The sequence below is a fragment of the Panicum virgatum genome, chromosome 3K, assembly GCF_016808335.1.
Source record: "Panicum virgatum strain AP13 chromosome 3K, P.virgatum_v5, whole genome shotgun sequence".
In the NCBI taxonomy this organism is placed as follows: Eukaryota; Viridiplantae; Streptophyta; class Magnoliopsida; order Poales; family Poaceae; genus Panicum; species Panicum virgatum.
Window position 1 is genome coordinate 12,136,288 of NC_053138.1, and position 126,336 is coordinate 12,262,623.

The 126,336-nt window shown below is 45.7% G+C and overlaps 8 protein-coding genes and 2 long non-coding RNA genes across 23 annotated transcripts; 3 read left to right on the plus strand and 7 right to left on the minus strand.

Moving 5' to 3' along the window:
- Nucleotides 1–18,499: 18,499 nt before the first annotated feature.
- On the plus strand, nt 18,500–19,726 carry LOC120697637 (stem 28 kDa glycoprotein-like). The gene is made up of 2 exons (XM_039980920.1): nt 18,500–19,009; nt 19,107–19,726. The coding sequence occupies exons 1-2, from the start codon at nt 18,507–18,509 to the stop codon at nt 19,489–19,491; spliced, it is 888 nt and encodes a 295-aa protein (XP_039836854.1). The 5' UTR covers nt 18,500–18,506; the 3' UTR covers nt 19,492–19,726.
- Nucleotides 19,727–20,166: 440 nt separating this feature from the next.
- On the minus strand, nt 20,167–23,001 carry LOC120697642. Its single transcript, XR_005684568.1, has 2 exons — nt 20,555–23,001; nt 20,167–20,458 (listed from the first exon to the last, which is right to left on the minus strand). It is a non-coding gene; the product is annotated as an uncharacterized LOC120697642 (long non-coding RNA).
- A 4,030-nt stretch (nt 23,002–27,031) lies between these two features.
- LOC120697640 lies at nt 27,032–30,594 on the plus strand. 2 transcript variants are annotated; one of them, XR_005684567.1, is made up of 3 exons: nt 27,032–27,908; nt 27,992–28,105; nt 28,189–30,594. It is a non-coding gene; the product is annotated as an uncharacterized LOC120697640 (long non-coding RNA). The 2 variants fall into 2 exon arrangements; XR_005684566.1 differs by having other exon boundaries at nt 27,992–30,594.
- A 695-nt stretch (nt 30,595–31,289) lies between these two features.
- On the minus strand, nt 31,290–34,180 carry LOC120697638 (acid phosphatase 1-like). Its single transcript, XM_039980921.1, has 2 exons — nt 33,687–34,180; nt 31,290–31,860 (listed from the first exon to the last, which is right to left on the minus strand). The coding sequence occupies exons 1-2, from the start codon at nt 34,097–34,099 to the stop codon at nt 31,476–31,478; spliced, it is 798 nt and encodes a 265-aa protein (XP_039836855.1). The 5' UTR covers nt 34,100–34,180; the 3' UTR covers nt 31,290–31,475.
- Nucleotides 34,181–39,777: 5,597 nt separating this feature from the next.
- LOC120697643 (acid phosphatase 1-like) lies at nt 39,778–42,418 on the minus strand. The gene is made up of 2 exons (XM_039980923.1): nt 41,920–42,418; nt 39,778–40,418 (listed from the first exon to the last, which is right to left on the minus strand). The coding sequence occupies exons 1-2, from the start codon at nt 42,363–42,365 to the stop codon at nt 40,034–40,036; spliced, it is 831 nt and encodes a 276-aa protein (XP_039836857.1). The 5' UTR covers nt 42,366–42,418; the 3' UTR covers nt 39,778–40,033.
- An 8,056-nt stretch (nt 42,419–50,474) lies between these two features.
- LOC120697644 (NAC domain-containing protein 75-like) lies at nt 50,475–55,154 on the minus strand. 4 transcript variants are annotated; one of them, XM_039980926.1, is made up of 8 exons: nt 54,999–55,154; nt 54,001–54,140; nt 53,698–53,878; nt 52,417–52,967; nt 51,634–51,879; nt 51,394–51,477; nt 51,094–51,170; nt 50,475–50,739 (listed from the first exon to the last, which is right to left on the minus strand). In XM_039980926.1, the coding sequence occupies exons 2-7, from the start codon at nt 54,133–54,135 to the stop codon at nt 51,096–51,098; spliced, it is 1,272 nt and encodes a 423-aa protein (XP_039836860.1). In that variant the 5' UTR covers nt 54,136–54,140; nt 54,999–55,154; the 3' UTR covers nt 50,475–50,739; nt 51,094–51,095. The 4 variants fall into 4 exon arrangements, with proteins under 4 accessions (XP_039836860.1, XP_039836859.1, XP_039836858.1 ...); XM_039980925.1 differs by having other exon boundaries at nt 54,001–54,127; nt 54,999–55,102; XM_039980927.1 differs by having other exon boundaries at nt 50,502–50,739; nt 53,698–53,875.
- A 2,049-nt stretch (nt 55,155–57,203) lies between these two features.
- On the minus strand, nt 57,204–60,637 carry LOC120697645 (probable tRNA N6-adenosine threonylcarbamoyltransferase). Of its 10 annotated transcripts, none has more exons than XR_005684572.1 (5): nt 59,989–60,637; nt 58,650–58,805; nt 58,139–58,541; nt 57,978–58,029; nt 57,204–57,691 (listed from the first exon to the last, which is right to left on the minus strand). XR_005684572.1 is itself a non-coding variant. In XM_039980933.1 (5 exons), exons 1-4 carry the CDS (start codon nt 60,574–60,576, stop codon nt 58,014–58,016), a joined length of 1,113 nt encoding a protein of 370 aa, XP_039836867.1. In that variant the 5' UTR covers nt 60,577–60,637; the 3' UTR covers nt 57,204–57,691; nt 57,978–58,013. The 10 variants fall into 10 exon arrangements, 6 of the variants coding, with proteins under 6 accessions (XP_039836867.1, XP_039836866.1, XP_039836862.1 ...); XR_005684573.1 differs by having other exon boundaries at nt 57,969–58,029; XR_005684570.1 differs by having other exon boundaries at nt 57,978–58,058.
- Nucleotides 60,638–65,577: 4,940 nt separating this feature from the next.
- LOC120697647 (ATP-dependent 6-phosphofructokinase 6-like) lies at nt 65,578–67,822 on the plus strand. Its single transcript, XM_039980935.1, has 4 exons — nt 65,578–65,852; nt 65,954–66,000; nt 66,130–67,252; nt 67,356–67,822. Exons 1-4 carry the CDS (start codon nt 65,637–65,639, stop codon nt 67,581–67,583), a joined length of 1,614 nt encoding a protein of 537 aa, XP_039836869.1. The 5' UTR covers nt 65,578–65,636; the 3' UTR covers nt 67,584–67,822.
- Nucleotides 67,823–73,509: 5,687 nt separating this feature from the next.
- On the minus strand, nt 73,510–76,353 carry LOC120697648 (phosphoribosylformylglycinamidine cyclo-ligase, chloroplastic/mitochondrial-like). Its single transcript, XM_039980936.1, has 8 exons — nt 75,974–76,353; nt 75,489–75,583; nt 75,311–75,412; nt 75,132–75,191; nt 74,569–74,741; nt 74,328–74,439; nt 74,081–74,239; nt 73,510–73,965 (listed from the first exon to the last, which is right to left on the minus strand). The coding sequence occupies exons 1-8, from the start codon at nt 76,263–76,265 to the stop codon at nt 73,795–73,797; spliced, it is 1,164 nt and encodes a 387-aa protein (XP_039836870.1). The 5' UTR covers nt 76,266–76,353; the 3' UTR covers nt 73,510–73,794.
- Nucleotides 76,354–105,638: 29,285 nt separating this feature from the next.
- LOC120697649 (zinc finger CCCH domain-containing protein 35-like) lies at nt 105,639–107,689 on the minus strand. The gene has a single exon (XM_039980937.1). The coding sequence runs from the start codon at nt 107,584–107,586 to the stop codon at nt 106,390–106,392; it is 1,197 nt and encodes a 398-aa protein (XP_039836871.1). The 5' UTR covers nt 107,587–107,689; the 3' UTR covers nt 105,639–106,389.
- Nucleotides 107,690–126,336: the final 18,647 nt, after the last annotated feature.

Genomic DNA, 126,336 nt, shown 5'->3' on the forward strand with positions numbered 1-126,336 from the left:
TAAGTCTGCTCAATGTGTCGAACAATTATTTTTGGCTCATAATTTAGGTTGTCCATAATCAACCCATATATTTGCTTTGCAACAAAGTCGCATGATATATTGCGATGCGAGGGAAGAACTTCTGACAGCAAACAAGTATGCTCTGTCACAATAGAACATTTCCAGTTCGACCTCCATTTTCCCTTGAATGCATGTACTCACCATGGACATCCATCATTCACACACTTCACCTCATATTCTTTACTGCCAGACTTTACGACTCTAAATTCTCGTTTCAATGATATTGCCCATAGTCTCACAGCATCTTTTACGGCTTTAATGTTTGGATATGTTGCACCTTGCACTACCTCATTCCCTCTGTACTCCCACTCCTGATTTCGTACGTCTTCTGCGACATGACTGCCAAAACCATGCTCCTTCCACTCTTTTGGCAATGAGTACTGCTCGTCATCAGATGAGCCCTCATATTCTTACATCTCTATTGCGGTTTGGTCTTCTGCCTCCATCTCGTCCACAATGCTATGTATCCTCTCTCCCTCATCAGCAAGGCCCTGTGGTCCCATGTTTTGGTTCTCTATCTCTTCTAACTCATCTTGCTCAACATAATTGGTCTCTCTTCGAATACTCGGAGTTGCTTGATCTGCACCATGTTGGATTTCATTTTGTATCTTCTCCCGAATTTGAACAAGAATGGCCAGAGGCCACCCACGCTCTAGAGCTGCTTGCATGTACTTCTGCCAGTCATCAGTGCTGTGTATCATCATCAATTCCCATAAATCACTTTCTACCTCCCAATTAACAAAAGACTGGACGGTCATCACATGTGTCAACGAATCAACACGGAACCCACGCTGCAGCCACTTACATATGGAACCAAAACTCCTTTCCAGAGGTTTATCTATGGCGCTAGATGTGCACTTAAAGGCAGAAAGGTCTACTCCATTTGGCCCATACAAAACATTGTAGTCACCATAAAATACTTGAAACTGCATCTTGCTCGACATATCTATATATCACAGAATACTTATCGAGTTATACTCTTTACTTCACTACCTTATTCAATAATCCGTAAAAACTAAGTATGAAATTCAACTACAACGTATAAGTATTCATAACTACGTGATGACACTCAAATTCTATACTGCATATGCCAAATTCTATTATAAATCGTAATTAATTTATAAACACGTCTCTAATAGTACTGCAATTGTAATAATAAATACGTAGTATTAATTTTCTAAACTAATTTACTACTACGTAACTAAAAACTAAAATATCATTAAACTCCTACTTAAATGGTTCTACTATAGCACTAATTAAATTAAATTACTCTATAATACTAATGGAAAAATATATAAACTAAATGTACTAACCTGCAGATCACAAGTGCGGAATCCGGCAGGGCTTCGCCGCTTCCCTTCTCCTCACCCCTCTTTTTTTTCTGGATTTTTAGTGGAATTTTTTGTGAAATTTTTGGGCTCAAATGAGGACGGAATGGGGGTAGAATGCTTATATAGGGGAGCAAGCCCCGGTCGCCCGAGGGGGGGGGGGCGACAGCCCCCCTGTCGCCCGCGTGGGGGGGGGCAACAGGCCCCCTTTCATTTTTTTCGGTCAGGGACCTCGTTGCAAATTTGAAGAAAAAAATTACATCTAGGGCCTGTCGCCCCCCATAGGGCGACCGGGGGTAGTTTTGAAATATTTCAAAACGAACATATATTTTTGAAATTTTGATTTTTTTAAATATAAAAAAGAAAAAAGTCCGTGTTGTGTGAAACTAATATGGGCTTTAGGGAAGGAAAAAAAGGAAGCCCACTCGGCGGCCCAAAGGGTTCAGCCCAACTGGCCAACCATCGCGTGGTTTTTTTATTTTTTTATTTTTTATTTTCATTTTTTACAAAAATATATTTTCGTTTTTGAAATTTACAAAAATATATTCCGGCCGCCCAGCTGCCGGGCGGCCGGCACCTGGTCGCCCTGCTGCCGGGCGACAGGGGTTATCTGTAAAAATTTTCGTAAAAAAATTATGTTCCGGCCCCTGAAGGACCGGGCGCCCAGCAGCGGGGCGGCCGGCCCTCAGGCCGCCCGGCTGCTGGGCGGCCGGTCCAGGCCTGTCCAAATTGAGAGCCTTGTGGCATGTGAAAACTCCAACAACCGCGCGTACCCAGAAAATCGTCGTACGCGGCTACGCGCCAACGTCTTTGTCTGCTAGTCACCTTCTCCGGCCAGCCCAGCATCGGCTCCGAATCTCCTAGAGACCCCGATCGACGACGACGATGTGCGTACGCGACGACTACACGATCCATTTCCATGGCGTGTCGTCGTCTTCCCCAGACGTTCCCGGCCCCACACATAGAATTATTGTCCTTCCTCCCGTCGGGTTCCTTTGCGACGGCGACGGCGATGACGACGACGACCGCGCACCTCGCTCTCACCGCTTCGCCTTCGCACGTCGTCCTACCCCCGCTAGCCTCGTGGCCGGCCGGGCTACCACCTCGGCCGCGCCTGTGTGCCACCAAATTAAACGTGCGAGCGACCACCGTACCTGCGGTCCCCGCCGGCCGCGGCTTAGCTTGTTGTCATCAGCAGGCAGCAGCGCGCTCGCCGCGCCACCGTCCGCACACACGACAATACCAAGAGGAGAGGAAGACGACGCGCGCCAACGCTGTCGAGACTCGACTCGATCGAGAACTCCAATAATGCACTGGCAGCAGGAGACGAGGGGACTGGGGACCGGAGAGAGGTAGCTAGCTAGTCTGGACTGGCCGCCCAGCTGCCGGAATGTAATTTTTTTATAAAAATTTTTATAGATAAGTCTCTGTCGCCTGACAGCGAGGTGACCAGGTGCCGGCCGCCCGATAGCTGGGCGGCCGGGGTATATTTCTGTAAATTTCAAAAATAAATTATATTTTTATAAAAAACGAAAACAAAAAATATAAAAATAAAAAAACCGCCAACCATCGCCCCCTGCCTGCCCGAGACTGATGATTGGCCTCCCCGTGTACTATTGAAGAAATTTACAGAATTCAAAATACAACCGCATACCAACGAGATTGCGAACCCGACTCAACATCTACAAAATACAGTTTTAGGCTGAGCGAATGTAGTTAAACGGACTACTCATAGATAGATTAAGGGAAAAACCTGGTCTTGAATGACAACCCAAGTTCTTCGCCCCTGCAGTGATCCGCATCTCTGCTTCGTGCTTGATTTGCTGGAGCAGCTGCTGGGTTGTGCTCGGGCTGTCGCGGAAGAGGCGCGCACACTCCTTTCTTTCCAAATCTGCCATGTGGACGTGGTGAGGGCGACCGTGCGCGTGCAGTCGTGCCGCGCAACAGTGCAACCCTGCTCAATTCAACACAAAACCATATTTGCCTCGGAAGGAAACATGCACGATTACTTGATAACTTGAGCATTATACATTTATATAGTAGGTAACTGATTTGTATGCAAAATACCATGGATAAATAAATACTATAGGTGCAAAGCCAAAAGAAGCCTAATGATTTCAATCATAACAACACAAATTTCCTCTGACTTACTATACTGTAGGCTATTATTGCAATAAAGAGCCGGCGGCATATTCTTAGGCTGTCATTGTCCTTTTTCAAGTTTATTTCAATCATAATACTAATTCCGCAGAAAAAGGTTTCCATCAAAGGATAAGTGTATCATTGTTTGTGGATGGAGCTGCCCCTGCCCGCAGGTCTTGGCTGCAACATATTACAACGTGCTGGAATAGGGATATCGATCTTTGCTACATGTAAATAGCTTACATGTAAATAGCTAGCGTTCATCACCTCGGGCCCACGGGTAGTAGACGTGCATCACGTGGCGAAGAATGTCGCTCTCCGATCCATAAATAATTGGCCAAAAACGACAAAAGCTTTGCAAATGGGCCAAATTAAGCGGTCGGTAGACATAAACAGGTTTGCGATGTCACCCTCCGACAACACGATCTACCTCCTGAGTCCTCATCATTTGCTTCCGTTTATCAGCAAGGTGTCCTCCCCAGGGTTTTTTTTCCCCAACCGGTTAACCCAAACCGCCGGCCACCAGTTCCGGTTTACCGGACCGGTTGGACCGGTAACCGGTGGAAACCGGTTGAATTCAAATCCAAATTCAAAAGCTCCCGTGCAACCGGTTCCGACTGGTTTACCGGTCGGTTTGACCGGTTTAAATTCAAATCCAAATTCAAAAACTCCCGTGCAACCGGTTTACCGGCCGGTTTGACTGGTGGGCCTTAATGGGCCGGTCCATTTTTTTTCTTTTTTGGTTTAACTTTAAATCCCCGCAAACTATACTAAATGAACGAATTTTTGAGAAAATTTGATACCATTAGATTCATCGCAACTTGAAGTATTTTTAGAATTTTTTTGGAAATTTTTCATTTTTTGAATTTAAATTTAAAATTTGAATTTTGGCCGGTTGGGTACCGGCCGAAACCGGAACCAGACCGGTTCCCACCGGTTTAATGAACCCTGGTCCTCCCTCGGTCCCTCCCTGCTACCACTTCCCACACTTTCCTTGGCCTCTCTCGACTTGTCGCTGATCTCGGCCACCGGCGGTAATATTTTTAAAGGGCTCTTGAAGCATTTTTTTTTCTCTTTGACCCGTCAGCTCTTAATTAAAGTATATGGAGTGGTTCACTTTAGGTTCGTGCTAAATGCCCATTGTTAATATAGTACTCCGTAAGATTTACAAGGCGAACTAACACAAGCTGTAAATACTTGCAAGCTAGCAAAGGCCAAACTTGGTAACGCACGTGGCCTCACCTCAAGTCATCTGCCCGCACGGAAACAAGGTAACGGCGAGCTCGAGCGTGACGCACGGCCCCGGCCGGTCACAGCAGGCCACTGTGCTCGAGAGATCTGCCGTCTGCGCATCCTTTGATGCAGCCAAGTTAGTGATGACACCTATCGCTGTGGCGCTGACAGTCGCCCGATCCTGATCAATGGCAGGATAACATCAGGGAGCGTGATGCCCGCCCTGCCATGCCTGTGCCGTACTGTACGTGAGCGGGCACCGGCACGCCTGTTTGGATCGCTAGGGTCTTGTGTACTAGATGCATAAAATTTTGGATATAAAGCACCATAACATTTTTATTTATATTTGATAATTATTGTTCCGTTATGGGTCAACTAGACTTAAAAAATTCGTCTCGCAAATTATAGATAAATTATGTAATTAGTTATTTTATTTAGCTACATCTAATACTTCATGCATACATTAAAAAATTCGACGTGATGAGAAATTTTATAAAATTTTGAAATTTTAAAGTGAACTAAACAAGACCAGGATCCAAAATTTTTGCCAAAGGAATCTCGTGTCGCACTGAACGCGCAGGGCCACATGATCCAAGGGATAGGTAGCACACGCGACGACGCACCGTACCCGTGCGTGCATTATTTGTGGCGAGCTAGCTAGGGCAGCGGCCAAGTTCCTCGCCGCCGTCTCCTTCTAGTTTTCCACCTCGGGACGGACCTGATAGAAAGCAGGTTGAGGTGCCTAGCTACCTACCGAGAGAGGCAGAAAACAGTCCGTTTCAAGTGGGCCTGTCGGATAATTTAACGCATGTTTAATGCGAGGATTTTCAGATTTCATCTAGTACATGAGGATTAACGTACTTGTTCCCAATCCATGTAGACAGAAATGGAAAATGAACTGTTTTTTTTATAAGGATATCTCCCTATACGCACTTTTCCCAGGGAATTACCATTTTTGAAAAATAAGGTCCGAGAGGGTAGGTACGGGAATGATACGACGGACACGTGGCATCCGCAGCAGTGGAGTTGACTCCTAGGCTGTAAACGGATAACCTTCTTGGATTAAAAATCAGCTTCCACACTAGATTAAGAGTAAATTGCACCCACCATATAATAATTTGTTCGGTAGATACAAATTGGTCCAACAACTTGTAAAATGCTCAACTTAGTGTAATAACTTGACAGATGGGTGCAGATCAGTCTAACAACTTGTAAAATGACTAACTTAATGCAATAACTTGGCAAATATGTGCATTCACAGTCCAAACATTACACGAAAATGTAACTAACGCAATGTCTCAATAAAGAATATATTCATATTAGGACAAATTATTAAATATTATTTGACCATTGATTTTTTGTGCCGCGCCTACGTGGCAATGTATTTGACTAGGATAAAAACCCTCACTATTTAGAAATCAATGTTATGTCTTTACATTAATTATTTTTTGTATAGTGATTTAATTTTAATTAAAAATATTTAAATTGATATTCAATATTAAAAAAATTATCCTCACTATTTCTGATATGTTTGATTATATGCACTGTTAAATTAAAAAAGCCAATACATTGATACAAACTATTGATACCTTTTAGGAGCTTGGTTCATATATTTTTAAAGCCTCATATATTCATTAGAAAGGAAAAATGAGCTAAATAAACAGAAACAAACATGAGCATTGTTGAATACATGAGGAGAAGCGCAGAAGAAACCTAAGGTTTCGGGGTCTCTCTTATTGACTTCAGTGTTTGAGTGATGTTAATGGTGTAATTCTAAAATTTATTTTCATTTGAACTAATAAAACATTGTACATAGTTGAAAATCAACAACCAGACCACCATCAATAATTTCTATTTATAAAATTTAAGAATTATTGACATTCATCTACTTTGCTTAATATGTTGGTGTTGTAATGGTGGTTAAATAATATATTATTTTTAATAAAACCATAATTGATTTATTCTGGGAATAAAATTGTTGGTGTCCATTGCGACACAAAAATCTACGGTCAAATAATATGTTCCGACGTCAATATACTCTTTATTGTGACTTGACGTTAGCAAATATATTTTCGTGTAATGTTTGGACTTTGAATGCACCAATTTACCAAGTTATTGCACTAAATTAAACATTTTCTAAGTTGTTGGCTCAATCTGCACCCAGCTATCAACTTATTGTACTAAATTGAGCACTTTACAAGTTGTTGAACCAATTTGCACTCGCCTTCCAAGTTATTGTACGATGGGTGCGATTTACTCCTAGATTAAATAATAAGCATGATTCTTCCTCCGACCCTTTTTCTTTCCCTCAGGTTTTGTCCGTCCTCCTCACACCTACCATCACTCTATTTATTGCATCTAGCCAACAATGTTTTTTTCACACCAAACCAGTATCAGCCAGCAGCCACCAGCCAGCAGTACTTTTCACTCACAATAAATCAACTCCAACCACAGCACAGCGAATAAGAGTGCATATCTCCTCTGCGTGTGTTTATTTTTTTAATACACAAGGAATCAACTGTCGGAAAGGATTCGACTTCTTTGAGTATGGCTGGGCATATTACCCAAAACCCGATCTCCGAACTCGAAAAACCCGAACCGTACCCGAAAAACTCGATCACTATTTTGGGTAGCAAACTCCGGTACCCGAAATTTTTACGGGTAAATCGGGTTTAGAATCCCGGTACCCGAATTTGAAAAGAAACCCGAATTCTAAGTAGACCCAGCAACCCAATTCAAGCTGGCCCACTAACGCAGTAAACCTAGCCTCCCACGCAGCACCCACCCAGACTCCAGCAGTCCAGCCGCAACTCCTCCCCGAGTCCCAACCTCCCGTGGCGGCGCATCTGGAGTCTCCGGCGGGACGCCACAGCACGGCGGCTCGAGTGTGCGACGGCCGACCTCCTCGTCGTCGAGCTGCAGGTCGAGGCTGCGGGCCAGCAGCGCCTGATCTTCCCTGTCGCCATCGGCATCTGGTGGTAGCGCATCGCCGTTGCTGGCCGCAAGTTCGCAGCTCGTTCCGTCTGTTGGCGCTCCTTAAGTACCCACTTTATCCCTTGTTTATCCTTGATAATGGCATGGATTTAATATCAAAATCACTAACCGTCCTAACCCCGGTCTAATTATTGGTCATTTTCACAGTTGCATATATATTTTGGAGGAACTTCGTTTTTGCAGGTTTTTGGCTTATTTTGGAGCATGAAATGACGAGGCCCGTGATCGAGCGCTAACACGAAGAAAGACGAAGGCCAAAGCCCAAAGGAAGTACCAAAGCCCATGTTGATTCGAAGCCCATTCATGCACATCCATCCTCCAAGAGAGCCCAAAGGACCAAGCCCACGAAGATGAGATCAAGATACTTTGGGATTAAGCAAAGCAAATGAAGATTTAAGGAAGGATTCCCTATCCTATCCTTTCCTCGAAGATATCTCCAAGATAACGACGTCAAAAGGGGTGCAATCGTGAAGGACATAAACTCTAGAAGATGCGAGGAGTCTGCACGCGAAAGGAGGACACGAGACGGCGAAGGAATGAGCCAGGCCGACCGGCCTAGGCCCATTGGGCCGGCCGGCCCAGCCCTTTTTTAGGTCGGTTTGGCCTCCCCTTCGACCGGTGGCTTCCTCGGCTTATAAATAGCTTGCACCTTATTCAACTTGAGGCATCCATCCACCCAGAACTCGACGAAAACCTAGGGCCAAGACCGGAGGGAGACAATGGCCGCCGCAAGTCTTCGGGTTGTCTAGGAGATGGCTTAGGCCGACCCTAGCCGCCGTGGCCTCCCTGCGTGGTTGTGCCATGGCGGAGTTCAAGAGCTAGTTGGATTCATCGATGGTGTGCACATGGCGGTGATGATCCAAATGAATATATTATGTGAGTAATGATAATCATGTCTTCCGAATCTATTAGCGATCATGTTCTCCTCTTTCGATTTTTTTCTTCTCTTTGGGTTTGCTTCATCTTAGATCTATTATCGAGATAGATTGCTTAGCATGATCTTGTAGTCATGGTGGCTAGAGGTTCATGGCGGAACTACCAAAGGGGGTTCGACTTGCTTCAGGGTATCCCGTTGAAAGGGGTGGCGTCGTGACAGGCTGTTGCCATTTAGTAGGTTGGGTATCGAGGGATCGGATTGGAGATTTTGAGTTTAAAGATGCTTTTGATTGAGATGCATGATTTATCCGCTCGTTAGCTTGAACTACAACTAGATGACGATAGGCCTAGTCATATCTTTGGTTTTGCTATGATTAAGCCTATATTCATGGATGAGATCAACCTTTACATATCACTCATATCTATTAAAGGTTTACCCTTTATATGCAATCAATGCTTCATGTTAGGATAGATCCATTAGATTAGATGGAAAACCTTAGGTAGTTCTTTGTCGATCCACGGATTGATAAACCTTGGGGGAATACTCTAAGGAAAAAGCTACACGAACCGTGTGCTTGCGGTATATAAATCGGGGCGCTAAGGAGCATCAACAAGCTTTTCTGGCGCCGTTGCCGGGGATCGGCAACACGAACCCTAGGGCGATCTATCTAGTTTTTGGACTAACCCTAATTTTATTATTGCATATAGCCTGTGTTTCTTGTTTGTGTCCATGAATGCAGAAAAAACCCTAGACACAAAGCGATTGAGAAGTTCTCAATGTCTGTACTTTGACAAGTCTAATCTCACTCAAGCAAGTTGATGGCTACGTGAAGACCCGCTCTTTAGTGGTAGGTGCTAACTTTTGTTAGTGGCCCAGCATCCGTTATCGAGTCCCCACTCCCCAAAGCAAATTATGATAAATAAGATACGCCGCCGTTTCAATTGATTTTAAAGACTAATGTTTTTGAAAAAAAAATTGTTTGTTCAAGCAATAGGTATGAAGCATGTCCGCGAAGAAAATCATGAGATCGGATCATCATCATCTCCAAAGTGTTACTGTTGTAATGAGTTTTTTGTCCAAAATCAAAGAAGTACCATGAGAAAATAATAGATTATTTTGAAGCTCCATCGAGTCTACTTTCCAACGCATCAAGAATCATGAATTTTGGAGATCGGTGTGAAGAGTTATGATAAAATCTTTCAACGCTGCGCGTTCTGAAATGTCTCGGGACAGAGCGTAGTGCCGGAGTAAAACGACCTTAACTTTTTCATCCGGAGTCTGTTTAGGATCAATGACCACTCATTGAAAAGGTAATTTCATAAGTCTTTCCATGGAGTAGAATTTTGGTACATGTTCTGTGCAGGATGATCAAGGAATTCAACAAAGAAGAGGCAGCAACAAACAATGGAGAAAGTGATGACGATGTCACAAGATGTTTGGAGAACCTTGTAGACAAAAGTTGATGATTTGAAGTTGACCAATGCTAGAGGCAACAAAATTAGAGGAACCATGATGCCACCCATCTTCTCAATGGGATGCTCAAGAAGCTTCTAGTCGAGTGCAATCAAAGAAAGAGATCGCTCTGATCATCGACACAAAGCATGGGAGCCTCCTTCGATCCCGACACCTTAGGCAAAGCAAGAACCATAGAGACAGACCATTGGAGCCATGCTACTCGCTGGTTAATCAATGGTGATGACCTTGAAGCCAAGGACGCACGATAAGACGCTCCAAAGACTACATGATTGAGATCATTGACATCTTCGGATGAATTCACAAGAAGATACTGTTCTCATCAATATTCAGCTCGACCTCAGAAGAAAATTGCAGTATATTTTTGGATATTCAAAAGCTCCACGAAGTTTCGATCCCAACGAATCAAGAACCAAGTCAATCGGAAATTCCTACAAGTGGGTATGGCCAAAACATTGAAGGTTGTGCACTCTGGAAATTTCTAGACAGCACGCAGCGCCAAAAGTGAAACGGGCATAACTCCCTCGTTTGGACTCCGTTTAAAGCGAATGACCACTCGTTGGAAAGGTAATTTCATAAACTTTTCAATAGAGCTATATTTTGGTATATGTTCTGTTGAGTATACAGGAGAGATTCTATGAAGAAGAGGCAGGAGCAATGCGATGAGAACAAGATAGAGAAGATGACAATGATAACAATGAAGAGGAGCTTGGGCGATGTTTTCATCAAGCGTAGATGATAAAATTCAGAGGCTTGGAGTAGAGGAAGAACCCCAATGACATTGGCAAACGAAGGCACAAGCGGTCGACCTTTGACAAACGAGGATGTTGCAAACAAACCACGACGGATTACAAGAGCGCAACATTCAACACATGAAGACGTGAGAAGCAAACCACGACGGACCACGAATAGTGCATCAAGATGACATCTCGCACAAAGCACCACGACTCCAATGAGTATGAAAAAGCTCCGAGGCTAAGGTATACAGTGAATTCTCAAGCTTCTATTGGTTTTGTTGATAATCTTTAAAAATCTCATGCTCGAACCGATAGTCGGAATGAAAGTTTAAATTCTATGCCTTGTTCTTTTCATGATGATAGGCTAGAGTTTCTTGAGAATGTTGATTTCATGCTTAAAGAACTTTGGCCTAATAATGAGCTCCGCGCTATGCAAGAAACACATGCTGCATTTAATTACACCATGTCTTGTTGATGAAATTTAATTGAGGATGTGATTATGTTGCATATGTTTACAAATAATTGCAAATCTCGATCTTGCTTTGCGCTTGGTCAAGCTGATGACCCTAAAAGAGCACATGTCGGGAGAAGCCCCGAATTTCACTAACCATGCAGGACATGAAACTCAAATGATGAGAAGGAAAACTGTGCCCAAAATTTTGAACACCATCATCAACATCTTCAAGTTTCAAGAACGGACGTCGCTAAGCCTCATCAATTTTGTGCGCAAGTCCAGAGATTTACAATGCAAAAAAGTTGAATATTCAGGATCTCCATCAAGTCCTCGGTTCAACGCATCCATGATCGATACAATTGAAGACCCACGGGAGGATCTATGTCTCAAACATCGGAGATGCACGTGCTGAAATCAGCACGGGGTAGATTGTAGTGACGGGGAAAAAGGAGCATAACTCTCTCAATTGGAATGCGTTTTGGGCAAATGAAGACTTGTTGGAAAGAAGATTCCGTGCACCTTGCATTGGATCAATTGTTTGGCGCAATTCCCAATCTGGACAGAGAGGAAAATCCGTGAAAAGAAAGGTAGCGACGAAGGACAACAAAGAAGGAGGTGACGATGATGTGAGAGACGATTGGACAAATTTTCCATTAAGCGTGATTGATCATGTCCAACATGGGAAGTGGGATAAGAGCTGCATGGAACACCTTCACCTCTTGCATGAAGGACCATGGCTTCGTATCAATGAGAAGGTATGTAAGAAAGTCGAGCTCTATGACTCTAAATGAAGCGCTTTGCGGGAGGCAACCCAATCTTTTATTTTATATATATTAATATGACCGTCTACATTGCACTCTTTAATCGGAATATCAAGTAACATTGTACCATTGCTCTAATAAAACCACAACTTCGTGTTGTTCATTCTAAATGTTATTGAGGGAGCACTTTGTTATTTGATCTTGGGAAACTGGTAGACCTTTTTGTGTGCCTATTAGTGTTTTGAGTCTTTTTCTTTATGTCTTTTTAGAGAGATTTATGAAGCATGGCACCACCCTTTGATTCTAAACTTGTGGCTAATTAACTTAGGCTAACCTTTTGTTTTGTTTTAGACTACCTCATCATGTCATATCATTTTATTCACCCACCCCGTGTTGCATTGCATACCATGTTGTGCGTCTCACCTTTACATTGCATTGCATGTTGCATTTAAAAAAAACCTTTTCTAAAAGCATTGACTAGCCTCGCTTTTTGAGATCCTAAAACCCTTGGGAAAACCACTCATAGAGCAATCCCAAAATCATAGGGTATGTTTTTCATCCAAAAAAAAATCTAACTTTTGTTTCTCTCTAGTTTTTTTTGAAACCACCTTAGATAGAATTTCTATACCCAACACTCTCTCTCTTCAAAATTTTTGTTTTAAGCCAAAAATATAGGAAACCCATAAACCTACTTCTAAAACCTTGTTAGCTCGGTCGCTTGGTCCTTTTTCGATAAATAACCTTTTCATTGACAAAAGCCTCACTTCTTATGAAGTGTCGTGAAGGCTTTTTGTCACTCTTAGCAATTGATTTTGAATAAACTAGTTGCGGAACAACATCAAAAGGTCATTTCAACTTTGCTAACACTTGTTTTTGCTAACTTTGCATTTGCAGTTTGCATCCATTCTATTGTTCATGCACTCATTTTGCTAGCTTGGTCTCAACTTTATTGATGAAAGCTTTCATATCCATGTTAATGCTTCACGTGAGCATTTTTCTTTTTGCAATCTTGTGTAAACATGGTGTTTAGTTACCAAGCTATGAGATTGCATTTGGTTGGTTTATAAGCTTTGCAATGCGCTTTTTTTTTCTTGTACTATGAAGGCCTATTGATCTTGGAATAGACATGGTGTTTTGATCTTGGTTAAATAAGTCTTTATGGCTATGGAGAAGTTCGGCAATCTAGTTGTAAACATGGTGTTTAGAACTAGGTGTAAACATTGTCTTTGTTTATATACCTTCCTCTCATTTGCATTTACACTAGCACACACGTACACTCACTAGTTTCGCTAAGCTAACTTTGCCACAAATTGAGATCTTAGGAATGGTAGGTTTGTTGGCATTTGTTTCTACTCCCGACCGTCACCCCGGGGGTAGTGTGTGTTTAAAATGATTTGCAGGCATGAAGAAGCGCTCCCATAAGTTCAAGACCAAAAGAATTTCAATCAAGATCATTAACATCGTCGAAACCCGAGAAGGACGCAGCTGTTTTCATCAATTTGAGAACATGTTCAGAGCTGTACAAGAAGCAAAAAGTTTATATTCAGAAGCTCCATCAAATTCTCATTCCAACGCATTCAAGATCAATGAATTTGAAGACCCGTACAAGGAGATATGGCAAGAACATTGGACGTTGCGCGTTCTGAAATTCGTCGGGACAGATTGCAGCACTGGGATAAAATGGACATAACTCTCTTGTTCGGAATCAATTTTGGGCGAATAAGGACTCGTTGGAAAGAAAAATTCGTGCACTTCGCAATGGAGCAATGTTTCAGTTCAGGTTCTGTTCTGGAAATTGAAAGAAAAATTTGTGAAGATGGGGCAGCAATGGGACAACGAGGAATTGAAGGAGGCGACGACGATGAGAAGCAATGATTGGGACCATGACTTAGTACAAGAAGAAGTTGAAGGAAATTGAGGCAACAAAGGTGAAGACACATTGAAGATGATATTCATACACATGAGGGAAGGACTTCAAGAATTTTAAGATGGTCCATCTTCTCCTTCCACGCCTAGCATCATGCTATGCATGGGGGAGGATTTCGTGGACAAGGAAGAAAGATCTCATGGAGTAAGATAATCACGGTTGCCACAAGATGCTCATGATTCTTCTTCCATGCTTAGCACAATGCTTAAGTATGGGGGAGGCCGTGCTACACTTCATTGCGAGCATCGAGAAGGACGGTAATTCTTCCTCAACTCTCTCTTTTTCTAAATGCTTGTACATATATGCCTTCAACCATAGATGCAACCTTTGTATATACCTCTCAACCTATCACATGGCTTCTAGGAGGACAACCTAGTTCTGTTTTTGTTTTCAATAAGTGTAGGATCACCATCACTTTGCGCTCACCACATTGATACATTTTGGCAATGCCTTATGCTTATGGAAAAATGATGAAAGTTGCTGCTTTGTTTTACCTACGCTATGTTGTATATGACTTGACCATTTGCTCTCAATTAAATGGAATTAAAATGATTAAATACCGGCTCTTTTATTTGTGGAGGTTAAATGACTAAATTCTAAAACCCACATATTCTATGTTGCTCTTTGATTTAAGTCTACTGATGACCTTACACCTTGTGATTGTTTAATTTGAAAACTTAATTCCTATGCTATCTACATTTGTGAATCTCTTGCAAAGTTCTACCTACCAAAGCCTATACATACATATTCTTTCATGATGAAACCTTTAGATTGCAAACTTATATTTTGATGAGTTGGATTAAGATTGATTTCTTTGGTACGAGACTAAGAAGCTGGTCATTCCATTTTTTTGTGTAACCTCCTTTTTGCTAGCCTATTTATCCATGCATTGTGAGTTTCTACTTCGAGAATCTTACAAACCTCGCTGGATATCCACCCTAAACCAAAAATATCTTTTTTGATTACCTCCTTGACCACAACCCAATTTGAGTATGGATTATCATTTCGATGGAATCAAAAGAATCAAGGGCACCATATAAAGAAAAATTTTGGGAGACAATGCTCTCTGGAGATTCAAGAGGTTCTACGAAGAAGAAGGTGAATTTGAGATACTTACCCTAGCTAGTTGGTTCTCCCACTATTCATACTCGAGGACGAGCATTCGTTCAAGCATGGGGGGATGGCTGGGTAAGTATTCTATGCTATCAAAAGTTCTAAGGAGCAAAAAGAAAGAAAAAAAAGAAAGGAAGAGAAAAAAAAAGAAAAATGAAAGAAAAAAAAGAGAGAATAATAAAATGCTCCTTAGTTCTTTTTTGCTTCATTAATTTTCCAAGTTACTTTGAAGAACTATTCCATACTCAAATCTTCCAACCATGTGCAATCCGATAACGAGAACTTTATTTGTGTCTCGGGATCATCCATTTGCCACTCGCACATGTCCACCTATCTAAATGTGTGTGTTTCATCTTTCTCCCTCTCCAACATTATTTTCCAATGGCCTTTTTGACTAGTCTCAGTAAATCCAATAGATCTCTCTCTTAGTTTGACAATATTTCAGATATAATGTTTTGCTAGGATTGTTTTTATCAACCAAGCTCTACATAAGCCTTCCACTTTTATATATGAGTAGAATAGGTTGAAAACAATCTAACGTAGGCTTGAGCGACTTGATGAGATGAGTATTTCCATGATCTTTTGCAAGAGAACCTCACTTATGTTTGATATGCATTTTTTTGAAAACTCTTCACGATGAAACAAGGTAAAGGTTTGAAGTTCGCTTAAGTTTGAGAGCATTGCATTTATTTATTATTGTGGCTTGTTCTTTAATTGCTAGTCTATCTTCCATAATAAAAAAGTAGCCGGTCACAACATGAACTTAAATGCTAAATACTTGAGAGAGCAATATGTCTTGTTATGTATGACTAAGTGCAGAGAGGATATTAAGGGGCAACGCTGATTTCTTTATAAGCAAAGCTCCTGGACTTACTCGAGGACGAACAAGGTTTAAGCATGGGGGGAATGTTGGCGCTCCTTAAGTACCCACTTTATCCCTTGTTTATCCTTGATAATGGCATGGATTTAATATCAAAATCACTAACCGTCCTAACCCCGGCCTAATTATTGGTCATTTTCACACTTGCACATATATTTTGGAGGAACTTCGTTTTTGCAGATTTTTGGCCTATTTTGGAGCATGAAATGACGAGGCCCGTGATTGAGCGCTAACACGAAGAAAGACGAAGGCCAAAGCCCAAAGGAAGGACCAAAGCCCATGTTGATTCGAAGCCCATTCATGCACATCCATCCTCCAAGAGAGCCCAAAGGACCAAGCCCATGAAGATGAGATCAAGATACTTCGGGATTAAGCAAAGCAAATGAAGATTTAAGGAAGGATTCCCTATCCTATCCTTTCCTCGAAGATATCTCCAAGATAACAACGTCAAAAGGGGTGCAATCGTGAAAGACATAAACTCTAGAAGATGCGAGGAGTCTGCACGCGAAAGGAGGACACGAGACGGCGAAGGAATGAGCCAGGCCGGCCGGCCTAGGCCCATTGGGCCGGCCGGCCCAGCCCTTTTTTAGGTCGGTTTGGCCTCCCCTTCGACCGGTGGCTTCCTCGGCTTATAAATAGCTCGCACCTTATTCAACTCGAGGCATCCATCCACCCAGAACTCGACGAAAACCTAGGGCCAAGACCGGAGGGAGACGACGGCCGCCGCAAGTCTTCGGGTTGTCTAGGAGATGGCTTAGGCCGACCCTAGCCGCCGTGGCCTCCCTGCGTGGTTGTGCCATGGCGGAGTTCAAGAGCTAGTTGGATTCATCGATGGTGTGCACAGGGCGGTGATGATCCAAACGAATCTATTATGTGAGTAATGATAATCATGTCTTCCGAATCTATTAGCGATCATGTTCTCCTCTTTCGATTTTGTTCTTCTCTTTGTGTTTGCTTCATCTTAGATCTATTATCGAGATAGATCGCTTAGCATGATCTTGTAGTCATGGTGGCTAGAGGTTCATGGCGGAACTACCAAATGGGGTTCGACTTACTTTAGGGTATCCCGTTGAAAGGGGTGGCGTCGTGACAGGCCGTTGCCACTTAGTAGGTTGGGTATTGAGGGATCGGATTGGAGATTTTGAGTTTAAAGATGCTTTTGATTTAGATGCATGATTTATCCGCTCGTTAGCTTGAACTACAACTAGATGACGATAGGCCTAGTCATATCTTTGGTTTTGCTATGATTAAGCCTATATTCATGGATGAGATCAACCTTTCCATATCACTCATATCTATTAAAGGTTTACTCTTTATATGCAATCAATGCTTCATGTTAGGATAGATCCATTAGATTAGATGGAAAACCTTAGGTAGTTCTTTGTCGATCCACGGATTGATAAACCTTGGGGGAATACTCTAAGGGAAAAGCTACACGAACCGTGCGCTTGCGGTATATAAATCGGGGTGCTAAGGAGCGTCAACACCGTCGTTCGGGATACTGGCATCCTATACTGCTGCCTGCTGGTCATCTGGGCACAAGGATCTTCCACGAAGCTAAGTCCATCGTGGATTTCTTGCTTGTTGCTCCTATTCATTCTTGGCTTGGCGTGGATTGGGATTACTGATTAGCATGTTTGTTATTCCAATAATTGCTGTTGTGGTATCAATCGAAGATCCACAGTGTTGTATGCTTGGAATGAAAGTGCATATGTTCAAGCTTTCTTCTTGTATTTCTCCTCGCCAATACAAAACCGTGTTCTTCCCCTGTTACCTGTGCAACATGTGTTCTCTTCTTGTTATTTCGGGTAAATCGGGGTTACCCGAACCCGAATTATCGGGTACCCGAATTGTGGGGTTTTATAATTTTTCAGTGTTTTTCGGGTATCAATTTCTAAAACGCGAATTTTAAAAAACACGAAAAACCCGATCCGAAATTTTCGAGGTACCCAAACGCCCACGCATAGACTTTGAGAGCAAAGGTAATAGAGTGGCCTGCTGCCCGACGACTCGCGCTGCACCTCATCCGGGATGCTCAGTGGTAGTGGTGGGCCCCACATCATGCTTTGCTCTGATTTCTGCTTTCTGCTGGGATTGCAACCAATGGGGCACGAGAGATCATTGAGTTAGCAAGACACCCATCTCTTTTCTCTCTCTATTTCTCTTTTGCTCCACATCAAGGGCTCCATTTCGCCTGCTGACTGTGTCCCATTGTACCTACAACCTGCTCTCGCACGCACATGAAGAACGGCAGATCTGTGCACCGGCCACTGAAGAACGGACGACAGAGGCCGGCGCGGAGCACGGGATCGAGGACTCTACCGTTGCGCATTGCCCTGTCGGCTTCCTGTTGGAACGTTGCGCGCCAGGAGGCTTCTAGCACGCGCCCCGACGAGCACAGCTCCACCCAATCCTAATCACCAGCAAGGCCGCAAGCCAGTCACAACTCGCCATGTCATCCTCCAAATCAGTAATCTGACCGGCCCCCTTCCTGATCTATTTAACGGCCGGGCCGGCCGTTAAATAGATGCACACGCAGAGCGCACAAGGCGATCCAATTGAAGACCGAGCACTGTCGATGGCATCGGCCAAGCTCCTCGTCACCGCCCTCGCGGCCCTGCTGGCGGCCGCCGGTGGCGCCGGCGCGAGGGAGTTGAGTCGGCTCGAGATGACGTCCGCCGAGATGATCGCCGACGGCGGCGGCATGCCGCTGATCCACATGCTCCGCCCGCTGCGGGGCTCCGGCGGCCGCCTGGGCCGGCGCGCCGGCGTGCCGTGCGACAGCTGGCGGTTCGCCGTGGAGACCAACTCCGTGCGCGGCTGGAGCACCATCCCCGCCCGCTGCGAGAGCTACGTCGGCAACTACATGATGGGCGGCCACTACCGGCGCGACTCCCGCGCCGTCGTCGACGAGGCCGTCGCCTACGCCGAGGGCCTGCAGCTCGCCGGCGACGGCAGGGAGGTCTGGGTGTTCGACGTCGACGAGACCACGCTCTCCAACCTCCCCTACTACGCCAAGCACGGCTTCGGGTGCGTACGGTTATATCCGCCGGCGTCGACCTCTCTCTCTCTCTCTCTGTCTCTGCTCTATCTAAACTGCCGCCATGGCCGCGCGCGCGCGATGCAGGGCCGAGCCGTACAACTCGACGCTGTTCGGCGCGTACGTGCAGGAGGCGAGCGCGCCGGCGCTGCCGGAGACGAAGCGGTTGTACGACAGGCTGCTGGCGCTGGGCATCAAGCCGGTGATCCTGACGGGGCGGCGCGAGGACAAGCGGGAGGCCACGGCGAGGAACCTCGCCGCCGCGGGGTACACCGGCTACGAGAAGCTCCTGCTCAAGCCGCAGGACGCGAGGGTGCACGCGGTGGAGTTCAAGTCCGGCGAGAGGCAGAAGCTGGAGGACGCCGGGTACGTCATCGTCGGCAACATCGGGGACCAGTGGAGCGACCTGCTCGGCGCGCCGGAGGGCGCTCGCACCTTCAAGCTGCCGGACCCCATGTACTACATCGGCTAGCTAGCTACCGAACAGCAGCAGATTTAAATAAACTCCTGAATAACGTCCAAATTTCAGTGTGTCGAATAAAGAAGACGACCTGTTTACCATTAAGGTGGAGTTGGGAGTGTTGGTCCTGTGCTAGCTAGTACATTCAGGACACAAAAAGTGCGTTTACTAATTGTGAATGAATGTAAACCAAACGGCGTGATAATAATGGACAATGAATAATTCACATCAAGAACATTTAGTTTCAGAGTTTTTTTTTTTTTGAACCGAGGCCAACCCGATTTCCATTGCAATAACACATTTAGTTTTAGATGACTTGCAGGTTTCAAATTCATTGCAAAAGCGGTTTTATCCTCCAACGCTGACCAAGATTTGAAGAAGCTCGGTACGTTCCCGTTCGTGCGGCCGCTTCGTAGATTCCCAAAATTTCAGGCGCCTGCTGTCTACTCTCTCTGTCCCTTTTTATCTGTCATTTTTATGTGCGTGTCACAAATTTAACTTGATTTGTAGAAAATATGTATAATATTTGTATCTCCAAATAAATTTATTAAAAAATTAGATGAAAAGATATATCCAATGATATCAATTATGTATCATAAATATTAATACTTTTCTATATAAAATTAATCAAAATTATTGTTCGGGAAGCGAGAACGACAGTTATTTAAGAACGGAGAGAGTAGAAACTGTGCAAAAGCAGGTGACGCGAAATTAATATTAAATATTGAGCATATGTTGCTACTTGCTAACATCGGATTGCACTGTAGATGATTACATGATGGAAAAATGCCACAACCTACTATTTCTGAATTGTGACACATCTTAATCAAATTGCTACTTACTCCCTCCGTTCTAAAATTATAGATTGTGGGCCCCCGGGTTGGCAAATACCCAGGTTCCCGTTGTGCTTTACTGTACTTGTCCCATGATCAGTCCGCAAGCACGCACAACAGCACCGGTATCACAACCGCACTCAAAACTTGTTAGTAACATTAAAATTTAATTAGAGCATATATAATCTGCAGCAGAAGCAAATAGAAATATAGGACTTCCATCCTATAATAGTGTGCCTCACCATTTCCCACAGACAACTGACTGGGAGTTGGTCCTAGAAAGAACCAACGTCGAAAACCCGCATCCTTTGGCAAGGAACTGAACCGAGACGGCTCTTCTTCGAACTCAGGATTGTAAAATTTTAGCAACAAGGGTGAGTACAATTTTGTACTCGCAAGACTTCGGGTGTATATAAAAAATCCTATACTACATGCATGGTTAATCAAAGAAGGCTGACAAGTTCACTAGCACTAGGCTGTATTTTATTTGGGTGTATCTTTATATGCGTAATTTTGAAAATATTTTATTTTATATAAAATAGACCGACTTTAAAAATCATGACTCCCCATTTCCCATTTCGCGGTCCTTTGACCATCTATATCGGTCCACAACCTTTGAACCGGTGCAAGTGTTATCAAACAATTCCCTCACCAAGTTTTCAAATCAAAAGTTCTAAAACCAGCGACTAGCTCAAGCGCTCATGACCGTGAGCACGGCTATTCGAATAGTTTTACACTCTGCAGAGGTTGTACACTTTACCCATACGACATGTTTCGCTTTGATGCCAGCACGGAGCCAATGCGCATTTACACAATTCCTTTGATGTGTCGGCAAGGTAACATGACAAAGCCGTTACGTTGCTGAACCCAAGATATGCTACTCGACAGACTGTAGGAGTTTCTCGGCTCCGTACATCTGCCCGAGTTAGCTACCCCGACACCGACGAACTCCTCGAACACTCGGGCGGTAGCATCCTCTCGGGGGCAACTGACTTAATAAACTAAGGCCAATGCTCATTTAGCCGTATGGTTGCACTGTAATACTTGACTAGAATAGTGCCAATTACCGGTCCTTAAATTGACACGGGTGATAAATTCCTAAAATGCGCCGGAAACGCATACAGAACTAAGCCATATCCATCATCTATTTTTCCATCCATTTTATCATCCATATTCTTTTTCTTCATCGTCATACCATCATATCTGCTAGACATATATTCACCCGCGTCTACCATAGAGTTTTTATTCTTTAAAAATAACCATATAAATGTATATTTTCTTTAAAAGAAACCAACCCATGTGATACTAATTGACTACTGCGCATATACTAAGCCAACTAAGCATGTGACTCTGAACTACGCGAATAACCCATAACCTTAGGGTAACAAGATATAAAAGGGGTACGAAATAACAAGGAAGGTACATGCATTGAAGTAGGACGTGTCTACCCGATATAAAATAACATTTGGACTCATAAAATCATCTTCGCATGCAAATAATTGTAGGTTTAGGAAATTAAATAGGAATAAGAATGATCAAGGAGGTGCTTGCCTTGTTGCAGATCGTTTATATTCTCGAGCATTAGCTCAGCGTTTTGCTCGGCATCCGGCGCAGTTACGAATGTCTCGTCGTGTACGCGAATCGGACGAAAGAAAGCACATGCAAAAGAACCAAATAAACAACAATCAACAACTAAATAAAATACTTTGAGATGATGGAGCATGATTTTTAGAAAAGTTTCTCTAAAAAAAGGAAGTATTTAATTTGAAATTTATTTGGGCAAGTTACGCAAGTTTGAAACTTAAAACAGATTAAGAGGTGAGTGCATTTCTCCTCTTTTTTTTTGAAAGAAAACGGCAAGAATGCGCCATGAGGTCTCCTATTTTCTCTCATTTATTTTTCTAGAAGAAAACGGCAAGAATGCAAAGCACGTGGTTACATATAACTTATAAGAGGTTAAAGTGTGTACCGGATGTATTCCTGCTTTTATTTTTGTAAAGAAAAACGGCCACTTTGCTTGACGAGCAGTTTGAGAAGTACCATAGCACATATTGCTCACCATAGGGCTCGTCGAAGGTCGCGGCGAGGCACGAAACAAGACGGGGCGTGGTGAGGTGACGCAGGCTCGCGGTAGAGCGGCGACGGCGTGTGCTTGCTGTTCGGCTTCGGCATTGTTCCTCGGCTCGCGGCGTCGGCGTCGATGTTGATCTCCGGCTCGGCTCCCTCGTGCTCGTGGCCGTCGACGTCGTCGTTGCCCCCGGCAGCGGGTTCAGCTCGTCGTGGCCGTCGGTGACTCGGCGTCGGCTTCCGTGTCGGCGTTGTCCTCTTCACGCTCATGGCCGCCGTCTTCGTCGTCTGTGGCAGCGCGGCTCTGGGTGGCTGGCTTGCTCATTGGAGAAGGATGGCGAGAGAGAGTGGCGTGTGGTGGTGCTGCTTGATAGCGGAGAGCAGGGGAAGGGGATGCAGCGCTGCTGTCTAAGTGTGTGTGGCTGTGTGCGTGGTGCAGTGAGTGAGAGTTAAAGCATGCATGTCTGTGCTTGCTGTATCCACCGACGGAGAGAGAGTTAATTAATGTGTGTTGTGTGTGTTCGTGAGTGTACATGCACGTGTACAAGTGGAGTGAGAGTGCATGTGTGCATGCATGGTGAGAGCAGATGAGAGGCTGGTGGTGCTTGGCTCGTGGTGCTGCTCTTGGTCGGTGGATACAGCACCACGAGCACACACAAGCCAAGCACCACCAGCACGAAGCACGCCAAGCACCACGAGCCAAGCACCACCAGCCTCTCATCTGCTCTCTCGGAGAGAGAAGGTTGCTGCCGACGGAGAGAGAAGGTGCAGCCGAGAGAGGAGAGGTGAGCCGCGTGTTCCGCGTGCGCACATTGTGCGTATGTGAGCTCTGAGCTGGGGCTCACTAGACTGGCACACAAAGGCAGCGAGGACAGTGCGGAGCTGGACGGGGAGGAGCAGTGCGGCGGATGGCGCGTGGTGTTGGAGCTCGTCCAGCTCCTGTCCTGGCTCCGGGCGGTGCGGCTGGACGGGAGGCGCGGCGTCGGCCCGATTCCAGCGCGGTACAGGGAGCGGGAAGGAGCTCGAGATGGCACAGCTACAGGGCGGTGGAGGGCGAGGCCGCGCTGTGCCGCTAGGTGACGCGGCTCAGAGGAGCAGCACCGTGCTGTGGCCGTACGCGGGCGGCGCGGGGAAGAAGACAGGGTGGAGCCGCTGACGCGCGGGCCCGGCGAGCAGGGCGCCGCGGGAAGGAGGAGAGGTGGCGGCCGAACGGGCTTGTGCGGCAGGGTGGGTCAGCTGGGTTTTGGCCCAAGCCGAGGTGAGCTCTTTTTTTTCCTTTTTGAATTCAAACCAGAGTTTAAATTCAAACAGAAATTATTCAAAAACATCTAGAAGCTTAACAAGATGGCAACGTATCTAGTGCAAACCAAGGACCTCGTGTAAACCCGTGCAAACCTACTAAACAAAGTTTCAAAAAATTCTGAAAAAAATCATGAATGTGCTTCTCAGCTTACCTCATCTATATATAAAATTTTATGGTCAAATTCGTCTTACTCTAGAAGTTACAAAAAAGACAAATTTTCTGACAACAATAATGGTTCAAATGCATCTCAAATTTGTCTTTTTTGTAACTTCTAGAGTAAGACGAATTTGACCATGAAATTTTATATATAGATGATGTAATCTGAGAAGCACATTCATGATTTTTTCAGAATTTTTTGAAACTTTATTTAGTAGGTTTGCACGGATTTGCACGAAGTCCTTGGTTTGCACTAGATATGTTCCCTAACAAGATTGATCTAGTATTTTTAACATGGTTTTACTCCTCTTTTTACTATTGTTTCTTTTTAGTCACAGAAGGAAATTTTTATGCACAAAAACATGAGGAAAGCCAAATAAAAACCAAATCAATCATTAAGCTATTTATTTATCTTAATTTTATTTGTATTTGAAATTTGGGCTGTTACATAGGTAGTTCTAAATTAGCATGTGTTGAATAAGACGAGTGGTCAAATTTAATATAAAAAAGTCAAACGACCTATAATTTGAAACGGAGGGAGTACGTTTCAGTGTCTAAAATCCCACTAGGAATAGTATTGCTTGCAAGTTTGCAGCCCCAGTTCTGCTACATTGAACCAACATCTCAAAAATATTAAACCAATGTTGAACCAGCATCTCAAAAATATTGAACTAGCATTTCAAAAATATTGAACAAATATTTTTTCTTCCATCTTCTTCTTCGATGCCGGCGACTGGCGACGGCGTGGGGTGCCAGCCAGGGCGCGTGGAGTGTGCGGGGCCGGCGGGGGCGTGCAGCCCGCGGCGGCGCGTGGAGTGTGCGGGACCGGCGGGGGCGTGCAGCCCGCGGCGGCGCGCGGAGCCGGCCGGGCCCCGTGGAGTGCGCGGGGCCGGCGGGGCGTGCAGCCCGCGGCGGCGAGCGGTGAACAGGGCCGCGTCGCGGCAGGGCGCGAGTGCTGCCGGCGCGCGGGAGGAGCTAGGGAGAGAGAGGAAGGAGGAGTGAGGGAGAGAGGAAGCCAGGGTTTAGTTGGATACAAGAGTTATAAATTATTTGTACGAATCTCAGGAAGGTGGATATGAAATTTTTTTGTGAAAGATGTATAGAATTCACCTGCCCGGTCAGCACGCAGGGCCAGTGGCCCAGTAGTGAGTGTATTGTGTGTTTTGCCTGCGAGCTGTCTGTTGGCCTGTGGCCCATCCCTTGAGTCTGTGGGCCGCTAACTCTACCAAAAATTAGCGATACATAGGCCTTTCCCACGGGCTCATGACCCCAAGATTGAGAGATCAGTCCTAACCTTAGCTCATGATTGAGAGACAGCCGATTCATCTCCTACTACATAAAAAGAACCAAGTGAGTCTGCTCTCTGCCGTGGGTCTGCCTCCCCCATGTGTCTGTCATCGCATCTCAATCGTCGGATCGTCCTCTGTCGTGATCTCGACCCTCCAATCTTCCCCCGACCCGCTTCGCGTCTCACCTCCCTCCCCACACCTCCCGACGGTTCCTCCGCCCCTGCGCGGGGATGGCTAGTTTACGGGCGACCGTAGGGAGGAGTTCCCTACGATCGATCTCCCGACCGTTTCATTTTTTCCTTTTTGGATAAATTTTTGTCGTTTTCTGATAAAAAACTAGAAAAGAAATTCAAAGAAAAATTTTGAAGGGCGAAAAGTCAGAAAAAAAATCAAAGAAAAAAATTTTGGAGGGCGGAAATTTTTTCTTGACAGAAAATTTTTTTCAAGAAAAATTTTGGAGAGAGAAAGATTTACAAAATCAATTGAAAATAATTTGAAGAGGAAAAATTTTACATCCAAAATAAAAAAACTCGGATAAAAAAAAATTTTGTTAAATTTTTTGTATTAAACAAATAAAAAAAGAAAAAGAGAAAAAATACCGGCCCATCCGTTCCCCGCCGCCGCCCCCCCATCCGCCGCGTTGCCTCGCCGCGCCTCCCCGCTGCCTCCCCGTCGCCGCTCCGCCCCAAGGCAGGCCCGCCGCTCCTCCCCGCTCCGCCCCGAGGCAAGCCCGCCGCTCCTCCCCGCTCCGCATCCGCGCCTTCCCGCCGCCGCGCCGCATCGCTGCCTCCCAGCTGCGGGCTTGCCGCCGCCGCGCCTCCCCGCCGCCACCATGGATCTGGCCTGGGGGAAGGAAGGGGGAAGGTGGCTCGCCGCCGGCCCGCTGCCGCCCCGGCGCTACTCCGCCCAGAGGCGGGCCCGCCGCTGCGCCTCCCCGCTATCGCCATGGATCTGGTCTGGGGGAAGGAAGGGGAAGGGAAAGGGGAAAGGGGAAGAGGATGGGAGAGGGAGAGGGAGAGGGAAGAGACTAGAGAGTGCAGGAGTGAGGGGGATGCGGGAGAGAACAGATCGACCAAGTTTAAAAACTTACGGTCGACTGTAGACTCAACTGCGCACCTCTTCCACGCCGCGCGCTCCAGCCGCCTCCCTCTCGCGCTCCAGCCACCTCCGGGCAGCGCCGTCCCTCCGCTTCGCCGTCCCTCAAATCGTGCCTCAGCTTCGCCGTCCTTGCAGCACCGGCCCTACGCTCCGCCGTCCTTCGATTCTCAGTGCAGGCGGCGTCCCTGCAGCACCGGACCTCCGCTGCACCGTCCTCCGGTCCTCCGCCTTTGCGCGCCCCCTGCCTCCTCCACTCCGTGAGGCCCTCCGCGCCGTCGTCCTCCGGTTCTCAACGCAGGTGTCGTGTTGGTCCAGTGATAAAGCCCCCTCCCCACTCTAACACCTGGGTTCTATGGTCGGGTTGGCTAGGTGGGGCGCGCTAACTTGGTATCAAAGCCGAGGTCCTGGGTTCGATCCCTCCCGGCCACGTATTTCCGCTGCACGATTTCTCTGGCTGCGTTTGCTGTGACCGAAGTGCTGAGACCGGACAGGTGGCACAGCCCCGCGGCTCGCCCGGCTCGCACGCAGTAGGGGAAATGTTGGACTGAGAATAAAAGCCCCCACCCCTCCCACTATAACACCTGGGTTTTAGGGTCGGAGTGGCTAGAGGGGTGGTCTAAGTTGGTACCAGAGCCAGGTCCCGGGTTCGAAATCCACCGGCCACGTATTTCTTCCGCTGCGCGATTTCCCCTGTGGGGTTTGCTGAGACCAGCAGCCATAGGCGCGGCGCGGCGCGGCTCACTCGCCGTAAAGGGAATGTTGGTCTAGTGATAAAGCCCCCCTCTCCCCCATTTAACACTGGTTTTAGGGTCGGAGTGAGTGGGTGGTCTACCGCGCATGCGTCTGCCCACGCTCAAAACCGCCTCCCCCGCCGTCGCCGCACTCGCTTCCCACTCTTGTTCGCCGTCGCCGTTGCCGTCGCCGCCGCTGCCGCTCCGCTGTCCCCCTCTTGCCTCGCCTCCCCCGATACCGCTGCCGCCTCGAACGCCACGCCGCAAACCCCGACACACCGCCATCTGCCGATCTGACCCAACCACGCATGCCCGACGGTTGCCACACTCTGCCGCTAGCCGGCCCCGATGCACCTTCCCACCAATCCGTCCCCCCCCCCCCCCCCCCCCCCCCCCCCCAATCCGCGGTCGGCTTGGGGCTCCCGGCGTCATCACCGCCAGCCTCCCCCAGGCTCCACCGTTGACGGTGCCGTGTCGTCGCGCCGCCGTTCCCTACGCTTCGCCGCCGACCTCCCCACACTCACTGGCTCTCCGTGCGAGGTCAAAGGCCTGTCACGACGCCGCTCCTCCCGCGACCTCCAATCGGACCGGCATCCCATTCATCCCGCTGGCAATGTATCGGGGAACTGCATCATCACTGGCATCTGACTGGATCGCCGCCCACGGATCAGCAAGCCCCACCGGCCACCTAGCTCCACGCCCCTTGCATGTGCAGCCCATCATCGAGAATGTCAAGGACCTGCACAACCTAGGCTTCACCTTCCCCGACATCAAAGTCAATATTGAGCTTGCTTCCAATGCACTGGGTTGTGCAGAAAGTGGTCTGACGACTCTTGCAGCTGATGCAGCAATTGGTGCACACACCAGAAGGGGCGATTGATGCGACGGGCGATAACTGAGAGGAAGCACGAATCGTGGATGTTGCTAACATTGCTGCAAATATTCAGTGCTGGTTCATTCTAATTTGATCACCATGTGTTTGTTAAAATGCTTATACAATTATAATGACTTTATTTGCATTGTCCATTTGTGCAGTCTCGACCTGAGATGGGTGGAGGCCTCTGAGAATAGCAGAGATGGGACATTGCTGAGCAGGTAGTGTTCGTTGCTAGCTGAGTAACCACATGAAGCCATTACTCTCTACAAACAGTAGGTGCAGTAGGTGATACATCTGTTAACTAGCTGCTTATTGGTTGGCTGGAATAACTGAACATGCACTCCATCTGATGCAGGGGTGAAGCTATCGTAAACATTAAGGTGCTGCACCCTTAAGTAATAAATAAAATTTTCTTTTGATATGTGGTAAATATTAGCCAATTTACCTATAAAAGTTGCTTTTCACCCTGGTGCTTGTGCACCAGGCTAGCTTACCGTGGCGTCGCCCGGTCTGATGTCCTTGCTATGCTTCAGTTCGTGAATTTTCAATCTGATCATGCATACAGTTGCTGGGGACTAAGAATGTGCAGACCATTCATGAATTGAGAAGAGAGGAAATGTTGTTGGATGCTTGGTGGAGAGAGTAGTATCTCTATAAATCACTAGCAAGTTTTAAATGTAGACATGGTCTGTAGTTCATTTTTTTATGTGTCTAACTGTGAGTGTCTCTCATATTTCTATTTTATTTCCGTCTGTCCACTTAGTCTGAGGCAGAGTACCGATCTCACTTCAGTACCTTGGCACTTCCTAAGGTACAGAATTTTCTGCTTGCTAACAGGCCAGTTGCAATGTCAAATGTTCGGCAAACCTGTCTTGCCTTCTGCAGGCTCCTTTTTTTACTGGTAAGCCATCAGGCAAAGGTGATATACTCGGCAACGGGGAAGTCATCACCGTCATCTAGCAAGACTTCTCTTACATTTTTTGCCTAGGATTGTTCGAAGTTTCATTGTACTGATGCAACAACTTTCTGCAAGTGCAATCCAACAGTGGCTTCGAGGTGGTTTTCCTTAACCGCTGCAGTAGCGCCTTCCATGAAGCAGTTTGCCACAGCAAAACTGCCAAAAGGCTTAGTGAGATTTTTAAGTTGTCAATTCTGTGTTCTTTTGTAGGTTTAGACTGGGCCACTCAGCAACTAACAGGAAGCATGTTAGAGTGGTTTCTTTGCAAGAACATAGCAAATACGGTTTCTTTGCTGCAAAAATGTAGGCTTCAATTCTCTACGAATTGGCTCTGTTGCTATTATTGCTTCGACTTCAGATTCTCTTCTAGACTTATTATCAGAATTTGTCTTGTGGTTTACTAACTTCTCAATGCAAACATCAACCCTGTACTACCCAATTGGTAAAAAGCTATATATGCAGCCACTTGTGAGTTTTTCTTTTTGCAACCTGTACTTCCAAACTATCTTTGGCTAATTTAGAAGCAAATGTCAATGTACTAAAACAAAGGAAAAAGTAATCAAAAGAATTCATCTTACATTAGCTGAGTTTCTTTCTGGGTAATTGTTGGCTGGGTTGATGGGTTATGAGTCTGCGGGTGCTTGTGAAAAGTGGAGTTAAAAAGAAGATTGAGCTGGTTGTTTATTCCCCTTTACTGAGGTATACGCTGGTCTTAATGTACTTGTGTCCCGAATAATGATATGAGATAGTTTAAATCATCTGTGCATTAATATTTAAGTATTAGCTTTACTCTCAGGGTTGAGTGATAAAAATAACTTAAATCTTCTAAGCACGGATCTTGTGTACCCTCACATAATGCATGGATTCTTGACCAGTACCTGCATACCGCTGGGTCACCTTAATTATTTCTTTTTGGAATGATCACCTTGATGTTTGTTGCAATGCATAGTGATTCTTAATTAACTATTTGTCCAACTGCGAGATGGAATGCTTCTTAGGAAACATTAAGGTTGACCATCATACCTTGTAGCACTCAGGGATCTCTTCTACCTTGATTTGCTTGAGTACCATGATTTTGGTATGCACTTGGCAAGCCGTCTCCGCTCCTTTTATTCTTCACAGGAAGCATGCATTGGAAAAGAAAAAGGAGAGGATGCCAATTGGGTGTGGACTTATATGGCTACTGTCCCTGATGCCACAAAATAAGATGCCTGCAGTAAAATTAGCCATGAACAAGCGACCAGAACACTGGAAGTAATGAATTTGTTTTGATCTTTTGCCGTTCTTGGTAAGTGTCTAAGTGATCACTACATTTTCCCTGTATCCTCTACTATTTTAACCATGTGCACAAAAGCTTTAAATGCAGGTCGATACACTTGAAATGATTGCTTGACCCTATGTGAGTCTTTTCCAGCGTGGTGTTTGAGATATGGTCTTGGGTTTTGTTGGCTTCAACAGTAGATTCTCTCTATATTAATATATGCTTGTTACCTTCCTGGTGACTTGTACCGATCCTCCAATGTGTGTCTGTGTACAAATAAATATAACATGCCTATTTCCTATTTGAGTGTTCTTCAACAGGAATGCAGGATTGATGGATGTTGAGATCGAGATGCATTGCAAGCTAGCAAAAGCTGACACAATGGATCATGCAGAATCATTATTTGTTTTGACGGTTATGAGGTTTTGTATTGAGATGTGTGGTGTTGCTTTTGACTAGGCGTTGTGTCCTTTACAGACATCAATATCCTAATAGACGTGTATTTATAATTGAAGGAAGTTATGGTTTGATTGTTTAGCTTTTTTTTGTCTATTTTCATGGATCGGTACCAGTTTTTTTGTTGGTTTTGAGGGGTTTATTCCAAAAATTATAGCTATATATGCCGTATATTAAATTCACTTAAGCACTTGCAATGGCATGATTAGTGCCTCAGCTCTTTGCTGGGCCACGATGTGATTTTCAGGAACTCTGCCATAACTCTCCTTTGCAGCTAATCTTCTGGGCGGCTTATTAGATCAGGTCTTGATCAATCCTATCTAAAGAGAAAGAGAAGTCCATCATGAGCAAGTGTTGGCAGCAACTGCAGATTACTGTCATGGAGTTTTTCAACAAATTTGGATGGAAGATTACAAACAGGATTACTGGAGAGTCTGCTATCCTGTTGTATGTTGTGACGTGCTGCAGCCTATGTGCTGCTTTTGTTTTCAAACTTATGGCTGCAAGCTACCAATTTGTTGTAAATGACTTTCCCCTTGTCAAAAATAGTTGCAATGGCATGCTGAGTATATAAGTTTTATAAGTGTCTATAACTCTATATAGTGCTGCTTATTGTGTCAAAGATTTCTCATGAAATTTTTTACTATCATCATAGCACATGGACAATCAACTATAACAAATATTTTTTTTATAAAAAATTTCAATCACCCGTAGCAACGTACGGGCATTCAACTAGTCAAAAAAGAAAAAAAAAAGATTGAGCGGCACTCAAGGACCGACATCCATAATAAACAACCATTGATTTATTGATTGACAGCTCTCGGCCAGCGAGTCATATTTCCACTTAAATCAGAAAAATCAACCTTGATTAATTAAAAAACAACATGAGCGGAGCGGTTAACTAAATCAAGGGAGAGAGCCGCCGTCGGATGGTACGGAGCGAGGCGGCCGCCGCACCGCTTGATCATCAGCCGATGTAGTACAGCGGGTCGGGCAGCTTGAAGGTGCGCGCCCCCTCCGGAGCGCCGAGGATGTCGCTCCACTGGTCCCCGATGTTGCCGACGACGACGAACCCGGCGTCCTCCAGCTTCCGGCGCTCGCCGGACTTGTAGGCGACGGCGGTGGCCTTGGACCCGAGGGGCTTGAGCAGGAGCTTCTCCCACCCGGAGTAGCCCTGGCGGCGGAGGTTGGCCACGGTGACGGCCCGCTGGTCCTCGGTGCGGCCCGTCAGGAACACCGGCTTGATGCCGAGGGCGATGAGCTTCCTGAAGAGCCGCAGCGTCTCCGGCAGCGCCGGCGCGCTGCCCTCCAGCACGTACTCGTTGAAGCTCGTTGCGTTGTACGGCTTAGTGCTGGGTAATAACATAATTAAGCATGAAAAAAATAATAATTATATTCGTGACAAGGAATTAATAAAAATCATAGTTGACACCACCATGCATCATCAGCAGACTCTCATTACTTGGTTACTCTACAAATCACACACGCTAGTTGTACGTGCGTGTACTTTGACGACAAACTGGGGTGCAACGTGGCTAGTAGTTCTAAAACGGCTTCATTACAACCAGGGGCGGAGCCAGAATTGGATTTTTTTCATTGTTAGGGGGGCCAACCATACAAATTTATATAAAAATTTAATCAAAATTTAAATTTGTAGTGCAAATTTGGAGATCAGGGTCAGGCCCCTGCCCGCCCCCTGTCTCCGCCCCCGATTACAACTGGAGCATGTACACACGTGCGTGAACAGTAGAAAACTTTTTTTTTTGGATATATATGCCACTCTGTTGCGAAAGCTACAAGATTTTTGTGGCCAGCAGGCATTGGCCAAAGTGGGCCACTAAAATATCTACTGTACTGCACATGCTGGTTCTAAGAGCAGGTATTATAAGGTATTATAGTTGGCGGGGAGCTGGCGAGATCCCAAGTGGCGGGGAGAGAAATCAAGAGAGAGAAGAGAGCGGTAGTCTCGGGATGCGGCGGCTCTCAGCCGGCGGATAAGCGCGCTACGTGTTCCCATTTGCTAAGCTGCTGCTGCGCTTGCAGGTGATTTGCCGCATGCGCTGTCCCGGCTGTCCACTTGCCGCCGCAGCCGCTGCTGCAATAAATGCAGGCTACGCTGGTGTTTCATTTCGCCCGCTGCCGACACATCTATAAGCGTTGCTCTGATATGGCATGTGTGACGATAATCGACGACGCTACACGTACCCATATGGCCATACAGCATAATTTTGCTCGGACACATCCATGCGTCCAGCAGGACGGTCACTTTCCTTCTTGGAATAAATTAAAGGAGAGCCATACATTTAGGTCCTCTTTACACTGTTTGTTGCAACCAGCAAGCAGCTAACAGTGTTTTCTCTCACACCAAATCAACACCAGCCATCAGCCACCAGGCAGTCAGTAGTACTTTTTTCTCACAACAAATCAACACCAGCCACCAGCAACAGCAAAGCGAACAGAGTAAATGTTTATCAGAGATTTAATTTTGAGTAAAGTCCATTACCGGTCCCTAAACTAGTACCGACGTGTCATCTCGGTCCCTAAACTTGCAAATCGAACGTGTCGAGGGCTATAATTTTAATATAAAGTTTATCTTCATACGAGTTCATATGAAAATGTTCTGAATTATTTTTTAATATAGAGTTTTAGATCGTCCTGTTTTGACCCAGATGAGACTATCAAATTTAGGGACGGGATGACATAATTGAACAAGTTTGAGAATCCAAACGGGTGATTTCAAAGTTTAGGGACCCGGATGATACATCCGAACAAATTTAAGTACCTAAACGGTCGGATGACACAACCGGACAAGTTTAGAGACCGGTAATGGACTTTAATCTTTAATTTTCTAGCTCCCGTACATGGTTATGTTTCCAATATAGAGTAGTAGCTTGTTTTAAGTTAAACAACTCTTTATAAATCATAACTCAACTGTGACAGCTTCTGTGTGGGAAAAAAACCCCTTATGCGACGTCGAAACCGACGGATTCGGTTGTCAGATTGCACCGGAATATACGGGTTAGCTGTGCATTGCTGCGTGACAAAATTATTGTGCCATCAGCATAACATATACTGGAGCGCTCTTATTCTGGCTCTCTTATCTGCGAGCCGGCCGGGCCGGCTAGTTGATTATTAGTGCGTATGTGTTGAACCGCAAGAAACGTAAGCTCGTGCGTACCCGAAGCCATGGGTGGCGTAGTAGGGGAGGTTGGAGAGGGACGTCTCGTCGATGTCGAACACCCACACCTCCCTGCCGCCGCCGCCGAGCTTGAGCCCCTCGGCGTACGCGACGGCCTCGTCGACGACGACGCGGGAGTCCTGGCGGTAGTGCCCGCCGAGCATGTAGTGGCCGACGTAGCCCTCGCAGTCGGCCGGCACCGTCTTCCAGTCGCGCTTGTTATTCGCCTCCACGGCCAGCCGCCAGCTGTCGCACGGCACGCCGCCGCGCCGGCCCAGGTCCCCGGCGGAGCCCACCAGCGGGCGCAGCGCGTGGATCGCCACCGGCGCCGCCGCCACCCGGAGGCTCGGCGGCAGCTCCCATGCGGTGGCGGCCACGAGGGCCGCGAGGAGGACGAGCCTGGCCGTCGCCATTACCACAAGCCGCCACTGCGCTCGCTCTAGCTGGTGGGAGCGCGCAGTGTGCCGTTTTTGCCTGGTCTTCAGATGAGCATCTGCCCACATGTATGTATATAGAGGGTCCTTGCCTTCTCGGTTGCTGATCTGGTGGGCCCGCGTGCCACATCAGCGCGTGAACCACATGGGGGTAATGGTATCGTGAATGACATTTGGTTTGGACGGTGAGGACAAATTGGGGTAATGGTATTGTGATGAATGACGTTTGGTTTGTACGGTCAGGACAAATTGGACGTCCTTGACATATCGGGAGCGACAGGCATTCGTCAGGCACAGCATGCCATGCACGCAAGACTCTTTTACTTTTCATTATGACCACCATCGTGGATGCAGTGACAATTTTTACAGAGAGGCCAGCGCAGCAGGGAAGAGGAAAGAGATCAGAAGGGACTTTAATCTCCGCAGGGCGTAGCTAGAGGGTGGTCCGGGTGGGCCATGGACCACCCTAGGAATCCAGCCAAAGGCACATGACCTCTATGGAGCAATTCAAATCGATTGATTCTGAAAAAAAGACATTGCTCCTGGTGTTTGTTGCCTCCTTTCGCTATGACAATGTTCTGCATTCAGTTTTTTCTCGAGACAACCAAGTGGCACTTACTGAAATTCAAGCATGAAGCGTCGGAAACACGCCACTGGACCACCCTAAACTGAAATCCTAGCTACGCCATTGCCACAGTAGCTCGTCTGAAAAGACAATGCCTCCCGGTCCATCTTCTCCCTACTTTTGTTCTTTGTTCTTGTAGATCTGTCCGTCATGCTTTTGTCTCTCCCTGGCTCCACGCTGATCAGCTCATGGCCATTATATCTTTGGACCGTGTGGACGGAGCGCAAGATGCTGGAGATCTTCAAAAGAGTCTCCAATTAGTAATAGTAAGATGTGGGCAGCAGTTGTACGTGCACACGTACCTCTAACTAAGAAACTGACTGCTACTTTGGGGTTTCCCGTACGTCTTGGGAACACTATTTGCTAGTAGTTTTTGCTAATCACGCATGCATGGGCGCATGTCACCGCTACACCGACACTCGCTGTGTGGATCGTCTCTCCCGGCCGTTGCTTAGCTTGCTCTCACCATCAGATCCATAGATCCTACAGTATACTCGATCCAGCGTCGTCAGCATGTTTCTATCTCGGCCCCTCTCCAACCCTAGCATACCACGTGCTGGAAGCTGCGCCAAAGAAGGGCCTTCGTAATTAGTACTCCGATTTATAGGTATTTTGACTTTTTTGACCTCAAATTTAACTACTGGTCTTATTCAAAAATTTATGTAAAATATCACTTCTTGTGGCTTGCTTTATCAATATATATAAGTTTTTCAAGAACAATTTAAATTTAACTATGCTTGCATAAACTTTTGAATAAAATGAGTGGTTAAACTTAACATTAAAAAAAGGTCAAACGACCTATAATTTGGAACAGAGTGAGTAGGTCCTTTGAGATCCCCAAAAGTTGAAGGGTCTATGTTTGATGAAAATGCGCTAATCATTGCACGTGAGGCTATGCTCTAGAAATTTCATGAAAAGGCTTGGAAAAAGATTAGCGTATGTGGATGCCTGGATGGGGAAAGAAGAGGACATGCATATATTCTGCTTTCAAGCGAAATTTCTTGATTTTACTCTTTAAAGCTAATCTAGAGCAGATCTCTCCTTTTTTTTATTTTGTTTTAATTCAAATGGAGCTGAGTTTGCTCTTGACATGCTATCCATGCATAGGATAAGTTCATTGATATGTCTTTATTTGTTCATCCTCCGTCACTACAAAAGAGAAATGCTATCATTCCCAACATTTTTTTATGAGTGTGGCCAATTATTATTTATTATCCGAGAGCACCCATAAGTTTTCCTAGTATATACAAGTTGCGTCTTTCCTAACAGTTTTATGAAATCGCCATCAATATAATAATACTCTTCCAGCAAACTCATTCACAATAGTTTGGCTAAATACACTAGAAATCGTTGGCAAAAAAAAAACTGTCGGCAAATATTCGCAGTCCTACGCAGTGTTTTGGGAGCTTTTGAAAACAAATAGACTTCGCATGTCATGTCAAGATTGTAGAGCATAAGAAGTTTATTTTCGAAAAGCTGAGCATAGGTTCGGAATTTCAAAGGTGCAGCTTTCTTCTGCATGTGATTTCTTGCCGCGAGAATCGAGAAAGAAAAATCTGCAGTTGGCCGGGGGGCCTCATGTCTTGACGTGACACCACGCCCACCCCGCCGAGCGGCGAGCAGTCGCGCGCCGGCGCGCGCATCTGATTCGAGTTCCCGGAAAAGGAGATGCACGCGGCGGACGGGACGGGACGGGGCGGGACGCAACGTGGGTCCGTGCGCGCCACGCCAATAACGCGAGGCCGGCATTGCACTGGCCATGGGCTGGTCTAATTTAGGGACCGAAACTGGCGACCAGAAGAGGGTGAATGAAAGCCGATTAAAAAATTTTGCAAACAAAAGTTCGGCCTTTGATCCCAAGTGCGCACCCAACCCTAGAGTCCTAAATAAAGTGCAGAGTAGCGATAGAGAAGCTACACCGACACAAAACAGCCCTAGGAACAAGTGTGAACAAGCGCGGAAGCAAACACGAGAAAATAGCACAAAAACCAGCACGGTATAACTCACCGGTTGATCCGACACACGGTATTGAACAGCGGCGGTTCAACCGATGAGTAGAGCCGGCAGCAAAGAGAAGCGAGCACCGGTTGATCTGACAAAATCAACTCTTAATCGTCGGTGCAGTTGTCCAGAGACGCCCCAAAACATGCTTAACGAGCACCGGTTAAACCAATGCTAGCAAAACCAAAGCACCGGTGCAGTTGTCCAGAGGAGCAGCAAAACGAAACAACCTGAGCACCGGTTTAACCGACGTCTAGGAAAAACTATTCGCCGGTTGAACGAGAAAAACAGCAAATCCAGTAGAAGGACCGGTTGATCCAATGCATATAGATTTTGATACACCGGTGCAACCACAGAAAACCCTAAAAACCCTAACACGTGAAAACTCCACTCACCGGTTGATCCGACGCAAAAGAATGTAAGCGTCGGTTCAACCGGCGATAACGAAAAATCCTGCCCGAGCAGAACAGGGTTTTTCCAGCCCGCGATCTTTGAAAAACTTGACGATTGGATGATCAAATCAAATCCAAAGGAGCTCAAATTTTGGGGTGATGAAGATGATGACTTCAAGAACACATCCCCAAGAGATTTCAACAAAAGTCCTCACGGATTGAGAGGAATCGAAAGAAATCTGAGCAAAAGCGGGGTTTTCTCTAGAACGCAAAAACTTCGATTCGTGGAGACTCGTGATTCTGGGGGTTGTAGCCCTAGGCTAGATGGATTAGGATCACTCTAAGGAGTAACGAAGTCATCAAGAAGTAGCCCATCATCTCGTGCTCAAGAATTGACAAAGGAAAATCGAATTTTAACCAAAAGAGACACAAGATGAACGAAATTGAATCGAAGTCAAAACCCCGGAGGGCACAAGGAAGGAAGGGCCTCCTTTCCCATCAAATCTCAGTACAACAATCTCAACAATCCATACCTCTATTTCCTAGAGAGGAGAAGGGAGGAGGAAGAGAGAGGGAGGAGGAGACGCCAGGGAGGGGGCGGCTGCCTCTGGGTGCCAGGCCCAAAAAGAGAGAGAGGGAGAGGGAGAGGGGGTGAGAGGGTATTTAATCCCAACAACTCTCAACCAAAAAGACTAAACTACCCCTAGAGCTGAAAATAAACTAGAAGGCCCGTAGGGGCAAAACCGGAAAAGATACATGGACTCATCCGAAGGCCGAGGTTCTTTCTTCGAATCGAAGTCTTCTCCGCGATGCCGCCACGTAGATGAAGATCCGGTTCGCGGTTTTGGAGGGTCCGCGAAACCCGGTGAGGTGGCCGGTTTTGAGAAAACCGCCAAAACTCCACGCGCGGGAAGATTCCCGCCTCCACGCCGTAGCCCTGGACGCCGTTCCCGCCTCGGCCTTCTGACGGCCCTAGATGCCGCCCGACGCCCGTCACCTCATCGCCCGCAGTGAGGCCCTAGACGCCGTCAACGCCCGTCGCCTCCGTCAGTCCCGAGACCGACGCCCGTGCCTCCACGACTTGGCGTCTTCAACCGCCGTCTGCCTGCTTGGTTTTGTGGCGCAAACCAAGAAACCCGCCATCCGTCGCTGCTTGCGCCCTTGATCTAGGAGTGGACGCCACAGCTGCCGCCCAGCCTGAGCTTCGGTCCCGGCTGCCCTTCACTGCCGTCCACCGCACGGTCCATCGGCCGCAACACCTCCACGGTAGCTCTCCGTCGACACTCGACGCCCGTGTACCTACAACCAAAGACCAAGCGCACGATCACACCACACGGTTGACAATTCACTCATCACAAGCAGGATAAAGTACTCCACATTCCTCACTAATCATGCTCATTTGACGTTTCCACGATTAATGCCGTCCTTAACTTCAAAAAAAAGATTAATGCCGTCCCGGATATTGGATGCCTATAATTCTTTTTTTTATCAGTTTGCTTTGTTGGGACGAAGGGTAGCGGTAGCAATGCACCACTTAACCCCTCGTATGATGAATATTAAGAAGAGTATCTACCACAGATATGCGGTGAAATAATAATAATTGTATGGGCACAACGATTTACGTGGGCAAACTGACTTACGGAACCAACCAATCCACTCCAATGTCCAATATAATAATCAATAAATACCTTGTCTTGTATAACACCACTAGAGGATTATATAATCAACAACACATTCAACACGATGAAAACCTAGCATCAACAACAACTACAACCATCTAACAAGAGGTATGATAACTGTCAAACATAGAAGTCGCATTTTCTATCTATTTTGGTAATCAGTTCATATCTCACAAACCACATATCAGTTCGAAGCCATCAAAACTATACAGACCTCCTTCTCTTGCTTCTTACTCATTTTCTTTTCTGTCAAGTTGTATTGTGTGTTTTGCTCCCCTCCCACTCCCAAATGATGTCGAATTAGGAGGAAAAAAAGGCTAAGATTTTCTTGTGCTATTTTACTTTCTCTTGAAGTTGATCTCAACCATTGATTCAAGCACTAAATAAATCAACGGTACATAAGCACTGGGCTTGTGGGCTGGTTTGTTGGGCTCAAAGTCCTCTCCATATGGAGGGATAGCCCAACAAACTTTCCTTATACTTAGGGTGTGTTAGAGTTGGAATCAGGCTCAAGATATATACAAAACTTATAGAGGTTGTTTGACAATTAGTCCCACCATCAATCTCCGAGCACCCCTTCTACCAGCGAACAATATTCCATCAGGCAAAGAGTACTCTCCACTGCTGGAGCATTCATCAGGGCATGGCTACACAAATCAAGCTTGAGTGACGCTCCCAAGTGGTTGTGGAGAACCATACCCATTGCAACAGTGATGTTGGTTTTTGTAACTTTATTTAACTATCAATGAATAGCTAGGCAGAACACCTGCCACTAATTGCTAAAAAAATCTACAATGTCCTCATTCGTCTTCGCAGCCGTTTTCTGTCCCAACCGCCGTCCGCATTAATTATTTTACATAGATGCATGGGTGTGGGTCTGGCGCGTGCGCAAGCAGGTGGTGCTGATTTTTGCACACTGACAATGGCTGACCATGCATCGACAGCGAGCAAGACAAGCAGTGCTCATGGATCGATGAGTTTTATTTCGAGCCTCAGCTCAGAAAAAGCAACGGCGATTATTAAGCGATAACATGGAGCTAAGCAATAGTTAATCACTGATGAAGGGCGGCGTGATAATAATAAAAAACATCAAAGCACTTCGTCACAAACAAGCACAGCACGCAACAACCGGCCGGCCGGACAGATTGGTGGGTTCACGGAGAGCCGTTGGATGATCATCGACCGGTTGGGAAGCGACGACCGCATCCTAGCTTGATCAGCCGATGTAGTAGAGGGGGTCGGGCAGCTTGAAGGTGCGCGCCCCCTCCGGCGCGCCGAGGATGTCGCTCCACTGGTCGCCGATGTTGCCGACGATGACGTACCCAGCGTCCTCCAGCTTCCGGCGCTCGCCGGACTTGAAGGCGACGGCGGTGCCCTTGAACCCGAGGGGCTTGAGCAGGAGCTTCTCCCAGCCGGCGTAGCCCTGGCAGCGGAGGTTCGCGGCCGTGACGGCCCTCTGCTCCTCGCTCCGGCCCGTCAGGAACACCGGCTTGACGCCGAGCGAGACGAGCTTCCTGAAGAGCCGCCGCGTCTCCGGCAGCGCCACCGCGCTGCCCTCCATCACGTACGCGTTGAAGCTCGTCGCGTTGAACGGCTCGGTGCTGTTTGTAACCATGCATCGAGGGAAAGAAAAGCAGCGGTTAATAATATAGCAAGGCGGTCAGAGGTTGCTAATTTAATCGTAGATCGTGGTTTAAACCCTAGATCAACAAACTCATTGGTTTTTTTATGAGATCAACAAACTCATTGGCTATTCGGTTGGCTAAACATCCGACCCAATACAGTCAGCAGTAAGCTGCAGCCTTTGGTTGGAACAAGTAAGTCCGGGACCAGTAAGCTACTCATCTGCTGACACAAAAAGTCCGGGACCTTTTTGCTTTTATCTAAAAAGTTTGCTGACAAAAGTACGCAACCGACGAGGGGGACGACACTATCCAATTCCGATCTGGCATCGATGTCATCGAATTGAATCTTATCCTGTCCCCATCTTAGCTGCTTTTCTCAACGCACATGGATGCGACATCGTCCAATTTTTCCAGAGATGGTCATCAGCTGAAAGATGATGGAGGCGACGACGGAGATCGTCCGTTCATCCTCTCTTTTTTTTTCATTTGTTTATTTACAACATTATTAAGCAAACAATTTAAGCTTACCACTTGCACCGGTTATTAGCGTTGGCGTTAGTTCCGACTTTCTCAAGTTTCAGTGCTTACGACGACTCCCAGGCTTTCCCACCTTAACTACGCTTCTTGAGCGTACATATATCAACCAAACTAATAAAAATTACGTGCCAGTTAATAAATTTGCGTTAGTTTGTTCTATGAACTAATGATAAGAGCAATGTTTAGTGGCATGCGATTCTCATCGATGGCGTCATGTCTATGATGACTTCGTCAATTTTAAGTGTTGGAATTGATCTCAGCCATTAAAACATAAATGCATGGCTAGGATCTAAACCATTAAGCCTCCAATGGTTTTTGCCTATGACCAGTGGGCAATAGCCAACTGTTTTGGTGTTGGTTCCCCTAAATGCACAGTAGTATAAATAGGGGAGATAAATATGGAAAAAGATAAGCATCTATCCTCCCTCATTCACTCCTGATCAAAATTTTTCTACTGTAAGCACTAGAAAGAACTACACACTCCATCTACACATCTAGATGGCTTCCACATCTAAAGAAGGTATGTCTATACCATACTTCTAAGTATTTACATGTGATCCATTAGGATCTGGTCAATCCAAAGGATTCAACATTAAGATATTTCATTTACGCACTCAAAAGTGCTCACCGAGTAAGATATGTTCATACACAGGGGCGAAGCTATAGTGTCATTAGGGGGTCTGAAAAAATAGAAAAACAGTTATCATGCCTAAATTTTTACCATATTTGCACCCCTTATGACTCAACTTTATGCACCCACGAGTCAAATATTACCCCCTCCAATTTGCTCTAGCTTCGCCACTGTTCATACATATTCATGGAAGTGTATGTGTATACGCTTGATAACTAACGTGTCTTAAAAATATACAAGCCCGGCCCGTACCTGACTGTACGTTCGTTTGTATCGCATATATACGTGTTGGTTGGTATATGCACGTACCCGAAGCCGTGGGTGGCGTAGTAGGGGAGGTTGGAGAGCGAGGTCTCGTCGATGTCGAACACCCACACCTCCCTGCCGTTGCCGGTGAGCTCGAGCCCCTCGGCGTAGGCGACGGCCTCGTCGACGACGACGCGGGAGTCCCGGCGGTAGTGCCCGCCGAGCATGTAGTGGCCGACGTAGCCCTCGCAGCTGGCCGGCACCGTCTTCCAGTCCCGCTTGTTGTACGCCTCCACGGCCAGCCGCCAGCTGTCGCACGCGACGCCGCCGCGCCGGCCCAGGTCCCCGGCGGAGCCCACCAGCGGGCGCAGCGCGTGGATCAGCGGCGCCGCCGCGTCCCTGACCTCGCCGTCCAAGCGCGCCGCGGGCATCCGGATGTTGAGCTCCCACGCGGCGCAGGAGGAGCCGGCGAGGGCCACGAGGAGGAGGACGAGCTTGGCCATCGCCATCGGTAGCTAGCTACTGTTGGGTGATGTGCTGTGTTGCTTGTTGAGATCGATGATCGAGCACGTAGGCTTTTAATAGAGGGAATTGGGATTGGGAGTTTGGGACTAGGGAGCCGAGCTACTGGGGCCCGCATGTCAGGGGATCAGCACGTGAAGCGCATGGACCGTCGTTTTGTGTGAAAACTGGGCAATGCTTGATGCTGATGCGTATCAGAAATAGAGAGGGGCAGGTTTGGACGGTCGCGATGGGACGTACGATCGGATGATCAGGCGATGCTGATGCGATGCTGATCGGATGATCAGCCGAGCGAACATTGGATGATCAGAAAAATTAATATATAGAGAGAAGCAACCTTACCTGCAGAGTGCATGCATCACACCTAATTTTTCTATTAGAACGAATGACAATAAAAGGTACGGTCAATACCATATATTTCACGGCATAATCAACCAATACGTACTGTCATACATTATTTCCAGTTGAGTCGATCTGTGATCAAATATCCTACAGCACACGTACATGATCAACTCCAGCTCCAGTAATGCTTTTAGTTTCTCTCTCGTCTAGTGGACTCGATCAGATCAAGCAGTAGCAGCAGCGGGCGACAAGATGTGAACGGTGCGCGCACATCGATCAATATATAATATAGTAGATGGCATTAGCAATCCACGCGAACCACGGCCGCGCGTGATACAACCGGCTAATAGATAGTAGTTGGGAGTAGTGAAGAGCGTATAGGATATGCAAAGGTTCGATATCCAAGTTTTTGTCTTGGCCCTGTGACAGAGTGGTAGTCGCGGCCGGCCGGATCAGTACGTGTGTGAGGGTTTTTTCCCTTTGGATCCAAACGGAAAAAGCCCATGGCACGTACTGATTCAAATCCAACTTAACTGCTCCCAACTGAGTTCATCCTGCACTGGGACACTACTCTTCGCTCCGTGCCGGACGATCCATGGGTTATTTTTTAACCCTCTCCTAGATAGTCTAAGAGGAGCCAAACAGGAGGGCTATTTTTTACTCCCTCCGTTCCAAATTATAAGACATTCTAACAATCTTGGAGAGTCAATTTTTTTTAATGTTTGACCAAATTTATATAATAGAATAATGACATTTATTATATAAACTAAGTATCATTAGATTTTTCATTAGTTATATTTTCATAGTACATCAATTGAATATCATAAATATTTATATTTCTCTCTATAATCTTGGTTAAATTTGAGATTGTTTTGACTCTACAAGATTCTTGAGATGTCTTATAATTTGGAACGGAGGGAATATTTGCAAACAGCTCACACCCAAAACTATTCCCCAAAGGATGCTATTTGAGGATATTTCGGGTGGGCCCACAGCCCACTGATTCTCTCCCTCTCTCTTGAAAAAGTGGCAACCAAATAATTAGAAAAATACTTTAGGATCCAAATAGTCCTTGAATCCAAACACATCAAGAACTTTTTTGACTAAACTTTAGCCCTCAAAATAACCTTGGCTATTTCTCCAATCTCCAAACAGGGTCAAGCAGATCTCGCGGGCTCTCACTCGGTCGAACTGCTGAGTCAGTGGGACCGGGACCTAAAGAGTAAAGACCCGGATGAGTTTGAAGTGTCATCAGCGTTCAAAAGTTGCTCGTTTTTTTTCTGAACGTGAACAACTCATTACTGCAGCCGACAAATTAGTGGATCTCGGCGTGATGAGCATCTGGCTGTGCAAGCGCAAGTGAGTTAGTATTAACTGCAAATAGCCTTGCATTATTGCCTGGGGGGAGAGGAGATCAGACGCGTTGTGTTGCTAATAATCATGCTCTTTTGACGGCTTGACACCATGATCCTTGATACACGGATCGGAGAAGATGGATGTGCATGCATGGTGCGCCCCTCGTGGTCGCGCCCGGCTTCAATAGATTTGGCGCACGAGTCGACGGATTTAATTTATCTTCAATTTGCGCGCCAGCTCCTCACGTTCCGTACGTGCTGTCACGTGCATGATTCCCGCCGCACTGTTGCAGCTTTGAGAATTTAAAAATTTACTAGTTTTGTGCCCGTGCGTTGCAACGGGCAAAACAAATAGCAACTTCAACCGATCATATTATGCAAAAGAGCTTAACATGTTAGTCTTAATCAATCTAAGTGATATATAAATGCACGCTTTTATAATTTCCATGTTACCCGGTTTATTAGGTAAGAAAGTAAGCATGAATGCATGGGCTCAACCATAGTAGTCTCAATCTATTAGAATTTCCTACCCTACAAATAGGATATTGTTCACATCATATATCCAAAACGTATCCAAAAACATGAGTGCACATCATATACCTGGTGTTGGTTTGTGTATCATCTGTTTTTACAAGAAAATTTAGTTGTACATATCCAAAAATACGAGGAATGCACATCTACAACTTTAAAAAATAACTTCAGAGTGCTAGTGATAGAAATACCTTGAACTGAGCCAACTCTTCTAACTCTTCAGAGTAATAAATTTAATGCTGGAGCTTACAGAAAGTCATTGGTGATTCTGACCATCATTTGCTAGCATTGATGATGAAGCACCGACACATCCTGATTGCATCCATAATTGTATTTTAACATGTACACTTCATATTGTATATTCTCCTCATAGGCTATAGACCGATGTTTAAGCAACCATGCCCTTTCCCTAGTTTATGAGATATACAATAACTTGAGTTGATGTTGACTGTTTAGACTGAGCAAAGCTAGAATCTGACCACAAAAATACAGCATTGCTTTTGCTACTAATGTCATCATCCAAACGAGACAGGGGAGGATAATCAGTCCCCTAACTGAAGTGTTTTTGTGCTTAAAAGGGTCCAGCAAGTCAATATGATGTCCCCTCAGTGATAAAAGGAAAAGATCCAACCTGAATATATGCTTGTCAACGTATTAACCATTCAGATTCTTCTCTGAAATTCGTGGCAACCTCTGCATTCAGACAGATGTGCATAGCAAGAATCAGGTAGAACCTCAAAATTATTGAACAATATTTCACAACGATCAAGTATTGACAGTGCAGATCCATCGAAAATACCAATTTAGCAAGTATGAGTTTGATTAAGCATTATGAAACAGGCATCCACTATCTAGTAGAGGTAAACATGCAGCTTTAGATTAAGTTGCACCTTGCTTGATTTATCCATCATCAGTTTCTATTTCAACAGATTGATCGCCCATGTTCAACAAATTCGTGAGATTTTACATGAAAAATGAAAAATTACGATTCTCGCTTTTTCCCAAACACAAGTGAGGTCTACGCAATTATGGTTCTGTGGTAGAGTACAATAATATTAATGAGGTAAAGTAGACTTATTTTTTATTCCTTGGCATCATGTGTTTCCACTACTTGTATTCCTGGAAAGAGGAACAGATGAAAGCAGCACTCACGCTTGCAAATAGGCATGCAGATGAAGGTACTCACCCCATTGTCACACAATGCTTTCAGCGGAGCTTGATATATCCTAGCAAGCCCAAAATCAGCAATCTTTATAATTCCATGTTCTTCTCCTTCTCCATGACCTGTTGCGCACAAGCGCTATTAGCAAGAGAAAAAGGCTGCGCAAATTGTGCAGTTATATTTGTCTATCTCCAAGTGCGACCATACCAGCATGTTAATGTTAGGAGTCCTGATGATAATAGAAATCAGGATCAATCACTGCTGATCTGATGAACGTGAGATGCTCAGTGGTTATGGTACGTGATCACCTCGCATCTCTTTTGCGTGCAGTATTGGTCCTCAACGGAATGGCACTGTCACACCCGGTTTTAAGGACAAAACCGAATGCATAGCTATATGTATGCCAGGATCAAGTTTCATACATATAGAGACATCATAAGTGAATAATCAGTAACAGTATCATGTAAAAGAGAAAAAAAATAACAAATAAAAGATTATCAGAGTTATACAGCTTATCCTGAAAACGAAGACTCCAAACTTCACAGGCAATCGACTGGGGGTTGCATACGCCTAGAACTCAGCAACATCTTCAAAAGACTTCACCACAACTTTCTCCTTCTGAGCAGCAGTAAGTAAGGGTGAGTACACTTATGGTTGGTACTCAGCAAGGCCACAAGAAATAATCAGAAAATGATTTATATTCATCTTTAAGTTAAATTAATCATGTGATGGTCCAAGCCGCTCTTGACCATGAGCACGGCTAACCGGTTAGTTTTAACTCTGCAGAGGTTGTACACTTTCACCACAATTCGCCTAAAAATTCCGAAGAACTTTGAACCCAACCACGCAATGTGCTAGCTAGGCACAATACCACACTTCCGGGGTGTGATTGCATAGGGACGCTACGAGACCTTTACAAAGATTCCCTAACATATGACAATCCGCTAAGGTTTCAAGTCAAAGTGGTCATAACACTGTCCTAATGAGGTGGTACCTTGCCAAAGGACCATTAAACAATACCAATTGCCCCAAGAGGACGGAGCTATACCCCATCGATGCATCCCCTCTTGCCCTTTCTGTAAGATTGTCACAAGCTAGAGTCTCTAATTAATCAGTCAAGACCAGAGCCATATAGTATTGTGGTTGTACGGTTTTCTTGGGTGGTTCTCCATGTTCCAATTAAATCATATCATCTTATAAATAAAGTATAGATAGAAGTATGGTTAGGGTCACTTGCCTTTCACCAATGAAAAGCTACTCTTACTGCTCTTCAGCTTTTGCTCACTCGGAGAACTTGATCTTCAATCTTCAAACGACGATCCTTCTACTCAGGGCAATTAACGAGCAAACATACAAAGCAACAAACAAAAGATACAACTAAAAACAATACACCAAAACAAAGAAAGGCTTTAAAAGAACGTACTAAAGGATAGGGCTCGCTGCTATGGTTACGGAGATGCAAGAAACACAGAAAACAGAGCTAAAACGGCGATTCTATGGGCTAAACAAGGCTGCAGGGACCTAAATGTGATTAGCTATAGATGTGAAGAGCTAGCAGAAAAGATTTGCAAGACACAGAAAATTGTGTTCACAGAGGATAACAAGGTCATAAAGCTATCGCACACGTTGCAAGGATCACGTGAGCGCAAGAATCGATGAAAACGGAGCTAAAACGAAGAAGTTATAGCCAAAACAGGATTCTAGGGACTTATTTGTAAAAGTTTTGAAAAGAACAGGGGCTCTGTGTGAAGAAACCGAGGGCTAAAATAAGATTAAACCTAAACTTTAGGGGCTAGCTTGAAAAACTACAGCTCTTGGACGACGGGTTCTATATTAGAAAAGCTCAGGGGCTAAAACAGAAATAAAAGGACTTAAACCTAATTACTTTTGAACTATGCTGGACCGCGGGTTGATTCCCTAGAAACTAGGGGGTTCTTTTGCAAAAAGCCCTAGGGTTGACCAGTATTGGTTGGGTTGACCTCGGGTCAGATCTAATCGGGACCGTCCGATCTGGATCTGACGGCTGCGAGAGGCTCTGGTGGGTTTGGGCGGCGGAGCTGGCTGCTGGCGGCGGCGCTGCACGGCGGTGAGCGGCGGCGCCCTCGCCGGCTTTGGCCGAACTCGGCCATCGGGGCACGAATTCGAGTCGAGTTTGGCCTGGGAGGTAGAGGGAGAGGCGACGAAACCAACTAGGGTCTCGGCGTGGGGTCTTGACAAGTGGAATAGGGCACACGGCGGCAAGAGGCGGCGCGGACCGTCGGAGCTCGCTCCGTCGAGCCATCCCGCGCAGAAAAGAGAATGAAGGAGGAAAAGGGGTTGGTGACATTTCTCACCACGACGCAGAGCTCCGGGGTTGCGTGGCTGACGAGGATGGGCGGCGAAACGGCAGATCAACGGCGGCACAGAGCTCTCGGGCTCCAATGGCGGCGGCGCGCTAGGGTTTCGCGCGAGAGGCGGGCGGCTTCGATGAAGGGTTCAAGGGCGAGCGGCCGGTTTCTATTTATAGGGCGCATGGTCCCCTTGGCGTGCGCGCCACGTCACGGACGTCGGGGCGCGGCCGGACTCCTCCCCGAGTCCGAGTCCGGCTCGGCTGGAGGAGGGAGGAGGGTCCGACGGGCGGGGCCCGCACGGTAGTGGCCGCAGGAGAGGGGCGCGGGGTGGACCGGGCCTGGTGAGAAGTGGGCCGGGAAGATGAGAGGTTGGGCCGGCAGGATTGGGCCGCAGGGAGAGGAATGAAAGGAGAAAGGGGGAAGGGAGATTGGGCCGGGCTAGGAAGAGTTGGGGAGAGAGAGAGGTTTTCTTTTTTTTAACAAAAGAACAAAATAATTCAATTCAAATTTAAATTCAAGAGAATTTAAACTCGGGTTGAACAACAAGCAATAAAATAATGCATTACGGCATGAATGCAAAACAAACCAAACAAACTCAATTAATTTGGAAAACAACTAATATATTTTCTTTTACACTAAATTTCCTGTGAAGAAAAATAAATGTTGGAAAAAAATTTAGAATTATGAGAAAAATATTGTTTTATTTTTAATTTTAATCACATCCTAAAATTCAAAAATTTTAGGGTGTGACAGGCACGGCCGGCAGCGGCGGCGTGGACGGCCGGCAGCAGTGGCGTTGGCGGCCCCTGAGAGGGCCCCGTGCTGAGAGGTACGAGCGAGGTCCAGTGGAAGTCGGCGACGGTGAGTAGATCGGTAGTGGCGGCGGGAGCAGCGGCGGTCCAGTGGAAGTCGGCGACGGTGAGTAGATCGGTAGTGGCGGCGGGAGCAGCGGCGTCGAATGTGGGGCGACCCGGGACGATGAGGAAGTCTCGGCGACGGTGAGTAGATCGGCAGCGGCGTCGACGGCCAGCAGCAGCGCCGTCAATGTCCGGCGCAAATACGGGGGCAGCAGCGTCGACGTCCGGCACGAATGGGGAGCAGCGGTGCAGCGCAGCGTCGTCGACCGCCGGCGGCTGCGGCGTCGAGAGCGGGGAGACCCAGGACGATGGAGGCTGCGCGGTGGGCTGACGTGTGAGCAGCGGCGTCGACGTCCGGTGCGACGGGGGTAGTTCAAGCAGCGTCGTCGACCGGCAGCGTCGACGTGATCAACGGATGGAAGGCACTCGAGATTGGATGGCAAGCGAGATCACGTTCGGAAAAAAAGGATGGGGCCAGGGCTATCGGGAAAAAAGGACGAAACGATAGGTGGGCGCGCGGACAGACGGAGCGACGAACGAAACGAAGAGGGGGAGGACGACTGAAAAAAAATGTCACCCTTAGCCTCTTTTAGTAGTAGAGAAGAGAAGAGATACAAGGAGTCAGATGCGTGTAAATGTTTATCTTTTTGTAGGCAGTGGAATTATTATTTTCTAGGAAAGGATGATCTCGCTGAATATACATGGAAAGGTGTGGAATACTGGTAGTTAATTTAGGCCATCAGCAGTCTCTCTGACACCTTAATAATCAGGATAAAACAGAGTTTTGCAGTAGTTAGGTTCTCTTACACGCCACAAGTGGGATGTCGAGGCTACACAGAAATAGCGCCGTCTCTCTTGTCAAACCAGCGGCCCCTCAACCGCCAATTTTGAAACTAGTTTATTATACGTACTGGCACAATTACAAAGAACTTCCGGGTTCTACTAAGTACCAACTAAACAAGGAATTCTTTTAAAACATTTCAACACACTACAATTCATTATGCTGCGTTATTTCTGAAACGCTCAACACTCAAGCTTGAGGCTTAATTGCAATCCGGGAGCTTTGTTTTCCTTTGTTAGCATGGGTGGTGTTCATTTTTTTTTCAGAATTGTTATAGCAGAAAAATTAATGTTTAAATTAAGCAATTGAATTTCTGGTGCCATAATTTACCTGAAGGCTGGGTGAGGGTGATGGATCTAGGCAGTGGCGAGTGTGCTTCTTCTGTAGAGGCTGAGGCCTGAGGGTTTTTTGCCCTCGTTTACAAAAGGGAGCCCGGCCTGGTCTGGCCCACAAAACATCATGTAGCTCAAAATCAGCCCAACTAGCTCATATCAGATCTCACAATGTCTGTTCCAATCCGGTCCATGCAGCTCCATGCCTGCATCCCTGTAATATCCAATATATTCTCTCTCAAGGAACTATATGTGCTCGTTAGCACGGTGAACGTACATTTCCCCAATTTCGAGTGGAAATTTAACTGCGTCTAATGGAATATTACTGAACTATGTGCACTCATGGTTGAGTTAAACTCCCTTTTCTTTCACCTGTAATTACTCATCAAATTTAGTTTCTTTCATACTAGTTTATAAACAACAAATTTTTTTTTTGCAAACAATGACATATCTATACAACTTTTATTAGTACAAATGGAAATATCTAAAATAATATACTTGCAGCCTTAAAAAATTCTAGCTCTATGGAAAACCAGGAAATAGGTGGAAGTTTCGATTTGATGCTGCTACGGTTGGTTGAATACTACTTATCATCTTCATTTGGTGCTACTCAGTGGCGGAGCCAAGTGTCGAGGAACCTGGGCAGTGGCCCCCCCTTGCTCTGCGCCGATTTCTGAGGATCCAGTACCATTTACAGTTGCTCAGTAGTGAGCACTGCAGCAAATAGTAGTCTAAAGTAGAGAGTCAGTTAGACTGCATGCTCTACAGACACACAACACTCAGGAAAACAGTCGGTAGCAGACTAAAACTCTTATTAAAGCTCTAGCTCTTAGGCTACGAAAGCACAGTCGGGGCAAGCAGCATGTCAGCAATTGACAATTTGATCATTGGCGCTTATGTAAAAGGTTATCTATGTCCGTCCGCCCCCCCTTGGTAGGATTCCTGGCTCCGCCACTGGTGCTACTAGCTACATTGTAATTGATGTTGATCTTGGCTGATCAGGAGGCCAGTTGTGTTGATAAGGCCGTTCAGGTGATGCTCCCTGTACATGACACAACAGAGAAACAGGTCATCTAAAGTGCCATAGTGAAATACTCAACTCAAAGCACGAAAAAATGTTGGTAAACAGTAACCACATATGTGATACATGAGTACGAAAATGTGTTTTTGCAGATTTTGGTATTATATAGGCATGAACAGTATCTTCCGGCTCAGTATAGCAGAACAACTGATATTTTGCATTACAAATAGTATAAAAAGCTTACTGCTTCTGTACTGCTTGCTGATTGGCAGGCAATTATCAATCCTTCCATTTCAGCAGATCTGCGGCCCACCTTCTGCTGCTGCTCCTGTTGCATTGTTCAAGTTGGAATGGAAGTCACGTCACAAGAAGAATAGACTCCAGGAGGCAGGAGTCAATATCCAATATATAATGCTGACCAGAACCTGTTAGCTACTTGCTATAGTATTTTTGGCAAACGGGTCAAAAATAGACTGAAAAGCACCTGGTTCCTTTCATTTCGGTGAAGGATTGCTGGATAACAGAACCTACTGTCCAGGACGACTGACCTATCTCGCGCTTGAGGTGATATCGCTGTTGAAACTGTGTTCAATGGTGTACCGACATGGAAAGACATGGTGGGTACTGGTTTTGCATGCAGATCTGATAAGACATTATGTTGTGATGGTATATGGTGGTTGTCTCGCTTTTCTCCTTGATCATCTGCTACCTGACCGCCTACTACACCAACCTGCAAAATCAACCCACAAATGGTAAGATTGTATGTTTCCAAGAAACTCTTCATTACTCAAATGAATTAGGGTACACGTGTACACGACATATTAGATAGTTGTTGAATTGGACAAATAGTTGGCGCAGTGTTACTTTTGTGGTGGGTGGATGCATGTAATTTACCCAGAGGTTGTTGCTTTCATTTCAAGAGAAAATGATGAGTCGAATTGATAAATGGTTCATCCACATGCTATTGGTTCTGCTTTTAATTTGTTTTATGTGTTATATACAGCATTAGGCAATTAGATCCATACAAGTTGGTCATACACCAAACTAACTGTTAATTCTCCATGCAATAGTTGAATTAACAACATAGAGGGGTGATGAAAGAAATGGAAAATTCCATAACTGTGCATGAGAATGAAAACATGAGTGATGGTATACTGATATTGACATACTGATTACACCTATAGGGCTAAGCAATATTATTTTGCAACTTTTCTTCAATGCTAGGAACCTAGAACTCCTAATTCCTTAGTGAAGATAGCATAGTTACCTCATGAGACATCTTGGCAGGAGCAAAGCTGCATTGGCCATCAGGCTGCCTCTGCCGTTTCTGCTGCTGCTGCTGCTGTGGCACCATGGCGATAGTCACCGCTGTGGTATCAGCCACAAAGCCAGGAAGCACATTCTGCATTGCCTTCGATGTCTCTGCCACCTTTTCATCACCATCCCTCGTGTGATGCTCCACCGTTACCGTGGTAGAACGCAGCTGCGTCTGGTAGAAGACCTTGGACACGACCAGTTCTCCATCCTTCTCCTCCTGGTCCCCGAGGTGGTACTGGTGCATCACCCAGTTGGTCTTCTTCGGTTTCCCTTGTTTTCCGTAGCTACTGTACAACACCAGGATCTTCTTGCACCCCTTCTGCCGCCCTCCCACGATCACCGGGCGTGTCTTGCCAGTCTTGTGCCACCGCGCCTCGCCAACATCTTCACTGCCATGCGATCCATGCTCTGACTGGATCCTTCTCCTCTTCCTTGTGCCAGTGGTATAGGCTTTGGATGGCCTGTGGAAGAAGTGCTTGCTGAGGCCATTTCTTGTCACACCTAGTGATCATGATCAAATAGCAAGGTACATAAGCACAAGAGCTCTAACAGTCACGATATATACAGCTTAGAAGTCATGTGGTGTTCGATCTATTAATTTGATCTGAGGCGTACACACACACACACACACACACACACACACACACACACACACACACACACACACACACACACACACACACACACACACTAATATGCATGGTTTGGTCATTTATTGGTGTCAATTATAACTTTATAAGTCTATAACTATGTGCATGTTCATCAAATATTTAACAACTACATAACAATGTAAAAAGTCTAGAGAACTAAGCTCTCTGTGGAAGAGAGAAAATATAAAAGTTTAGAGCCCTAGCTGGACATTTGGAAGCTTTGGAAGCTCCTTCCCATCACGAGGGAGGGTGGGCGGATAAAAGTGTGTGACAAGAGATTTCCATAAACCAGGAATGCCTTTGAACACACTCAATCGAACCGGAAAGAGAAAAGCAAACTTGAAATATTATAGCATGGTAGATGGAGAACATTAAGATATCAAATGCCACCCCTCATGCATTTCGATCAGATCCTGAGAGTAATATCAACAGCACCCAATAAACACAAAACTAGATAATTTTTTTCACAGATCATACTCCAAAACTGGCTGCCATCGTTGATAAAAACATACATTATGGTGTAGTGCTGCTGTGCTGTGTGAAATACGGCTGTAGGTTTAAAGGTGCATGAGATCTGTCACCTGGGAGATTCTCAGGATGAGTGTAGCAAATGCCATCATCTCCTTGTATGGTGGGTATAAAATCATTTATGAGAGGGTGAGCTCTGGAGCCTCCTTCCTCCACCAAGGACTCAAGGTGCTCTATCAGCTCCTGATCTGACGGATCAAACTTGACACCAGCAGGAAGACCAATCATGTCCTTCTTGCAACCACAGGACAATTAGCAAATAGCCATATGAATTAGAATTCAAAAGACATAATCAAACTGTTGCTGCACCGAGTTAAGAATTGAAAGCTTCACGTGCATCAAGTAGCATATAATACCGGATTGCAGTCGAGGCTGTGTCCACAGCTTGGGCAGTGCCGGGAAGCCGAGGTCTGGCTGTCCTTGTTCTTCTCGTCGGTGAGCTCGGAGGTGCCGCAGCTGCTGATCATGGAACCTGAGTGCCCCCTGTTCATGTTGGCTTCATGTGTTCAAACATGCATGGATCATGTATCAGTATATATAGTTACTCGGTCGTTGGTGTCACAGTCCAAAACAAACGGGAGACCAGAAATAACAAAGAAATTAGGAGGGATGTGGAGAATATCATAACGAGATCTAATTAAGTACGTGCAAGTAAAATTGCTGATTGAAATCTTCAAGATTATACTAAAAACCACACCTCACGGGAGAAGGGGGCAAGGTTGCGCCCTGGTGATTATCCTCTGATCGATATATTTCCTATCTCTTCTGTTTTCAAATGTAAACTAATTGGACAGTAATTCCACACACACGCAAAACTAGCAGTGCAAATAATAAATCCTTTAATTCAGCACATGTTGAAACAATCCGATAAACTGAAATGGTGCCCGAAATTGACTGCTACCGGCAGCGCTGCCGACATAGCTCCTTTGATTCGATTTTTGATGTCTGCGTATATGAACAAAACTTCCAGCTAATCTAATTTCAATTTTGAACGAACAGCTTAATTCAAGCTAGATGAACAAACCATGGAGCACGAGTTCTTCTATCAGTGACAGTATATGAGTGAGCATTCAAACAGGCGAAATAGTTTTGTGTCCCTTCAGAGAAAAAAAACAAAGAGGGGAAACAGGGGGTTAAGAAAACCGAAAAGTACTAGTCAGTAGCTATGGATCAGGAACCCAGATCAACCCCCCAAATCAACCACAACAATCCCGGCTAGCACATATCGGCCTGCTGATCATATCGAGGAAAAGTTGAGGCGCACCACTGCGAGAGAGAGAGAGAGAGAGAGAGAGAGAGAGAGAGAGAGAGAGAGAGAGAGAGAGAGAGAGAGAGAGAGAGAGAGAGAGCTCACATGGCGCGGCGGTGGTTTCCTCGCTCTCGCGATGCAGCTCTCGGATCGCCGCCGCGGCTGCCGGGCGGAGGCTGCAGCACTGGAACCCACCACGCAGAGAGCGCCAGGAGATGGAAGAAGAAGAAAGGTATAAACGGGAAGGATCTCGTGCGGGTTTTGTGCCGACGCTTCCTTGCCACCCAAGCCAACTGCAGAGGCTGGAGACAGCGCGTCAGGTTGGCCCCATCTGCAGGGACACGAGAAAGGACGTGGACCCGCATGCCCCACCGGAATAAAGCTTCCTCTGGAAGGCAGGCAGCAGCAGAGCCCCCGCAACACACGTGAGCAAACGTGATGCTGCCTCCTCCTCCCCGCGCCGTTCACATTTGAAACAAAAACAAAATTCGCATTTGAAACATAGTTTAACACCCGTGGAAATTTAACAGGTCTTCCAAAATCTGACGAGTCTTACGCCTAGTTTTCTGGGCTGGCATCTCCAACTAAGGATGTGTTTAGATTTTGTAAAAAATTAGACCAAATTTACTATAGCAATTTTTAATCAAAGATTAGAAAAACTAAATATGGTTTAATTATAAACTTAATTACATGGATGCGTCGGTCAAAGGAAGAAGACTTACAAGCCATGTTTCAGACTAAGGTCTGATTTAGATGCATAAAATCATTTATATTTGGTAATTATTGTTTTGTCATGGGTTAATTAGGTTCAAAAGATTCGTCTCGCAAATTATAGACAAATTATGTAATTAGTTATTTTATTTAGCTACATTTAATATTTCATGCATGAAAGATTCAATGTGATAGAGAATCTTGTAAAGTTTTGGAATTTTGAAGGGAACTAAACAAGCCATAAGACCTTGTTTAGCTGCGAGCGTAATTTGAAATAGAATCTTTTTATATTTGAAGTATTAAATATAGACTAATTACAAAACAAATTATAAAACTCATCTGTAAACTACGAGACGAATTTATTAAGACTAATTAATCTATCATTAGCATATAATTAATATAGTAATTACTGTAGTAATTTAGTGCCTAATCATGGTCTAATTAAGCTCATTAAATTTGTCTCGTAATTTGCAAACAAACTATGCAATTAGTTTTTTATTTCGTCTAAATTTAATACTTCATGCATGGAATATTCTCATTAATATGATAATTTTGAATTTTACAACTAAACAAGACCTAATCCATCACCAGACTGCATGAAAGCAACCAGGTAACTACCACGTTGGAATACCAGGTTGCAAAAAATCCAGCATAAAAGCAGAATCCGGGGGGCGTGGCCACCACGCATACCGTGACCAGGACCACTTGAAATACTTTTTTATTTTTAACTTATTTTTCGATTTTATTTTAAAAATAGCTTACCCGGATAAATATTTGCAGATCTAGCCCTTTTGATCGCGCCGGACAGCGTGACGTGACAAAAACACTCTGTCGCACCATATACATTGGCGTGACAAGATGTGCTATGTTGGCACGCTTCGGAGCGCTCGAAAAGAGTCTGCCAGCGCATAATCCACGTGTCAAGCTTGTCACGTCACTCCCACCGGCGTGACAGTACAGCCTTGTCACACCACAAGGTTTGATCTTAGAAAAATCATAACTTTTTTCATACGAACTCGGATGGAGATAATTTTTATATGAAAATTGTAGCTCTCAACGAGATCTACAACTTTGTAGTTTTGAATTTTTTCATTTGAAGTCACTAAGATGGTCAAACTCAATCATCTCCATCCGAATTCGTATGAAAAAGTTATGACAAGACTTATCCGAATTTTTTATACGAATTCGTAAAGTCTTATCACGCCGACGGGGATGGCGTGACAAGACTTTACTGTCACGCCGGTGGAAGTGGCGTGACAAACTTGACACGTGGAATATACGTTGACAGACCCTTTTCGAGCGCTCCGAAGCATGCCAACGTGGCACACCTTATCACGCCAATGCATGTGGCGCGACAGAGTGTTTTTGTCACGCCACGCTGCCCAGCGCGACCAAAAGGCCTAGATCTGCAAATATTTGTCTGGATGAATTATTTTTAAAATAAAATAAAAAATAGGTTAAAAATAAAAAAATATTCGACCACTTGCCAATTTGCCATACACAATCAGTTGGGCATCAAGAGGCACGTCCAGCAGCATACCGTGAGTTGCATTGCGTAGTGGGAGGTAGAAAAGGTCACCGCCTAACAGAAAGATAAGGTATAAAGGTCTCTGCCAAACAGAAAGATATCAATATACGCGTCCGAACAACTAGCTTCTGTGTAACGCAATCTGTACACATTCCGTGGAAACAAACCGAAACAGCGCCAATACACCATCACTCGAGTGAGTAGCTTAAGAGTTACCCTAGCTTGGCTGATCCTGATACTGACTAGTTTACATTTTACAACAAACGGTCGGTAAGGGTCAAGCAAAGGGGATAAAAAGTCTTGACTAACCAGAATGTTGTTGAGTTTGATCACTGTCAGCTATTGGCACGTGCGAATGTGACATAGGAGTACAACACATTCATTTTACCAGGTTGCAGATCAGTATCTTGCTGTAAATGCTTTGCAACTGCGAGGCTCATACTGCAGCAGGGTAGTACAAGCCGCCTGCAATGAGCCCATGAGCCTCGAGGCTTCCTCCAAACCAGCAAGCAAAGGCATCTCATGCATGAATGCTCCTACACTATTAAGCATTTACTACCTGTGACAGAAAAGAAACAACCACCATTAGTTTGCCAGATTCTGACAGCTCAAAAGCACAATATTTTTTTGAAAGATTTCAAAAGCACAAAGACAATACGTGAGGAAATGCATAGTATTGAAGATTTATAACCCAATAGTATATTTCTTTTTTGTTACATGGAGTTGTTCAAAAAGTTAAATAATGCTCTCTGCAGTGGGATACAATTCCTCTGCATGCCACTAAAACTAAAACATTACACAATTGGTGTACTCTATATGTCATGGGAAGACTCAACTCGTTGGACCTTTGGAGGTGGGATATCGCACCCCACATGTCATCCTCATGTGGAAGTGGAACTGTCAAGTATTCAGTGGCATATGAGGGACTGTCTCAAACAGTTTAAATCACATCAGCTATCATAAGAAAGTATCATTAGCATGACATAATTATAAAAGCCAATTTTACCTCAGCAATCTACAATGATTGGAGTTGGCATAGAGGCTTCATCCTTGGATACTTCAGCCATTGCATCTGCATGGATATTACTCAACACAGGCATCTCCTTCTCCCTCCAAATCGCTTGGACCTCATCAGTTCTGAATCTTTGTGTAAATGTTGACTCCTCCAGGGGAGTGGTCACACCATGTGCATACGCGAGTAAACCAGTGTATGCAATCATTGCCCCATTATCTATACAATAGCGGTCATCAGTTGCGAACAGCCTACCCCCTCTTTCCGAGCACATAATCCTCATCATCTCTTGTAAACGTTCATTGCAACCAACACCACCAACAATAAGAACGTCCTTTGAATCACAATGTGCCATGGCGCGTTCAGTAATTTCAACAAGCATGGCAAAGACAGTTTCCTGGGCAGTTTATGACTTTCATCAGCATCGTGCAAAACCAATTATTATCCAAAAGGAAAAAGGAGTTTAAGTATAAAAAGGAAAAAAGGAGTTTTCAGTTTATGGTACCTGCAATGAGTAGCATAGGTCCGCAGGTGTGCACTCATTATTTTTAAGCTTTTCAATTGCTGCAGCTTCAATAAAGCTCAATATGCCACTAAATGACACATCCATACCCTTTACAGCATATGGGAGATCAATGAATTTTTCTCCCTTCTTTGCAAGCTGAGCAATGAAAACAAATATGGTACATTAATAAGCAGAATAAGGAAGTGAAAAGACTGTGCATTGTACAAACTCAAAGACATAAATCTGTTGAAGAAAAAATGTCTACAAAACAAAAAAAAAGAAAGAGAAAAGCTACTAATGCATATATGAGCTTAGTATCCTGTCATAAATAAGTATTGTTTAGAACAGGGACACCGTTACCAAGACATTATTTTTACTACTAATTACTAATATTATATCTATGCAAAATATCAAATTTATGATATTTTGAAACTACTTTTAAAAATAAATCAAGCCATGCTATTTTTAAAAATTTCGATCAAAATAATTGAAAGGAATTTAGGCGATCAAAGATAAGCGTTTTTGACTGCACGCAACCCAAAATTAAAGTTATTTGTGACCGGAGGCAGTACACTTGTACACTATAAATATGATGATTTGGATCACGCAGAAGTCCCTTCGGTATGTCATCACTGGATGTGGTGATTTCATGAAAGAATAACACCATACAACAATATTAATTACATTGTCACTGCCTGGATCACAGATCATATATACGTTACCCTTCCCCATTCCCTACAGCGCTTTCAACCAACTCTAAAGACCTACATATAACTAACACCATCCTGATACACATCTCTTATCTCTACATGACAAGAGGGCACATCCCTCCAAAACAAAGCTAATCTGATGATGGCAGGCAGCAGAGGGATAACTTGAATGTACTTGTGACTTTCAGACACAAACATTAATCCCCAAATACAGATTTAAAGTGCTTATAAGCAACCAAACAGCACATGGATGCACCCAACCTGAACAACACATACAACAGCAGGGCTTATTTGACAGAGGCAACGAACCAGCCACTAAATGTGTGGCCAGCAAAACTAAAATTACTTAAGAATTTCGTTGTGTGGGTCAATTGTTCAATAAAATGCTAGTGGATAGGATCAGTAAACAACTCAAGAGGTGCCAAAATCCCACTGACAACCCTACATTCATATATACACATTCATGCTATAAATCATGACCACCAATTTGCCACCCTGTGCAACAAGTCCGTGATGCAGTGGAACATGGTGACAAGGCGTCGTGCTAGTTTTGCATTTATAGCTAGAACTAAACAACATTGTGCCGAAGCTATTGGACAATCAAGTCAGAATTCGATCGAACAGTTTACCTGCTCGATGTTATACCCGGGGCTAGGGTCATTGGAGAGCTCAAGGACCCTGGCAAAGCGGTCGAGGCAGTTCCCAACTGCGATATCGATAGTCTCCCCGAAGATCCTGTACCTCCCCTCGCTGTAGGCGATGACCTGGGTGTTCCCCCCGGAGACGTAGAGCACGACGGGGTCCACGGCCCCCGTGACCGCGCGCCCCATCTCGATGTGCGCGACGCAGTGGTTGACCGCCACGAGTGGCTTCCTCCAGAGGAGGGAGAGCGCGCGGGCGGCCGCGGCGGCGACCTGGAGCGGGCCGCCCATGCCGGGGCCTTTCGTGTAGCAGACGCAGGCGAGGTCGGCGGGGGCGACGCCGGCGTCGGCGAGCGCGGCGCGGAGGAGCGGGAGGAGGTGCACGAGGTGGTGCTGCGCGGTCTCGCGGGGAAGGAAGCCGTGGCCCGGCGGGGTCACGTAGGTATGGCGCGGGTTGGAGAGGATCTCGCCCGAGAGGGAGACCACGCCGATGCCGATCTTGTTGGCCGAGGACTCCAGCCCCAGCGCCAGCGGGCCCGGGGGGCGGCGGCTCGCCGGAGACGGCGCCGAGGACATGGCGGCGGCGGCGGTAGGGTTTTGGGGGTTTGTGCAGGACGACGAGTGGAGAGTCGGGTCGAGTCGAATGCGAAATGCGGAGGTGTAGCAGAAATCGGGCCCATTTGGGCCTATTGATCTTGCTCGATTTAAGGGCCCATGAGCTCAAAATAGGCCCACTCATGCGTGTGAGCCTTTGCTTCTTCGTTCTTCCACTTCCACTGATTGGAGAATCCGGCTTCATTCTAAGGCGACCAAGGTCTTTAGTCTTTACAGTATGGTAATCTGTAAAGTATTACCACCTCTTCTGTTAGTATTTCTTGTCCATTCAAAGTAGAAAAAAAAATGTGATGGAAGGTTCTACGAGGCTGGAACCTTGCGTGACTTGACCTTGGTCTGATCTGCTTTCCCACCTTTACTGACTTGAATCTTGAGCACCGACAGTTTTTCGCGTGCCCGTGGGTTGCAGAAAACACTGAATATGATTGTGTGGCAAATTGGCTGCTCTTCTTCGGTTTATGTCTCTTATAGTCACCCTACGCTCACCCCTACTACATAGGTGGCGAAGGCTGTCAAAGGTGGGTGTAGCAGTAGGCGATTCAGATTAAATGAGATTTGTATCGAAATTCATCCAGTTGTGATGGACTCATGGACATAGAGTGCCAAAAACTACTCTATCCGCTGTTTCAATTCTCATGTCTGCATACCAGATGCGCGTCCATCAGAAATTCAGACACCGAAAGCTGATACCGGCTTTGCAGCTGACGGCGATCACAGGGTACTCCCATATAAAATATCACTGGGCGTGAGCGATTTCAGTTCCCCTTGAGTAATCTTTACAGTTTCAGAAGAAAAAAGGTCAATGGCAAATTGGCAAGTTTGCGACATCCGGAATGGGTTCTGGATCCCCTCTGGCCCTGCAGATCCCCCCCGCCCGCCCACGGGTACTGAACTCTGAACATCTAGAGTCTAGACCAACGTTGACAACTGGAGCACATGCCATGCTCCTACGTGTTTCTTGCCCGCGTTGCATCTTTTGTGAACTCTGACCGGCGACAGAGAGGAGGAATGATTGAATGAAGGAAGCAGCTTGGAAGGCCGGCGGCGGTAGCTTCCGGACGGCAGTTGCCTGAATGCTAAGCTGGTCTTCGGCCTGCTTGTTTGGTCCCGGGGTCAAGAAAGAAACAGCGGATCCGGTTGGTGGGAGGCGCCGGCGTTTCTTTGCAGCTGCAGCGGGAGGCGGAGTCCCTCCCGTGGGTTTAGAATTCTCCCCATCTATGGGTCGCTTTCAGTTGGGTCAAAGTATCACGAGAATTTCTGATACATGCTTACGCTTATCGCCGTGCATCTGGAGACGCTGAGGGGGGCGTGGTGGGTTGGTGCGTCTTGAGCTCTTGTCATTTGGTTCCAGCAAAAAGATACAGGTGCCCGGATCATTGTTGTGCTGTTGAGAAACGGGTCCTGAAAAAAGAACAGAGTAAATGACGTGGTTTCTCTGAACTCAACTCCATTCTGTTTTTTTTTCTACCCTTTCTGCCATGTGGGGATTGAATACTAACCCCAGATTTATTAGAGAGCGAAAGAGAACAGTTTGCCCTAGAAATGGTAAAAGGTTCGTATTTTCATATGCACGCTGCAACTTTTACAAATTATCTGTTGTGTATTGACAACCTAAAGTATGTGACGCCTTCCACTTAAAGCATAAAAGTGCGTCTTGACATTTGGTTCCAGAAAAGTTATTTTGAATTTATGCCGTGAATACATATAATATATAGCATGGGTTTACTTAGCAGTGGGTTCAATATATAATTTCTGTAATATTGGCTTAGTGGGTTCGGTCAATTCTAAGATGGGAAACATCGTTGACGTTTATGTGCCTTCCAATGAGCAAACATTAACCTAGAACCAGAAGGAGGCAAGCTTTGCTTTTCCTCGGCTATCCCTAATTTTCTAATAGGCAAAAAACCGCACCAGTCATTTAATTAATTAGACCACTAGCATAATCCAAGCAACAGTGTTTGTTTTAGCTGAAATCCTTCATAGGAAAACATGTATAAACAAGCAACTTGTAGCCTCGCTCTCTAATATACTCCGTCCCCTATCGTAAGAATCTCACAAGAACTTTGTGTTTCTCATTTGCAACGGTGGCGTGTCGCCGCAAGCATATGAAACCAAGGGAATCAATCAAAATGCTATGTCACGAAAAAGATGCTCCTAAAACTATTGCTTCCAAAATAGTATATTAACCGGCATAAACATTCCAACAAGTTGATGGCACGAGGACACATTCAGTAAATAGTGTAGGGCGTATAAAATCCGAAGAAAAGCGTTATTTAGTGAGTTCATCAAGACACTGTGCAGTTTTATTTGTAGAAGAAGCACAGGTTAAATGGCCGGTTAAGTTTCAAAAAAAGAATATATGCTATGAAAATACAAGGGCATGTATGGTTATTTTGGTTGTATAGAAATCATGATGTGGTAAGCTCTGATCTAATCTTAATTTTGCCTCAAGTCGTGACTGAAAGAGAATCTAATACGAGCCTTTCTCTTAAGAATTATACTATATATCCACGTCTGTAACAGCCGACCAAAATGATTTTTCGTGGACTTGAAAAGACCTTTTTCAGATTGTGTGCGTCTTGGTATCTACGCCTTCTTCCGAAACGAACTATTGGTCATCACGAATTGTTTGTACAAAATATTATAGTATACTTAAATGTCAAAACCAAGCAATGAGTTGTGTATTAGCCCAGTCTCAGTGGGAATTTCATGGGTACAGATACCTAGACTGGAAACTAGGTAACAGTGCCAGATGAGTTTCATGGTGATGAAACTCTCCTCACATCTCATGAAACTCTATGCTTCTCTCTCCTTGCCACATCAGCAAAATTGATGATATTTAATGTCATGAAACCCTTCATGAAGCCCCCATTGAGATTGGCCTTAATGTGAATTTGATTCTGGATGCTAATACTGCACGTATTTACTCCCTCCATTCAACTATCCTTTTTCAGATTCTGGATGCTAGTAATTCCAATATTCGCATGCGAATAAAAATTTATCTACCTCTACGCCCCACACTTCATTGTTATTTTTTCAATGAAATGGTCCAGGTGGGCGCGATGGAAAGAAATTTATTTATCTCAAGCATGTAACTAGTGGGCATAGATTGGTGACAGTTTACCTTTCCCCATTTGATAACCTTTCTTTGGAGTTTCATAGCTTACGACCACAATCAAACAAAATGGTCTTGGGGTAACTGGTTCCACCTAGTTTTACATGGATACAACCAAAGAATCTATGGATCCGGTCGACAAATCTTGAGTTCATTTCTGTTTCTTCTTAAATTGTCTATTTGAAAGGGACAAAATGTTTATAAAAAAAAAGCATCTGCACATATTCTCGTTCCTAGTAGAACTATGTACGGCATAGGCACCTCCAGCAAACTTGGCGTTCCTTGTTTTCTTCTTCGTCGGTTTTGTTTGAACAAAGCAACAGCGCCTCCAAGGTATAAGAGAAGAAGATCCTTTATTCGAGTCAAAGGACAGATGCTCTGTGTTCTCTGGGCTCTTTGGATTCTCCTCTATTCATCGTGTACCCAAGGTATTACTAAACAGGCAAAACATTCTCTAGAACCCGCATAAGAATTCAGAGAAGCTTAATGTTTTTTTTTTGACAAAAATCATCTTAGTGCTAGAGGTGTGTTTGGACTCTGAAAGGAATCATGCTGTTGGTTCCTAGCTTTGGCTTTTGAGGCCACAATTCAAGGTGAAGACATGAAACTAACCTGCCCTTTTAACCCTCCTAAATAACGAAATTCACTAATGTCTAATCATTTTTTTTTCTCCCCATGCAAATCAGGGTCCAAGTTGACACCGGAATTCGATTGGACTATTGGCGTCATTGGAGGACCGGGAAGCAAGCCATGGCGGGCAGCCTGTTTCTTTGGCGGCGGCGGCTGCTCCCTTCGCTTGCAGGCTCCATTTAATTAATGACTTCAAGCTTGATGGCTGCGTGATTGACCAATGGGCCCCCTGGGTTTGCGGGTCCGCCGCCCGCCATGGCCCTCGTTGGTTTTAATTTGTCCACGTGACTAATCGCTACCCGGGTCAAAACAACGAGGGATTCTTTTGGAATTTAGCAGAGTTTCATACAGGAACTGTTTTCCTATTAATAAATGTATATACTGCTTCCGTTCTTTTTAAAAAAATTATAAAAAGTATTACACCTCATACACTTATAATGTACGCACACTTACCTCTATAAACATACGTACGCAAACCCTATCTTTATAAACATCTCACCCCTATGAACATAGGTACACAAAATCTACTCCTATGAGCATCTTCGAAGACGGAGTCGGCAAATCCTCGAGATTGACAAAGTCACCACAAATATTTTACTGTCGACGGAACGTCGCCTACCACTAAAAGTACAGCATCGAACTCATGACCTATTGAGCCTTTTTAACCCCTTTCGCTATACTACCTCTGTTCTTGAGTTGAGAAGAATATAATTAGTCCATGTTTGAACTAAAATGTCATATATTTAAGATTTATAGAATTTTCTGAATAACTCTTGATGCCCCTAAAAGCTTACAATGCCTATACCGGAATAACGTAAGGTTGATTCGGTGGTGCCAAAATTTATTGTGACAGTACGGTATCAATGAGTAAATTGTTCAGTCTAATTCGCCAAATTATTTCACAAAGTCGTTTGAAGCGTCTAATTCTTATATATATTTAATGACTGTTTAGATTATAGAAGAAAGAAGAAGAAACAACGGGGGAAAAAGAATCGAGTGGAGAATCCGAGGGCCGAAACCCACGCGGTCTCCGACTCCGATACAGAAAATACCGACTCCCGCCGTTTTGTCCTGCACGCGCTCGCCGCAAACGCACCACACCGTCCCCCTTCGACCCCGGCTATATAAGCCCGGGCTCTCGATTACTCCCCTTCTCACACCAATCCCAAGAACAGCAAGAATCTAGCCCCCCCCCCCCCCCCCCCCCCCCCGGCAATTCCGACGAATTCAGTAGTCCCGGCCCCCGTGTTTCCTTGATACTACTGTGCTGCGATCGATGGAGACCGCCACAGTCGTCGTCGCGCCGGCTCCGGTGGCCATCACGCCCCCGCCGCAGCAAAAGCTTATGGAATTGAAGTCTTCCTTTGCCCCCGCGGCGAAGCCGTCGCCGGCGAGGAAGCCCAAGCCGGCCAAGAAGAAGCTCGCCGGCGGCAGCGGCGGGTACGTCCTCGAGGACGTGCCGCACCTCACCGACTACCTCCCGGAGCTCAAGGTGAGTCTTCTTTTCTTCTTCGCAAAAAAAAAAGGCTTCCATTGTTAACCAAACCAATAGATTGCTTTTGCTCATGTTCTTGATTTTCTGTTCATCTGCAGAGCTACCCGAATCCCCTGCAAGACCACCCTGCCTACTCTGTTGTCAAGTAAGTAATAATCTGAATCGAAATGTGCTCTGTTTTTAGATTCTTGCGCCAAATTCGGCTCCAGTTTCGACCGGCTTGCTCAAAAAAACCGTGTTGCTAATGCTGCTCCGAATCCCCCTGGCATGGCAGGCAGTACTTCGTGAACCCGGACGACACGGTGGCGAAGAAGATCGTGGTGCACAAGGGCAGCGCGCGGGGGACGCACTTCCGGCGCGCCGGCCCGCGGCAGCGCGTCTACTTCCCGCCCGGCGAGGTGAAGGCGGCAATCGTCACCTGCGGCGGGCTCTGCCCGGGCCTCAACACCGTCATCCGCGAGCTCGTGTGCGGCCTCCACGACATGTACGGCGTGGGCAGCGTGCTGGGCATCGAGGGCGGCTACAAGGGCTTCTACGCGCGCAACACCGTGGAGCTGACGCCGCGCTCCGTGAACGACATCCACAAGCGCGGCGGCACGGTGCTAGGCACCTCCCGCGGCGGGCAGGACACGGCCAAGATCGTGGACAGCATCCAGGACCGCGGCATCGACCAGGTGTACATCATCGGCGGCGACGGCACGCAGAAGGGCGCGGCGTCGATCCACGAGGAGGTGCGCCGCCGCGGGCTCCGGTGCGCGGTTGTGGGCGTGCCCAAGACCATCGACAACGACATCGCCGTCATCGACAAGTCGTTCGGGTTCGACACCGCCGTCGAGGAGGCGCAGCGCGCCATCAGCGCGGCGCACGTCGAGGCCGAGAGCGCCGAGAACGGCGTCGGCGTCGTCAAGCTCATGGGCCGGAACAGCGGCTTCATCGCCATGTACGCCACGCTCGCCAGCCGCGACGTCGACTGCTGCCTCATCCCGGAGTCGCCCTTCTTCCTCGAGGGCAAGGGCGGCCTGCTCGAGTTCGTCGAGAGGCGCCTCCGCGACAACGGGCACATGGTGATCGTCGTGGCGGAGGGCGCCGGGCAGGACCTGATCGCCAGGAGCATGCGCCTGGCCGACACCCACGACGCCTCGGGCAACAAGGTGCTCCTCGACGTCGGCCTCTGGCTGTCGCAGAAGATCAAGGAGCACTTCAAGAGGAAGCCCGGATTCCCCATCACGCTCAAGTACATCGACCCGACCTACATGATCCGCGCCGTGCCGTCCAACGCCTCCGACAACGTCTACTGCACGCTGCTGGCGCACAGCGCCCTCCACGGCGCCATGGCCGGCTACACCGGCTTCACCGTCGCGCCGGTCAATGGCAGGCACGCCTACATCCCCTTCTACGTGAGTCCCTAATTTCAATTAGCATTTCTTCCTCCATGAATTTTTCCTCAAACTATCACTCTATCAGTAGAGAGCTAACAGCCGATTGGGATGGAAATTGCAGAGGATCACCGAGAGGCAGAACAAGGTGGTGATCACGGACCGGATGTGGGCGCGGGTGCTGTGCTCGACGAACCAGCCGTGCTTCCTGACGCACGAGGACGTGGAGGGGGCGGGGCAGGAGGAGGAGGAGGAGCCGCACCTGCCGCTCGTCGAGGGAGAGAACGCGCTGGTGGTGAGGAGCCCGTCGATGTGCAACGGCAATGGCCACCTCTGCAGTGGCGCGGCCTGAGAATGCAAGGCGCAGCAGGGAGGGGGCAATTCATTCACATGTTGATGTAAAATTATTGATGGTCCAGATCCATGTGGTTGTGTGTGATTGTAGGTTTTTCTTCATAATTTCTTTTTTGTTCATTCTTTGGGTTGATCTTGTTATAATGGTATTGCCAAGAGCCTAGAGGAGGATAACTACTTGTAGGCTTTCCATGATTTATTTATGCGGCGTTCACGGACGACCAATTTATTGGCTAATTATATTTCCATGGGGTTATATTTTTGGCTAATTATTGTTTATATAGATTATATGTGACATGCTAGGAACAATGAGGCGGCAATGATGCATTGCTAATTTCAAATTTTACAATCTATTCTCTAGGAGCCGTTTGTGGAGTTTGGATAGAATATTTTTATCCGTATCCCTTTTTTATATAGGGACAACGCCGCGCCGTTCGTAGTCTGGCCAGTTTTTTCTTCTTGTAAGCTAATCGTTTGGCCAGTGTTTTCGTGTAAGCCAATTATGTCACGATTGCTTTGCAGTGTCAGCATGTGGGAGCATCAAAATAGTACAACATATGCGCGAATGATCCACATGAGATTTTCACATGCTTTATTTGTAATAGGACTAGAGATTTTGATTAGTGTCTTAGTGCTCCCTGTTTTGTTTTGCTTGTCCTCTGAGTAAATTAGCTTAGCCAAGACATAGTATGGATATTTATCCCCATCGTGTACTACCTGTCTCTGCTGTTTTGACTATTGATCGAGATAGCTATCTCTAGCTCAAAAACATGTTAACAGTATCCCAAAACTTTTGAAGGAAGAAACATTACTACAAATCTAGCGGGCATATCAAATTTTGACTTCGGAGAAGAGATATTACAATCTTCTAAAAGGGCACCAAATTTTCATGCAACATTTATATAAGGAGCGGCCATAGGGATCAACCATCCACAAAATCGTGGGTATGTCTATTTCTGTGAAAGTACTCCAATTCCCACTTTGGAATTTCAATCGAGAAACTCTGTTGTCATTCAACCTCTATTTTCTATGCCAAAACCAAGACTTGAGAATGAATAGCCTGTACGTAGAAATACCAGATGCAAGTTCAGAAGGCTACTTGTAACCGAAAAGACTGACTTCTGAAGTTCAACTGTTTTTTTGAAAATTAATCAAGTTCAACTTTGGAAATACCATATGAGAGCAAGAACAATACTGCCAACGAGGAGGCAAGAACATGTACCAGTCAAATCCTAATAATTCTGCATTCTAACAAGTGGTCTGATACTCGGATATGGAATGTTACATTTGGAAATCAGGTGTTTAGTAGGAAGTAATAAGCAAGACTTTCGTTTTATTAGTTGATTGCTATAGCTGGAAGATTTCCTACATGAATAGTAGTACATAAGTGAGTGCTGCCTAGAATTGTAGTAAAACGTTATGATGCCCCAATCAGCTTTCACTGAATATGTACATATTAAATCAAATTCACATTGTTAGTGCTATCCAAGGGAACAAGGCAAAGCTGGCAGCTATGATGTTTATAAATTTTGAATTCATACCTATATGAAAGTAAAGAGTACAATTGGTAACTGAAGTACTGAACATACGTTTCATGGCATCAGAATGTCTTGGATGTTGCAATCAGGCCATATCTGATTCCCATTGATTTCATTGTATATCCAAAATAATTTCATACCAGGTTGGCTTGCAAACAACCATATCTGGAGAAACTATGCACTGAAGCATTGGACAAAATGAAAATTATATCTGTACTTTCATGAAGAAATGTTGTCGCAAAGGAAATCTTAATACTGTGAGAAACTTGCATCGTACTCCCTTGAATCAGAGTCACATTTCCATGTTTCATGCTAAATGAGCTAAACTTCTAGGGAACGTATCAGATACAAACCAATCTCTCCGTGCAAACTATGGAAACTCCAATCTGAGTCATTGGATCAACATCCAAGGGGTATGGGAGATTGGGTAATTTTACAATCTGGACCCACCCTTGGATTGGGTAATTACACTTTTGCAAATTCCCCCTCCCACATCTCTGCGCCCCTCCTCTTGGATGTTGATCTGATGGCCCAGATTGAAGTTTACATAGTTTGCATGAAGATGTTGATTTGCACCTAATATGTTCCCAAACTTCTAAAAACACAAGATACTTGAGCACTTACCTTGTAGGCATTTCCTTGAGCAGTTGCTGTGCATAGTGTGTGTCGATGCCCCCTATGGCCCTACGTCTTTATGGGCTCTATCCGGCGTGGTCTGGAGAGACTCAGGAGGTTCCACATGGGGTGGCGTGGTCTGGAGACTCAGGAGGTTCCACACAGGGTGCCGGGTGCTGGACAGCACTGGTGCCACTTGCCTTCTTTGTTGCTGTCGTTGTATCTTGCATGGTGCCGGCATAGACACTGTGGCTCGCAAGCTGTGTGTGGAGTGTGGACATCAAATAACTATCGCGGAAGAGGCTGACGGCACTTGAGGATCGAGGCATGGCAAAGTTGATCGGTGACTGCTGGAGGGATGGAGGACGGATGCGGAGGAGAGTTAGCCAGCTTGGTGAAAGCGGTGCCACCACGGACAACAAGGTGGGAAGCTCGATGGTGCTGGTTGAAGTGGATCGGGGAGAGCTCCCTCTTACGCCTTGGAAGCCACGGGAGGCGAAGGGAGGCGGCTATGGTCGGAAGAAGGCAGCGGCGGCGGCAAGTCCAGTCCAGCTCAGCAGCTCCAGTTAGCGGAACGACAAGGAAGACGCCGAGGTGGAGCACGGGAGTCACGGGAGGAAGTATCTAGAAATCCCGTTCGGCTGCTGCTAGTGACGTGGACCATTCGATTAAGATCCAATAGATGAGAATTGCTTGTGACGTGGTCGAATGAGAAGCCTGAGCGTATGGTGCAGATTTTGTTTGTTAGAGACGAGCACATACATGAATGTCTGTGTAGGGTGTTTTGCCAAAAAAGAAGAAGAAGAAGAAGAATGTCCTGAGTGCGCTTGCATATTTTTGTTGTAACTAGGATACATGTGCCTTCTAATTTTCTATGTGCTAGCTATTTCATCGACTAATAGTTTGAAAAATGATGGAATAGAGATGGTAAATTTCAAGGTATGATTGTGTTTGTAATATGCCGTTTTGACTAATAATATCCATAAAAATAAATTATTTCAAATAGAAATGGATACATGTGCCAATATTAAGGTTGCGGACTTGCGGTGCGAGATGGGAGAACGCGAGGGGCACAAGGTTGCGGACGAGTGCTTGGTCGAACAGAGAAAAACAGAGAATGAAGTAACTAGTGGCAAAATAGTAGTCCAACTCCAACCCGTAAACTAAAATTAGTGTGCTAGCAAAACTCTTCTTGAAAAGTAACCTAGATTCAATGTTTTTTTTATTTCTTTTCAGCCATCCATTACATCATACACATTCAACTCACATGCATAACCCCTTCTACTACTCTCTTCTACTGAATAATCTTTAACTACATCAATTCGCGGGCGGCTGCACAACGTAGCCCGCGCAGTTGTACCCTACGGCCAGGGGTTTCCCGCACTGTCTCGTGACCTTAACCCACTTCCACATCTCGATCTTGGCCCTGTCAGCCTCCGAGAACTCGTGGCAGATCTCCGCGACGCTGGCTTGCCTCACGAACTTGCAGCACTCGCCCTTGAAAGTGAGGGTCCCCGTTGCCGAGGTGCTTCTCCATGAAGTGCCTGCAGTGGTGCACGATGTCGTCTTTGCTCTCCAGCTCGTACGAGCGGCAGGAAGAACATGTCGCTGCGAGGACGACGACGATGAGGCAGCAGAGGTGCGCACCTGTCACTCTAGCACCAGACATCTTTTAATTTCTTTCTGGTTGTGACTGAGGATTTGAGCTAGGTGTGGTGCTTGGCTTGTGCACACCCCGCTGGGTCTATATATATATAGCTGCTCTGCAGCCCTTTGGGGGTAGGATATTTTCAGTACGCATATCTTCATTTATTGTCAAGGCATCTCATGGTTCCAGCAATTTGGATACGTGTTTTGGACTGATGCATTCATTAAAAGATGTGACATACTGGGATCGGATTTGTTCTTTGTTCCATATAAAAAATCTAGGATATGTTTTCATTCCCATTGTTGGTGCTAGATATACTCCATAGAGTTTCGGATATAGTCTTATTTATTTATTTATTAAGATTATAGATAGATTGGTTGGTTTTACTATATGCTTTAGGAAAGATTTATGAAATCCACTGGATGATCCTCTTAGATATTCTGATGAATGCTGAAATGTTTTTTGTAGAGTTAACTGATAATATTAGCTCTATTGGTTAGATTTTCTAAGGTGGAAACTGCTTGTCTGGGGACGACTCTCGGACTTAGCATAGTCCTTGTTAAGTGATAGAGGACCAGTAGGAACTGGTGGGTGGGTGGGGGGTTCATGTAGATCAATTTAGTCCTGGTTCTACGCCGCGTGCCGCGTTAGCATGCCACATCAGCATCCAAGTGTTCCAATTTTTTAGCAGCAATATATATTGCTTCACATATAATTTTATAACACAACAAAACTTTAACTTTTGTCTACATGAATTTTTTCGACAAAAGAAACTTTTGTATGTGTATAATAAATATATTCGGATTAACTCCTTTCCTTAAAAACTGTATATTATTTTAGTTTCATCAAGATGAAAGTTTTATAATGATCAAATATATAGAAATATTATTTTTTATGAACCATAGTTGACTAGATGTGACAAGGCGTGCCAACATAGCATGATGAAGGATTAAAATGAGCTGAATGGAGGACTAAAATAACCATTTTGAAAGTTTAGGGACGGAGCTAACCTTTGGCTGAAAATTTGAGGATGAAATTGATTATTCCATATGTTTTTCTGGCCCCCTCCCCCTTGGATTTTTTTTCCAGTTCCACCACCGTAGAGCCTATGGTGCTTTGCCAATTTTAATGTACAAGCTATTCTCTCGGAAGCGTTGCATATTTTTGTTATATATGGCTGATCAAGCTATGGTAATGTAACTTGAAGCCACATCTCTATTTTGATTTTCACTAGGGGTGCAGAAAGGTGCCCCTAAGGGTATCCACCGCCCCTCTATAGTTCAAAAGTTTGTATTAGTTTTCCAAAGTGGGAACTCATTTTGAGAAACTAGTACAGATTTTTGAACTAAAGAGGAGCGGTGGATATCTAAGGGGCACCCATTTGCACTTCTAATTTTCACTTTCTCATTGTTTGTAAATTTATTGCAGATGTCCTTTGACATCTGCTTTCCTCACTTTGTCACAGCAGGGAGATGAGCGTTTAGGCATCAGCTCAGCTGTTTTCTCAATGTACATCATGCATTTGTGCAGCACTTTAGCTTTCAGGTCCAGCAGCTCGTATGCTCGCGCGGGGCAAGGAGAGATGGCTAGGACGACCAGGAGGACGAGCACCCCTAGTGCCTTCGCACGAATCATCTTATTTTGATGACCGACTCTGGTAGAAGCTTATGAAGGACTGGTGCGATGCATGGCTTCTATTTATAGCAGATCATAGCCTCTTTCTACTGAAGTTTCTTATTTGAGTAGCTGTACGTTACGCTGAAAAATATATCCTAATGATACCAATAACATAGCTTGGAGACTGGATATAGTACTCCAATAACATATCTTGGAGACGGGACAGGAAGCTGTAGGGGAACTCTTGCTTGTGTTTGTTAGCATTACCTTCTGATAATTTGACCTACGCGTATGACAAATGGAGCTCATTTCTCATGTGCAGAATTCAGCAGAAAACCTCATGTCTATTTTCATTTGGACCTTCGTCCTTACAGTTGAAAATTGAACCAATTAACTTGTACTAAATGTCATAATTAGGAACAGAGAGAGTGTATCTTTCCATTTGACACGAGTAGCATATGACTAAAGTTTAGGTTCAGACCACCCAAGTACAGCTATACTTTAAATTTCCTCAAAAACAAAACTGATACTACTCTCCAACAAAATTCTGGACATCTGAGCATTCCCATAAGTACTCAAGTAGATCCAAATAATAATATCAGCCGTTTAGGGGCAAGTTCTCATGGAACCACTTAAACATTATTTGGATACCCCCACGTTTCTTGTGGGAGTAGTAATGTAGAACCACTACACTGCAGAACATAGCCCCATAAGATTATGCTGTTACAGAAACTGGACTCCTTTGTCCAGCCGAAGCCTCAAGCTGCTACAAGCTATCAAGGCTTAACGGGTCAGACATAGTGAACCCCCTCTCCCTCGATCACCTCTCCAATGCGATAAGCAGGATTTGATCCATGGGTGTCTTCAATAATTCTGTCTGCTGACTCTCTGCTTACTACAAGAACCATTCCGATGCCCATATTGAATGTCCGCCGCATCTCTGCATCATCAATGTTTCCAACCTACCAAAGTCAAAATGACAAGTATTAAAAGACTGTTGGAGATAAAAGTAGAGAATCCAATGTGCGCAGATGCTGAAAGCTCATAGGCCAAAGCTCATGATTTGATAGCTCTAACCTGTTGAAGCCACTTGAAGACAGGTGGCACTTCCCATGATCCAGTAAAAATTTTTGCCCCAAGACCAGAAGGAAACACTCTCGGAATATTGTCTGTAAATCCACCACCAGTAATGTGGGCCAGTCCTTTCACACCACCCTTGCTAATGATCTCGAGTACCTTTTTAAAATGGATTAAGAATTCTTTAAAAGTTGGAAAGGGAAATGAGATATGATGTCATCACAGAAGCAAGAACCTTCGAACCAACCTGCTTAACATAGATGACAGTTGGTGCCATAAGGGCTTCACCAACAGTAGTTGTTACTCCATCATTTCTTGGGAGTTGGTCACTCAATGAAAGTCCACTTTTCTCCAGTACTCTTGAAAAATATGGATTTTTCATGCATCAGTAATCAGATGTATATAGTTAAATAGAAGGACAGGAACTGAAAGAAAATTTATAGACCCAATGCTGAGTACAAATTTGAAACAGGTGGAAGGTGTAATACCTTCTAGCAAGAGAGAACCCGTTAGAATGAACCCCACTGGAAGGAAGACCTATAAGGACATCTCCCTTAACAATGTTTTTTCCATCAATGAGCTTATCCTTCTTCACTTTACCCACAGCAAAACCACTTAGATCATATTCACCCTCCGCATAGAAATCAGGCATCTCTGCTGTCTATAATGGTTAACAGATCCATAATCAGTTCCAACTGTTTTCAGCTTACCACAAAAGTATGTTCGAATCAATGCTAGATAGAAAGCCAGGTAAACCATTTGAATTAAAAGCCAAACAGTTAGAATATTACCAAACTGAAGTTTTTCAGTTGGGCATTTCAATAACCTTTGTAAACTATGCTATTATATATCTAAGACAACAGAAATGTCCATGATGTACTAAGCTTACTCCAGAGACATGCATAAAGACTCAGACATCAAACATAAACGTCCAAATTTGTTTCAGTACCACAGTGGAAGACATTTGATCCATCCAGATATAGATCGTCATTTATAAGGATAACATTACCAAATTAAATTGTTAGATCATTTTGATTTCATAAAATCTCACCTCGCCTCCTAGGAGAACACAATCTGATTGCTCGCACCCATCCACAATCCCCTTGATAACCTACATAATTCATAAAGAAATTACGGGCAAAATAAAAAAGCCCATGATCAGAAAAAAAACGACAGAATAAGCATGAGAAAGGAATATCGAGTTTACGTGAGAAAAATTATTGATAGTACCTTCTCTGCAAGGTCGACATCAAGCTTGCTGGTAGCAAAGTAATCTAGGAAGAACATTGGTTCAGCACCTGAAGTTACAATGTCATTGACACTCATAGCCACCTGCCAGGATGACCTTAAAGCATTCAGTCGCTGTACCGGATAACGAAAACAGTGCACATAGCAAGTGAGCAAATACCAGGTCAATGCCAATAGTATCATGAATACCGGTTTCAAAGGCAAGTTTCAGCTTTGTCCCTACACCATCAGTGCCAGCAACAAGGAAGTGATTTCCTATACAAACAAAGCGAGAGGAAATCAAACTTTCAGAAAGAGCTACTCAAGAAAGGATCACAAAAGTTGGCATAAATATATTGCTGTGTCCAAGTAAGCAGCAGCACCTCAGCATAATCATAACTAATAAGCAACACATGCATCTCGCACTAGTCACGCTGACACATCCCGAGAAAACAGTAACCGTGAAAACATTACTCCTTAAAATCACAAAAGTTGCCTGCACTTAGTCGCCAATCAAGTCCTTGGTCTTCACCACAACAGTTCTTGCGTCCAAGCAAGCATACAGTGATACACAACACATTGGTTACTCCCCGCGCTCGAGTTGGGGATTCCCGCGAATGTAGCAAGAAGAACCGTTAGCAAAGGTACGGTGACGGCAGTGAATACCGAAGGGGTAGAGGCCGCCGAATCCGCCAATCCCGGGCGCCATCTTGCGGATGCGGCGCACGAGCTCGGTGCCGGCGTCGATGTCCACGCCGGCGCCCTTGTACGTCATGCCCTCGTCCTCACCGCTGGTGGAGGAGGAGGAGGAGGAGCAGGCCACGGAGACGCGCCGCATCCCGTCGCCAGCCGGCGCGAAGCGGAGGCGCTGCGGTTGGCGAGGGCCCCGGCGGCGGTCCGCGGGGGCGGGGGAGGTCGCCGGGCCACGGAGGAAGTGGAGGACGCGGGAGGTGGTCATGGGGAGAGAGGCGGCGGAGGGAGTTGCGCGTGGCGTGGCGGGACGCGGCGGTGGATGCGGCGGCGGCGCCGAAAGCGATTGATTCCTCGTGTCAGAGGAGAGGGTTGAGGCGTCGCGCGAGATAAAAAGGGAGGCTGCTGGGCCGAAACGAATGGGGAAAGTGGGATATGGGATGGGCCAAACACAGGTAGATTGTGCGATTTTTACGGTACCTATTGATGGGCTTCTGGGTTTTCCAGTACACTGTAATGGGTTCACATGGGCCCGTCTTGCGAAACAAACATGGGCTTATCTTGACTTGTTGGAAAGGCCTTCACTGCAAATATTAGGAGTCGCTTAGGCGTCACACAAGGTCCAATAACTATTTTTTTTTATTTCAAAACTTTTTTTTCACGAACAGCGAACAATTTTTTTTTGTATTGCTGGAACAATTAAAAAATTGTTCCGGAACCAAAAAAATTATTCTGGAACAAATTTGTCTGGATTACATGTGTGGACCTATTTGTTGGGCTGATTTAGGCCCGAAATAAAAAAAAATCTGGAGTGGACCTTCGTGCCAGCACTCACGAAAGTGAGTGCTCCAAGTCACGCGTGCTGCCCCAAACAGCCCCCTGCCTCACGGCACCTCCTCCCGCAAATGTTAGGAGTCGCTCGAGCGACTGGCAGTCAAACCAGACTCAATAACTATATTTTATTCTGGGATAATTTTTTTATTTCCGAACAATTTTTTTATTGCTGGAACAATTAAAAAATTATTTTAAAACAATTTTAATTACGGGCCAATTTGTCCGGTCAGTTTAAACCCAAAACAAGAAATCTAGAGTGGGAGCTGCTTGCTGCGACCGATCAGATCGCAGTAGCACGGGCTGCCCCTAGCAGCGTCCCCCTCCTCCGATCCTCCCGGCCAATCTATCTACTCCATCTCCGACCGCCCTGGCCGCCGCCGTGCCGCGCGTTCAGTTGAGGAAGAGGCAGCGACCTCCGCTGCGGCTTGCGATGCCTCTCCTTCGGCCTGAGCGTTCGGTCTGACCAAACCGATCGGTTCGGTTCGTCGGTTTTTTTGAAAATTCGGTCATCCAGAAATAAGAACCGATCGGTCATCTAAATTTATAAAGACCGATGAATTCGGTTTCGGGTAATTCCATTGGTTCTTCGGTTTTCTTGAAAATTCGGTCATCCAGAAATAAGAACCGATCGGTCATCTAAATTTATAAAGACCGATGAATTCGGTTTCGGGTAATTCGGTTCGGTCTTCGGTTATACCGGAATTGTCCAAATATAACCAACACAGGGTTACACAGGCTAAGAACAAACATTATCAAACATTATACAATGAAGTTTTGGCAGCTTTTCAGTACATTTATAACTAAAGTCACGAGAGAAAATAGACCACATCAGTACAACACAATGACATAGGCTAAGTCATCACAGATTCAAAGACAAATAGAAGTACATAGGCCGTGTTAAATTCCATGCCGTGTAAATGCAAAATTTTTTTGTGACGGAATCTTACTAATTTGAAGTACTAAATAAAGTTTATTTACAAAACTTTTTGCACAGATGTGTTATAAATCGCGAGATGAATCTAACGATGCCAATTAATCTATGATTAATCAATAATTAGCGAATGGTACTGTAGCATCACTGTTGTAAATTATGTATTAAGTAGGCTCATTAGATTCGTCTCGCGATTTACAGCTCATCTATGCAAAAAGTTTTGTAAATAAATTTCATTTAGTACTTTAAATTAGCAAGATTCCTTCGCAAAATTTTGCGTTTTTGTGTTTTTGCGTTTACGGGGTGGGAACTAAACAGGGCCATAATCACACATCCACAAGTAACAACAGCAGGTTCTCACATCTCAGGCCGTGTTTAGATGTTTTGTAAAAAAATTTTGTGACGGAATCTTACTAATTTGAAGTACTAAATAAAGTTTATTTATAAAAATTTTTGCACAGATGGGGTGTAAATCGCGAGACGAATCTAATGATACTAATTAATCCATGATTAATTTATAATTAGCGGATGGTACTGTAGCATTACTGTTGCAAATCGTGAATTATGTAGGCTCATTAGATTCGTCTCACGATTTAAAGCCCATCTATGTAAAATGTTTTGTAAATAGACTTCATTTAGTATTCTATGTATGTGTCGAAACATTCAATGTGATATTTTTTTTGTGTTTACCAGATTTACGGGTTGTGATCTAAATAGGGCCTAAGTGCAGGTACATCCCTAAGCCCCTCACGCCTTGACTGCTTGTTGCAGGCACCAGGCAGCAGCAAATCAGCGGGCGTCAGGCTGGGCGCAGCCTCCCCTGGCAGAGTGGCCGCCCCGGCGCGTGCGCGTCCGCGGCCGGGTGAAGGGGCGGGCCGGCGGGTTGGGGATCTGCAGGCTGCAGCTGCAGGTGGGCGGCGGGCGGCGTGCAGCGGCGCAGGTGCTAGGTGGCGGCCTGGGCTGGGCGCCTGGCGGAGCGGAGGTGTGGTCTCTGGTCTATTGAGTGGTGGTGGGTGAAGCTCAGGTCTTGTTTGTGACCCAGACTTTTTTCATAAGTTCTTATGATATCAAAAAGAATCTTATTAAATAAATTTTGTTTATAAATATTTTTTGACAACTGAGTGTTAATTCGCGAGGCGAATCTAATGAGCCTAATTAATTCATAATTTGCTACAGTGATACTACAGTAACCATTCGCTAATTATAAATTAATATACCTCATTAGATTCGTCTCGCAGTTTAGCCCCAGAATTCTGTTATTCCCAATTGCTCGCAGCCTAGGCGCACATGCCACTTATGTGAGAAGGTGACACGATAAAGTGGGCACAAGTGTAGCAGTGGCGAAGCTACCCATTAGCATTAGGGTCACAAGACCCCGATAAAAATTCAGAATTCTATAGAACTCTACAGGGAATACTAATAGAAGACCCCGTTGCATAAACATGAAGACACCGGTGACATTTGTGGCTGGCTTCGCCCCTGAAGTGTAGGGAGCATGGCGTTCAGAAAAAGAAAGCACAGCGCTGAAGATAATGACGAGCATTACGATCAGACTGCTGCTGCTCATGTTTGTTTTGTGCACCTGGTATGACGCTCCCGGGCATCTGGGAGTTGTTCTCCCACAGTTTAGATGTAACTGATGAACGGTCTCTCACTTATTACATGGGCCCTGCTCGTTTATTTGCTAACAGTGAGGCTGTTATTACAGTTTTGTTTGGTGGGCATGTTTTGCTCTTCAACTTTGATTAAAATAGCGGTAATAACCTGTCAGTACGGTTTTACTACTAATCTACCATTAATGTCTATCAGTTCTGCCTCTGCATGAGCAGCCGTCCTTAATCATCAGATGCTACCAGAATCCGTATAGTGTAAACTGTACAACAGTAGCCAAGTGTTTCGTCGTACTATTATTGCCTTGGCAGAAGGCTTCATTCAGATTGGCTGATCACCATGACATGATGAATAATCGTCTATAAAAATCATGTTCCGTGAACGATCCCTTGATTACTGCTTGATTCCTGGTGTGTGCTAGGTGTCATGAAAAGATCGTGCTCAGTGCGGCGGTGGCAATGCCGACTGAAAGCAGCATGGCCGTGCGCTGCAGACATTCAGCATCGCGACAATTATTTTTCTTTCTCAATGCAAGGTAGGCAGTCTGTGCCCTAGCTTCCCTGACGGCCTCCCACTTTAGCACCATCATGCATGTCGTACCGTCCTTTGATATTCCTGTCATCGAATTCTGGTGTGTTATGTGTTTGATAGCCCTGCTCGAATTTGATGCCTCTGATGGCTTCAGGATCAAGGTAACCTTTGTCCACAAGCAGTTACATGCCCTCCACTCCTATCGGAACGCGATCAATGCAGAGAACAGGCCGCCGGTCCAGCAGCAGCTCCAGATCAGATCCCCCGTGAAAACGAAGCGCGAGAGCTGAGTTTTGCATTGGTGACTTGATGCATCGACGTCTCGACGATGGCTTGACCCGACCCGAGGAAAGGGACGCAAACCATTGGAAAGCAAAGATGTGGCATCACTTCACATCTCACCGGGTGACTGGGGAGCATGCTGCCCTCTAAATGTGCCACAGATGGACGGACCGGGATCGCTGAAGCATGACCCGGGGGGGGGGGGGGGGGGGTCTATTTCTTTGCAGAATGCAGTGTCGTTGCCCCGAAAGCGACGGCCAGTGGACTCATTGGAGCTCCCAACGGCTGCAAAACCTTGTGGACTCATCAGGTGACACCTGCATCTGCCGGTGCCGTCGCGGTAGCACACGGCAATAATTCAGCATACATTTATGTAGAAGTACATGGGGGCGTCTTTGGAATCTGAAAGTATGAGCCAGAAGGATCCAGCAGCAGTGTTAAGATCCATAATTGACCAGTCTGTCCTTGCACCGATTGCGATTCTGAGTGACGGGTTCTTGTGCCTTAATTTTATTGCTTGTTTCTTCAGAGTTCAGAAATGAGGCTGTACCTGCTGCCGGTTGCTTTCCTGAGGATGGGCCGAATTATGTGTCTGAATGCCACAGAGTTGAGCACTGGTCCGGGTACAGTACATGATGCCTGAAGAAAGCCAGTTCTTTTTTTTTTTTTGAAGGAGAGAACTCTGCTTTAATTGAAAGCCATAAAGGTTCGGTACAAAATAGAAACAACTGGGGATACCAGTACACAAGAGTCATGTCCAACTAAGCAGAAAGGAAACAAAGGAGTCTAAAGCTCCACGATGTCAGAACCACCATCTCCACGAGGTCTGGGAGCACTCGCCCACACCTTCAGCTTCCGTGCAATCTCCATTAGGCCATCTCTATCAGCAGGTTTCAGCAAAGGCCGCCATCTCTGTAAAAAGGAGACACAAGAATAAACAAGTTGCAGTGGGTCCTTTGGGAAGGAGCGCTCCATGGCCATCTTATTCCTGTTAGACCAAAGCGCCCAGGTTACACCTGCTAAGAGGACAATGCCTAACTGTTTCGGGATCCTAAGCCCCCCATTGGCCCAATGCCCCCTCCACATCTCCCATGAAGTGGGACACTCTCCCCACTCCAAGCTATCCCGGACGCCACACCAAAGCACCCGTGCAATCGAGCAACGAAAGAAAATGTGGTCTACATCCTCCACTTGTCCACAGAGCACACAACGACAGCTCCCCTTCCAGCCCCTCCGCTGCAAGGCAGTCGCCGTCTGCAACCTGTCATTGTCAAGCTGCCAAAGAAAGATCTTAATTTTCAAAGGAATTCTAGCTTTCCACATGTTATCAGAATTTCTCACACTCACACCTCTGTGGGTGAGGAAGGAGTATAGTGACTTGGTGGTGAAACATTTTGATTTGTCTAAAGCCCATTCTACCTCATCGCCCCCCTCGGACAAGTTGCACGTTTGCAGCACATTAATCAGGCAATCATAGGCATATGCTTCACCAACCGTAAGGGATCTTCTGAAAGAGATGTTCCAACCGTCGGGGTCCCAACACTCACATACCCAAGCAGCCGGATCTCTACAAATTCTGAACAGCTCAGGAAACTGAATTTTTAAGGGCACCTCTCCACACCAGACATCCCACCAGAAGGAGGTATTCTTCCCATCTCGAACTTTATGGATTGCCCCCCATTTGAACAAGTGCTTGACTTTGTGTAACCCCTGCCAAAACTGGGAATCAAAGAAATTCCCACCCGGCATGTACTTCGCTCTAAGTAGCCTATACCAGGTGCCCTTAGGCTCATGAGTTATTTTCCAAATCCACTTGACAAGGAGGGTATCATTCATGATTTTAGTGTTTACCATACCCAGTCCCCCTTGGTCTTTAGGTCTGCAGAGAGAATCCATCTGGGCCATGTGGTATTTGAAGTCATCTGAGGCACCCCGCCAAAAGAAGTGGCTTCTGTGTTTGTCCATTCGCTCATGGGTGCCTTTCGGCAGCAGGTAAAAGCCCATTGTATACATGGGGAGACTGGACAAACAGGAGTTGGTGAGGACCAAGCGGCCACCTGAGGAGAGATGTTTGCCTTTCCAAGGATCCAGTCTCTTACTCATTTTGTCCCCCAAACCAGCAAAGGCCTGGATCCCTAACCTGTTTTCTGATATTGGAATACCCAGGTATCGCATCGGCCACTCCCCCAATCTACAGTTTAACATATTAGCTAATTTTTCTTTTTCTGGCTGATCCACACCGAAGACAAAGACATCGCTCTTGTGGAAATTGATTTTAAGACCAGCAAGCCACTCAAAGCAATAAAGGATCAGCTTCAGGTTGGTGACTGCACTTTCTGACCCATCAATCATAACCACAGTATCATCTGCGTATTGGATATGGGTGATTCCACCTGGTACTAAGTCAGCCAGAACCCCAGAGATTATGTTTTTAGCAGCAGCTTTATCCAGCAGTACACTCAGGACATCAGCCACAATATTAAATAGCATTGGCGACAAGGGGTCACCCTGCCTCAACCCCTGGAAGGTCCTGAAATAAGGCCCCCTTTGCCCATTGACATTGACGCAAACTCTGCCCCCTCGCACAGATTGCATGACCCAAGTGATCCATTCTTCAGGGAACCCTTTCCCACGCATTACTTGTTCTAGGAAGTCCCATCTTACTTTGTCATAGGCTTTCTCAAAGTCTATTTTCAGGATCAGCCCTCTCTTTTTAGTTTTCTTAAGTTCATGAACAACCTCATGCAAAATAACAACTCCTTCCAATATGTTTCTCCCCTTGATGAACCCAGTCTGATTGTCCCCAATCACCTTGCTAGCCACTAGGGAGAATCTGTTGGAAAGAGTCTTGGTTATCCCTTTGTAGTCCACATTGAGCAAGCAAATCGGTCTGTATTGCCTAATGTTGTTAGCATCTTTAATCTTTGGCACCAGAGTTATCACACCATAATTCAGCCTCTTGACATCCAAGGTCCCTCCATTGAGGTCTTTGAACAAAGCTAAATAGTCCTCTTTAATGGTATTCCAGAAGGTTTTGAAGAAATGTACCCCAAATCCATTGGGTCCAGGTGCTGAATTTTTCCGCATCCCCCAAACTGCAGATTTGACCTCCTCTTCTCCAAACTCTCTGGTTAGCCACTTCTTGTCCTCAGCAGACACCCTCTGTCTGCCTTCCCAAAAATTATCAGCCAGCACTAAGCCTGAGGGGGTAGCACTACCAAATAGCCCTTTATAAAAGGAGGTGATATGTTTCACAATATCTTCCTGAGAAGTTAACACTCCACCCTCTGAATCTAAACTTCTAATAATGTTTTTCCTCCTCCTCCCACTGGCAAACTGGTGGAAGAATTTAGAGTTGGTGTCCCCCTCCAACACCCACTCCTCATCCCCTCTTTGCTTCCAGTAATTTTCTTCTCTTTGGTATATTTGTTCCAGTTTGTCTTCCACCTTATACCTATGTTCCCATTCAGCTGAAGTTAACACTCTTTTTTCAGCTTGGGCATCAATTGATTCAAGAACAAGCAGCAGCTCATTTTTCTCCTTCTTCTGTTCACCACTTTTCTGAATGTTCCACCCTTTCATGAACTGTCTGAGGAGGCATAGGCTCCCATGCCATGCATCCAAAGCACTCCCAAGTTCAGGCCTCCTTTCCTTACTCTGCAGCCATTTCTGCTGGACTAGGGGCATGAATTCTGGCACTGAAGTCCATTGGTTCTCAAAGAAGAAATATCTAGTCCTAGGAGGAGTATCTTCACCCGAGTCCAGAATTATAGGGCAGTGATCAGAACCCACTCTAGTCAAGGACCAGGCTGAGCATAGAGGGAACTTTTCCTCCCACGAGGGTGACATTAGGCACCTATCTAAGGTGACCAAAACTGGAGTAGACTGTTTGTTAGTCCAAGTATGTTTAGGCCCAGCTCGTTTGATCTCTCTCAGTTGAAAATCACCAATCCAAGCGTTGAAAGAGTCCATTAAGCCAAAATTGTAATTATCAGAGTTTTTCTCCTCCATGAATCTAATCAGGTTGAAATCACCTCCAATTACAAGAGGCAGCACCCCCTTGCTGCACACTGTACCTAGCTCCAACAGGAAAGAATCTGCAAGATCATGTTGTGCTGGCCCATAGACCACCACCAAATGCCACCTGAAGTTATCTTTTCTCATTCTTAGTGTCAACATGATGCAAAATTCCAGCACCTCATGGTCTTCCACCTCACAGGAGTCCCCCTTGACTCCTATGAGGATGCCTCCCGACCTCCCCTTGGCCGGTAAACAAAACCAATAGAAAGCAGTCATACCACCAATCTCTTGAAAATCCTGGTTGGAGAAATCAGTTTTAACCGTTTCCTGCAAACCAATAATATCAATCTTCTCCCTAGCCACATACTCTCTGACTTGTGCGCGTCTAGCAGGTTTTCCCAGCCCCCTCACATTCCAGAAGAGGATCCTCATTTTAGATATTGATAGTTGCAGTACTCCCCTCCTCCCTAGAAGGGGAGTTTACAATCTCTAACAGCCTATGATCATTATTAATAACATTCATAGTAAGGTCCTGCACCTCCTCCCCTTGGGGGGCAGTCCTACTATTGATTCTATCCAAATACTTATTATAATTGGCCTGGGCTAAATCAGCTCTAGCTAGTTCTTCCACTTTAAAAGCACTGATAACAGAATTCATATTCTCAGAAGTAATATCTAGATCAGAGATAATTTTCTCCAAGACCACATCAGAAGTATTGTTCAAGATAGTAAAAGGGTTTTTGCTAGTACCTGAGTGAAGGTTGTTCTTCTCCTAGACTCTTTTCATGGCCTTGTCAGCAATGGGGATGCCATCTCTGGGAATCCTCGCACTGGTTCTAGTGGCAATCACCACCTTTGGTTTTGCAGCTTTGATCTTCTTCTTTTTTGCTGGGGGAGATTCCCAGAGATCTGAGATAGCCTCTTCCTGGGTTAGAGTTTGGTCACCCTGACCCGACTCAACCTCAGATAGGTTGGGCCATTTGTCAGCCTCCATAAAGTAGACCCCTTCTTCATTATGGACTTTAATTTGGTCTTTGGTCAGAGCAGCGGGAAGAGAGAGCTGCTGTTCTTTTTCTTGCGAAATTACTAGGGACTCCTGACTGTCAAACACCTCCTCTTGGGTATTCAAGACTTGGTTTGCCACTTTGTCGATTAGCCCAATCACAGAGTCAGCGCCCAAGCCCTTCTCAAGGTGATCCATATCCTGTGCTCCAGAGTACCCTCCCTCATCAAGTGATTTTCCAATTTTATCACCGCTCTCATTGTTCAGCATGATTAAAGGAGGGGCCATAGCAATGGGGGTCACAAAATGCGGGGCATCACTGCAATCAGGAGAACCATCCCGGACCAAATCTTCCATGTTATCATACTGAGAGTCGCCCTGACTGGCATCAAGGTCAACATCCTGATCTCCATTAGCGAAGTCGTCACCCCCAGACGTCTTCCTTTGTCCACCTCCAGGACCATCCTTTGTCTTCCCACCGCCTCTCTGGCTGTCATCTGTCTTGCCATGGCTAGTGGTTCTGTCAGTTGGTATTTTTGGGCCACCATGGAAACCTTCCACAGCAAATCTGATTTCATAACCCACACCATTGAAAAAGATTTCCACAAATCCTTTCAGCTTGGAGGGGTCTCTGCAGTTCACCCGAACTCTGATTGGTTCATCTCTCAACAGGCTGAAGTCGTCCACCTTGATTGGTTCAGCGACAAGTGAAGTTATCTCATTGATTATCTCCTTATCCCTTGCAAAACTAGGTACTCCATGCACTTTAACCCACACTGTCTTCAAGATTGAGGAAGCCGCAGGGTCGATGTTGGATTTGGAGATCTTGATTTTCAGCCCATACAAAGCTAGCTCAACTGACGACATTTTAGAGAACGTGTCAAGGGAGCCTTGATCAGGGAATGCCGCCCTGAATTCATTCCGAGACAGTTCCCTAACTTGAAAGTCCCACTTATCATTGACCAGGTTCTTGAATTCTTCCTCCAGCTTCTCCTCTGTGCCAACCCCTTCAAGAACAGTGATCAGGCTACTGAACTTTTCTGCTCTGCTCTTTTCTGGGATCTCAATCGAGTAGAAGCCCTGCCTAGGAATCCCAAATCCGAACATCTTCAGTCTCTTCTTGTGGAAGCTGGAGCACTCAACCGCCATATGACCTGGTTCTTTGCATTTGTAACAGACGGGATCATTGGTGCAGCCCTGCTGGTGATGCCCTACTTCTGTGCATCTGAAGCAGATGGAATCATCAGGTTTCCCACTGCCCTCCGCGCGATTCGCCTTTGTAACTTTGTTCTTCACCAACTCTTTCGCAATCTCATCCACCGGCTTTTGTTCTGCAAATCTGTTGCCCCCCCACGGCTGGTCCCCCCTTTCAGATCCTCCCGAGGGCGATTGGGCGGCGGCAGGCGCTCCCCCCTCGCAGGCTGCTGAGGAAAAGGTTCACGGAAGGAGCGCTCACCGTAGCCATCACGGGTTTCCTGGTGACGGAAGCCTCCACCCTGCCCTCCCCTACGGAAGTCATGGGAGCGAGATCCACCCCCGAAACGATCCCCTCCTCTCTGAAGCTTGTATCGTAGATCTGTCTCCCTTCTCGGATCTGTGTCCAGCAAATCATCCTCTTCCATCCACTCCTCTAACTCTCTCCTCTTCCCATGGTGGTGGTCGTGGAGCGGTCTTCTCGCCATGGGATCGACTCCGATAGCTTCGGCGAAGGACTTGGTTAGAGGTGTTGCAGCTCCCACCCGCCGCACCTTCCTGGCTAGATAACCAAAACGTCGGATCTCATCCCTCCGTGCTGGAAATCCAATCCCACTTATAGCACTCGCTCTGGAGATCCACAACCACCTTGGGCCAGAAGGCCGCCACGAGTGCTGGTAAATGGTCTCATGCGTAGGCCCAACACTGTTTCCAATTGGGCCAGCGGTATCGTCCTCCTCCGCCCCACCGCCGCTCAAAGCCCCTCCCTCGCTTGGAACAGAGTTCCAGTCGCCATGGTGGAGGGTCTCCGGAGTGGACCTTGGAATTCTCTGCATAGCTAATTCGAGCTGCGAGGCCGCCACATCCAAGTGCTCCAACTCGGCAGATTTCGAGCCTCCAAATAGGTGTTGCTTGATATCCAGCGCCAATCCTTCCCGCTCCATGCGCAAATCCCATCCCGATCTGGTCGGCGCGGACCCCCAATCTCGCCGGCCCGGCAGGGTAGGAGGCCGCGGCGGTGCTCTTCCAGTACTGGAGCTCAGCGGCGGGAAGGCCTCCTCAGAGAGCGATGAAGTGGCAGTAGGGATCGGAGGGGCCCCTCCCTCGTCACGCCCCGTCTCACCGCTCCGAGCTCCCGGCGCCCAACCTGCCGGGTCGCTGGTCGGCACAGCACGGTGGCAGGTCGGAGAAACCCCTTGCCGAGTCGCCATCTCCCCCCGCAGGCAGGCGAACGGCTTCGACCTCCCCACCTCAACTCTTCGCTGCTCCCAATCCCGGGGAGGTAGAGAATGCGATCCCGCGATTCCCTTCCCAATCCCTCCATGCGCAGGGTCAGGCCATGGATCCGCCGAGGTAGTCTTCTCATCGTAGCGCCACTTGATGTTGTTGCGGCGCCACTCCTCGCGGCGGGCGCACGCTTCCGCGTGGGAGGGCGTCGGCGTGGTGCTCGAAGAAGCCTCCCTTAGCAGGGGAACCGGCGTGGTGCTCGAAGAAAGCCAGTTCTCGCGTGACGGTGCTTTAATTTGCTTTCGGTTATTGGGGAGCTTCACGCTTAAGCATGGTTAAAGGCTAATTCTTCCTTTTGACGTTGTTAGTGCCATGGCAAAGCTTACTAGGTCAGGTGATGATGGATATGCGAACTCAGTGACTTTAATTGGGGAATAATGAATCATATGTATGTATGAACAATCTATAAGTTTCTTTTTCCCCCCTCACCTTGGACTATAGAGTTGTTTTGACATAGTCAAATATTTCTTTTCAACATAGTACATAGTAGGATGATGCAGTTAGTTTGTGTAGGAAGATAGCTAGTCTGCTGTTTTTTTTTAAATAAAAGCTCTTTTATCTTTCCTATATTCTCGGATTATGTTCCTTGTGATAGCATGAAGTTTTTCAATTTACTTTCGCTATTTTCGGATCGATTTCGCGCTAAGTAGTCTGCTGCGATATTCTGATCGATGTAAAGCAGGAAAGGAACACTAGTGGCAGATCTCATGACTGTTACATCTAGTGGTTTCTTAGAATCGCTTGATGTCGCTATTGCTCCCTTATTCTCCTCTGGCTTTTCATCTGTCTCATATTCTCTACTTTAGTTTACAGAAAGATCACTGTTTTTGCTTACCACGCATAATTGTTAATTTGGATGGAGTTATCAGAGGTATTTTCAATCTTATCATATCCTGTTGAATCGTGCTATAGATGTTGATATTTGTTTTGGTCTTTACCCATTAGACTTGCTGCTACACATTCACGAATACCTCGTCCATAATTGCTGCCATGGCCCATGCCAGCTACTGATCTGAAGTTCGGCTTCGATCTGAATCTTGTGGTTGCCCGTAAAACCTGACTCATGATAGCTCATATCCTAAGAATAGATAAAAGGTTCAAATGTTTGCTAGGGATAATTCAGACTTCTACTTGCAGCCGTAATATAAAATAATAATAATAATATCTAAAACTTATCCAAAAATTCTAGAAATCGTCATAGAATCTTTTTATGACTGTATAATCCTGAAATAAAAATTTCATTGGATTTTATGATATTCGAAGTATACATTGTTCATAACGGATACATCTCTCACATAGTTTCTTGTAATTCAAGTCAATACTTTGAGATTTGAATACCTCATAACATGTTCGAACACGTATGCACCTCAAATTTGAACACCACATTATGTTGACCATAACATTGAAACATATCAAGTTATATTAGCAATTGTTATGCTAAAACATGCTTTTTAATTCTCTATGTAGTTGGAATAAAATAGGTCATACAAAAACAATCAAGATATAGCAATTAACATATAAATAAAAGGCATAAAATAACAGATCCTGATTTTAGAAAAATTCAGAAAAAAGAAACATCAAATTTGGAGGTCATATGAGGAAGAAATACCAATTACATAATTTAATTCCAGATCAAAAAGAAAAAGATGAATCACACATCTGTGCACTATAGGGCCACGTCACAAGAATAATATAAAAAACTTGTTGTCCAACATAATCACAAACATAGGCGCGGCGCATTGGTGGGGGCACCATGGTCTCATCACCATGCCCCCGGGTTCGAATCCCCCATTACTCTTTGAACCTCCTTTTTATCCAAATTATTAAAACATGAGATTCTGGTCCTCCTTTTTATCCAAATTATTAAAACATGAGATTCTGGTCTATAAATGTAGTAATACTGAGGGTGTAGAGCAGTTGGCAGGGCGTGAGCTTCTTATCTCAAAGATCAGGGTTCTATACCCAATAAGCGCACGTTATTTTTTTATTTTTTTTTCCAAATTAAAGCATGAATATTAGCACATAAAGAATAATACCAAACATCTTCACCAATGAAGCAGTATGGTGAGGCAGCCTGGTCTTTGCTGACCACGGTTCGAATGGTACATTGCTTTTACTTTCCCAAAAAAAATTTTGGGTGACCAGCTTTTTGGTTTTCTATCACCAATTCTGCGGGAGGATTTTTTTTTCTTCCATCACACGCAAATAAAGGCAACTTATTTTTTCTTATTTTCTACCTTGCACACCACCCACGTTTTTTAAGAAAAAGAAGTAATGCATCTTATTTTCTTTAAAGTAAAGCCACATATTTGTTTTGTCAAATTCGTGGTTGAGCATAGTATCAAATCCGCACACAAAACAAAGGCAACTTATTTTTTCTCACTAACACCAATGTGGGCGCTGATTAGGCTGCCACGTAAGCATCAAATAAGAGAAGAAAAAACTTGAACAAAAATGATGAATGTCAAAACATATAGTTAAAATAACTATGACGATTTCTATGACATTAATGTTAAAACATCATGTTTTGTGGGCTCAATTATGACGAATTCAATAAAACGTCACTAAGTTTTGGGCCTAGGGCCCATACCTTCAAATTCATGATGAAAATCTGAAAATTATCATGAATTGTGTGCAATTGTGACGTTTTTTTAAAAATGTCATAAAATTTTCGTCATAAATCACTATATTTCTTGTAGTGATCAACTAATAGTTAACGTCATGAGTGATGGTTGGTGTTCCCTTTCGACACACTTTCTGAGCTACTTACTATGTTTACACAACTAATCCAACTACTATTATGTTGGTCAAATCCAAAGTGATCAATTATGTTGGGTAGGGAGAGTTCCTTTGTTGATATATATTATGGAAATATGTTCATATATTTGCAGGATCAAATCTCGCCTTCAACTAATCCAACTGCAATCATCAGCAGCATGTGGTTTATTAACAACATTGGACTGTTCTTCCCCTAAGGTGTGTAGTAGTCTAGTATATTCTTTTTAAATTTATGCAAAATTCATGTGAAACTCCTGTGGTTGTCGCCTGGTGGATCTCAGGACCGTGAGATATTGTGTACGTGGGCAGTTCCTAATTTGCTAGTGCCCTGATTCTTGGAAGCAGAGATTGAAGTCATCAAAGCAAATCAGCACCCTAACCCTTTAGATTTCCCCCATCCCTTACACATGTTGACATGGCACATCTGAACCTCTGTGATGAGTTGCTGATGTGGCATTTAATTGTGCCTTGTCGGAGTCTTTCAGGTATGTGTCAGGGACACGTATTGGGGATATCTTGCGTGGTCATTCCTCTGGGTTTGTATTGACAGGGTGAAAAGATAAAGATGATGGACGTAAAGAGAGATCATGTACCGGAAAAAGGGGAGAAAGAGACACGAGTGTTGAATTAATCCCTAACCCCGCTTTTTTTTCTGCAACTAGCTTAAGTAGGATCAACTAGGGAGAAGATCCGCTACCACCTAATTCTCTAGATATGCCAGTCTAATGACGATATGAATATGCAGCTACCACCTAATTCTCTAGATATGCCAGTCTAATGACGATATGGATATGCACAAGTACAATAAAAAAAAGGGGGGGAAGGGGGGAGAGAAAGTATTTTCAGATAACATTATCTCCCTAAATGTGGTTTGCATTCATTAATAACTATCGAAGATTTTTTTTGAAAAGCTACTATCGAAGATTCCAATGTTTGATTATTACACATGCTTGGTACGTCTAAAGAAGTGTAAAAATAATAGGGGTGCAAAAGGTGCCCCTTAGGTGCACCTCCAACCTTCTTTAGTTCAACATTGTATACTACTTTTTCAAAATACGATCACATTTCAGAAAAATAGTACAAAATTTTGAATTAGAGAGGGTTGGAGGTGCACCTAAGGGTTATCCATCTACACCCCTAAGAAATAATGAGTCATGACTCATGTTATCTCATACATACTGTGCTGGAAGTTACATTTTCTCTTTCCTTACACAACTAAAACCGAGCTAAAATGTAAATAAATGAATGGTATTCATATATAGTAGTATTGCCAAATTGTTTAATTTATCACACATTGATACGCCACTCAAAACAGATTTACCAGGATTAAAGCTTAGATCTGCTTGTTTTTTCTTGAACAGCAATCGAGCAATATTTGTCGTCAAGCAATTTTCTTTTTTGGTTGGATAAAATCACCGGAACTGCTTCAACAATGCTATACACCATATGTTCAGTTCAAATGCAAAAAATTTAAAGAAAACTATACAAATCTGCTGTACAAATTCTTTGGTCGCAAGAGGCGGGCGAGCTTTTAAAGCTAGTTGTACTTTCTCTGGAGTTAAATATGCCAACCCTCATGTTTCTTTTTTCAAACCCATGAAATACGTGTTCTCATCCATCAATGGTCGTCACTTTCACCAACTTAGTCTTCTCCCACTACTTATCGAAATAGATGTTGCTGGCCGATCACACGACACACGAGATCTAACCATGTCATCCTTTCCGTTTCCTTGTGCCACATCGCTTCTATTTTTACGCTCCCCAAGTGACTTAGCCATTGGAACTTTGTGTAGCGTTGCATGTCTTGTAGTTTAAGAATACGCACCTACCTATAGTACAATATTCTACTCCTTGGTGTTAATATTAATACCACTTCCGTTCCAAATTGTAGGTTCGTTTGACTTTTTTTATTCTAAGTTTGACCACTCGTCTTATTTAAAAAAATTGTACAAACATTGCCAAATTGAAGTCATTCTTAAAGATCTTGTATTGATAAAGCAACCCACAACAAAAAAAAATATTTTGCACAAATTTTTGAATAAGACGAGTGGTAAAATTTAGGGTAAAAAAAATCAAACGGCCTATAATTTGAAATGTAAGGAGTACGCTATTAGGGTTTCAAACCATGAGGAAAGACCGATATTGAACGGTGTGTTCATAGATCTTAGAGCAAGTATTATGGTAGGCTATAAGCAGGCTGAATGATGAGGTGGAGGAAAGAGAAGAGGAGAGAGAGGGGAAGTGGGTTGTAACTTGTAAGGTTACAACCAGCTTTGACACAAGAACTAAAAAAATTTGTGAGATAGATAAGTGGATTATGTATTAATGGTGGAGAGCTAAACCACTATATAAGTGGACTGAGAGATGAGCTGCAAAAAGTCTTGCAGCCAGCAATGGGATATCCTGCTCTTACTAGTATATGATGGTAACCAAGGTTGCAGTAACTGTCAGGAAAAGAACAAGAGGATGATGTGTTTTGAAATGTGATGTGTTGCTTAAGTTGATTGGACGAGGTAAAACAAAGTTCTTGCAACTTGATCCACTAGCTTAGAAATTTAGCTAGGGATTAATTTTTCTCCCGAAGTTGACATGCACAGACTTCAATGGATTGCATAATGAGATGCTTGTAGGTAGGGTAGATATCGAAGATATTTACTGTGAAAAATATCGCAATTTTTACTCTACCTCACTTCGACATAACCATCAGTATGACTCTGTGTGTATATGTATGTAATTTTTCATGAATAATGTGCATTAGTTTTCTTTTTATAATAAATAGAATATTATCATTTGTTCCTTCACTAATATTTTGAAATATAATCGTCACAATGTATCCTAGAAAAAATAGATGAATATAAAAAATTCTAACAAAAACATAAACATCTAGCCATCAATTAGGTAAAATCTATCACCAACACCACCACCAATAATAATAATAATAGAAATAGTAATAATAGTAATTACTATGTAAAAAATGACCTACACTGACGTCTACAAAGGTAATATATTGTTGTTGTACGTCACCTTTTTGTTATCTGAGTGACACACGAAGATGAAGCATGTCACCTTTTATCTCTTGGTAGCCTCTCTAAAACATTGTCCGTCACCTTTTTTATAACATAGGTAACGTGCAACATTAAAGCACATCTCCTTATAGGTGACGGGCCACATTTATGACCTGTCACCTATAAGTTTGATATAGGTGACGAGCAACATTAAAGCACGTCACTTATAAGGTTAGTATAGGTGATGGACTTTGATAAGTAAAAGATAACGGACAACATCAAAGCGCGTTACTTTTGTGATGACATATGTGACGTGCAACATCAAGGCGTGTCACCTTTGTGACTTTTATTAAAATTTAAACATGCATTTTTTGAAAAATTCCAATTATCACAAATCAAAAATTGGTCTATACAAAAGTTGTAGGCCTCAACTAGATCTGCAACTTTGTAGTTCAAAATTTTTTCAGTTGAAGTTGTTTTGGCACCCAAATATATGGTTTAAATTTTAAATATCAAAATTTTCAAATGACCTTAGATGGGAAAAAAAAGTATATACGAAAGTTGTAGCTCGCCACCAGATCTACAACTTTGTAGTTGAAAAGTTTTTCATTTGAGATCATTATAGCTGTGAAACAGGTTATATAAGACATTAGAAAGTGATGATAAAAGAAAAATATCTCATTGTTGGTCACATGTGATGGTGTAGCCAGTGGTAGGAAAAATTCTGGTAAAGCAGGGAAAAATGGCACGCGCGCATATTCGCGCAAAAAATCGCATGTGGGAAAAAGAAAATATTTTTTAGATTTTTATTCACGCTGAAAATATTTATTTTAGCACACAAAAGAATGGTGTCCGTCACCTATGTGTTGACATAGGTGACGGGCTAAGAATACCATAGGTGGCGGCTCATACTGATGCCCGTTACCTTTTACGTACATAGGTGACGGCCTTTTGCCCGTCACTTTTCTATTCTAATCAGTGACGATGTACAAGTGACGGGCGTGATGTCCGTCACCTTAGGAAGATGACGCCCGTCACTATACATCTTTTCTTACATAGTGAATAATAATAATTGGATCTAATATGCTTGTAACGTACATTACCTCTATCATTACAAAAATTAAAATAACACCCAAAATCTAAATTAAATTACCCACCTCTCCTAGTATGGAACATAATATAAAGTAACCCACTAAATTTGTATCTGAACCTACCCACCTCTCGGCTGTTTTGAGATATAATCAAATGTAACATTTGAAATTTGTATGTAAATTACCCACATCTATCGTTATGAAAAATAAATTACCTACTTTTGTCATTATTTAAAGTAACCAGCATATAAAATGCCAGCATTTGGTATGTATTAGAAAAATATCATATACATACTTCTAGATTACCCACGTCTACCACTAGCAATATACTAAAAAACTAACTCTTTTTTGCGAGACCTCAATAAACAAACATGATGTGTGTCATCACGTACACAGAGTAGACATCCATGCATGAGCAATGAAATTTATATTTCCACAGTTTAGCAATCATGGAAAATGTATTGGGCATTTTTGTGCCCTGAACGTTTCAGGGAAAAAATGGCACTCCTAACTCACTGAATGTTTATTCAGAAGCATTCAGATCCCCTTTTTCACTCAGTTTCTTGTGTTCAACGCTCACCTTTGTTGTTTATTGTGCATTGTGAAAGGGGTTTTGGCCTGATTTGATTGGAAAGAGTGAAAGAGGGTGCATGTAGACCCATTGGATTGAGAGTAGCTCGACAGGGTGCTGTCCAAGACCAGTTCGCTGTGTTCCGAGTACACTTTACCTTATGGTCCCTTTCTTTTCTTTATATCTTGCAACTCCCAGAATTCTGATTTATCTTGAAATTGGCATGATTCTTACATGGGATAGAGGTATATATTAATCGATGTGAGAACTTTCAAAAATTTAAAGACCTATACGTACAAAAAGAATTTGCACACCAGCACATCTGCAAGGGTGCATCTATTCATAGCACATGCGACTAGAATTCACACTTGATTGTGTTATTTTTCTAAAATATTTTTATTTGTTCTGGAACAATTTGTACGTCTATAATGTTTTTCTTATCTTTGAACATTTTTATTTGTTTTGCAATAATTTCTATCTCTAGAATATTTTGATCTTAGCTTATATTGGAACATTGCTCTGGAATAATTTTGTCTTTAGAATATTTTTATCTCCGGTAGACTTGTGCGATAATATAGCTTATAGTCGCACGTGCTATGAATAGACATTCCCATTTGCACCACTATATTGTCATTTGAGGGAACTAACGGTCACAATTGAATGATCAGTGTTTTTCCAGGTTAAAGAGTTTTATTTTTTACCCTTTTTTGGCATATATGAGTTTTTGTTTCATTTATGAGATCTAAATCAACTTCTTACTGTTAAATTTGTACGGATACGCCCTATCTATTACAAGCATGTCAGATATGTAATAATATGTTTAGGATGTCAGCTAGATATGTAATATGTTTAGGCACTAGAAATCACCTTACATGGGAAAGACACTATCAGAAATGCACACATCAGCAGTAGTTTTTAAAAGAAGAAGCAAAGATGAAAACGGCATCATCAATATCAGCTGAAACTAGTTATAATTTGCCGAAACTTTGTACGCGAAGCATTTTCACCTGCGTTTGCCCATCTTTTTCCGTTAATAAACACATTTACGGAAAGCAATGCGCAGGATGAGGAATGTGAGGAATGAGCAGTACTCACTCCTGGCTTTGATGAGTGAATTGTCAATCGTGCGGTGTGATCGTGTGCTTGGTCTTTGGTTGCAGGTACACGGGCATTGAGTGTCGACGGAGAGTTGCCGTGGAGGAGCTCAGGCCGGGCGGCAGCTGTGGCGTCCACTCCTGGATCGAGGGCGCAAGCAGCGACGGATGGCGGGTTTCTTGGTTTACGCCACAAAACCAAGATGGCGGACGGCGGTTGAAGACGCCAAGTCGTGGAGGCACAGGCGTCGGTCTCGGGACTGGCGGAGGAACGGGCGTCGACGGCGTCTAGGGCCGTCAGAAGGCCGAGGTGGGAACGGCGTCTAGGGCCACGGCGTGGAGGCGGGAATCTTCCCGCGCGTGGAGTTTTGACGGTTTTCTCAAAACCGGCCACCTACCCGGGTTTCGCGGACCCTCCAAAACTGCGGATCAGATCTTCATCGACGTGGCGGCATCGCGGAGAAGACTTCGTTTTGAAGAAAGAACCTCAGCCGTCAGATGAGATCGTGTACAGGGTTCTGCAGCTCCGACCGGTCTGACCGGTCCCTAGGACCGGTCTGACCGGTCTGGGCGCGGCTGGGGTATTTAAGTCCCCTCTCACCTGCCTGTGAGAGTCGAGTCTCTTGAGTCCTTTTTTGTTTTCTCCTTCCCCTTCCTCCCGCTCCAGGTTAGGGCCAAGGTCTCCAACGCAAAGGAGGATTATGTTATAGCTAATCTCTCTAATCAAGAGGGTGGATGATAGGGTGGTAGGCTCTAGCCTTGTATAGGTGAATTCCTCCGAGATTCATGAATGAAATCGGTTTAAGATTCACCCTTGTGTGCTGAGTTTTCGTCCTCCCCTTCCTCCCTTGCGTTTTTGGGCTCGAATTCTCCTCTTTTGGTGTGTTTTGTGTTTGAAGAAGACAAGCCCTTGGATTCGTGTTTTGCTGAACTCGTTGTGACGATTCTAATCCATCTAGCTTAGTGCCAAACCCCCCGGAATCGCGAGTTCTCACGAATTGGAGTTTTTCACGTTCTTGAGTAAACCCCAATGCACTTTGATCTTCTCTCGAATTCTCAAGTTCCTTTAATTTTTTGGGAGAGATCTCTTAGGGATATGTTCTCGGGACAGTTGTGAAGGTATCCTCCAAGTTTCGTTAGATTTGGACTTCGTTTGCTCAAGATTCAACATTTGAAGCCTTGTTCACGGGGTCTCTGGGAGCAACCGGTCTGACCGGTCCGACCGGGTGCTGCACCGGTCTGACCGGTCCCTGGCTGTGAGGTTTGCAGATTTTCTCGTTCGCTTCCATATTTTTCTCTCGCTCATTCCTAGGGTCTATTTGTGTTGGTTTAGCTCTTCCATAGCGATTCCACACTTCACCTAGAACTCTAGGGGTTGGGTGCGCAATTGGGAGATAGGTTGTACTTTTGTTTCGACGAAAATTTTAATCGGCTCCATTCACCCACCTCTGGTTGTCTTTTCGGTCCCTCGTAATGGAACTGTCCTGGGTGATCTAGGGGCGCCGATAGCCTGATCGATCTGATCTGCCTGTTGCCCTACACTGCACCTGCACGCATGATGCATCCAATGATTCCCAATCATGGTGCGGCGCAGCAAGTTGTATGCTTTATTCATCGGACACTCTAAAGATAGAGTACTCCATCGTTTGGTTGCGCGTTGTAAAAATTTTGAAAAGTCATTTTTCTACATTTGAAGTACTAAATATAGACTAATCACAAAAATAATTACAGAACTCGTCTGTAAATCGCGAGACGAATCTAACGAGCATAATTAATCCGTCATTAGAGGTTGTTTACTGTAGCATTACTGTAGCAATTTAGCGTCTGATTACAGCCTAATTAGGTTCATTAGATTCGTCTTGCCATTTACAGACAGCAGTCACAATGTGTTTTTTATTTCGTCTAGATTTAAATCTCCATGCAAGTGCCGAATTTTTTTTTGGAATTTTGAATTTTGGAACTAAACACGGGCTAGATCTACAAGCTGGTAGCAAGTAAAAGCAACGGCATATTAATGCCTTCTTCCAATGACCGTCCTCTGTTTGACTCGATGAGACAAGAGCCAGTTCAGGGAGCTGGTTAGCTGAAGCCCACAGCTTTACAAAAAGTTGCTCTGATCCTCACCCAACTGAGTGCAGAAAGACTGGACGCTTGGATTATGTGTGGTGAAAGAGCGAGGAATAATCATCGAGCCTCGGATACATCGAAGTTGAAACTATGGATTGCTCTTGCGACAGACCTGGCGGCTGGCTACGTGATGTAGAGACTACGAGGCCGGAGAGATTAAAAAAAATCGAGTACGTACAAAGTTTATCTAGTACAGGTAAGTTTGCACACCAGCCGGATGCAGTTGCTCCTGCGCTTTCTGCTTGTTTTGCCGCCACTTGCTTCCCCGGGTCACCAGCCCAGCCGCAGTAGCAACGGCCAACGGGTGAATTTTTTTTTGGCGCCAAAGATGGCGACAACCTTATCCGCGTGAAATCCTCCTCACTCCTCAGTCTCAACCGCACTTGAATCTACAGGACGCGCCGTCGCTGTCCGCTAGCTAGGACGAGGTTAACAAACAACAGGGCACACATGCTATAATAATCGATAAATATTCGTCCAAGATATTTAGGACTTGTTTGGCGGCAGTACGTAGCGATCCTATCTATCCTTGTAGTACGACGTTGTAAAGTATTGCAAGTTGCGTGAGTTTTGGTTGGAGGAGATAATAAGAGCAGGACCGGATATGCTCGCACGACTGGAGGCGTTGCCAGCAGGTCAAATTCAAAAGAGTGCTTGCTTAGCAAGTACTCCTACAGTATTATACTAGCTAGCTAGTGTACTGCAGCGCCGGATGTGCTCTAGAAGAATTACTTTACTAGTTGCTCATGCACTTTTGACCCTACCATGACAATGATGCCATGAATAATCCATCTGTTCTCAGTTATCCGATTGATAATATCTTAGCTTGATGTGAACAGCAGGTCGATATGGGTCTTGGTTCATTTAGTAGAGATGTATACATTCAGAGAGTTCCCATGAATGAACTATTTATTAAGCTTAATTAGTTTGCTTGCAGGTCGATTTCGCTAGCTTGTTTTCTGAATCAAACGGATGTATGATGCACACGTTGTCTAGATAACTAGACGTATAGCCCGCATATTTACACGGTTAGTATTGAAAATTCAAAAATTTGCATGTCGTTGTATCTTTACTGTCGTGGTGTGGCAAACCACAGCCGGGTGGCGGAAAGGCACCCGTCTAAGCCCAGAGGGTGAGTACTCGGGGGTTAGCTAGTCCTAGTTCGATCTCGCTTAAGAACACGATGAACACAACAGGTTTAGAGTGGTTCGGGCCGCCGGAGCGTAATACCCTACGTCCACTGAGTGCTGTATTGCTTGAGTCTGGGTCCGCTTGGAGCTGAGTCCAGCGTGCGTTTGTGTGTGTTCTAGCCAGCCTGTTGTGTACAGCGAGCGCCTCCCTTTTATATCTCAAGTGAGGCGCGTACATGGCCGTTGGGTCCCCGACAGGTGGGCCCAAACGATGTAGTATAAAGTAACGAACTGTTCATACATTATGGCGTTTCAGGCGGAGAAGATCTCACCCTGGATTTCCTTCCTGCTCCTGGAATCCCCTCGTTCAGCATGTCCAGGCGCTGTCTTATCGAAACGGCGCCAGGTGTAGCTAGCGGCGTCGCCTGCCACGTAGCTGAACGGGCCGCGTAGCTTGCGGCGTAGGCGGAATAATGGAGAAGTGTCGTGCCGTCGAATCCAATTAATGTGTGGACGGCTCTGCGCGGGTGCAGCGCAGGCGGCTACACTGTGTACTTTGGTAATACGCGGTCCACAGTGAAGCCTGACAAAGGCTGCCCCGTGTGCCGCGGTGGCAGAGCACGCCTCAACCACCCGCATTGAATGCGGTGGGTGGGCGAGTCTTCCAGTGAAAGGCCCGCGCCCGCGCCCCCACCTGCGGGACACGTGGAGCCTCCGGACCCCCTGGCGGTATACTGGCTCTACGCGCACGGGAGGTCCGGACAGGCACGGGGAGGTCCCGGATCCCTATGGGGGTCCGGGCCCCCGGCCATTGGTTCGGAGCTTCCCCTCCTCTTGGGACACGTGGCATCTCCAGACCCGCCCCAGAGCTGGGAACAGGTCCGGGGCCATTGGCCTGGTGGGGTAGGAGCCTGGCCCGTGGGGCCCGGCAGCTCCGCCCCTTATGGCGATAGTCGCGGATGACTATGCGAGTCCTACCTTGTTGCAGTAGAAGTGGGTATCCCTGCTACAGGGTACCGACATTTACTTAAACATGTAATCGCCATAATTTAACAGGTTAATTAATGGGCCGCGAGTGAGTTAGTCTTAATGAAGAAATTGAAGAAGGCTTACGAATCGGCTCCTGCGTGAGCATTTGAGCCATGTGGGCCATGTATCCTTAGATTTAGTTCAGATTGAGTTAGAGATAGAGTCCGATATGAACACATTAGTTTAGATTGTTTCCCAAGTCTCCGGACTATAAATATGTACCCTATGTTATTTGTAAAAAAAACGTCATCACGTTTGCAATCAACAACTCTCGGCGCATCGCCACCCCTAATTCTAGGGTTTCATCCAAGTAAGCGACATGCTGCTCTGATCGCTTCTTGCGATCAGCGCAGCGTTGTTCTTTCTTTCACCTTGGTATTACTCGTACTGAAGCGTTTTTGATGGCGAGTAGTGCTAGTTATCTTGATGTTCGTAGCATGGCTTTTAGTAGATTCATTATGCTTTTGTTGCTTACTATATACGAATATCATGTTGTTTATGTGCAGCCACGTTTTAATCTTATACTAATTCTTATTGCATAGAATTAGTTGCACGGAGACAACACCCTGCTTCTTTTCCATCTAGTAGATCTAATCTGTTACGGTTTGTTCTTATACTTAAGAATTGGCGTAATATCTGCTAGGTTAGGCCTTGCAAACGGGTTGGATGATCCGGTGACGTATTAGATGCTTTGCCTTAGTCTTAACAGGGAATTGATCCGGGAATCGGCTTTAGCTTGTTCTTAGGCCTCTATTCTGGTTAAGATTTAGTTATTTATTACGCTCATTAGGCCCAATTATGTGTAGGATGTTCCGATCTAGCAGTGAAGCTTTTACCGTCGTGGATTAGATTAGCTAGATTTAATTGAAATAGCTTTACAGTTATTTGCTTTATTTATCAATATCCGGATACAATCAGATCCAATCTGACATGGGACTCGATCGGCTCTTTAAAGCCGATGCAGGAGTCGTCCCGGGGAACCGACCACGGCTCAGACTTATGTTTCCACGTGTTTGTGTATGCAGGCAAATCGTCGAAAGCATATTCGCACCTTCCTGATCGGGTATAGGTCAGGTGTCACGCCCTGCGTCTTATAAAGCCATGGTGTGTGCTGAAATTGCGGGCCGTTGACGAGGGAGCAGTGCCTGCCAGCGCCCCGGCGACCTCCCGGCTCTTCGTGTTGCCTGTTGCTACTCGCCGGTGGGTTTTGACCGACAACAAAATGTTATACTATTTTTTTACCATACATCATCATGTTCATTATCGTAAATTATGTCTTATTGTTGATTAAAATTATTCAACTATGATATACCTGTAATAACAATTTGATTTGTTGAGCTTTAATAATATTATGCAGATAATTATTCTTATTTTTATTTTATTTTGATAGATTGTTGTTAGCATTAGTTTTTATTAATACTATATATTTGTAATTGATACATAGCTAAATGGTGTTTTATATTTAATTTTTTTATAATGACATTGGTGGGTGTTTTTTAATTAGGCATAGGGGTATTTTACGCTAATTTTTATCGTAATGGCAATGATAGGTAATTTTTATTTTTTTTTATTTTTCTCTGATTAATGTGGGAATATCTAGCCCTTGAGAGCGAACGTAGAGGCTTCGTTTGTTGGCCAAATAATAAGATTAGCTAGGGATGATCAGCAAATTAACGAACGCTGAAGGCCTGCACATTTTTTTAGAGAAAAGGAGGTTCCCACTTTATTTCTAGGAAACAAAGCACAGAAGGCCTGCACATGCTCTCGTTTTTTCAAGAAACAAAAACAGAGTCCTGCTCTTGATCATCATATCTAGGTTGATCGGTGAAATATGGTTAGCGTCGGAGTGTTTTCGTTCGTGGATCCTTTTCGGGATGGTCGATCGCCGTCGCGGGCACCGGACAGGACGCACATCTTGCGGCACGGGCTGCTGACTTTGGTGGACGACGACGGTGAGCAGAGCAAGGGGCTCGTTTTTCCTCCCCTGATGGCGATGGACAAGACGGGTTCCGGAAAATCTAGAAGCGCCGGTGAAGTTCTTTCATTCAGGTTACGCCTTTGAGTGTGTTTAGTTCCCTCTTTTGAAATTTTGAAAAGAAATTTTTTTTACATTTAAAGTACCATATTAAATATAGATTAATCAAAAAACTAATTACAGAACTCGTCTGTAAATTACGAGACGAATCTAATAAGCCTACTTAATTCATCATTAGCATATGTTTACTGTAATTTTACTGTAGTAATTTAGTATCTAATCACGACCTAATTAGGTTCATTAGATTCGTCTCGCGATTTACAGTCCATTTGTATAATGCGATTTTTTTCAACTACATTTGGTACACTATGCAGACATTTTACAAATCATTTGGAATTTTAAAGTTTGAATCTAAATAAAACCTTAGTATACCCCTTCCATGAAATTTCCATTTCAAAAGTTATCGTTTTTTTTGCGAGGAAAAAGAGATCGTATATAGCTGTACAAAAGTACAAATACAGTACAGTACTCCAAGTCTACAACAGTAGAGCTACGATTTCTAGAACGTGGAGTTGCCAGATGCACGCACCGTCGCCCTTTGCCTTTGCATTCCTCTTCCCCAGGGCTAGCTGCTTTGCCTTTGGCCCTTATTAGGACCGGTTCCGGTTTGGGGCGGTTACCAATCGGTCCAAATTCAAAATTCAAAATTGAATTCAAAAATAAAAAAAATTCTTTAAATTTTTTTGAAAATACTTCAAGTTGCGACGAATCTAATAGTGTCAAATTTTTTCAAATATTCGTTCATTTAGTATATTTTGCGGGCATTTGAAGTTAAACAAAAAAACATGCATACAAAAGTATACAAATATAATGTAAAACATGTTATATATTATATTAATGTAAAAGTAGTATAAAAGAGGGTTGGAGGGTTCATTTAGGCTAAAAACACGTTATACAAAAATCCAAATTTTGAACTAAAGTCGGTTTTTTTGTTCAATGGACCGGTTTCCACTCAAACCAGACCGGTTTACCAGTCAAACCGGACGGTTAACCGGTGGAAACCGATTGGACTGGCGTCTATAGTTTGAAATTTGAATTTGACCTGTTTTTACCGGTTTTCGATCAAACCGGTCCGGTTTACCAGAACCGGAGTCCGTCGGTTTCAGATGACCGGTCCAAAAAAAAACCCTGCCTGCATCTCCGTATCTGTAGCAGTAGCAGGCGCGTAGGCCCCTCGCCCAGTTCGTCTCCCTTAGCTTGGCCGGCCCTGTGCTGCTGTGCCCGTTCACCCAGGCCATGGTCCATCCCGTTGCAGGAAAGCAAGGCTAGGCCGGTGAGCGCCATTGAGTGCTGGCCTCCCGATGTGGGGCCGCTATCCACGGACCTGCAGCTAAGCTAGCTAGCTCCCCTTCCCGCTTTACTTGGCTCACAAGAACGCCATGACTTTCCTGGCTCGTAGTACTGTGCCTGCTGCTGTTGCAACGGATCACAGACACGGCGTCGTGCCCATTGGCATCCGCTGTCAAACCGGACGGTGCGCTGCCGCTGGATGCATACATCCACCGCGCGGCTACCAACATTTGTCAGGGTTCAGGAAGATGGCAGGTACCCCCACACACATAAAAATTAAAAGAAAATCCCTGTTAGAAGGTAATTGTTTGTTTCGTATAAGAAGCTTTTGCATGATGTATGATCTCGCTCCAAGATTAATACCTTCTCTTTACCAAAATTTTCAAAAGCTCTCGACAACCGATAGCTCAAACTGACGGAAGACATGCGGATCCGAGGCCAACTCAGTGAGCTGGAGGCACTAAATTGAGCCATTTTCTGCACAGATCCGTCGGCTCGGAAGAATTGCTTCCCATGGAACACCAAGAATAAAAGACCATAGTAGAAAGCTTCCCAGTTGTAGCCATGCCAACCAGCACGGTGTGGGTGGACCTATAGCAGATGGTTCACAAAGGAAGCAAAGCTTAACCGGCGCTTAATAAAGACCATCTCGCGGTGTCTCTGGGAACCCAGCACGTCTGGACATTTCCTCCTCTTTGGATGCGACTACAGCTCAGGCACAGCACCACTCCTCCTACTCTAGTAAGGGCATCCGTAGTGTGGTAAAAAGAGAGAGTCTTAAGCAGTTAGGGTCGACCTTATACACAAGAGCAGGAGGTCTTAAGGAGCTTCTAAGATCAAAAAGCTTAGGACCGGACCTTAGGCTTGAGACCCGGCCTCAACGATTAAAAAAATCAGAAGCCGTGAGGAGGTACGAGATGCGTCAGATACAACGAGCAGCGAGCAAGCACAAGGAAAGACGCATCTAGGAGTTCCCTGGATAAAAAAAAGACAGCACCTTGTAGCTCCATGGACCACTCGTGGCACAGCATAATCACATCACAACACCGTGACCTCCTGCGCGCCGCGAGTAAACACCTCTTGACGATTTCCTTCTTGGGCGTCGTTGCACTTAACCATCTTGCTGACCAGTGCAAATCCATTCAGGGGGGGTGGACCTGATTTTATATGCTCTCATGCATTCTCGCAAAGCTAAACGGTCGTCCCTCAGCTCTGCATCTATCCTCGGATCTCAACAGGTCTGCCTTCAAACACAAGGGTTTACATGGTTTCTTGTCATCGCTTTGCCTAAAAAACTTATGAATAGTCAGTTCTTTTTTGACTAACCATCTTAGTAAAAAAAATGTGGCGACATTTGTTGCCAGTTAAGCATCAGGTCTGCGACGGCCTGTGGAGAAAGCACACGAGGACGGACGATGTGGAGAGGCGCAGCTACCGCCTAGCCATCCTGAGCTGAATTCAATCGGATCCATGATTTGTGCACTCGAGCGTCCAAGACGACGACCAGGTAGTAATCGCACGCGCAACAGTGACCACCGGCAGGTAATCGATTGACGTCGCCGGCCAGGAAGGCGCCAAAGGGACTCTGCCCCTCGGCCCCTGACGGCGACGCTCCGACAGCGCCCGGTCCTAGAAGCAAGCCACCTCACTGCTCATCGTCGTCGTCGCACCACTCGCCGGTGGAGCACGAGGAAAGCACAGTGAGCTCAAAGGACGGCGAACCCGGGTTCTCCGGGTTCACAGATCGCACAGTTGACAGTCACACGAGCGACGACCAATTAGTAGCAGGGGGAAAAAATGGAGTAATTAACATGGGCGATTTTGATTCCTTATCAGCAAAAATAGTACATGGTGCAAAGGTACACGACGCCTCGTACTAGGCAGTGTATCAATTAAGGAAAATACATTGGGCAAAATACAGAGTGAATCAACGGCGGAATAAGAAATAGCAGTAAACATCAACTTAGGACGTTCGAATCGGTCGTAGAAATTAGAAGCTCCCCGGGCTGCCTCCCGGCGAGGTCACCGGAGGCGCGGCCGGGCTGCCGGCGGCGTGGATCTGCAGGATCCGGTCACCTTCTTCAGTCTTGGATCGCCGCCATGGTCGCCTCCCATGCTCCACCTCCACACACACACACACACACACACACACGAACACCAGACACTATGCACATCTACACAACCCATATACACGGTGGTTCGCCGCATCTTCACCCATTTCTACCATGTTTTTGTTGGCAACTTGTCTCCTTCTCCCTCCACTGACATGCCACCATCTGAAGCCCCAAAACAAATCAACCCTTCTCTGCCTCCCCTCCCTCCAACAACCATCCAAGAATATTCACATAGGAAGGAAGAACATATATGTACAAGGATCAGGAGAATCTTGGAAATAAGAAGAAAAAATAACTCGGATCTTTTTTTTTGTTTTGCTTTTGGATTTTCTTCCCCTGTTGTGCAGCGCTGCCTCTCAGGTTCTTCCCCCACTTACCATAGATGGACAATGTTCAGAGGAGCCACGGATGGTGCTGGCTTCTCGAGCTCCCTCATCAGTTTATGAGGTCGGAGACCCAGCCGACGTCCGGGGCGGCGGCTGGGGCAGCGCCCTCAGCGTTGGCGGAGGCGGCGGCGTCGTTGGGCACGGTGGCTTCTTTGCTGAGCCGCTCGAACACCATCTCGCGGAGGGCTCTCCCGGACTCCACCCGCTCCATCACCGGCTCCTCGTCACCGATGATGAGCCCAAGGTTGAGGCGCTCCACGGTCATGACGGTGGCGCCGGAGGGGGTGGTCACCGTCACCGGGGCCGGCCGGGTCGGGGTGGACGGGAGGCTGTACAGCGCGGCCGGGGACTTGGGGGACCCGAACGGGTAGCCGGCCAAGAACGAGCCGCCGGACGGCGCCGACCTCGGCGAGCCGCCGCCGCCGAGGCGGAGCTGGCGCAGCGAGGCGAGGACCTCGTTGACGGGCGAGCCGACCCCCGGCCAGGAGCCGCGGCGGAGCGCGCCGGCGGCGGCGTCCGGCGACATTGGCGGGGACTCGGAGGGCGGCGACCTCGGCGGCGAGACGAGCGTGCTGGTCGGGGACGAGGACATGATGCCGGTCTTGGTGAGGTAGCTCTCGAAGGCCTGGCGGCGGAGCGGCGAGCCGTCGTACGACTCGGCGAGCGGCGACGGCGCGGCGCCAGCGCCCCTGGGGCTGGCGCTGGACTGCTGCGGCGGCAGGACGCGGAGCTGGTCCGGCGTGTGCGCGAAGAAGCAGACGCGGCGGCGGCAGGCGGTGCCGTCCTTGCAGGGCTGCGTCCGGTAGCGCGACGGGTGGAGCCAGCACTCGAACACCCCGTGCGCGAACTCGCAGGCGTCGCCGCGCTTGCAGCCGCCCTTGCGGAAGTCCGGGCAGGCGGTGCCGGAGTAGTGGTACCGCCTGGGGTCGCGGCGGCGGGCCTTCTCCCCCGGGTGCGCGTACGGGCAGTCCGTCCAGTCGTGGCTCCGCCCGCGCGAGCACCGGCGCACCTTGAACTCGTACATCCGGAACTCGTCGCAGGCGTAGGCGTCCACCGCGGCCAGGGCCTCCTCGTCGTCCTCGTCGTACGCCGCCGCCGCGGCCTCGTTCGACGGTAGGAAATGCCGCAGCGCCACCAGGAGGCTGTACGGCGACGCGTCGTCCCCGTCCACCATGCCGGCGCTGGCCGCCGGCTGCTGCTGCTGCTGCCACGGCGGCGCGTGCGCTCCCTCTCCCATCATCATCATGGTCGGTTACGCTTCTTGGAACGTCGGTGGCGGTTGCTTTGCTGGTGGTCTGTAGGCAGCTGCGATCTCGAACTCTCTTTGAGGAGGCAGGAGGAGGCCAAGGGGAGGCCGGTTTATTTATAAACTGGCCGGCTAACCGGGGTTATCCGTCGGGCAAGCCCCTAACTAACTGGGGTTAACTTGACCGCGGTTAACTGACGGGAAACGGGGAGAGTGAGGGGGGCATGTGTCTTGCGGCAGCGGCAAACTGACGCCGTCTCGCCTCGGTGGCCTTATCCTCGGGTAGGCAGGTGCGGATGGGCACTGACACGTGGGGCCTTTTGGGCTGGGGCCCACGCGTCGGTTCGTGGTGGCGACGTGCAGGCGGGACACGTGGGTCGTGGGGGAGGGGCTGCGGGGGGCATGCGCGTGGCGAGGTGCACCGCGGGCGCGCCGGTCCAGCGGCTTTTCTATTCATCACATATGAGATATTTTTTCAATCCATCGCAGAAGCGCCGGCTGCTACTGCTCATCGTCTTCCTTGAGCAGGGGAGGGGGGAGCGGCCGCCAGCGGAGGTTGCGAGGTCACCGGCGGCCAAGGTGGTGGAGGGCGGTGGCGGTCTTAGGATCCGGGATTGCTAGGGGTCCGGGGCGGCCCCATGGCCACCGGGTATAGAAGAGGAGGGGGCCGGGGGGCGGCGGCCCGGCGGAGGCGGCAGTTCGGCCGGCGGAGGGCGAGGCGGCGCGGGAGCGCCGCCGGCCGGCCGGAGCCGGACAACCGGTGGGCGGTGGACGGCGGCGGGGGCGAGAGAAGGCGGCGGCGGTGGTGGACGGACAGCACGGCGGCGAGATTGGTTAGCGTGGCTGTAACAGAACCGCCCAAATTAAACCGTTTTAAGTGCGCTAACTATCATCTTAATAGTTAATCAAGTTCCCACGCACTTAAAACGGTATAATCCGGTCGTCTGTCGGGGTAAGGATGGAAAAACTCAGGAAGTCTCGCACGAAAACGAGCACAGATGATTACAAGCAGATAAAAGTTCTCAAATTTAATTTACATTGCGGAGTTTTGCAAACAAATTTACATAAAATATCAGAGTTCAAAATGCGGCGAAAATTAAATAGAAGTTTAGTTTAGAAAAACAACGATAACTACGATGACGTGAGGACGTCACATCGAGCCCACCGATGTGAATCCTGGTTAGCTCCAACCAGCAGCAGTTACCTGAAAAAAAGATAACAACAAACCCTGAGTATACTAATACTCAGCAAGGCTTACCCGGCATGGGTATACTTAGCCCACTATCTAGACATGTAAGCTTTTGACTCTGGAGTTTATTTTTGCTGGAAAGCGACTAATGGTGGATCCTTACTTTTAATATTTTAGCTCAAGTTTAATGTACAAATATCAACTAGGTTTTCATAAACATCTAGAGCATACATCGTGGATCAGATTACCCTTCAGTAATTCACAAACCAACCTTTTCCATTCCGTTCTCATTCCACTTTCTTACTACGATGTGACACAGTGACCAAGGCTCTCATATCCGCGAGTCACGGCGAATCGATCCGATTTAACCTTACAAGGTGGACCTAACCAATACGACACATGTAAGCCCCGTCGGGCCACGCGCGTCAACTGTTTTCATCATTACCACGACATCTGAACCACGTCTGCTAAAACCCATGTGATGGGCCCCTCCCGGTGAACTCCCAGAGAACCCGAAGGCGGCATCCTATCCAACACCCGCCAACTCCCACGCCCAGCGTAGCAGGTCGGAATTCAAACTATCGTTGTAAAGCGGTACACAGCTTACCGGTTTCGACTACCTCCTACTTTGGGCATGTCATTAGTACTGTTCAATCCTCGATCAACAATGCCAACAACGGTACGGTCCTCAATCGACACAGGCGGAGGCTAAAATCCATCCATTTTATATCCAGAACCCATTCCATCTCCGCCCGGTCTTCATTTCTTTTTCCTCATTGATTCACTCTCAAACCACATTGCCACAAGTAACAAGATCTTAAATCTCGCGAGCGACAGGAATGACTCGACTTCTACCGAGATCCTACTTAGCAGAGCATTTCTATCGACATCTGCATACTAGTATTGACCCATGGGTACCTAGGGAGAACATACATACTAGATTTCCATACAACTCCTAGAACGTAAATGCACAATTACTTAATTAAACATTGAATACTTAAATTAGGGTTATGCTCCAGGGCTTGCCTGGGATAACACTGAGTCAGTGTTGGTTAGATGATACTCGCTTGGCGAACAGCTTCATTTGGTCATGCACATCGGGATCCATCCGTCCTTCTTCTAGATGCGTCCACCATCCACCAACTTTTGGCTAGCTCCATATCACGCTCGAGTTCCACGTGTATTCACCTAGCGTTCCTAGATGAGACGCACAATGCCAGAGCATGAACATAGCGAAGCAACACAGAGATCATTGACGACAAGCATACATGTTCACTTATTAACTTCAATGGTTGAAGAACACTAGTTTCAGGTTACTAATTGTTATACAAGGCTACAAGATCTCAGGTAGATTACTCTAACACCACTGAAGTCATAGCTAACACCAACAAGCACACAAACCACATCAAGATTGAGACAGTTGATTTCTAAGCACATACAGTTTAGACAGCAGCACAACAGTTACTTGTTTAAACATAGCTGTAGTTTTAAGCATCAAATTAAGGTGATCCTAGATTTTATGGAAAGCTTATGAAATGTACTACCACTCTTTAGTTACCAACAAGAGATGATTTCGGGTTTAGTTAAGTCAAACATCACAAACTTTCAGATCTGCACAGAATACAGGTAAAACCTGACAGGGTATTGTAAACTCTATAACTCCCAAACTAGTAGGCCTAAAATCATGAAATTCTAGGACAAGCAAGATATGGAAGTTATCTACAACTTTTCTATTCACCACATCTACAGAAAGCATCATTCATATCACAAAATTATCACCACAACAGAAACTATACAGTCATCTGTTTTCAGCACATAAGCAAAAAAAAAATGGTTGTTCACTTGTTTATCTTGCAAGGAGTACACAAATAACCATTTAATTAGACTACAAACACTAGCACATACTTAGCAACATTTTAACCTGACACCAAGCCATCCAAGCATTGCAAAGCATATTATCAAGCTCATATTCCATAAACCTTCGTGAACTCTTTTTTTATATAGAAAAGGCATGGATTATTTTTAGGGACATAAAATAACCAAGATTACATGCTCAGATTTTATAAATTAATTATTACAACCAAGATAAATTCTAATAGAAATTAAGCATGTGAGAGCAAGATAAAACTATATGTCACTTTTTCTGTGAACACATTACCAATTAAGCGTTTAGAAGACGTAACAACATCGCACAAAGGCAATGGAAACACATTTTCTATTTTTACACATTTCTATTATTTATAAACTATTTATTAAGCGCTAAACAAGTTAAATCAAGAACTCGGCCATGTTGGATGCAACAAATCTGAAAATTTTACCACAGAGCAAGCATCACATGCAGAGTCTACCATAAAAATTTTACAGCGATTGGAGCAGTACAACTAAAGATATAAATTGCACTAGATCTGAAACATACAAGTACTAATATGCATCACTAGTTAGCTAGCTTGTACTGTTCTTCTCCTTCCACTAGTCGCAAGAACAGAGAGAGCTGAAAGGAATGGACCTGCTGCTGCTGACTGCGTATGGATGTGTTGTAGTGCTGGAGAAGAGCACCAGCACATGGAGGAGCCACCGTGTCGGAGCATCTTGTGCTGAGGTGACCAGAGATGAGCGCATGGTAGCGCTAGCGGCTGGGCGGCGGCGGCGGGCTCACCACTGCTAGTGAGGCCACGGCAAGGGCGGCGTGGGACTACAGGTGCCTGCAAGGGACCTAGGCTCGGGTTCTGGGGCGCAGAAAGGGAGGCAAGGAGCGCGGCCACGCGAGCTCGGGCTCGGCGGCCATGGCAGCTCTGGCCGCGGCGGCGGGGCTGTGTTCCTGGCCGCGCAGCAAGCAAGATGGCCGAGAAAGGGGCTGGAGAGGTCGATGGTGGTGTGGTGCTGCTCCCCGGGTACTCGATTTGGAGGGAGGAGGGCCCGAGGGTTGAACTCGACGTGCAGGGGTGGCTGCTGTAACACACTGGGTGTCTGCACAGTAATTAAAAAGGTGTCTGCACAGTAATTGGGTATATTTTATATGCATCATGTTTTTGAATTGCTTGAAAAGGATCTTTCTGTAATTATAAAAGGTTACATGTGTAATTATAATTTTATGCAAGGTCCTTTCTATAGTTATGTTGAGTAGGTTGTGTAATTATAACTTTTGTGGAGGGTGTTTTTGCAAAATTCAGTGCATTTAATGCATGGCAGCAAAATTTGCTTTTAAGTGTAAGTTTAAAGTGTTTTTGCATTGAAAAAGACAAAGTTCCTTGGAATTCAAAATCCCTTCAATGTCTTTAATTTTAGCTCTTGAATCTTTGGTTAAATAAATTTTTGCACAACATCAAAGTTATAGATCTTGAAAAGTTGAACAAATTTTATGTTGGGCACTTTTCCATTCGAGCTTTAGTTTAAAAGTTATTGCTTGTTTACAGACTAGTCCCTGGATTTTTCTGAAATTGCAAAATGGCCCTTATCTCCTTTCTCCCCCCCCTGCTCTGTTCTCGCCGCCGCCCACCGACGGCATCGACGCCGGCGCTGTGGAGAGGCTTCCCGGCCGCCTTTTTCCGTCGCGCTGGCGCCCACGCGTCGCGCTCCTCCTCCTCCCCCTCCTGTTGCCTCGCACTGGAGCCCCCCGGCCGTGCCACGCGCGCCGCCGAGTCCAGAAGCACCCGCACCGCCGCCACCTCTTTTCTCTCGCGCGCATCAGAACCAGGGAGCTCTCCTTGATCTTTTCCCCTCGCCCTCTCGCTCTTTCCCTGCCCAGACACCCTGGAACGCCGCCGCCGCTCCACCGAACGCCGGCGAGCTCAAACCCGCCGTCGCCCCGCCATTCCAGAGCCGCTCCGCCCAAATAGACCACGCAAATAGCTTTGCCTCCCTCTCGCGCAGCTCACGGGCTACTTCTCGTCGCCTATCCTCCACCAGAACCCCTAGCCGTCGATCTCCGCCGCCGCCTGCTCACCGTGGAGCTCCTAGCTCCGGACCTCCTCCGCTCAATCCAACCCCTCCACTAGATCTGTATCGCCCTCGCGCAACTAGTAGACCCCTTCTCCTCGCCCAATCCTCATCGGAGCACCCCCGCCGACGAGTTCCCTCCGCCGCCGACCGCCTGCTCGCGTCGCGCCGCCACCACAAGCCACCTCGACCTCGATTTCGGGCATCTACAGGTACGCCGTGGTCCCCTCTAGCTCCCTGACCTCTCCCTTCTCGCCGCCGACGCCTCCCTTCGCCGGAAATGGCTGGTCAAACCTCGCCACCCCTCTCTGACCCGACCCAAGGACCGCGTGCTTGAATTTGAAAAATCCCAGGGGGCTGTCTGCGATGTCAGTGACTCAGGGGAATAGTGCTTTAGGGGCTTGTTTGTAATAGTTTGCTGTGATCTTTGAAATTCAATATCAATTCGTATAAAATTCGTAAAATAGCAAATCTTGATGTTTTGGAATCCTCTTGAAGAGCTCCATGCAGTAGAACCATAATATGTTAGGTTTTAGTTGCAAGTTTTTGTTGTAGAATTTGATTTGTTTTACTAGTGCATAAATATTAGTTGATTTCATCTTTTTCTTAACTACTGTATAAAGCCATGTCTTGCAGTGAAACTTTTATGTTAGTTTACTCATGTAACACTAGTTTTGCTATAAAAATTTCATGATCAGTTCTTTGTTGTATCTTTTTATTTGATTTAATCCTTGTTTAGTAGACTTTAATTATGGTGAATAGTTTCTGTTCGTAATAAATCATGAATTTATTTATGCATGTTCTTTTTGAGTAGCTTAGCTTGTCCAAGAAGTTTGAGCCACAGTTCATGACTAGAGCAGGAGCTAAAATGGAATCTTGCTAAATTGATGTCTGTTTTGTTTATTTTCTCAGAATTAATTCCGGGTAGATAAATTCATGAAAAATTTACAGTAGCTAGTTATTTTCTGTTTCAACCTCCTGTTAAATTTTGAGCTTCTAATTTGCTATAGTTTGACCTGTATAATTCAAGCTTGCTCTAGGTATTGTCTGAATAAATGAATTGTTGTGATTAAATGGCTACATGTCTTGGCATGATTTTTGCAGGATAGCTTAATCTGTTCATGTTCTGTTTAGGATAATTTGTGTTAACTTTATTACTATTTGTGCTTTTAGTTATTTGTTTATTAGCAAACATGGAATTAATTGCTATAGGAATCAACCACCACTCATTTTATGAAGTTAGTATAACTTGCTTGTGCTGTTGATCATGATGCCTTGTGTAGTTAAATTTGTTATTTAACTACTCTATAAACGATTGCCCATGTGTATTTATAATGTTGTTCTTGCATTACATATAGATACGACTACTTTGTCGGACGGGATGTACGAGCTGATCCCGGAGTCTGTCGGAGGTGATCTCGAAGCTCAAGTAAACACTGCTGAACTAACTGAAGCCCCGGACCAAAGTTCGGAAGAGCTTAGAGCTGAAATAGTTAGCGACTACCGAGAAGGCAAGCCCCGGACATAACCTATACTTCAAATTATTATCACTACTGTTATTTACTTGTGCATTTACAGTTCATAGGTTTTGAATTGAAACCCTAGATGCATAATCCTAGGAACCTTTGTACTGAACACTAGACCTGAGTTCGAATAATTGCTAAGCTTGTAGGACCTGTAAAAGTCGAGTGATTGCCTGTCACTCGCGAGCTCTATAGGAATTGCTTGCTTACTTTCTGTTATCAATATAAGGACGATGGACGGGGTTGTGTTCGATATCATGACCCAGAGACCCCGTCTGTGTTGATGAACTTGCTAAGGTCGCGGTGTGTGGTAGTGCTGGTTAAGTTTTTGAAAGTACTAGCCACATGCCGTAAATATGGTACGCGGCAAGCCTAGTAGCCGATTGGACCGGGGAGTGCATATACCTCCCACTCTCTCTTAGGGATAGGTTTTATTTTATGTTGCGCAACACTACGACTTCAAGGGACAAGGTTCGGCCTTGGAGCCCTGTAGTCGGGGAGAGTGGCACTATCCATAAGCCGGAAAGAAAGGTCAACGGTTGTTTGGGAATGACCCGACGGTATTCCAGACGTGTGTGCTAGGTTACCCTTGCAAGGTTGAATTTCGATTCAGAATCGTCCGCCTCTCACGATGAAATGAGACTGCTTGATCTCTTTGCCACACAGAGTAATAAGAGCAACAATATTAGTTATCAAATCTTGTTGATTGCTTAGAAGTTCCACCATGTTTGAATAGTAGTTGCTTACCTAGAATGGTTAATCTACTAGAATCTTGAAAGCTAAAAATTGAAAGTAAGGACCTACTCTTTATTACTTTTCAGCAAAAAGGAAAACTAGAGCCTCACAGAACCTTGCATAGTCTATCTAAAATGGGCTACTTATACCCGTTGACGGTTAAGTCTTGCTGAGTATTAGAATACTCAGCCTTGCTGTTGAAACCCTTTTTCAGGTATGAGTTTTGAGGATCAGATCGCTAGCTTGACCTATCCTTGTTCGTTGCCTCCTGGCTGGTCCGTAGAGTGGGATACGTCTTCGACCGGCAATGACTATGACGAGTGATGCCATGCTTGGGCTAGCCTGGTATCCTTTTTCGACGTGTTGTAGCCGTCGTGTTTTATCTTCCGCAGTCTAAACTCTGAACTTAAGTTATGGCTTGTATAACTGCTTTACTACTTTTGGTTTTGTAATATTGGTGTGAACTGGTTTGTAATCTTTACTATGCTTGTGTTGTAAAATTGTGGTTGTAATATCTCTGGACTCGCCTTCGTGCGGGGTATGCTTGTTCGATCCGAGAACCGGTGGTTGTATCGGGACGTTACCCGACAGACCAAGAATTGTTCCGTTTGAAGTGCGTTTGTGCTAATGATGCCTTTATGGTGATGGCCTGCGCACTTGAGCCGGGATAATTTAGGCGGTTCTGCCACAGCTGCCCGGCGGAGGTGCAGTGGCAGCCGGTGGTGGCGGGGTCCGATTCGGCCGGCTAACAGCTCGAACACGCACGGGATGGGGCGGAGGAGCTTCGAGGCGAGGCTAGAGAGGTCGGGGCGCGAGGGACGGCGGCGGGGTTTGGCCAGAGCGGCGAACGGCGATGAGCTCTGCTCGTGCTCGGGCTCGGCGCGCGGCTCGACGAGGACGAAGGGGGAGAGGGAAATGGATAGGGATGGCGCAGGGAGCGGATAAGGCGGCGCACACGGATGGCGAGGTTCACCGGGATGCCCGAAGCGTGGAGTCGCCGGCGGTGTCGCGCCAGTCGCGGTATGGGCGGCGTACGTCGAACAGGGGAGCACAGTCACAAGGTTTGAATGAGATTGACTCGAATTGACTCGAGTTTGACCGTCCGAAACTCAAAATTTCATATATAAACTTGAAATTTGGCCAAAATAGAAGTTGTAGAGAATGAAAAGATCTACAACTTTGGTTTTGGGCGAAACTTGATTTGAGTCTCGGATCAAGGAGACAAACATGGTCGAACTTAGCTAAGTTGATGTGTTACTACGCAACGTGATTAGCGCTAATGACCTTGCTTAGGCCCATAATTAGCGAGTTCACACGTGATTAGCATCTTAATTAACACAAGGGTGTTACAGCGGCGGTGGTGGAGGGCGGCGGCGGAGACCGCCGGAGCCAGGGGAGGCGGTCGACGGCGGGGGCGGGCGGGGCGCTCGGCCTCTGCGATTGGATGAAATCCAATCGCAGAGAGCGATGAATAGACGCCCCCACCCCCCTCCCGGTCCAGGGACACGTCGTGGCCGGACGGGCCTGGCCTGCGGATTCGGAAGGCGTAGTAGAGCCGTAGGGGAATTGGGGCCTGCTAATTAGCGGGCGCTCGCCAGAAGAGGTTCTGGCGGACGATTCCCGACAAAAGCAAATTATCCACTTTTGGAAAGTTTTTTTATTTCCACAACTTTCTATTTTTGTTTATGATAATTTATGTATATAACTTTGTACATATAACTCGTTAGTGACATTTTGTTACAGACTATAATTTTAGTATAACTTTCAATACATACAATTTATACACGTAACTTATACATATAACATCTAAATAATATTCGATTTATACGTATAACTATTTCCTCTTAACATGTTACATAATAATTTTGTAGCACAATTTTTATGACAGATATAAATTATGCATATAGCTTTTGTTATAACTTGGATAAGAATTTTATTAGACAATTTATGTATATAGATTATGCACATAAAGGATCCACATGAATACAAATATTAAATGTTGAAAAATTTAATTGAATACAAAAGTGAAAAACAGAAGAAGAAAAAAAATCATGTACACCTGTGCTACCGTGGTGCAGGGTGGGTGCGACGTGCGGCACGCGGACCGCTCGTCCATCGCGCGCTAGCAGCGCTCGGTGCGAGCGTCCGCAGAATTAGAATTGCGGAGGAATTGCTACGAGCACACCGCGGGGCCTTTCCACGAGTTGAATCGAGGAGGCGCACTATCAGAGAACTGCTTGTACACGGGTGAAAGACTCCGTCGCTTTCACTTTTGCAATTTTTTATCAGGAACGAAAGCGATACGATATTATCCGAAACAAAAACAGCATTGGTATTATGGTAATTTCAGAAACGAAAAAATACGATCGAGAACACATCGATAACGATCGAAACTCATGGAAACGATATTTTGAAAAAATGATAAGTATGTCAAACCATAGAGCACAACACTAACCATATGACTTGACACATTTCATACGCAAGTACTGATTGTTAAGATATTAATCCAAGTATATATTCATCCGTGACATGTATCTCATTTCATAGTACCAAAAGTTTCGACATTAATCTCCGCATCCATAAAACTATCCACAATCCTATAAATTCAGATCACTAGGTTACGATTTAGAGTTAGGATGAATGAGTCATGACTCTCTAAAAATATAGATATGATGTTCTAAAAATATATATAGTAAGGTGTGCTGGTAATGTACATGAATATTGTATTTCTATCGGTAAAATATGGTAGAATACTACAAAAATATGATATTTTTCGAAAACGATTGGAAGACGCTTAAATCATTTTCGTTTTCACTTTCATATTATTTAACCATTTTCGTTTTTGTTTTTTTGGTAGTTATTTTTATTTTCATTTAGCCTTAAAAGTCGATAAAACTTCGAAAACGATCGTCGAAAATAAAAAATTATCATTTCCGCTTTCATCCCTAATACGGAGCATCTCCAGCAATTGTTTTTCTCTTATACTTAGGCAAATATTTTCTCTCTCCATCGTCAATAATAATTTTTATATTTTTGTGTTATCGTACAAACTTCTAATCTGGGCCATAGGATTAATATTCAAGAGATGCGCAAGGGGAGTGGTGGGCGGGAGGATTTGCAACAGTGTGAGGGATGAGCGGTTAAGTGTAAAATTATCTAATTTTCTCGTGCCTCTTGGATGTTATCCTGTGACCCAGATTAAAAGTTTGCATGTTACACGACGTGGTTGGTTTGCACAGTTGCCTATATATAAGGCCTCATTTGAGATGAATTCACTGACATGTGGGTCCGGATCCGGCCCTTAAATCAGTGATCCAAATGCAGAGGTATCAAATTAAAGGAATCCAAATGCAGATGTATCAAAAAGCTTATTTTGGCTTCAACTTTATCTATTCATGCAAATCGAGATATTGTAGCATTGTAAATCCGTGCTAAAATGAACTAGAAGCTAGATAAAGTCATTTTTTTTGCTTCATCAGCTTTAGCTTCACTGGTGAAACTCTTTTGGCATAAGCTATGCCAAACAATATAGGTGTGGCTGTCCAGTGTCTATTCTCTAATCAAGTTAGAAAGAACACGTGCATATAGTTTTTGTTATACATTTAGATGCATAGCAAAATTTATGTGTTTAAAAATTTAAAATGAGTAATAATAATTTAGAACTGAGGGAGTCGATATCAAATGTACAGGGTCTAAACAGGGGCTCCTATATGTCTTCCGGAAGATAGATAAACAACTTATCTATAAAGCACACTAAGGCCGATGACCTATTTAACATTTTGCTGAAAAAATGTTGGACCAACATCTCAAAAATGTTGAACCAGCATCTCAAAAGTGTTGAATCAACATCTCAGAAATATTGAACTAGCATCGCAAAAATGTTGAACCAATTTTAAAAATGTTGAATAAATATTTTTTCCTCCATTTTCTTCTCCGGTGCCGGCGGCTGGCGGCGGCGCGCATGGCCCACGGCGGTCGGCGGGGGCCGCGACGGAGCGCGCGCGGCGGCCGGCGGGGCACGCGGGGGTGAGCGGTGCGCCGCAGGGCGCCGGTGCCAGCGGCACGCGGGAGGAGCTGGGGGAGAGATGGAGGAGGAGGGAGGGAGAGGGAGAAGAAGATAGAGTTTGGTTGGATCCAAGGGCTATAGTTGTTTGCACGAATTTTTAACATTGAAAGTTGGATATGAAAAAAATTTGTGAAAAATGTATAGGATTCACAGGTCTAAACACAGTGCTAAAAGTCTAAAATATAATGTGGTGCGTCGGCCTGCTGTGTCCGATCAGACACTACGATATCATTAAGATGTTCTTCGAATGCTCGGGACCCGTTTGTGTCGACTGTAGATTGTAGAAAAAGCAGCACGTGGATTGTCAGTCTGAGATGGTAAATCATTGTTTGTTTATTTCAGCGTGTGGTCGTAAAACTATGGTTCTTTTGCGTTCAAAAAAAACTATGGTTCTTTTTCCATTCCAAATTATAAGTCATTTTAAAAAATTTGGAGAGTTAAATCATCTCAAAATTTAATCAAAATTATATAGAGAAATATAAAGATTTATAACATTAAATAGGTGCACTATAAAAATATAGCTAACAAAGAATCTAATGATACTTAATTAATATCATAAATGTTATTATGTTGTAATATAAATTTGATCAAACTTGAAAAATTTTGACTCCCCAAAATTCTTGAAATGACCTATAATTTAAAACGGAGGCAGTCTTAATCATAGTCAGCAGCTAGGTTGGGACCTATCCTCGTGCTGCTACCTGACACGGTCCGGTCGCACAACATAAATGTTTGATATACTCCCTCGGGCCGTAAAAAAATATTCTGGTAAATTAAGACAAATTAAGAAAGATCAACTTGTCGCACCTAGGCTGTAATGTACTATATAGTACATTATATAAATTTGTCTTATTTTATTTACTGTTGTGACAATGCAATGGAGCTAATTTTAGTTAGAGTTTTATGATATAACACATCGATAAATGGTACACGCACTAAGAGTTTATAGACTAAGGGGTTGCTTAGATTGTAGCCACACCTCGCCACGCTACACAGGCGGGTGTGGCGGTGGGAATCGGCGCCACAGAAGTGTGGCGTGGCGACCTGCAGTGGACAACTAAGCAGCTCCTAACACTATGGCCCTCTTTGGTTTGTGCTACACTAGAACTGTAGCAACTTTGATCGATAATTAGAGGTACCAAATAATGATAGTTTATAAAAATAACTTCATAACCCCTGCGCTAGGAACCCTAAAGAATCTAATGACATCTTTGACCACGCGATTTGAGGATAGTTACTGTAGCATCGCTATAGCAAATCATAGATTAATTATCATCATTAGATTCATCATGAAAAGATACACTTATTTATGAAAAAGTTTTACAAATAAAATTCATTTAGTACTACATGCATGCGAGATTCTCTTGTAGCGCTAGTTGCGCTAGATGCAACCAAACAGGACCTATGCATGGCACCTACCTCCGCCAGAATGGGCGCCCGCGTCGCCACTGAAAACGACCATTCTTGAGACTGAGCGTTAGCTCGGGTGGTTGGCTCCCCGGTGCGGGAACAGACCCACCCGCGTTTGAGCGCCTGCTCGAGCGTGCGGTGCTCACGGGTACTGTAGCGTGAGTGGTGCGTGTGTGAGTGTGCGGTGGTGTGTGTACTGTAGTATGGCGCGTTCCGAGACTCTTTGGGCAGTCTCGTCGACGTTGAGTCTAGTCAGCATGGGCGACCAAAAAATCTTACATGACTCCCCAGTGCTCCTGGGTGCTTTAAAAAAAACGACCATTCTTTCATTGTCGCGGCTTTTTTGACGTGAAATAAAGTTGGGAAAGAAAATTTTCTAACGAAAATATAGAGCGACGCATAGGATGAGCTGCCCTCCTTATCGGTTGAAAAATTTGCCGGTTCCCGTTGGTTTGTCGGAAAAAAAATTGCCGGTTTTTTTGATTGGTTTCAGATGAAATATCTGGAAGTTGCTTTGTTTCTTCAATTCACTCGCAGATTATTCGTTGAAGAATGATGAAAGAGACGGCTGGCATATATAGTAATCCTAAAGTATATATATTTTGTCGTCCCGTCAAAAAATGATATTAAGTCAATATTACTCGCATATACACACATTTGTATGAGCGGGTTAGTCGAACATGTTATATATATATATATATGGTACATGTCTAGTAATTAAGTCTGATGTCTAAAACCAGATCGACTGAGATAGTTTTTCAGTGTTCAAAAGTCATTGCTTGTCCAACTACATAAAACTTTAATACATAATAGTCTTTTCCTTTTTTGCGTATGTTGCTTGTCCAAGTTCTAAATTGTGCACTCTAAACACCTATCGTACTTAGTAGCTAGATAAGAGATTTTCTTAAGGAGCGAGGTTGTGCGTTGTCACTACTTTTCGATCTATTACTTGTATTTTCTGCAGTTCTACATGACAAAAAAACAAAAAACCGAACTACTAGCTGTGAACACAGTACAGATGGACATGGCTTCGCTAAATCTGGTGAAGCCAGAAGTTGACGCGCACTTTAATTTGTACCCAGTAGAGGTTGGTTACTTGTTTGAGGTTGTTGCCAACTACAGTACTTCGCATGGAGAACGTTTCAAACTCGTGGATCGACTCGATCGATCAGGTGAATCCAGTTGCCTGTCGCATCAGAAGAGCATTACTAGAAGCTGCACGTACCTGTTCATGATTATGGCTGTCTCGTTTTGTCTGGAAAGGTTTACCGTTTTTTGAGACTTCCTGGTTTAAGGGTTCCGATTAATTAAGTTCAGTATTCTGAATTGGTACGGGAGAAATTAATTAGTTTATTTTATATTATTTCCTTTAGCCGCTAAACCCTTTTTTCTTTGCTTGTGCAACCTAATTAAATAGAAATGCTTGCGCCAAAACGGCGTGGTGCTTAGACACCAAAATTGCTATCTTAATTTGCTCAAGACACTTGATATGATCACGCAAATTCTCCCTTAATTATGAAAAGTAAGTCTTGCTCATGGGCCCTCTCGGTCTATATGGTTATATGCAAATTCTCCTAGTTAGACCCTTGCCTAGTTTATGGCGCCAGTCACTATGCTTATCTCGAGCTGTCGAGCTAGATTCCCAGTACGTCCAAAGGGGTTCCTCAACGTTCAGCTAGACAAAAGAGATGATGAAGCTAGAGCCGTACGTGCAACAGGATCAGAAGTTTGGATATGATAGCGCAGATTAATCTTCTCTGATTTCATGGAAAGTAAAAAGTAATCCCTGTAGAGTGATCAACATGGTGAGTACGTGGGGCCGGAGGTGCTTGCAGGTAAGGTAGCGTTTGTTGGTTGAAGGGTAAGGTATGATGAAACGGTTCCATGCTAGATTAATTAGAGGAATGGATAATGGGCTATCCTTATGTTTGGTTGAAATGATGGAAATGCTCCATTTGGATCTATTTGGTTCGAAGGATGAGCATCAGCTGACTTCGGGTTCCGTTAATTCCAATTTTGTGAAGTCCACCTGTCATGAATAGCTTTCTTCCTCCTCTCTTCTTCCCTTATCTTCCCGAGCACGCCTGCTCGCCACCGCCGCACAGCCGCACGCGGTCGCCAGGGGTGATGCTACATTGTCCTTGCCTGGCCTGGTGCACAGCCACTATGGCAAAAAGGAAAATTCCTACCATTTTGCAAAATTTTGCTCCCTCCAATTAATTTTGATAGCTATATTTTAAAAACTTAAATATTTAAAAATAATAGCTATATTTGCTATTGGCATAAACTGTGACAATAAATAGCACAGGTAACGAGAAGTTTCCATTGGAGGACTAATAAAAAGTCTATATTGCAATTATTAGATTAATAATCACACTTGATACTCTTAGTCATTGTGTCATATAGTAATATATCTATCAAAATTGGATGGAAGGGTACCATTAAATTGTACTACCATCGGCGCGGGCTCGGCGCGCCCAAGCCGGCGGGCTCGTCGTGTCGGGGCTGGTTCCTTGCACTGGCCGCGCGCCACCAGGGTTTTCTTTACCGACCGGAACCGGTCCGGAAACCGCGGTAACCGGTCAAACCGGTCCGGACCGGTTCCGATACCGGCCGGTTTCAAACCAGTTCAAATTTGAAGTTCAAATTTGAATTCAAAAAAATGAAAAAAAAATTCCAAAAAATACTTCAAGTTGCGATGAATTTAATGGTGTCAAATTTTTTCAAATATTCGTTCATTTAGTATACTTTGCGGGCATTTGAAGTTAAACAAAAAAAACGTGCATACAAAAGTATACAAATACAATGTAAAACATGTTATACATTGTATTAATGTAAAAGTAATACAAAAGAGGGTTGGAGGGTTCATTTAGACTAAAACATATTATACAAACATTTAAATTTTGAACTAAAGTGGGTTTTTCGTCGGTTTTTTTGTTCAACTCCCTGTTCCCACTCAAACCGGACCGGTTTACCGATCAAACAGGTGAAAACAGATTGAACTGCCATCCAGAGTTTGAAATTTGAATTTGACTGATTTTTACCGGTTTTCGGTCAAACCGAACTGTCGTGGTGTGGCAACCACAGCCGGGTGGCGGAATGCACCCGCATCAGCCCAGAGGGAGAGTACTCGGGGGTTAGCTAGCGACTAGTTCAATCTTGCTCAAGAACACGATGAACACCGCAGGTTTAGAGTGGTTCGTGCCGCCAGAGCGTAATACCCTACGTCCACTGTGTGTTGTATTGCTCGGGTATAGAAGAGCTTGGAGCTCTGTCCAGCGAGTGTCTGAGTGTGCTCTTTTCCTTGCCCCCGGTGTACAGCGAGCGCTACCCTTTTATATCTCAAGGGAGGCGCGTACATGGTCGTTGGGTCCCCGACAGGTGGGCCCAACCGATGCAGTAACAGTAACATACTGTTCATACATTATGGCGTTGCAGGCGAAGGAGATCATACTCCTGGATTTCCTTGCCAGCTCCAGGAATCCCCCGTTCTGCATGTCCAGACACTGTCTTGTCGGAGCGGCGCCAGGCGTAGCTAGCGGCGTCGCTTGCCACGTAGCTGAACGGGCCGTGTAGCTTGCGGCATAGCCGGCATGATGGAAAAGTGTCATGCCGTCGTATCCAATTAATGCGGCAGAGGTGCTCTGCGCGGGTGCGGCACAGGCGGCTGCACTGTGTACCTTGGTAATACGCGGTCCACGGCGAGGCCTGACAAAGGCTGCCGCGCGTGCCGTGGCGACAGAGCACCTCTGAACCACCCGCATTGAATGTGGTCGGTGGGTGAGCCTTCCAGCGGAAGACTCGCACTCGAGCCTGTACCCGCGCCTGCGGGACACGTGGCAACTCTGGACCCCCCGGGTGGTATGTTGGTTCTACCGCGTGGGAGGTCCGGACGGACGTGGGAGGTCTCGGACCCCTATGGGGGGTCCGAGGCCTCGGCTGTCAGCTCGGAGCTTCCCTTCCTCAGAGACACATGGCGTCTCCGGACCCGTCCCCAGGCGGGGAGCAGGTCCGGGGCCGTAGGCCCGGTGAGGTAAGGGCCTGACCCGTGGGACCCGGCTGCTCCGCCTCATATAGCGTTAGTCGCGAATGACCATGCGGGTCCTGCCTTACTGCAGTAGGAGTGGGTATCCCTCCTACAGGGTACCGACAGTGGCCCCCGGGCCCAGCTCGGGAGAGGTGACGAACCCGCAGGTGGGGCCACTACTGCAATTTGTCTTTGCATAACTTGAAGCCTCTTACTGCTGGAGTCTTGTCCGGGTTTGACCGTCCATTGAGTTTTTTGTTGCTTCATCACATCGCAGCGGCTTAATGACTCGTGGTCCTCACACACAGTGGTACACCTAGTCATGCGCGCGACGCTCGGCATTGTTGCGGCTGGAGTAAACGGGGTATTTACCACCAACGCAGTTCCCGAAGAGCCCGGTCACGCCAGTGCTTAATGCGCGCACGTCAGCCCGGCTTCCGCCTCGCTTCGCGCGCGGACGACGGTTCAGATCCCGCCTTTTCACACCTTTGCGGTTACCCGCCTTCCCTGACAGGTGGGCCCGGGCCCCTTTGTCATGGATTGGGCAGTTAACACCAGGTGCGGGCGTCGCTTGAGTTCCAGCGACGGTTCCGGGGCGCGCCGGTTGAGTCAGGCTTTATAAAGGAACGAACCGCAGACCGCGATTACTTTTCTGCATTCGCCTTCTTCCTTCCAACCTTTGCGCCCCTTTGCCTTTGAGCCTCCCCCCCTTGCTCATCTGCGTAGATTGCTCTACACCCCCACAGCGTGATGGCATCCCTCGGCCACCCCCGTCGATTCCAGACCGAGGAGGAGCTGAGCACGGTGCGCCGTTTGCTAGGGTGGAGCCCGCAGGAGACTGGCTGGGGGGTCCGAGCAGGCTCGGTTCCCCTTGGCGACCTCCGCGCCGGGAAATTTGTGCTATTCACTTCGCACATTTCCACCGGCGTGGGGCTGCCGATCTCTTCGTTCCTGCTGTTGCTGCTGGAAGACTTCGGCCTCCAACTTCAGCACCTTACGCCCCACTCCCTCCTCCTGACGTCCATCTTCATCCATTTGTGCGAGATGTTGGTGGGAGTACGGCCCTGCGTCATCCTCTTCCGCTACTTCTTCATACTGGTGATGTCCGGGAGGGCGAAGGATGAGGTGGGGGCGTATTATTTCCAGACAAGGAGCGACCTGCCGACGCCTTACATTCCCGGCCTTACTGGCGGAAGGTGGGAGGAGTGGCGCAAGGATTGGGTGATCACCACCGCCGAAGCCAACGAGTGCCTCGCCTTGCCGACCGAGGGACCCGCCACCGACTGAGCATCCTGGAGGGCCAAGCCGTCCCTGTAGCCGGAGTTCGACTCCGTGCTGGGCAAGATCAGGTCGCTGGCGGAGAGCGGCCTCACCTCGCTGCACGTGCTCGGAGATTTCCTAAAGCGCCGGATCGCCCCCCTGAAGCAGCGGCCGCGCCCTGCTTGGAGCTTCATCGGCCTCAACGACAGCAACAGGACCCACCGCGGAGAGGGGAGTGACCTGACCCAGGAAGCCTTGGAGGTCCTGGTGCGGGCGGTGATGGGGGACGCCTTCATCCCGGAGCACCTGATCCCTCCCCAGGGTGTCGTCCCCCTCTGCGAAGACTCACGCCCGAGGACCGCGGTGCTGGCCACGCTGCCAACTCTCGACGACGGCGGGCTGGCCGCACGCCAGACCAGAGGCGACCTGAACCGTGGGATCCGGATCCCTGGTGCGTCCGGGGATCAAGCCGTGTCGAGCATCGCGGGGTCCGGCCCCACTACGAAGGGCAAGCAGGCCGTGGCTGGTAGCGCCGCCACGAGCGGTCCCAGCCAGGCCCGGAGCAGCTCCGGTGCGTCGTCAGGAGATGCGGGCCGGCGCAGGT

What these genes read in the sequence shown, in the direction of transcription:
- LOC120697645 (XM_039980928.1), bottom strand. Translation starts at nt 60,576, where the DNA reads ATGTCCTCGGCGCCGTCTCCGGCGAGCCGCCGCCCCCCGGGCCCGCTG. An exon ending in CCGGGTATAACATCGAGCAG is followed by an intron (nt 58,806 to 59,988) that starts GTAAACTGTTCG and finishes TTCATTGCTCAG; the next exon opens with CTTGCAAAGAAGGGAGAAAA. An exon ending in ACCTATGCTACTCATTGCAG is followed by an intron (nt 58,542 to 58,649) that starts GTACCATAAACT and finishes TAAACTGCCCAG; the next exon opens with GAAACTGTCTTTGCCATGCT.
- LOC120697638 (XM_039980921.1), bottom strand. Translation starts at nt 34,099, where the DNA reads ATGGCGACGGCCAGGCTCGTCCTCCTCGCGGCCCTCGTGGCCGCCACC. An exon ending in TACGCCACCCATGGCTTCGG is followed by an intron (nt 31,861 to 33,686) that starts GTACGCACGAGC and finishes GTTATTACCCAG; the next exon opens with CACTAAGCCGTACAACGCAA.
- LOC120697644 (XM_039980926.1), bottom strand. Translation starts at nt 54,135, where the DNA reads ATGAACAGGGGGCACTCAGGTTCCATGATCAGCAGCTGCGGCACCTCC. An exon ending in ACAGCCTCGACTGCAATCCG is followed by an intron (nt 53,879 to 54,000) that starts GTATTATATGCT and finishes TGTGGTTGCAAG; the next exon opens with AAGGACATGATTGGTCTTCC. An exon ending in ACCGAAATGAAAGGAACCAG is followed by an intron (nt 51,478 to 51,633) that starts GTGCTTTTCAGT and finishes ACAATGCAACAG; the next exon opens with GAGCAGCAGCAGAAGGTGGG.
- LOC120697637 (XM_039980920.1), top strand. Translation starts at nt 18,507, where the DNA reads ATGCACACGCAGAGCGCACAAGGCGATCCAATTGAAGACCGAGCACTG. An exon ending in TACGCCAAGCACGGCTTCGG is followed by an intron (nt 19,010 to 19,106) that starts GTGCGTACGGTT and finishes CGCGCGATGCAG; the next exon opens with GGCCGAGCCGTACAACTCGA.
- LOC120697649 (XM_039980937.1), bottom strand. Translation starts at nt 107,586, where the DNA reads ATGATGATGATGGGAGAGGGAGCGCACGCGCCGCCGTGGCAGCAGCAG.
- LOC120697647 (XM_039980935.1), top strand. Translation starts at nt 65,637, where the DNA reads ATGGAGACCGCCACAGTCGTCGTCGCGCCGGCTCCGGTGGCCATCACG. An exon ending in ACTACCTCCCGGAGCTCAAG is followed by an intron (nt 65,853 to 65,953) that starts GTGAGTCTTCTT and finishes GTTCATCTGCAG; the next exon opens with AGCTACCCGAATCCCCTGCA. An exon ending in ACGCCTACATCCCCTTCTAC is followed by an intron (nt 67,253 to 67,355) that starts GTGAGTCCCTAA and finishes TGGAAATTGCAG; the next exon opens with AGGATCACCGAGAGGCAGAA.
- LOC120697643 (XM_039980923.1), bottom strand. Translation starts at nt 42,365, where the DNA reads ATGGCGATGGCCAAGCTCGTCCTCCTCCTCGTGGCCCTCGCCGGCTCC. An exon ending in TACGCCACCCACGGCTTCGG is followed by an intron (nt 40,419 to 41,919) that starts GTACGTGCATAT and finishes GGTTACAAACAG; the next exon opens with CACCGAGCCGTTCAACGCGA.
- LOC120697648 (XM_039980936.1), bottom strand. Translation starts at nt 76,265, where the DNA reads ATGACCACCTCCCGCGTCCTCCACTTCCTCCGTGGCCCGGCGACCTCC. An exon ending in ATGTCGACCTTGCAGAGAAG is followed by an intron (nt 75,192 to 75,310) that starts GTACTATCAATA and finishes TGAATTATGTAG; the next exon opens with GTTATCAAGGGGATTGTGGA. An exon ending in GGGTTCTCTCTTGCTAGAAG is followed by an intron (nt 74,440 to 74,568) that starts GTATTACACCTT and finishes ATATTTTTCAAG; the next exon opens with AGTACTGGAGAAAAGTGGAC.